Raw genomic sequence first — 110,296 nt, 5'->3', positions numbered from 1 at the left:
GGTCGTGCATCTTCTAACATCTAATTGGGTTCATTCTCTCTGTCCAGGCAGGCTCTTATCCTGTTGATTTGCAGTTTACGTCAAGGGTTGGAGCCTCCGTATCTTCTGGTTTTATGTTCCTTGTGCACCCGCCTTTGTCAGCAGAACATGGGGAACCAAAAAGTCCTGGACTTGAGAGAAGGACTACCAAAACATCGGTGTGAGATCCAGCACTTTCCCACCCGAAAAGACCCAAGAACACTGTACCAGCTGCTAGGAGAAGTACGGAGAAGAGGAGCTTTCTCATGGCTTAAAGGTTTCAGCAAATCTCACGCTCTAACTAGAGCGAAGCAAGCAGCACAAATCACACCAAATTATAATCCAAAGTAATTTATTCTACTCAAAACTGACTTATTTATGCTAAACAATTAATATCCCTCACCAACACTGCCTTGTTTTGGATGGCTGTTTAGGGGAGGAATAGCTGGTTTCTAGACCGGTTGGGTTTTCTTGGAGAAATAAGCGATGGGTTCTCCAGCGTCTGCTGACGGGAGAAGTTCTGAGTATTAAACTTAGATATAGAAACTTCTGAGTTTTTATGCCTAAAAATTGTGGTGTCTGAGTTAAATCTAAATCCTTTCCCAGATCCAGACTCCAAGAATGTAGAAATCTGTATCCTAATGTCTTTAGTTAGATGACACTGACCAGCGATATATCACTTTCATAAATGAGACTTAGAATTCTTAGTAGTTTTTTTCTTGGATGTTTTACTGTGTTAATTAGGAGAAACAATAATTAACCTCCAATGTGTGGTAAACATTGGTGGGAGGCAGAGGCATCTGTGCTCTAAGGTAGAAAACACAGTTTTTATGCAAGATTTACTCCCCTTGTGATCTGAACTGTGCCATCAAAATTATAGCTTATCCCTCTCTTCTTTCTTACTCAACTGTTTTTCTTTAATCGTGAAACTTTCTCAACTTGGTCTCATTAGAAAATATTACTGTTTAAATTAATTGAGTTTTTAATGAACTCTTCATCTGTTTTAAAACAACAAAACAACCGCTGGTTATAAACACGACGGTAATGAATCCTTAAACAGCCCATTGATGTTTCAAAATCTGGACGAGTTTTGCATTTTAATTCTTTGTGGTTGGGTTGTAATTGTGCAAAGAAAATGCCTTTAACAAAATAAGCAATATTAGCTAAGATTTGGTGCACCTCTAATAGAATGTCAAACATCATTAATTTGTTTCATGTCTAGAAACCAGAAGAGTGAAACGCAAAATTCTTGTGAACCCTCATGAAGCCCTATTTTAATTAAAATAAGGTTTTACTATGTCTAACACCAACTTTTCCTTTTTCCAGCTCTATAACTGGCAGCGGATTTAGACAGACTGATGGCTTTATATTGCAAATGTGCTTTACGTGGTTGAAAATACTGATTCTGTATGCATCACCATAGAGGTGGAAGCCAGCCTTTGAAGGACACGCGCACCCGCTAAAAATTGCATTGAGAACTATAAAACAGTTTATAATTCATGTAGCCTGGATTGAATAGGGAGCAGATGGTAAACTCTAATTCGGCATCATTTAGTGCTCTCACAAGTGTTACGAGACTCCAGAAGTATTAGGGCATCGGTTATGTTAGTCAGCTAAATTTGCCATCTTGTGATATCTCAGCGGCACCACGTTTGACAAGAGCAAGTGTTGACAATGTCCATATTGACCGGCAGAGGATGCATCTCTCTGGCTGCTTCTCCAACTGGAGCGTCAGACCAACAAGTCAAATAATCTTCCTGAAGAGAAGACTGGACTCGCATTTGATAAATAAACAGCTCGTCAGTTCTGCACACAAATATCTGCTTTTGTTAGGCACGGGTGAACTCCAAGTCAAACCCAAATGACGCTGTAGGAACAGGCAGGAAAAGGAGGCACCAGTTGAACTGCTGTCCCCCAAAGTCTGCATCAAAAGTGATGTTCGTGTGAAGTATATGGGTCTGGTTTGCAGTTTAGAGGAAGCTGAGTTATACCTCCCTCAACATGTATGAAATTAACATGAGGAAAAAGTTATGACTATGAAAAAACCTTAGAGAGATTTCAGTCTAGCTTCTTATAAATGAAAAAGTCAAAGATCTACCTCACCGTTAGCAGAGGCTGGGACACTTTGCCACTTCAAATGGAGCTTGAAAGGCTTGACAAGAATTGCCCTGATGCAGCCTGAATTTCCCAGAAGCCCAGCTGGCATCCTCGCACGATAAAAACTGTACAGAAAATACTGCTTGGAAATGGTGACCCTGCTGTGGCAAGAACTGCACCGCAGAGAAATCAAGTGGCTCAGATCAGCTCCCACCTAATCGAACAGGGCGCGGGGAACCAAGGCTACTGGACTGATCGGTAAATTTTAAATCACTTGTCAGGGATGAGCTTCCTTTGCTTTTAAGAAATAAAAAATGGAGTTAGTCCTAATGATGCGTGTCACAGAATCACAGAACGGTAGAGTTGGAAGGGACCTCTGGAGATCATCTAGTCCAACCCCCCTGCCAGAGCAGGGTCACCCAGAGCAGGTGGCACAGGAACGCGTCCAGGCGGGGTTGGGATGTCTCCAGAGACGGAGACTCCCCCACCTCTCTGGGCAGCCTGTGCCAGGGCTCTGCCACCCTCACAGCAAAGAAGTTCCTCCTCATGTTGAGATGGAACTTCCCATGGTCAAGTTTGTGCCCGTTGCCCCTTGTCCTGTCCCCGGGCACCACTGAGAAGAGCCTGGCCCCATCCTCCTGACACCCCCCCTTTCAGTATTTATCAGCGTTGATAAGATCCCCCCTCAGTTGTCTTTTTTCCAGACTGAAGAGACCCAAATCCCTCAGCCTTTCTTCATCAGAGAGACGTTCCAGTCCCCTAATCATGTCTTGATATATTCTACATTAGAAGTCAACTTCTGTCTAAACGTGTGGTTTCAATGTACTGGTCAGAACATCACCAGTCTGGTGGGAAATAGTAAAAACTTATCCACAGAGCTTTTACCTGGCTGCCCTGGAACAGATAACGTCCAGAACAGGTCAGATGCACAATTCAGACATCACAACTTCTGGATATTCAGGCGGGGAGAAAGGGAAAGGAGGAGAAAAAGCTTTTGACCAGGTAGAGCAGTGACTTCTGGTGAACCCATTGGTGATGAGATGTTTGCCCAACTCTTGTTTGGGGACATGTTGGCATGTAGACATCGCTGCAAGTAGCTTCAGGTAAAGTCCTGCTGTTCATATGGCATGGCAGGACAGGAAAAGCCATGAGCTTTGCCCCTTCTTTGGGTTAGAATACATCCATCCCAAGAAATATATTCAGATGTGGGAGTATTCCCATTTCAGCTTGAATGGATGAGAGAAGTTTGGGATCTATCTGGATTATTTTCATTAGGGTAGAAAATCAACGTTATGGGTTAGGTAAATTCCCAGGATAGCACCTGTATTAATTATATTCAGAGGGCTGGAGCCCCTCTGCTGTGAGGACAGGCTGAGAGAGCTGGGGGGGTTCAGCCTGGAGAAGAGGAGGCTCCGGGGAGACCTTCCAGCCCCTTCCAGTCCCTAAAGGGGCTCCAGGAAAGCTGGGGAGGGACTCTGGAGCAGGGAGGGGAGCCGTGGGACGAGGGGGAATGGCTTCAAACGGAAAGAGGGGAGATTTAGATGAGATCTGAGGAAGAAATTCTTGGCTGTGAGGGCGGTGAGCCCCTGGCCCAGGTTGCCCAGAGAAGCTGTGGCTGCCCCATCCCTGGAGGGGTTCAAGGCCAGGTTGGACGGGGCTTGGAGCAACGTGGGCTGGTGGGAGGTGTCCCTGCCCAGGGCAGGGGGTGTCACTGGCTGGGCTTTAAGGTCCCTTCCCACCGGAACCATTCTGTGATTCTACGATTCCAATTATAACTTAATACAGAATTGTGCACTGATGCCTGTTTCTCTAAATGCACCAACTTCATCTTCAAATTTTACCAGCTGCCCCCCGGAAAGCTCTGTGTCCAAGACAACTGTTTTCATTTCACCCTTGGTTGCTTTTTTATCTGGCTTCCAGCCTCCAATGAATAGCATTGCTGATGAATTTGGAACTAGAAAATTTATTCTGTATAGATCGTCTCTTTGGTCTCCTGAAGTGATAGTTATTTCACTGTCCCCAAGCAGTGAATTAAATGTGTAATCAATATTTTAAAAAGCAAGTCCCCCATCCCCCCATCATAAAAGTTATTTCTTACTTTTTTTTCAGTTATACAATACCTTATACAATTTTAACAATCATAGTTTATGTCCTCAGGTCATCCCCAGAAAACAGGAAGACTCAAAATTAACTTTTGAAGTGAAAAATCAGCTGTAATGATATGGCTTCTGGAGCTTTAAAGAAAACGAGCTCAGTAAAGATTATAGGTCTCGTAGAAAAATTGAAAGAGATTCACAAGCACCAGCTGTGGTACAAGCAAATCCCGTTCGTGAGTTGCTGGTCAAGAAGTGCACGTAAGAGATGATACAGCTCCCTTCTGGGCAGAAACAATGAGGTCTTTCTCCAGACAACCTCCAGGAGCAGTTCAGGGGTTAGATCGGCGCAGGTCCTTCTCAGAGAGGGGATACGGAGAGACCGTGACTGGTCGGGGTGCCTCTGCCTGGCTTCACCTGCCAGAGCTATTCCAGAAAGCGTCCCCATGCCACACCTCTCCACGTAAGCACGCCATTGGCTTCATGTATACAATCACAGCAGGTTCCAAAGTCAGTCTTATGTTATAAAGAAATAAAAGAAATAATAGTTTTTAAAGATTAGAATTTCTCGGGTCTATCAGGAACCATACATTTCAGAAGGTGGTCTAAACCTCTGTGGCAATGTGCCTTGAGCTGTCCCAGACAAGAGGGAGGGAAGAGTGTTTATTTGTAATTTTAAAGAAAATATTACCACAGTTTATTTCACATTTTAGTGGGGGTCTGCTACAGGCCACCCAACCAGAGCGGATCAGGCCCTCTATAGACAGGAGCAGCCTCACGTTCACAAGCCCTGGTCCTCATGGGGGACTTCAACCACCCCAGTATCTGTTGGAGGGACAACACCGCAGGGTATTAGCAATCCAGGAGGTTCCTGGAATGTGTCGATGATAACTTCCTTCTCCAAGTGATGGAGGAGCCAATGAGAAGTGCTACGCTGGACCTTGTCCTTACCGACAAGGAGGGGCTGGTGGGGAATGTGAAGCTCAAGGGCAGCCTTGGCTGCAGTGAGATGGTGGAGTTCAAGATCCTTAGGGCAGTGAGGATGGTGCACAGTAAGCTCGCTACCCTGGACTTCAAGAGAGCAGATCCCTCTCTGCTTGGCAGAGTACCATGGGATAAAGCCCTGGAGGGAAGAGGGGCCCAAGAAAGCTGGTTAATATTCAAGGACCACCTCCTTCAAGCTCAGGAGCGATGCATCGCAACGAAGAGGAAGTCAGGCAAAAACGCCAGGAGGCCTACATGGATGAACAAGGAGCTCCTGGAGAAACTAAAACTCAAAAAGGAAGCCTACAGAGGGTGGAAGCAAGGACAGATAGCTTAGGAGGAATACAGAGAAATTGTCTGAGCAGCCAGGGATCAGGTTAGGAAAGCTAAAGCCCTGATAGAATTGAATCTGGCCAGGGACATCAAAGGCAACACAAAAAACTGCTCCAGATACATCAGTGATAAAAGGGAAAATGTGGGCCCTCTCCAGAAGGAAACGGGAGACCTGGTTACCTGGGATATGGCCAAGGGTGAGGTACTCAATGACTTTTTTGCCTCAGTCTTCACCAGCAAGTTCTCTAGTCACAGTGCCCAAGTTGCAGAAGGCAAAGGCAGTGTCATGGTTTAACGCCAGCCAGCCACTAGGACCACGCAGCCGCTCGCTCACTCCCCCCCCTGGTGGGACGGGGGAGAGAATCAGAGGAGTAAAAGTGAGAAAACCCACCGGTTGAGAAAAAGACAGTTTAATAAGTAAAGCAAAAGCCGCGCACGCAAGCAAAGCAAAACAAGGAATTCGTTCACCGCTTCCCATGGGCAGGCAGGTGTTCAGCCACGCCCGGGACAGCAGGGCTCCATCACGCGTAATGGTTACTTGGGAAGACAAATGCCATCACTCCGAACATCCCCCCTTTCTTTCTTCTTCCCCCGGCTTTATACACTGAGCACGATGCTCCAGCGTGGGTCCACCACGGGCTGTGGTTTCTTCAGGAGACATCCACTTGCTCCCGCGTCAGGTCCTCCACCCCTACAGCCCTCCCACTACCACAATCTGGACGTGTACAGTAGTGCCAGGGGAAATTTTGCCTTCTGATTCACAAATCCGGACAGTTTTGACTCATTCTATTGCTTGAGGAGGAGGGAATGAATGGGAGATTATGGCCATGGAGCAAAAGAGAGAATACAAGAAGGTCTTTCAGTCTGTTCCCAAAGAAGAACTTCAAAATCAGTAACAAGAATTTCTCAAGTAGTTTTTTTTAAATCTTCACTGATAATATGGTATCAAGTACCATGTTTGGCAACACTAATGATTATTAGCTTTTTGGCTGGGAGCAGGTGAAGCAGCTGAAGCATTGGGAAGACGGGATTTGGGTTGACGCGAAGCAGGTTGTATTCCATGCCACTGAGAGCTTCAGTCCATACCCAAAAGTTTTCTTAAAAGCTGACTAAATGCAAAAGCCTGGCTCTGAGGTCCTAAATTAGAGGTCAGCTTCTGTCTCACCCGAGGCTTCTGCTGACCGGTAACTCTAATGACCATTAACGTTAACACTGACTCAGTTAATCTTAAAGTGGGCGTCTGAAATAGATCAGCAAACTTGAAAACAGTCCATTTTTCTAGGCTGGCTAGACAGGACAATTAGCAGATATGGACATCTACACTGCAGGGATCTGGAGAGCGAGTGGATGAGTCGCTTCTGCTTTTTTTCATACCAGCCACACAAGCTGAGTCCCCGTCAAAGAGCGAGAACGAGCCTGTCAACACAGATGGAAGAAAATAACTTTAGCAAGCTGTCCCTCCATAAAACGGAGAGGAGTCCAACGTGTGCTCGAAGTTTCATGTAGCTTTGATAATCTACTGTTGGTAAAAGCAAAATTTTAACGATTATTTTTAAAGATTATTTTGAAAGTTTTCCCTTCCGCGAAATACACACACTGCAAACCTTGGAGTTGTATGAATTGATTTATATTGCCTTATAAAGTAATTTATAACCCTAGGGAGGTGAAGGGGAGACAGATGAGAGAGAAAAAAGCATGAGAGAGAGAGAAAAGTAAGTGCCGTGGGTAAGGTGAGGCGGAAAGGAGTGAAGGGATCTGTGTGTGGATGAAGGACTGAGCTAATCCACTGTGGAATTGTATTTGGATGAGCTAAGTAGATAACCTGGTGCCTTGAGTTGGAGAAAATGAAGCAGGGATGAAAAGGCAGATGACATTAGGAAGGTTGTGAGTGTCGGGGATGGATGTCAGTGGAAGGGTGAAGACTCACTAGAAGAAGGAGGCTCGAAAATTGGAGCAAGCAGAGGTCAGAGACGTGGCGGGCTGAAGAAGTCAGCTGAAGGGGATGCAGAGAAAGTACAGGTAGAGAAAAGCAACTGATGCCTTGTGGTCTTCGACGGGGATGGTAAACAGGGAAGAACTGGGGCGAGAAGGGAAGACTCTGGGTGTGATGTGGCGATTTGATGGGGAAAGAGAGAAGAGGGGGCCACTGAGATCCAATGAAAATTAGAAAGTCACATTTGCCATGAGTGTGTATAATTCCTCCTTTGTGATGCTCTCCCAGATTTTGATGATTTTCAGGCCAGGGATTTCCTGTGGATGTTGGAGTTTGTTTGCTCAGAGATGCCTAAGAGAGTCCAAGCATTTGCCTAGTCTCCCCTCAAACCACTCCTGGAGGGAGGGACAGGTGGAGTTTATGACAAGGTCATGGGGAACAGGAGAGATGCCTGAGGACTGGAGGAAGGCTGACGTCACTCCAATCTTCAAAAAAGGCAAGAAGGAGGACCCAGGGAACTACAGGCCGGTTAGTCTCACCTCTGTCCCTGGGAAGGTAATGGAGCGACTCATTCTGGATGTCGTCTCCAAACACATAGAGGAACAGGAAGTTATTGGAAGTGGTCAGCATGGATTTACCAAGGGCAAATCATGCCTGACCAATCTGATAGCTTTCTATGATGTTATAACGGGTTGGCTGGATGAGGGGAGAGCCGTAGATGTCATCTACCTTGACCTTAGCAAGGCTTTTGACACTGTCTCCCATAACATCCTCATTAGGAAGCTGAGGAAGTATGGGCTAGACGAGGTGACAGTGAGGTGGATCGAGAGCTGGCTGAGTGACAGAACTCAGAGGGTTGTGATCAGCGGCACAGAGTCCAGTTGGAGGCCTGTAACGAGTGGTGTCCCTCAGGGGTCAATACTTGGACCAATTTTGTTCAATATATTCATTAATGACCTAGATGAGGGGACAGAGTGTATCCTCAGCAAGTTCGCTGATGATACCAAGCTGAGAGGGGTGGCCGACACTCCAGAGGGCCGTGCTGCCATCCAGCGTGACCTGGACAGGCTGGAGAGCTGGGCAGAGAAGAACCTAATGAGGTTCAACAAAAGCAAGTGTAGGGTCCTGCACCTGGGAAGGAAGAATGCCAAACACCAGTATATGTTAGGGGCGGACAGGCTGGGAAGCAGCTCTGAGGAGAAGGACCTGGGGGTCCTGGTAGACAGCAAATTATCCATGAGCCAGCAGTGTGCCCTTGTCGCCAAGAAGGCCAATGGCATCCTGGGCTGCATAGGGAAGACTGTGGCCAGTAGGTCGAGGGAGGTCATTCTCCCCCTCTACTCTGCACTGGTGAGGCCACAACTGGAGTACTGTGTCCAGTTCTGGGCTCCCCAGTTCAAGAGGGACAGGGAACTACTGGAGCGAGTCCAGCGTAGGGCAACCAAGATGATTATGGGACCGGAGCACCTCCCTTATGAGGAAAGGCTGAAAGAGCTGGGACTCTTTAGCCTGGAGAAGAGAAGGTTGAGGGGGGACCTGATTAATGTTTACAAGTATCTAAAGGGTGGGTTTAAGGAGGACGGAGCCAGGCTCTTTTCAATGGTTCCCAGCGACAGGACAAGGGGCAATGGGCACAAGCTAGAACATAGGAAGTTCCATTCAAATACACGGAAAAACTTCTTTACAGTGAGGGTGACAGCACTGGAACAGGCTGCCCAGGGTGCTTGTGGAGTCCCTTCTCTGGAGATTTTCAAGACCCGCCTGGATGCAGCCCTGAGGGATGTGCTTTAGGCAACCCTGCTCTAGCAGGGGAGTTGGACTAGATGATCTCTAGAGGTCCCTTCCAACTCTGAAGATTCCGTGATTCCGTGATTCCGTGATTCAATGGTAGAGGCAGAGCCGATTTAAGTGGGCAGTAACTGAGGACGCCTGTTAATGAGATGGCTTGGAAGAAGTAGGTTCAGTTGAATTAGAAGACATTAGTTCAAGGCAATTAAGGAACATCAGAGCTAGCAGCCAGGAGATGTAAACACTGAGGAACAGGCAGAGTTGCTTCCAGAGCAGTAACTGGTACGAGATCCATACATGGCAAAAAGATTCCCGGCGAGGAAAGAGCGTGGGCAGTCAGTTGGGTGGAGATGACAGATGGAGCATGCAAAAAGGCAGAGGGAAGTCGGGCCATTAGAGCCACAGTGTCCTGTGCACAGTGCCACCCATGGCAGGATGCATAAGTGCCACCGAGTTGGTACCACTGCGAAAGCTTTGCTGCCACCTTTGTGTCCGCCGTGGCAAGATGAGCTGCACAAGAAAGGCTCGAGAAAGCCAACCTTGATGCTGTCCCGGCGGGTGGTGATTTTGATGATCTTCCTTTAGCAAAGGAATCAAGGGGGAAAATACACTAAATCCCGGGCAACTCCGTTCTGCTTTCATGTGACTGTTCACTCATTCCTGCTCAGATTTTGGCTGACTCAGCTCATGCTAAGGCCTGATGTGTGCTGGGAGCACCCTTCGGTCAAAGCAAGAGAGCCACGTAGGCAGGCCAGGTGGCCAGAAAGAGCTAAAGGGCCACAATGCAGCCACGATCACCTGCAGACTGCCGTCTCCTGCAGCCAGCATCTTTTTTCTGGCAGCTTCATCGGAATCTGCTAACTTATGGAAGTGGAAATGGAAAAAAAAAATACCTCCGAGCCGGAAGGTATAAAACAGCAGCTTACCCAAAAAGCTTTTGAAGCAGCTCCAACACTGGCTGGACTGCTGAGGCATTCAGGCTTCCCCGTGTGATACAGGGAATGCCCACAGCATGATGGAGGAGGAAGGATGAGGACTCTCACCGTTGGCTCGGTAACTAATTTATTTTTGGTTTTTGCTTCTAAGTGCATGACTTAAGAGTTACGGATTATAAATTATGAAACTTTATGACCCAAGTGGTGAATAAGTGAGTTCAGGTGATAGTCTGGGCAAAAGGGATTGAGCCGTATGTCGTGTGTTTGTTGTATTTCTCAATGAGCTCATGAAATAAAGTTTAAATCACAGTGTACATTGTCCTGTAAGTGTGAGAGATCCAAACGGGCCGTGACACTTCAGAAAACATGCCGAAGCCCAGCTCAATACGGATGGTGAGACAGCAACAGCATTTGTGCCTACAGCATGAGAGTTAACGTTCAGCTCTGCTCAGCATTGTCCTGGTTTGAGCAACGCTGGTCTAATTTGTCTTTTAATGCTTGGGAAAACTGCACTTTTAGAAGGCTCTAGTGTCTGACAATATTTACTTTACAGACAGCTTTAGGGTGCGGGTTTCAAGGTCTCAGTGTTTTTGAGCTCGCCAGGTGTGGGGACGAGGAGGAGCGAGACCCGGGCGCTTGACCCAAGCTGCCAACGGGGTTATTTCATACCATGAACATCACATTCAGTATAAATTAAAAAGTGTGCTGAGGAGTTTCTCTCTCTCTCTCTCCCCGCTGATGGCTGCCATCCTGAGCACTCCTCGCCCCGGTGTCAGAGCCCGGAGCCCTTCCCTTCTTCCCGAAGCCACAGCGCTCACAGGGTCCCGCATCGGCCATCCCTGCGGGGAGCACACGGCTCCTGCTGATGGAATGGGCTGAGTACAGTTCTCGTGTATTTTATATTGGTATCAGGATCAATACTGGTTCTTTAGTGTTATTAATATTCATTATCTAGTCTGATTCTATTAAATCTGTTTATATTTCAACATTCGTGTTTCCTTTTTTTCCCCCAATTCCCCTTCCAGGGTGGGGAGGGGCCATCGGGTGATAGAATAATTGTCTAAATGACCATAAATTGCTGTGGGTTTCTCAAACCATATCAAGCATCTTCATTAACGATCTGGATGATGGGGCAGAGTGCACCTCAGCAAGTTCGCAGATGACAGAAAACTCCGAGGAGCCTGTGATACAGCAGAGGGTCAAGCTGCCATCCCGAGGGACCTCCACAGGCTGGAGAAATGAGCTGAGAGGAACCTCATGAAGTTCAACAAGGAGAAGTGCAAAGTCCCGAACCAGGGGAAAAAAAATCTCCCCGCACCAGTAGATGCTGGGGACCACCTGGCTGGAAAGCAGCCTGGCAAAAAAGGACCTGGGAAGCCTGGGGGACACCAGGTTGAACGTGAAGCCAGCAATGTGCCCTTGCTGCACAGATGGCGAGTGGTGTCCTGGGCTGCATTCGGTGAAGCGTTGCCAGCAGGTGGAGGGAGGTGATCCTGCCCCTCAGCTCAGCACTGGTGAGGCCACCCCTGGAGCGCTGGGTCCAGTTCTGGGCTGCCCAGTATAAGAGAGACACACTGGAGACAGCCCAACAAAAAGCCATGAAGATGATGAAGGGACTGGACTGGAGAATCTCTCACAGGAGGAATGACTGAGAGAGCTGGGATTGCTTCGCCTGGAGAAGAGAAAGCCCAGGGGAATCTTATTAATTTATGTAAATACCTGGAGGGAGGGTGCAAAGGGGACAGAGACAGACTCTCGTCAGTGGTGCCCAGCGGCAACGGGCGCAGGCTGAAACAAAGGAGGTTCCCTCTGAACGTTAAGAAACGGTTTTTCACTGTGAGGATGACAGAGCGCTGGCACAAGTTGCCCAGGGAGGTTGAGACATCTCCGTTTTTCCAGATATTTAAAAAAACAACTGGCCAAAGGCTCTAGGCGGCCGTGGCTGAGCAGGGGGTTGGAGCAGATGACCTCCAGAGGTCCCTTCCCTCCTCAGCCATTCTGGTACTGTGTCATGGTGTGACTTGACAGCAGAGAGCGGCAGTGGTCTCACTGCTGGTTTTGGTGAGCAGAGCCAGGACAGCGATCTGGACGGTGAACATCTGCAGCGCAGGACGCCCAGGAAGGTGACACGGGTTGAGGACGAGTCCCATGGGGTGAAATCCAGCGCTGGCTGCCGGGGCTGAGGAGCGCCTTGGCCAAACGAGTGAGGAGTGGTGGCTGGGGTCTGTGTGGGGACGGGGTCTCTGTGGGGACGAGGACGGGGTCTCTGAGGGAAGCGCCTGGCACAGCGTCGCCTCCTGCCAGGGCCGGGCCCCGGGGCTGTCCCGGGGCCTGTCGGCTCAGCCCCGCCCATGCCCAGGGTGACGGTGGGGGGAGGGCGGGCCCGGGGCTGCCGCCTTCTCCCCTCGGTGCCACCGCTGGTGACCAAACCGACTATTTCCAGCCCAAAAATCCCCCGAGCCGGAAGTACTCCCTCACCGCCCCAACTACTTCCGGCGCCGGCCGGAAGCGCCGCCGCTCCTCGTTTCGCCGTTCGCGGCCGCCCGGCGGCGCCCCGCTCCACTTCCTCCCTCCGCCGGAAGTAGGCGGGGCGGAAGTGGCCGCCGATTGGCTGGGCGGCAGGGCGGAGAGGTGGGGCGGCCGGAAGTGACGAGCGCCGCGCCCCGCCCCGCCCCGCCCGCAGCGGCCGTTCTCTGCCGCCGGTGCGGGGCAGCCCGGCCTCTCCCACCGCCGCCGGCGCCGCGCCATGTCCATCCGCCCGCTGGGGGCCCCGCAGAGCCGAGAGGAGCGGCCGGGCAGCGCCACGCAGTTGTGAGTACCGGGCGGCGGGCGGCGCGGTGCGGAGCGGCGAGGGCCGGCCCGGCGCTCGCCCCCTCCCGGCCTCGGGCCGAGGTAGGCGAGCAGCGCCCTCCGCAGCCCCGGCACTGCTGTTCTCCGGGGCAGCTCGGCAGCCCAGCCGGGAGAGACCCGCCAGGTACGGTCCCGCCGCCCGCCCGGCGGGGTGCGAGGCGGCGGCCGCCATCCGGGGCGGGGGTGGCGCCGGTGTTGGGGGCGTTGGGTGGGGGGGAGCGGGCGGAGGGCGTGCCGCGGTTCCTCCGCCTCCCGCCCTTCACACCTCCGCCCCGGCACGCCACGCGCTCGCCGGGCTCGACGGCGCTCGTTCCTTCACCGTCAGGGGGTTGTGGTTTCGTCACGGCGCCGTTCGGGTTGCGCCAGGAAGTGGGGAGATGGAAGAAAGATGTGGGGCTGGATTGTTTGGACTCCATGATCTTAAAGGTCCCTTCCAACTTAGACCGTTCCATCGTTCTAAAATACAGGGACCCAACTTTTTACAGTGGTAGAATGGCTTTACACCAACCTGTTAATCCAAACACAACAGCAAACCCGGTGTGAGCCAGGCGGTGCCAGCTCTGATCCCACCAAGGCAAATTTCTAGACTGCCCAAGGCTCCGTGTTTACATTCCTGCGTTAAACTGGCCAGAGCCCAGCAGGGGCCAACTGCTGGAGTTGTGGTTCGGCTCCGGATGCATTTTGCTCGTCTCTCGGGAGTTCGCTGATGGCTGCGGGATGTAGCTTTGGTGCTGTTGAGCTTCTCTGCAATTCTGCCAACGGTTTTGTGACTGAACGAGGTCATTGATTGCTAGACCTGTGGTTTTTAATAAAGCCCGGGGACCATTTCCCAGCAGCTAGCGTATCCTAGAATAATTATCTGTACTCCAAAGAATATTCTGTAATGGAATATTGAAAGTGTTTTCCATAGAAAATTATTGTCAAACAGAAATTGTTTTTTCTGCCATTGTTGAAAGCTTTTGGGATTATGATAAAACCCGAAGCCATTAGGAATGGCTTGGACCTAAGTTCTGGACAGGATTCCTAGCTTTGTATGCAAACTGTACATAAATTTCCAGATTTCCTTCAAGTAATAACAACGAAGAAATTCTGTTGCAATATTTAGCTAATGCATGGATGGGATACGGCTACATAAAATAAACATAGACTACAGTCAATTAATTTTGCTTTGTCCTTAGGTGCATGCTTCCAATTTATAATAAATGTTATTTTGCCGCTTTCTGGATTCAACTTAATCCATTAAAATAAATGAAGTCGGTTCTCTGAAGTTTGTAGTGGCTTGTAGTCCCTGTTTGATTTATTCATATTCATAGAAGATGAAAGTCATCTCTAAAGTAATAGCTGGGAGTAAAGACAGACTAAAACGCAATATAGCTTGCGTCTGCCGAAAAAGAATGTTTCTCCTGACATCTTTGAAGTATAATTGAAGTTTGAGCAAGTCTTTCTGCCTTTTTTATCTCCGCTGATACATTTTTTAGATGGCATGATCACGATTTCTGTTGCAATAATGTGTTGGGATGCCCTGATGGTTGCCATGGGTTTGGCGAATGGTTTTATTTACTGAAAGTATTCTGTGGATAAGTTTGTTAATGCAAAAATTAGGGACAAAAGATGAATTTTTAAATACTCGGTATCTTGTTATTTGGCGTTGCTGCTTAGTAAGAGTAATAACCAATAGGGGATGAGAACCTTAGACAATAACATTGCCGTGCCTGATTATATAAGTGAAGAGAACAGGAATTCGGCTTCAGCTGAGGGAAACGTAGGGTATTCTTTTTATTTCTCCAGCTTGACAGATATAAATAAATAAATAAACAAACAAATATTTTTCCTGTTTCTGTTAGATCTGCTTTCATAGCTTGCTTAATGCCATTTCCACTGTTGACTGTGAAGCTTTCAATATTGCCATGCAGACTAATTACCTGCAGAAATAATGACCTTTTTTTGGTGAAGAAAAATGTCATCTAGTTGACAGTTCCCTCTGTGAATGTCACAGAATTTTATTGTTTTTTAAAGAAAGCTGACTGCCTGAATTTGGTAGTTTCTATGCTGACATTAGACAAGATTTCTACCAATCCACCACTTTTTTTACTTTTTTTTTTTTTTCCCCATGAGCTTATTGTCCTCAAGTTGTGTTCACGGGTTTCCCTCATAGTCAGGCCTTGGGCCACGCTAAAGTATCATAACAGAAGAATTATTTCTAAGTGTTAATATATGAGATTTGAGGAGGTTTATATTTGTGGGGTAGGGAAGTGAAGGAGGATGAAGAAGAGAAAGAAAACTCTACTGCAGTAATTATGGGAAAAATCCCCAAGTACAACTTGGCATGATTTACAGAATTCCTATTACTATTTCTTTTAGGAAAAGAAATTAATCTGTTCTTAAACTAAATTAATCTGACCCTTTTAAAGGGGGATACGGATGGTATCACTCTGCATAAGGAATTCTTAAAACATATTCTTTAAAGAAATAATGGGCTGCAGAGTGAATTAAAATAGCTTCTAGCTCTCCTCTTCATCACTCAATAGTGTATGAAAAAGCGGAAAATGCTTAGTTTTATTTTGGTAACATGAAATGTCAGTCCTGGTTATTTCTTTATATCACCTGGAAGAATCTTTAGTGATGTGAGATATATATGGTGAAGCATTTTCAACTTATATCTGAAATAGGAAAAATGTCTAAAAACTTTGACAATGACATCTTTCCTTCCTCTTTCATCGACGTTTGGGTAAATGTCTATGAATACAACTTCTCAATATCTTGTCTGGACATTTCCTTTCCTTCTTTCTTGTCTATCTTTTAGCTTTTTGTAATTCTGCAATCCTGTAAGTACCTGCTACTTGTATCAAGTAAAAGAATGTTATTTTCCAGAAAACTGTAATTTTGGAGTTTCTTGCTCTTTTTGCATGGAGCGTGAAGATAAAAAGCTGTGGTTGTCTTCTGCAATCATGAGAAGCAGAATGACCTGGAGTTCAGACAAAATGGATTTTTTTTTAAAGGAGAATTCTTCCTCAGCCTACTTAAACGATCCTGTTTGTAGCACAGTGTCAAAACCATTTTTTTTTAAGCCCATCGTAAGGGTGGTGAACAGTGACTCAAAGTGGAAACGAGAAGAGTAGAGGTGAGCACCGGAAACCACTGTTGCTGCTGAAGAAAATATTCATGCAAATGCATCTTCTCTCTGATCTCTCTCTTTCCCTTGGTTTTTCTTGCTTCCTCTCTCTCTGATCTGCTCCCCCTCCTCTTGCCCAAAAGTTAGCAGTATCCCCTTGCTTTGACAGGTGGAGGAGCGTTGCCTCTTTGGAGGTTTCTTCTGCCCTTTGATGCCTATTTGCAGTGCTAGTTAGTTTGAGCAGAGGTAAGTGCCCGTTTGCTCTGTAAAAGCTGTAGTGGTTCAGCAGTTCCGTGTCTGTGGAACTTGCTGAAAACTTCCTTCTGAATTTGCCTTCAGAATATTAGTTATTATCTATAGAAGAGAATAAAAGTTGAGACTGTATAGAATAGAAGTGGAGACCGTAGATCACGGGATGATTAAAGATGCATTGGGAGATTCAAAGCCCAGCACAGATTCAGGGGCTGTCCAGGAGTTCTGTGCTGCTCTTCCTCATTCTGCGTTATCAGTGGCGTTGGGAGGTTCAAAGGGGCTCCAAAAGCGAGTCTTTTCTGCTTTAATTAAGTTCAAACATACAAATATTTCTAGTTGCTCTTTGTTTAAGCAAAAATATTTCCGTAAGATCATTACCCTTCAGTGCTAGTCCTTCTCAAGTATAATTTCTGATTCCAAAACATCCAGCTCCATTTTACTACTAAAACCTCTGGTGGCAGCTTCCACTAGGAACCACATGGTATATTGCTCATGTTTTAATTTTCAGTACGTTATTTTTAAAACAAAAGTGTTGCAGAATTTCCTGCCCACTGCACTGATAAATCCTGTAAATGTCTGCTTTTTCGCATGGTATGCCTAGAAATGAGGCATTGTACCAAAATATGGGATGTGGGAGTTAATTCTAAGATTACAGTGAGGGAAGTTCTGTGTGTCTAAAGCCCTTACGTTTTAGACAGCCGACATGGTCATTTATGTTGACCACCAAGGGGAACGTGACCCCTCAGACTCAGGAACTGTCCAACTCTGGGAGTGAAGAGCATCCTTGTGACTTCTCACTTGATGGGAAAAGGCAATGTCTTGACTGACTTCTTGAGCAGATACAACGGTGGAACGCATGAATGATATCTCCTAGCCACTCTGTTCCAAGCCTGAGTTGGAAGCCCAAACTGTAACTCACTGAGCCAGAAAAAAATGCCAGTGTTTCAAAACTACTTGACAATAAACAGAACACAGTACTGATGTCATCTGGACTGGGAAATACTCTCACGTCCATGTTCTCAATGCATTTATTGATGTAGAAAGCCAATGGGACAAAGCTAGAATGCTCTTGGTGACTGAAAGTGCAGTTGGCAGCTTTGCCTTTTAATCACTCTGGATCTGATGTCGTGACCATGAAACCTACTTTCCGTTCACGTGGTCTCTTCTTTACTAGTGAGGGAAACTCTGTTTGGATCATATGTGTCTCGACATGCCATGTTGCTTCTGCGGTGCTTGGGGCATTAGATTGTTCTTCTGAGAGTCCAAGAGTTCTTTGGGGAAGATGCCTCCACTTGGGCAAACTCTTGAAGAGGGAAAGATTCTCTGTCTTGCAATGGACTTGAAAAATCTTGGCATTTGAAGCAGTCGCAACTAACTTTTGGTCTGACCAGGTTCTGTCTGTTTGTTTGCTGCTTTGAGTTCCTGTCTTCATCTGCAAAAAATCTGTATTTACTCTTCAGATTTCACTGGTGCTGTTTCCATGTATTCCTCCTCGTTTTTGAAGTCTTCTCCTTACTAGACTTAGACTTCTGTTCTCATAAATGTACGTACCTTTATAGCATTTGAGGTTCTTTTTTTCCATCTCTTTGAAGATGGCCACCTTTGTAGTCTATATCTACCTAAAGAGTGAGCGGGCATGTGAGATGTAGGCATGAGAGGTGGTCACCCTGCATCCTCTTCCACAAAGTAAATGTATTCTGCATCTTAATTTCTTTTTTGTGCGCATGTGTCTGAAGTAATTTCTGCTTCCATCTTGCCACGCAACTAATCTACTTGCACTTCCCTGAAGCTTTCTTGAGATTCTTACTTTGTAGCACTAAGTAGGGTTATTAACAGTAACAGGGAGATGGGAAAGCAAAAAACATGCTTCTCCGTGAAACCTGGAGGTGACGCTTTTCTTTTTCAGAATGAAAGGGCCTGCGAGTAGAAGAGGAGGATAATGTAAGGTTTTTTCTAGGGTCTTTTAGCTTATTTTTATCTGAAAAGGATGCCATTTCTTGCTACTCTGTGATGTAAAAGTTGGGCATTATTTTCAGATAGTCTGTGGTATTCTGAAACGCAAACCCACAACGTGCACTAAGTAGATCAGTGTGATTTTTGCCAGGGAAGTTCCTGAAGATTAGATCTGGCATTTTTCAGTAGATAATCTGCTTCTAAGGTGTAGCAGTGCTGGGTATACAATTCACTGATGCACATTAATTAAAATATCTATGCTGTGTTCACTTATGCTATCTTTCGTTTTTCTTTTTCTTTTCTCTTTTCTTTGTTTTGTTAAGCATTGCAGGCTGTGTGTACCGCGTAGTTCAGACGACGGGACCAGATGGAAAAAACCTTCTGAAATTACTTCCAATTTCTAAATCTTCTGGAAGCTTTGTGCCAGTAGTTCAGTCTTCAGCCATGCCAAATAATTCTAAGGCGAATATTCCTAGTCCAGTCCATCTTACTTTTAAGACACAGCTTGCCAATACTACTGCACCTTCATCTGTTAAGATACCTGTTTTTCAGTCTCCTAATTCTGGAAAGATTATTCTTACAAGGACATTAGACAAACAGGAAAGCGTTAGGGCAGGGTCTGAAAAAGAAGGCTCAATTCCCAAATCAGCTGCTAACGTCCAGGGCAGTTGTGTTTCAGTTGATAGACTGTCTTTGCAGAACGTTGCTGTAACGAGTTCATCTAACCAGAGTAACACTGCATACATGTTGGTAAACACAACAAGTCTTCCAGTCGCTATGAAGTCTCCTATGCTGCCCTCTGACCACCACCTCCAGATACCAGCTGATGCGGAAGTGAAATCTGTCCCAGCTTCTTTTTTACCACCTGCAATACAGCAAAAAATACTTACGACTGCAGCAACAAATGTGTCCGCAGGAGCTGACAGTACGAAAATGCCAACTGTTATTTACGTGTCACCAGTGAACACAGTGAAAACAGTACTTCCCAAGTGTTTGCAACCCATTTGCCCAAAGCCTGCCACAGAAGTTTCAAAAACATTAATAATGACAGCTACACAAAAGGGAAATAGTTCTTCTCCTGAGACACCAACATCTGACGGTCAGCAGCACCAGCGAAGTCCAATGAAATGGATTGTGCAAGAAAGTCCACAGTCATCAGCACCTTGCATTATTCCTGTAAAGTCATCAAATAACGTGGCCTCCAAGATCTTGAAAACTTTCTCAGACATGAAGAATGTAGAAGTTAACTCCGCAAATATTTTACCGCTCTGTTCTAGTGGTCCTGGTGGAAGCCAAACAAAAATCACACCTTTTAAAGATAATGCTCTGGTCATGTACAATGGGAAAGTCTATTTGTTGACGAAAAGAGGCTCTGATGTTCTGACAGCCCAAGCTGACAAACAAGCATCTTCTTCTTCTGACGCTTCACTTAAAAAGGAGACATCCAAGCTAATTGATTCTACCGCGGTCAATAAAATAACCAATAAAGTAGTGAATCTGGTACTGTCAAAAAGCAAAGGAATGGTGCTGTCTCAGAAAGATCCAAAAACATGTACAAACGCAAAAACTTCTTCACCAACTGGCTTAAGAAATGACTTAAAATCTGCACCTGCAGCTCTGGTGACACCAAATGCTAATCAGCAGAATTCCACTGTAAACCAGAGAAAGAGTTTGCCCGTCACCGAGAGCATTTCAAGCGGAGTGACCCCTGTTACAGCAGTAGGGGCACAGGAAAATGTGTGCCAAAATGGCAAAGAAAAGATTCATTCCCCCAAAGCAGCAAGTGCTGTTTTACCTCAGTCTAAGCAAGAGTGTGCTTTCAGTGAAGACTGTCGAAAGGTAACTCTCTCCAATAAACATCACTATCTCAGTCTCTGCTAAATTGTTATATGGTCCTGGTTCTATTCGAATAAAATGGCTATTAATAAGTTCACAGATTTTTGTAACCGGGCATCCTGTCACTGGAAATGCTGGTCTAAAGGGCGGTTCTGTTCAATAAATGATTTTTTTTTTCCCCCCAATAAGATCGCACTACGCAAGTCAGAAAACGCGTAAAGAAAAGAAAAGGGGAGGGAAAAGATGTCTTTTTAGTTCCTCAGAAGATAAATTGTAGGTAACAACTGAAACGATAGGTAGGTTGTTCGTTGTTTGAGCTCTGGGAGCTGTCTGCTCTCTAGTGTCGATGCCATGTTCTCATGGCACAGCCCTTGACTGTGTTGTAGGTGTGATGTGAGGTGGAGAAGTTTGTAGCTACCCAAGAGGAAGACAAGGTGGAAGAGCAGGGTTTGGCATCCGGAGACGAACCCTGGTGTTGCCCTGAGTCAGCTCCAGTCTCCGCTAGCTCAGCCAGGCAAAGGCAGGAGCTGTGTTTCTGACCTTGCATGCTGTGATGGGGAGGGATCCACCTCCTTTGACTCATGGTTTCATGTCAGGCAGAAGAAAATCCTGAGATCTTTAATGGCTTTCCCCGTTCATGCTGGACCTGCAGGTTCTTTTAAGGTTGTAATGTTGAAAATACATAAAAAGTCCTTGACCTCAAATGTCACAAACTCTATCTGTGAAGGATTGTAGGTCAAGTTTTCAGTTGCTCAACAGGCCAGAATGAATTTGCCTCCAGATAAAAAAAATCATTCTGAAGCTAGTTTATACTTGCTTGTGTTGACAGAAAAGAAATGCCAGCTAAACATATTTGTGCAAATTTTAGATGTTTAATCATTGCAGCAGACTGTAGGGCCTCTTTTTTCATTATTCCTCACCTGAAAAATGGTTAAAATAGACCTTTTTTTTTTTTTTTTTCCTTCAGTGCTGTGTGATGCCAGGTGTTAGCGTTCTCATTTGCTTTAACCTCTGTGAAAAATAGCATATCAAATGTTTGCCGCTTTTAGTCCATACATTTTTAAGGCCATGGTTTGCCAGACGTAGTGATGTGACATTGGACTTGAAGATCAGAAACAGCTCAGGTTACAGTGACGTTAGAGACGAGAGGTGGCTGATAGTGCTTTGTTACTGTTATCAACCACAATGCAAATATGAAATGCATTCAGCAGTCCGAAAGTGACACTGTCAAGACACTGTCTGATCTTCAGTCATATTCCTTTGTTACTGTGAAGCTTTAGAGCGGGTGATTCCCTTGTTGCTTCTTTTTCTTCTGTGGTTTAGTAGTCGGACTGTGCATTTTCTGGATGTTCCACAACGTACTTGGGGTATTAAATAACTAACGAGAGTGTTAGACCTATGATAATATGTATATAACTTCTCAAAATTGGCTTACCAGTTAAGGTCTTAAATGTAACTCTTGCAGAATGGCAGACAAAACGAATGTTCAACTGTCTTTCTAGTAACTAATTTTTAGTTTATATGTGTGGGGAGGGACAGAGTGAGTGTGATTCATGGCTCTCTCACTGTTTCTATATTTCAGATCCAGTATGAAAAGATGGATTCACCGGGAAAGGTTATTCAAATCAAACACCAAGAGAAGCCACATTGGAAAGAATACTTGAAAATAAGGAAAAAATTTGGTCTCACTAAGGAGGAGAGAGTATACCTTAAGAAAATACCATTAAGGAGCTCCTATGAGAAACCAGAAGAAAGGGTTCGTTCCAGTAACAGGTTGACAAGGGCAAATTATTCTTGGAGTTCATCATCGTTAGATGTGAAAATAACGGATCAACATCAGGAATGTGTTGAAGAGGAAAAGGTATCTTGACATTTTTCAGTGCTAAAAAGTGTACTACAGCACATTCAGAAGCAGCGTGTGTATGGCCAATACAGAGCTGCATGTTTGTTTGGACCCTCCCACCTCTGGATTCATCAGGGCAAGTCAGTAATTGTTATGGTGCCCATGAGAATTGTTCCTAGAACTTGTTTGTGTGCCACAACAGAGTCGTGTGATTTCAGTACGACTTGAGTACCATCTAAGAATTTTTATCCTCGTTTTGGGTTCCACTGGAGGAAATTTGAAGAACAAATGCTTTGAAAAAGACCAGACCCTCTAGTGGTGGCTGAACAGTCAAAGAGATAGTCTTTACTGGAACAGAAACCACACCTCTGTATCCTGAGTTATATTTAGCCTTCTGCAAACAATTATGTTTATCCAGTAGTGAATGGATATAATCAGAATAATAGAAGAAGAATTTCTTGTGAGGCTTTACCCTTGAGTTTGAAATCAGTCAAGTGCCAGTCAAGGCGCTTCAGACACGTACATGACTAGGTGTGGCTGACTTCCAAAGAAAGGTATCCACTTAGTCATGTGTGGTTTTGTTAAAAGAAATTTACCTGTGTACGTGTCTAATCTCTAGACTTACAAATGTCTTTATAAGCTTAGTCGTTTGTCATTGGCTAGGAACTTGCTTGGGGGCTTCTGGAAAGGTTCCCTCAAGGTAAGGACTTCCATCTTCATGCGTTAAAATGATTTTGTCCATCCAAAGTAGTTCTCTTCAGCCATAATGTTCTAAATCTTCTTTTGTGTGATTCTACCCAGTCAAAGGCTTTCTCAGGCTTTATAAATTCTGTGTTAAGAGCCCGGCTTTGAGCAGATCTACTGGTGGCTCTTCGTAGAGTATATTAACATTTAAATAAGAAAGCAGCTGGGAGGAATGCAGTCTCGTAATGGACATCATTCCTAATGTTGGAGCATTTTGGAAATGTAAGCATGAAGAATTCTTCCCTTTCGAATTTTCCCATCAAGTTAGATAGAAAGTTTTTGTCTTACGCTCCAGTTAAAGAACTTAAGCAGCAACAGGTATGCACAGGAAAGGCAGAAGTGCACTTTTGACTAAGGAAGCAATTCCGCGTTCTGGAATTGTTAACTGGGAATCTTTGCTAGAAAAATATTGAACACGGAAGCATGTTTGCTCAAATTGCTAAAAGAATCATCTTCCATAGAGTAATTCTAAGAAGCTTGCAACAAATCGCTTGTAATTTGCGCTCAGTGAACTGTGATGTTACAATGTAGAACGATGCCCAGTTTAACCAAAGTATATTTTGTATGTGTCTTGACTGTACAGATAATTGTGGATCTGGAAGAGGATTTGACTAAGAAAAGAAAAATAAAATCTTCACCACTGTCAGATGGTGGAAAGAGAAGGAAAACGGCAGTCAGATCAACCACAAGTCCAAGTTCAGAAAATACCAGCTCAAGTTCCAGCGCGCCTAACAGAAGTGTTTCACCTCCACCAGTCTTACTGCAGCAAAGTCTTTCCACAGACTGCGTTACATCGTCTGTGCAGAGGGACTCTGAGCAAGACGCAGACTCTCAATATACTAACATTACAGACTCAAATATTCCAGTTTTAGTATCTTGTGAAGACGGTACTTCAGTTCTTGAAGGTTCTTTCAGAGATGATGTTTTCCCTTGGACTCCCCCAGACCTGGATGAAACAATACGGGATGAAAAAATAAAACGACTTAAACAGCTCTTAAGAGAACGAGAAGCAGCGCTTGAAGAGATGCGTAGAAAAATGCAGCAAAGCTGAAATACTGAAGCTGGTGATCCGGACCATGTTCCTCTTCCTTTCAGGGACTTCCAAGAAGAAATTCCTTGTTTAAATGAACGTGAATCTTTCTGGTAGATGAAGATCTTAATGAGATTTACAGTTTGTGTGTCTTTAGAAGAGAATAGGTTTCTTGTTAAATACCAGAAATAAAAGACTTGGACCATCACATTCTGCTTCTGGACATTGTATGTATCAAAGAACGCAGAAGATGGGCATCTTTATTAGTGTATTCTCTATATTTTGAATTGAGGGGTTTCTGTATTAGTCCTAGCAACTAAACTTTCCCGCTTTGGAATTCCGTGGCCTATCTCTTAGAAACAGAATGTAAATTGCAAACCCCAATTGTAGGTATTTTTTTTTGTTTTCCTAATGTTTTATAGTGCATGACAACTTTTGTGAATTCCTGAGAACTTTTTTTGTGCGTGAATTCCTGAGAATTGTCATAAAAGGTCAATGGTCAGTGTTTAATAAATGCTACTTAAGTGATCTGGGAGTTAGACGTTAGGCAGTAATAGTGCAGATATTTGTACAAAACCTCTTACGGATGTGAAGACGGAAGCAGTGGAAACCCCTGCTGACAGTTCTCTAGATACGTGTCTCTTACCGTTGTTGTTGTAAGCCTTTATAAGGCCTTTGCCAGCTGTGGAATGCTGAAGTTTGGTTGTGGGATTATTTTTGGAGAGGGGAGGTGTGGTGTTTTTTTTTAAACAGAAATATGTTGAATATTAACTTGTTGAAGCAAAAAAAAAAAGCCTATTTCTTTATCCAGGGGTGATATTGTTCATACTTCTTGATGAGTATCTTTTCCATTGATTTGTTCAGTCATTATTTGAATATGCCTCTTGCTACTTCCATTTGATGCTACCTTCGTTTTGTGTTGTAGGAGAGAATATGCGCTCAGACTGTCTTTGCCATTGCAATTTTTATAGCTCTTTGTAGTGTATTTTCGCAGCATATTCTGTCATGTGTTGTATGGACGCCTCTCACTACCCTCTGTTGTCCGTGTCATCGAATCCTGTAAGGCTCTTCTGGAGTTCTTCAGTCGTTATTGTTACAGCCATGAATAACTGTTTTGCCAGCATGATTTGTCATTGTTTTTTTTTCTTGTCCACTTATGGTTATATTCAACATCTCTGATCCCTCTAGAACTCCATCGCTGATTCCTGTTCATGGGAGACTATTTGATACTATTCTTATTTTCTGTATTTTAATCAAATTTTCATCCGCAAGGTTTTTCTCTGTTATCATATGGATGCCTGGTTTATCTATAGGGTTTTGGGAATGGATGTTGTTTTGGAGAGCCTGGTAGACTGTATCAGTCCTGTGTTCCTTATTGATATGCATCTTGACAGCGTGAATAACTCAAGTGGATTAGAGAGGCAGGACAGCCTTATACAAGCGAAGAAGAAGATGGTCACTTCTCTGAAGAGCTTGAGGTAGACCAGGTGTAGGAGAAGGTGATACAGCACACACGCAATGGTGGGTGAAGAAGGAAGGTGTATAATGGAACTAAACTCTTTAATGATTGAGATTACCGTGTAAGAGGCAAGTGCCTGTGATGGCGCAAGCAAGCAAGGGTGATGTTACCATGGGCATCCGTGGGTTCACTGTGTATGGAGAGTGTTTTGGGGCAGAAATCCCATAGTTTAGCATAGGGAAACAGACATAACGAAGGGCTGATGCACAGCGGAGAGAAAGATGTGAATGAATTGGGCCTCGTGACCTATGTTATCATGCAGCCCAAGCATCCCAGAGCGAGGAGCACATTCAAGACAGCCGAGCACCTCAGGAAAGGACGGTGCTGCTTGGACCAGTGGCCTGCATCCTGGAGGCTGAGTTGCTCGTGGAGCAGCTGTGCACAGATGTTGCGTGTGCTTCGTTGTTAAATGTGAAAATCAAAGAGGATAATTTGTGGGAGATGGCTTTTTTGAGCCGCCAATGTACCGGTGTGGAAAATGTCCGTTTGCATCTCATCGGTGCTTGTCCCAGAAAGCGTGGAAGAAGCGTAAGTTTGGCCAAGCCTGCCTGTCAAATATAAGCAGTAGTGACGAGGCAATTGTTTTGTGTGGAAAGCGGGAATGTTCCCTGCACCACGTATGTGGGTGTGATGGGTTGACCCGGGCCAACTGCCAAGCGCCCACCCAGCTGCTCGCTCGCTCCCCTCTCCTGCAGGATGGGGAGCAAATGGAAGGCAGGTAAGATCTGTGAACTGAGATGAAGACAGTTTAACAGGTTAAGCAAAAGCGGCGTGCAGGCCAAGCGAAACAAGGAATTTAATTACTGCGTCCCATCAGCAGGCAGATGTTTAGCCATTTCCTGGGTCTCAGCGTGCATAATGTTTACTTGGGAAGACAAATACTGTAACCATAAACGTCCCTGCACCCTCCTCCCTTCATTACGCTTTTATTTGCTGAGCATGACGTCATATGGCGTGGAATAGCCCTTAGATCAGTTTGGGGCCACTGTGCTGGCTACGTCTGTTCCCAACTTCTTGTCCCTGCCCAGTCTGCTTGCTGGGAGGGGTACGGAGTGAGAAAAAGAGAAAGCCTTGATGTCGTGCACGCGTTGTTCAGCAACAGCCAAAACACTGGTGTGCTGCCAGCGCTGTCCCCCTCACAAATCCAAACCACGGCACTGCGTGGGCTGCCGTGAAGAAGATTAACTCCATCCCAGGCAGACCCAATATGATGGGACAGCAGTCAGGAGATAGAAGCAGCCTTGTGTCTTGTATCTGTTGCTGCAGTCATTTGTTGCGATACTCTTCCAACAGCCGCCACTTGCCAATCCTAACTGTCTTCTAACAAAAGTCTTTATTTTCCAACGATCTCCAAAGAAATGAACGAAGCTGAGTTCACTTACCCTCTCCTTCCGCTGGGAGGATTCCGGGTTTGACATTCTACGACACACCACCTCCTTCCAGAACCTTTTACCCTAGCAAAGTGGTCCGTTAGCCTGAGTTTTCTCTAGAGACAACGATAAGATACTGAAAATTCAGAGGAGAATCCTCACTGCAAGGTTATGAAGAAATGTGACCAGTAGGATTTGGTGGAAACAAGTGAATGGACAATTTCCTCGCAAGCTAGTAATGGAAAACACTTGGTGCAACTCAGAAAGACAAAGCCAAGCCATCTGTGGAAGAGCATTATCTGTCTCCCTTGGAACAACACCAATGCAAAGTTGAAAGGATCACCGAGAGCCAGGAGGAGCCACTTGGTGCGCTGACGTAGGAAAGTTGCGCCAACAGCAGGAGCAAAGGGACTCCCAACGGCCGAGGACCTCGCAGGCTGCTGGAACTGCTCCTCATCCAGACACACTATCTGTAGCACAGATTCTGGGTTTCTGCACTGTTCATCCTTGAGCTCCTCCGATCTGTTAAGAATTCCTTTGTGACAGAAGAACAGTTACACGCCATGCTTGCTCTGTTAAGCACCTAGCAATGTGAAAACCGTGGATTTAGGCAATGAATTAAAACTATTACTTTCACGCGAAGATTTAGGAAGAGTCAGTGGAAATTTACTTTTAGAAGTTTCCGGGTCCAAAGAGCAAAGGTGGCAGTGAGTGCTGGGCAGAACAGATTGGGAGGCAAAGACAATACTGGGCCAGTTGCCAACATCAGCCTGAGCTGGTGACTTGGAGTATCTGGACAGAACTATCCATGTGCAAAGGTGTCACTTTTCAGCTAGAGGACAACCCACCGTGGCACCGGCATTTATGTACGAGGACACGAATCTTGACAGAGGTCTGTCCCGGCTGTTTAGCCTGAGAGGCCACCTGGAAGCTGGGCACCCTTAGAGTCCATCAGGTCCAGTCTCTTCCTGGCAAGCCAGCAGTCAGCTGCTGGGGCTGGAGGTGTGCAGAAATACTAGAAAATGAGTCAATCTGCAGATACTTGTCATCAGGAATGTGCAGATTCAGCTTTGGAACTGTTTTGGACAGCGCGGCGGTGACCCTGAATTTCCTACGGTTGTGTGATTGGAGCGGACAAATTGTGACCGATTTCCAATGGCTCCGTCGGCAGCGGGCGGCTGAGTTTGGCAAAGCCCTACCCGTCCTCCTCCTGTGGATGTGGGAGGCACAGAGCAGGTCCAGGGCAGTCCGAAGAGAGCTTCTGGCAAATGGGAAGGGAGATGGCACTGCTCTCAAAAACAAGATGTAAAAGCAGTAGTAGATGGTGCTGGATTAGTTGAAGATCCATCCAGCCCATCATCGTGTCTCCAGCAGAGACCAGCAGGGGGGAGGAAATCAGGATGGAGACCAATAGTGGATGCCTAGAAAAGAGTACAAACCCAATAATGATCAAACATGAGACTTCACTGGTATTTTTCATTTTCCAGCTACAGTAACTCTGAAAAAGATATGGTATCTTTATGTTTAATACCCCTTGGGTTTTTTTCCTTTGTTATATTTTTCTGTTAACTTTTTGAGGTGAGTGTAACCGGTTCTCAAGTCACCATGTCCAAGCAAAAAAGGATTCTGTAGACTTTTTTCATCTTAATCTTCAGTCTTTCTTTTCCTAGACTGGGAAATTCTGTGTAGGCGTCCTCTGAACAGAAACTATCTCAAACTTTTGACCATTTTTCTTGCCATTCACCATAACTTTCTAGTTCTACCATAATCTTTTTCAGATGGATGCCCCAGAAGCACTATACTGATTAAAATGTCATTACATCGTGTTGATGGTTTTTGTTTTGCTGTCTGTGCCTCCCTAATAATTTCTTATATTCCAGGGCTTTTCACTATTGAGCTGATATTTTGGGGGACTGATCTACTAAATTTGCTGATCTCTTGGAACGTAGCAGCTTATTCAGGGCTCCTTAGTGTGCGTGGAAACACAAAGGCTTTCATTCATCTACTCTGAATTTCATAATTTGTTTTATTGCTCAGTTATTTGGTGTTCCAAGAACCTTCTGGAGCATTTTTCAATTTTCGTGAGAGCTGTGCCACTGGCAAACTGACACAGGTGGTGGAGGAGCCAACGAGGAGAGGTGCACTGCTGGACCTGGAGCTGACAAACAAAGGACTGGTTGGCGATACGAAGGCTGGCGGCAGTCTTGGCTGCAGTGACCATGAGATGGTGGAGTTCGGGATCCCGCGTGGAAGAAGCAGGGCAGTAATTAGGATTACAGCCCCGGGCTTCAGGAGCGCTGCCTTTGGCCTCTTCAAAGACCTGCTTGGAGGAATCCCATGAGCTCAGGCTCTAGAAGGAAGGGGGGTGAAAGAGAGCTGGTTGGTATTCAAGCACCGCTTCCTCCAAGCTCAAGATCGGTGCATCCCTGTGAGTGAGAAATCAAGCAAAGGAGGCAGGAGACCTGCACGGATGAGCAAGGAGCTTCTGGAAAAACTCAAATGGAAGAAGGAAGTTTACAGGATGTGGAAAAAGGGACTGGCCACTTGGGAGGAGTATAGGAATGTTGTCAGAGTATGCAGCGATGCAACAAGGAAGGCTAAGGCCCTCTTAATATTAAACCTGGCAAGGGATGTCAAAGACAATAAGAAAGGCTTCTTCAAGTACATCAGCAGTAAAAGGAAGAGTAAGGAAAATGTGGGCCCGCTGCTGAATGAGGTGGGTGCCCTGGAGATGGAGGATACAGAGAAGGCGGAGTTACTGAATGCCTTCTTTGCTTCAGTCTTTACTGCTAAGGCCGGCCCTCAGGAACCCCAGAGCCTGGAGGTAAGAGAAAAAGTCTGGAGAAAGGAAGACTCTCCCTCGGTTGAAGAGAATCGGGTTCGAGCTCAGTTAGGCAAACTTGACACCCGCAAATCCATGGGCCCCGATGGGATGCCCCGACAAGTGCTGAGGGAGCTGGCAGATGCTGGCCTGCCTTCCACCACTCGGTGACTAAGGAACTGGCTGGATGGTCGCACTCAAGGAGTTGCAGTCAACAGCTCGATGTCCAAGCGGCTAGCAGTGACGAGTGGCATTCCTCAGGGGCCGGTACTGGGACCGGTGCTGTTTAACATCTGTGTTAGACACACGGACAGTTTGCTGATGACAAAATGACGAGGTCCCAGAACTGAACCCAGTGCTCCAGCTGTGGCCTCCCCAGGGCAGAGCAGAGGGGGAGAATGACCTCCCTCCACCTGCTGGCCACGTTCTTGATGGACCCCAGGATGCCATTGGCCTTCTTGGCCACCAGGGCACATCGCTGGCTCATGGGCACCCTGTTGTCCCCCAGGACTCCCAGGTCTCTTTGCACCGAGCTGCTCTCCAGCAGGTCACCCCCAACCTGTCCTGGTGCAGGGGGTTTTTCCTCCCCAGGTGCAGCACCCAGAGGTCCCTTCCAACCCCGGCTGGTCTGTGACTCAGTGTAGATGATTGACCATAGATCCCTTTTTACAGGGACACCAATTCCTTTGGTAAATGGTACTGGATTTGAGGCAGGTCTTGTCTTGACTGACTCGGCAGAGGCTTTTCTTTGGTTGTAGAGAATCGTAATAGAAAAGAGAAGACCAGTCTGGAGAGAGAGCGGGCAGCCATGGGAGCAGCAGAAGAAACAAGCGGCAGGAGCATGGCAGGGGTCGATGGCACGGAGATTACCAAGTCATGGAGATCCCAGCACATCTGTTTGCAGCTACTGAGGACTTCCAGCTCAGGAGACTAATGACAGCCTAAAGAAAAGGCAACAGCTTAAAATGAAAACTCAAGCCTTTCAGAGATGATGTTGGGAAGATAAGGTAGGAGTCACAAGACGCCCAGACGAGAAGGGACAGGGTAGTAAGTAATTCCAGATGCTTCACACAAGGAGGGAAGGATGGACAGACAAAAAGATCAACCTGTCAGCTCCTAAAGGGCATGAAAATGTACTTTCAAAGCCGATAGGTCGTTGCCGAAGTCAGAACCGCCCAGGAGATGTGAGGAGGATTTGGAAGCTGGTGTCACCCTCTGTGTCACAGCAAACAACGCTGGACAAGCTGCCTGGATACCGGTGTCCTGGCACCGAGCTACTGGCCAGACCGCGTGGACACCCACCTTGGTACCTGCCCGTGGCTGTAAGTGTGAGAGGGTGTTTTAATTTAAAATAAAATCACTTTCTCCAATAAGATCTACCATCGAAATTTCCTATATTGTTCTGCAACGTCACGTTTTCCTACCTGGCCTAGCATCGCTATTCCATTCAGCTGTTTTTTATTATAATTTCTAGCTATTTTATCAGTATGGACAAGAAAGCGCTGCTCTTCTGGCTCCATAGACAGCCCTGGGACCGCTTCAAAAAGTTGGTGGTGTATTTGCCACTCTCCTGTCCTCCAGTACCGGAGCGGTTCTCAATGAGAACTTCCTTCAGCGGTTTCATCTTTTGTTCCTTTAGGGTTCTTGTTTGAACGTGAGAGGATAATCCCGTTCATTCATAAACTCATTACTGTTCACCAGTTTCTTTTAAAACTTCTTACCCACATCTGGGTTTCAGACAGATCCATCAGTTCCTTGTGATGAAAGGGCAGGAGCTTTCTGGGCTCTTCTGTGGTGGTCACGGATGCCAATATCTTAATTTTTTCTGATAGACTTTTCTTTGAGGACTCATTTTATACTTCGATCTTAAAAACCTTCTGTCAAACTTCCTCCCCGTGTTTGGAAAAAAAAAACGTGTTTGTTGTCTCTGAAGTCACCTGCTCATTTGGATGCAAGTTCAGTTTATCCCAAGGCTTTTTTTCCCCCGACATCTAATGGCTGCCTTCACCCAGTTCAGCCACGCTGGTTGTCCCCCTCCGTCCCCAAGTCTTCTTGGGCTTGGTGGCACACATGTGCTCTCCAGAGTCTCTGGTGACTTGCGTACGTTTTGCCCTTTGGGCTAACCCTTTTAATTCTCTCTTTTTTTTTTTTTTTTTTTTAATTGATGATGGCCTCACTTACTCATCATTGTTCTTTAAATAAATAATAATAAAAAAAAAAACCCCCAACAAACCCTGAAGACCTTGTTTCAATGCATAAAGGATGAGTCAGCTGGAAGTCTCCTCCCGTAACACTACGAGCTCCTAGGTTGTAGGAGCTCCCGCCCCATCTTCTCAACGCTTCCCTGAAGATAACGCTCAGGCTCCTTGCTATGGTCTCTGTCGGGATTTTTTTTCTTTGTGTTTTTACCACACTTTTCTTGCACATTCTTCTCTCTCAGCAAAGCTGCCCCCCCCCCCCCCCGCCCCGGTCCCCCACCCTTTTGGCTTGGGGTGGAAACAGATGCTTGTTTTTGTACTCCACCTCTCACACCTGACAGGTGGGGTTAAAGCTCAAGACAATCTGACAAACCTGGGTGGCCCAGGTGGTAGGACGAGGATTCACCAAGAATTTGAGTGGCCGCTGGATGTTGCTGTTTTAGCAGATTTTTCTCCATTTTTAATAGACGTCTTATGTTAGCATTCCCGTCGGTCTCAGCAAGAGGGCTGTGACTCCTTGGCGCGCTTCATCTCCAGCGTTCGGCGGCCGACAGATGCCTCCATCCTGGCTGTCCTTGCAGCGAGGTGTGGGCTCCTTTCAGGAGTAACACTGCAGAGCCACCTTGCACGTCAGGCAGGTGAGAAAGTCAGCCCTGTTTTCAGTTATGGCCTCACGAGAAGACGCTGGTGTCATTTAGGTGGCAATTTCTCTAGCCCAAGCCTGTAAGTTTACTGCAGTCGGCCAGAGGTAGAAGAAGAAGGACTTCACAGGAGCTGGCAAGGACAAGAGGTACGAATGTAGCCATGCCTTAATGAGGAAATGCTGATGACCTCAATGGGAGTTGACTGAAACATCTCAGTGTGGCAGGAGTGGGGCTCCTCCCCAAGGAAGGAAGAACTGGGGGTCACTGGGGCACAGGCAGTGTCCTCACCAGCCAGGGAGCTGGGCCAGGTGGGCAGCACAGGGTGGTGATTACCGGGTCTGTGGACAGCCCCAGGCAAACTGAGATGATGAATGAGGTTCTGGGTCTGTCCGAGGTGTTCAGTGAGGAGCAGCAGGAGACGGGACTGGAGACAGGTCTGATGGCACATTTGAGGTCCATGGAGGAGATCAGGTTGGAGGAAAGTTACCTGCTGTGTAGGTCTGAAGCCCACCCACAAAATGAAACCAGAGGCAGAACTAAAGGCACATCTGTCTACAACACAGCTCAGGCCAGGACTGGGTGCTGGAGCCTGGGCTCAAATGGAGCTCCTGGGCCATGGGCAGAAAGTGTGGGAGGAGGTCCCAGGTGAGGCTGGTGAGGGCAGTTAAGGTCTATTAATGCCCTCAGGAACCTGGGAGTCTGGTAGCAGTGAGGGAAGCAGATCCTTGAGAATCTTGGGTTGGTCTGCCTGAGTCTTCCAGCTTTCCTCAGCCAGCACGGTCTGACTGTGCCCAGCTTCTGCAGGGCGCCTGGCCATCAAAAGTCTTCAGCAGGAGAGACTGAGCAGCCCCCTTGGTATCAGTCTTCTGTGTTGGTGGGACTGGGGGGGAGAAAGAGACAGAGGCAGTGATGCAGTGGGGGCATGTGTCTCTGGAGCAGCCCTTCAGGAGCACGGAGCTCTTCCTGGGGGCTGCTCATCCCTGTCCCTTTGGAACAAGGTGAGAGAGGAGGAGGAGGGTTTTCCTAGTATTGAGGAGGTTGTTAAACAGAGACGAGTTTGGTGCTCTGAGGTTGAACTTCTGTGGGTCTACAAATGGTCAGGAAACCCACCAAGTGGTGCCAAGCAGGTGAGGGAGCACTGGGGTGGTTTGGGGGGGGTTTTAACTGCAAACTCGGGTTGTTCTGGTTTAGGTAGAACTCAAAGTCTTCCCAGAGCTTGGAGTCTTGATTGCCTACAGTCTGTCTTGGTGGCTCGTCAGAGTGCTGCTGCTACGGAGAAATTTCATAGAATGGTTAGAGTTGGAAGGGATAGTGAAGCCCAGCCAGTGCCACCCCCTGCCCTGGGCAGGGACACCTCCCACCAGCCCAGGTTGCTCCAAGCCCCGTCCAACCTGGCCTTGAACCCCTCCAGGGATGGGGCAGCCACAGCTTCTCTGGGCAACCTGGGCCAGGGGCTCACCGCCCTCACAGCAAAGAGTTTCTTCCCGATATCTCATCTAAATCTCCCCTCTTTCCGTTTGAAGCCATTCCCCCTTGTCCCATGGCTCCCCTCCCTGCTCCAGAGTCCCTCCCCAGCTTTCCTGGATCCCCTTTAGGGACTGGAAGGGGCTGGAAGGTCTCCCCGGAGCCTTCTCTTCTCCAGGCTGAACCCCCCCAGCTCTCTCAGCCTGTCCCCACGGCAGAGGGGCTCCAGCCCTCCCAGCATCTTTCTGGAGCGGGAATTGCTCCCTGTCCATTGCTTGTTGTCAGGGTCAACCTCTCTGTGCTTGACAGTGACCGACGAGAGGGAGAGGGGAAGGGAAGGTGATGCCAAGCGCCCAGGGGAAGGAGAGAAAAGGCCTGTGAGCAGGCAGGGTCCTGCAGGAGCCTTCCTGAGGCGCTGGGTGAATGAGGTTTGCGTTTCTCCCCTTTTGTAACCGGGCGAAGGGCTCTCTCCTCCCCCCCCGCCCAGCGGGGATCAGGGCTCCGCAAACCCGGGGCAGCGCGTCAACAATGCGACAATCTCCTGGTCAAGCCATTTGTCTGATGAGACTTAACTGAGGCGCAGAAAAGGGGTTTCTGTGAGCTGAAACCTCCTGTTCTGTAGGTTGTAGCTGTTAACCAGAAACTGGGGTCCGGGTGTTGCCTCATTAGAGAGCGTGTAGCCACGTGTGCCGTCTCCGGGGAGGCCCTGATCCCTAGGGATTTACCAGCAGCTAAAATAGAATACCTGGAAATCTTCTGCAAGCCGCAGAGCCCTTGGGGTCTCCGTGACTCCACGTTAATCGGATCTATGTGTCCTCTTCCTCCGCTGGCTTCGGTAGTTTGGCAGGTTTTTGGCTCCAGAGCTTGTTTTCACCATGTGAACTGTCTGAACTCAGGGCTGAACCAGGCCACGAGGGCGAATAAAGCACGGCTGCGATGGAGACGTCTAACTTTAACCTGGGAGAAAGAAGCTGCTCAGGGCAGCTGCTGGGATTTCCAGGAGGCCTCCAGGTTCAATTCCTCTCCCTGTCCTTTACCTGCCCCTCCAGGGAAGGGAAGATGCCGGAATAAGCTGTTTTGGTGTGGGAGGAAACACACGCTCGAGTTTATGTAGCCGTAGACTTGAGCAATAATTCAATAATTTGGGAAGGAAGCTGAGCTATTCCTGCTGAATGGGGCTCAAAGGCAGCTGGCGATGACGTATGCTGTAGGCCTGTCTCTAATCAAATATTGAATTATTTTGGTAGAACCAGAGGAAATATGTATTTTTATGGCTTTTGGCTTGGTGTAGGTGGTGCGATTGTGTGGGGGAGGTTGGTCCCTACGACCACAGGAGGTGTAAACCCCCCTGGCGCGCAGCCGGGGTGTCGGTGCCCTGGGGAGCTCGGCCTCCGGAGCAGCCTGATGCGCGGCCAGGTCCGCTCCTGGGTTGAGCGACACAGGACTAATTTATCTTCTAATGCTTGGGAAAACTGCAGTTGTAGAAGACGCTAGTGTCTGACAATATTCGCTTTACAGCCACCTCTGGGGCGCGGGTTTCAAGGTCTCAGTGTTTTCGAGCCTGCCAGGTGCGGGGATGAGGAGGAGCGAGACCCGGGCACTCGACCCAAGCTGCCAACGGGGTTATTTCATACCGTGAACATCACATTCAATGGAAATTAGAAAGTTTGCCGAGAAGCGCTCTCTGTTCCTGTGGTGGCTGCCGTCCTGAGAACTCCTCGCCCCGGTGCCGGAGCCCTGAGCCCTTCCCTTCCTCCCGCAGCGCTCGCAGGGTCCCACGTTGGCTGTCCCTGCTGGGGGACAGGGCTGGGAGTGCACGGCTTCCGATGATAGAACGGGCTGAGTATAATCCTGGCATATTTTATATTGGTATTGGGATCAATATTGGTTCTTTAGTGTTATTAATGTTAATTATCTCATCTTATTCTATCAAATCTGTTTATATCTCAGCCCTTGGGTTTCCTTGGTTTTTCCGGTTCCCCTTCCCGGGTGGGGAGGGGTCATCGGGTGATACAATAATTGTCTAAACGATGATGAATTGTTGTGGGTTTCTCAAACCATGGCACCATATGGCAGCTCTGGGAAGTAGCAAGAGGAATGAGCTGCTGGCTCTCGGGTTGGGGCTGTCTGAGGGGAGCACTAGGGACATCAAGGCTACAAGGACGCGTGTCGCGCTCTGTGCTGACGCTGTCGTGCAGCGTGTCCAGGTGGCCAAGGAGGCCACCAGCATCCTGGCCTGTATCAGCAATAGTGTGGCCAGCAGGACTGGGGCAGCGATCGTCCCCCTGTCCTCGGCACTGGTGAGGCCCCACCTCGAGCTCTGTGGCCAGTTTTGGGCCCCTCACCCCAGGAAAGACATTGAGGGGCTGGAGCGTGTCCAGAGAAGGGCAACGGAGCTGGTGAGGGGTCTGGAGCACAAGGAGAAGGGGCTGGAGAACTTCTGAGGAGCGGCTGAGGGAGCTGGGGGTGTTCAGCCCAGAGAAAAGGAGGCTGAGGGGAGACCTTCTCGCTCTCTACAGCTCCCTGAAAGGAGGGGGGAGCCAGGGGGGGTCGGGCTCTTCTCCCAAGGAACAGGCCATGGGACAAGAGGAAACGGCCTGAAGTTGCGCCAGGGGAGGTTTAGGACGGATATTAGGAAAAAATTCTTCACCCAAAGGGCTGTCAATCATCGGAACAGGCTGCCCAAGGACATGGTGGAATCGCCATCCCTGGAGGTATTGAAAAGCCGGGCAGACGCGGTGCTGAGGGACATGGGGTAGCGGTAACTTGGCAGTGCTGGGTTGATGGTTGGACTCAATGATCTTAAAGGTCTCTTCCAACCAAGACAACTCCATGATTCTCGGAGTCAGTGCTTCCCCCTTGAGGGCGCAGGACACGGGCTGCATACTCTGGATCTTCCTAGACTTGCGCAATAAGGATACTCTGCACGCAGACTCTTGGATGAACCCGTCCATCAGCTCAACCAACTGCCAGGAAGAGGGAAATTCAGAGCGTTTTCCCTGTGGGCTGCTCAAAGGATGGGGTGGCTTTGGGGTCCCTCCCCTCTGGCATAGCTCAGGCCCAGCTGCCCCAAGGGGGAGCCGCGGGGGCGGGAGGATGAGGCTGGAGCCTGGCTCTGGGCTGGGGGCTCCGTGTGTCCGAAAGGACTTGGCCCGAGGAAGTCTGGAGAGAGGAGGGCAAGGGAACGAGGGAGGTAAATTGGGTGTGGTGGAAGTGATGAGCAGACACAACTCTTTAATAACCTTCATTTAGTCTTTCATGACATCGGCACGTGTAGAAATGTTACAGACTTGTTCACAATACTGATAACATTTGCATTGCTGTGGGGGTTAATAGCAAAGCCCTTTATGTCAAGTACGATACAATCACTTCATCGATTTCTTTTTCATATAAAATAAATGCTGAGAGATATCAACTGTTATTGCTATTAAATTCCTGAGTTACGCTGAGAACGTGTTCTCTTCACCTTCATTAGATGCTCCCCGCTATCAGCAGCGTCTGCTCATCGGTCGCGAAGCTCTGCGGCGTGTTATAAAGGGTCTGGCCGTGCAAGCTGACGACTGCACGCAGGGAGATCTTCTGTGTAGGAAAAAAGGAAAGAAAACCCCGAGTTAATGGGCTCGGCGCCGCCTCAGCGCGGGCAGTTTGAGAAGTCGGATGAAAGACCAAAATGCCGATCGGCTCCAGAACTATAAGCCCGACCCCCAAGCTCTTCTCCTGGCCTGACTCCACCGTCTGCTTTGCAATGCTGCAGCAAACGGCCCCTGCCGCTGTGACGGGTCTCGCAAGCGAAGCTGGTTAAAGCCACTCGGATGCTGGAGTCCGTCTGTCACCGCGGTGGGGCAGATCCTCCCGAGGAGGAGAGGGCTCCTTAATGCTCATCATGCTGTGGGTCTTCCAGCCTTGATGGCTGGTGGCATAAGGCAGCCCACCTTGCACCGCGTCAGGTGATTAGGGCTTGGCAAAGCAGTTAACATTAGCTTCATTTTTTTACCTGAAAGTCACGGATATAGGTGAGGAAAAAGCTGAGGAAGGAGAATGCTAACGACCACTCCGAGACGGTACTGACGATGTGAGCTGTGTAGCCCTGCATAAGAGGGGGGAAAAAAATCAGCGTGAGAAGCTCCTCTTGAACCTGCCGCGGCACAAAGATGGCCTGAACGTATGGCATCCCGCGCCCACAGCTATTCCCTTTGGAGAGCAAAATTTCTCAGGTATCGGAAGTCTCTAGGAATGAAGTGCTGAACTCGGGAGAAGAGTGAGAATGACCAGGACAACACCTGCCCCACACAACTGGGGTGACCCCCGCTGGGAATTTAAACTCCACCTGCAAAACCTGAAGGCTCACTGAAGAGCTTGGCATGACTAACAGCAAAACCCCTTTACAAAAGTAAGGTTCAAGGCCCTTCTTTGGATGTAAGCAGACTTTGGAGAGGCTCCTTAGGCGTTAAATAAAGGTGGAAAAAGCCCTCAAAACGAGCCTGCATAGTATTTCCTCCAGTACGTGCCCACCCATCCTGGAGAGGCTGGGGAGGGCCGGGGAGCGAGGCAGAGCTGCTGAGACCTGCGCGCCCCGTGTCCCACTTGGGATCCCTCAGTGGCAGCTCTGTCACCGGTATCCTTTGGCCCTTCCCTCCTCCTGCCTCCACCAGACGCCCCCCTGGCAGCGGTCACGAAGTGCCTCGCCGCACCCGGCCGGCGCGGGAGATCCACTACCCACAGTTATCGTGGAACAGCGCCCGGGAATCGCCGACCAGACGGGCTGGCGGTTTGATAACCCGGCGAGACAGTTCAATTACTGCCCGTGAGCGAGATGAATTGAAAACAACGCTTGAAGCTGCAACTGGTTTGCTCAGAGCAGTACTTCAGCAAGTAGCCGCGTACTGGCTGAACTGGTAAAGCTCACCTGTCCCCTCCCGTCCCAGTACGCGTGCACAACCGCAGTAAGCGCCCAGGTGCGTTTGTCACTGCAAACGACGTAGCTGGGTTTTGTTCTCTGTTTATTTTCTCCACTCAATCACTTACGTTTTCCTGAGGGTCCCAGTGCAGCTTCTGCACTAGATTCGTTCCATACAGGCCACTGTATAAGACAACTGAGGAAACAAACACTGGGACGGAATACGTTAAGGAAGATTCGAGACCAAGAACGAGCAACTTGGCAATTTCAGCCTCAGCTCTGGGCTGCAAGGAGATGGCCGGGTGTTTGCCACAAGGTCTCCTCAGCAGAACGCGCAGTAATGGTGACGTGGGCCACTTCACACCATTCCCTTCAGCTTGTCAGTTGTTCCAACTGACTAATTACTGTCACGTGAAATGGTTCACTTCAAACGAAATCAATTATCTTTATTCTCTGTATGCCGCATCTCGTTATACCTTCTTGATCAAACATACTGTCCTTAAGCACTTAAACGATGCTCAGATGTCAATACTTATTTAGCATTTTCAGTGGTTTTTTTAGTGGTATTTCCCAGGCTAATAGTGTCTCGACCTCTTTCTCTGATTTCTTTTCAGCTTCTCAACCACCTTGAATTCTTGATGTGTGGGTTACAGGCTGGAATACCGTACTCATTTGCAGCAGAGAGGGTTATTAGCTTTTCTGTTCCCCTCTTGGTTCACTCAAGGTTTGGTAAGCGCTTTGGTACAGCAGCCAAGGAAAACCCCACGCGACAATGATTCCTCTTTTGATCAGAGCCCTGGGCTCCTTCTAGAGGGACTGAGATGCCACTTTTTCAACATCTGACCGAGGGAAGGCACGCTGCATCAGTGCTGCTGCTTTTATAAATGAAACCTGGAGCATTAAGGCTTAGAAGAGCTGATTTTCACAGGATTAAGATATTAACTTCTTCAGTCATTAACGAGATTAAACATCAGGAGCCTCCTGATGTGAAAGATTAATTTTGCCAGTGAACAAGGCTGAACTTACTGGCACAAACATGTCTTTGAAAACCCAGACTTCCAACGCTTATTAAAAAATTGATGTGAGCGGTCCAGGGAGCTCTGGTTACTGATCTGAACACAAGATACCCAATTCTCCGCTAATTAAAACTTTCAAACAGCTTCAGTAGCTGTTAGTTACCTGCCTGAGTTACTACCGCAATGGAAAGAATTTAATCATCGCGATACAAAAATAACTGTCTCCCATCCTCCCCTCGTTACAGAGCGGGTAATTAACTGCTTTGCCCTTCATGTGTTGGGAATTCTGCTGTTTCACTCCACCAGAGGATTAGGAGCATTTTTAGGTTTCCTTCTGCCCTCCAGTACCAGTTACAGCCACTTCACCTATGGCCATAGACTTCTGCCTGTACCATCTTTCCCTGCTTACATTGAGCTGTTAATTTAGAAAATACTCTGACAATTTCCCTTTTCTTCACTTTCCATAGGCATGTATGTATAGATCATTACTTCTACAGCTGTCTTTACTTCCCTCTAATTTTGGTTAGACCACGCTGGTTTAAAAACCTCCATAGATTTTTGGGCTTGTGGCTTTTTTGGCAAAAGTAAAAGGCTCTTAACTTCCAGCAGTTCGTCTTGTTGCATTCTGGTCTTCCCCAACTGTATTTGGCTCCTAACTGTTCACAGCTGATAATCTTGTCCTTTGCTAGCACCAGAAATTTCTGCTAGGGACGGCAATTCTCCAAGTCTGAGACGACTTCCTTGCCCTGTGTCAAGCCTCCTCAGCAGGGAAGGGTCCTCCTGGCTTCTTTAGAGATAACCGGCCTGGTTCGCTTCTCGTCTGACCAGTACAGATTGTATAATCTCGCAGTAGCAGGAACGGGTGCTCAGCGAGATGCTGCATCCCTGGGAAACGGGGCGTATGGTTTAGTGTTGGTTTTGGCTGCCAGCCTGGAAATAAGTGGGGATTAAATCGGTGGCCTTGATTCAGCTGCAGAAGGGACAGCATTTAAGCAATGATTTTTGCGCTCATGTCTTTGGAATGTAAATTTGAAAGCTTTATAGTGTCGTAGCCCTGTTTGACAGAAAGCCGAGTCATAATTTTCAAAATATGACGTTTAGGTCCATCGGGGTGAGCAGAGGAACTGCTGCCGTTCAGTTTCCTGATTGTTAAATGACTCTGGATGGGAAAAAGGCCTCTCTTCCTGGATGGGTTTGCCCATATTTCTCTAAAACCCACAGCTGGTTCCAGCACTCAGAATTCAAAGTCAAGGGAGATGATGGATTCCAGAGCTGAGGGAAGGGCGCAGGGAATGCCGGTCAGAAATGGCTTGTCTTTTAACCTGTAGGAAGGGCAGGGGAGGAGGTCAGAGGCCAAATGTCTCTTCTGACTCAACCTTGGCAATGTGCTCCAGAACTGTCTCTCTGACGAACACCAGCACTTTAGCCCTGCCCTGGGAGCCAGCTGGCACCGTGCAGCACTGCTGCGCGTCGTTAGGTTAGTAGTATTTTCTTTTCTAGAATCATAGAATTGCTGAGGTTGGAAGGGACCTTTAAGATCATCAAGTCCAACCTTTAACCTACCCTGACAAAAGCCGCTTCTAAACCATGTCCCTAAGTGCCCCATCTACCCTTTTTTTAAACACCTCCAGGGATGGTGAATCCACCACCTCCCTGGGCAGCCTATTCCAATGTTTAATAACCCTTTCAATGAAGAAATGTTTCCTAATATCTAATCTAAACCTCCCCTGACGTAACTTGAACCCGTTTCCCCTCGTCCTATCACTTGTCACCAGGGAGAAGAGGTCAGCCCCCATCTCTCTACAACCTCCTTTCAGGTAGTTGTAGAGGGTGATAAGGTCTCCCCTCAGCCTCCTCTTCTCCAGGCTAAACAACCCCAGCTCCCTCAGTCGTTCTTCATAAGGTTTGTCCTCCAGACCCCTCACCAGCTTTGTAGCCCCTCTCTGGACACGCTCCAACACCTCAATGTCCCTCTTGTAGCGAGGGGCCCAAAACTGAACCCAGTACTCGAGGTGGGGCCTCACCAGTGCCGAGTACAGGGGGATGATCACTTCCCTAGTCCGGCTCACCACACTATTCCTGATACAGGCCAGGATGCTCTTGGCCTTCTTGGCCACCTGGGCACACTGCTGGCTCATATTCAGCTGGCTGTCCACCAACACCCCCAGGTCCTTTTCTGCCGGGCTGCTTTCGAGCCACTCTGCCCCAATCCTGTAGCGCTGCATGGGGTTGGTGTGGCCCAAGTGCAGGACCCGGCACTTGGCCTTGTTGAACCTCATACCATTGGTCTCAGCCCATCGGTCCAGCCTGTCCAGATCCCTCTGCAGAGCCAACCTACCCTCAAGCAGATCAACACGCCCGCCCAGCTTAGTGTCATCTGCGAACTTACTGAGGGTGCATTCGATCCCTTCATCCAGATCATTGATAAAGATATTAAAGGGAACCGGCCCCAGCACCGAGCCCTGGGGGACACCACTTGTGACCGGACACCAACTGGATTTAACTCCATTTACCACCACTCTCTGGGCACGGCCATCCAGCCAGTTTTTTACCCAGCGAAGAGTACACCTGTCCAGGCCATGAGCAGCCGGTTTCTCCAGGAGAATGCTGTGGGAAACAGTGTCAAAAGCTTTGCAAAAATCCAAGTAGATAACATCCACAGCTTTTCCCTCATCCACTAAGTGGGTCACCTTATCATAGAAGGATATTAGGTTTGATAGGCATGACCTGCCCTTCACAAACCCATGCTGACTGGGCCTGATCACCCTGTTCTCCTGCATGTGCCGTGTAATGGCACTGAGGAGGATCTGTTCCATGACCTTCCCAGACACCGAGGTCAGACTGACTGGCCTGTAGTTCCCCGGATCCTCCTTCCGGTCCTTATGCTACATTCTGTACTTCTCTTTTAGTTGTATCCAACTATAAAACTTGCTGCAGCAGTCCTCTCACCAGGGAACAGACACTTTTATTTCTTACCTGGCTTTTTTCCCCCCATTAAAACCACCCACCTCTTAAGTACGCTTCTCTTTCTCCCCATCCTGGGCTGCATCAGGAGAAGCGTGGCCAGCAGGTCGAGGGAGATGATTCTCCCCCTCTACTCCACTCTCATGAGACCCCACCTGGAGTACTGTGTGCAGTTCTGGAGCCCCTACCACAAGAGAGATATGGACGTGCTGGAACGTGTCCAGAGAAGGGCCACGAGGATGATCAGAGGGCTGGAGCACCTCTCCTATGAGGACAGGCTGAGAGAGTTGGGGTTGTTCAGTCTGGAGAAAAGAAAGCTCCGAGGAGACCTTATAGTGGCCTACCAGCATCTTAAGGGGGCTACAAGCAAGCTGGGGAGGGACTTTTTAGGATGTCGGGTAATGGTAGGACTAGAGGGAATGGATTAAAACTAGAGATGGGACGATTCAGACGGGACGTTAGGAAGAAGTCCTTCACCATGACGGTGGTGAGACACTGGAACAGGTTGCCCAGAGGGGTGGTGGAAGCCCCACGCCTGGAAGTTTTTAAGGCCAGGCTGGATGGGGCTCTGAGCAACCTGATCTAGTGGGAGGGGTCCCTGCCCAGGGCAGGGGGGCTGCAACTAGATGATCTTTAAGGTCCCTTCCAACCCTAACAATTCTACGATTGATTCTATCTTTAATAATCTACAGTCAGGCTTTGTGATAAACTCTTATTTTGCCATTTTCAGTCTCTGGTGTGCAGAAGGAAAGGAGAGGAGAAAGGGTAGTAACCATCCCTCTTGCCTTTTTTTATTATCCAGTGACTCACTTGTGGGCTTAACGTGATGGTTCCCTTTGGTTGCAAAGGTTGCAACACAGACTATGAATAAATAACACGATACAAGCTGTACGTGTAAAGATGACAGACCTTCTGTGGCGCAGCCTTTTCCCTTGGCGGGTTAAATTAATGTAGATGCAAATGCTGTCATTTGTGAAGGCTGCTCTGTCTTAACAGTGACGCTGCACAGCAAAAGGATACTGCTCACAATGCTCGAACAACACCACAGTAACACGGTCAGACGGATCCAAAAGATGTCTTTGCTGTGAACTTCTGGCTGCATCAGGTAGGAGAGGACGGTTTGAACCAGCATATAAATGGCCCCTACTCCGAATGTCAGGCAGGCTCCAACCACGTGGATGTAGTACAGAATACATTTCTAGGGAAAGAAAGCACCACTTGTACAGAACCTGGTTTCGTTTTAAACCCCGAGACCCATTTTCTTCTGTAAACCTTTGGCACTCCATCCACTCAATCACCTTCTCACATCCCAAACTAAGCAGTTCTGGAACGTGCCAGTACTCGGGGGATTTTTCTTGGAAGCCCCATACAGAGTTAGCTGGAAGCCAGCACGTGCCAGCCCTCTGTATTTCTGCTTTTGTTAAGTTCTTGTGGCTAAGTTATAGGTCTCAGCTATATCTTAACTACAGGCATTTAAAAGAGCTGTTCTCTTTAGCCGTAAGGGACAGTAACACTGAAACTGGATGAAGGAATCCCTGTAGTTGGGCAGGGAATGAGAGTGACAGGCTATCTGGTCAGCATTTCTATCCCAGGAATCTGTACCTCTATGAAACATAATGCAATACAGGATAAACACGACACAGTTCTAGACCTCAAAATGGGGTTAAAATAATGAGGTTTAGTTATTCTTCTGAATTACTCTAGTTTGAATAAACCTTGTGTGTCAAATTAGTACTTTTGAATACTCAAAGGGAACGAGGTTGAATCAAGCAGTAATACATCTTAACTTAAAAAACAATATAGGAGAATCAACTGTCAAATAGTAAAAATCATTAAAATTAGCAGTTATTCCAAGAAAAACAACCCAACTCAAAATCTACGCCCTGAAAAATCACCTTGCCTTCAGTCCTTTCCTCTCGTCCCTGGCTAAGCACAGTAGACAAAGACAGAAACTAAAAAGTGTTATCTTGCCAGTTGTGCAATGCAAGGCCTGGCAGCCTCCCCACTCTCCAATCACGCGGGTGATCTTTTATGCCCTAAAGCATAAGACTGTGTATTTTACTAACTATTAAGATCAGGAATCGGAGTCACCCTTTCCTCACAATCTCCATGTGCACAAATGAATTTTAAATGCTGCATCCACCGTGTAACAGAGGTGAGAATTTATATTTAAATAGTGAATAACCAAGTTGCAAAAGCGGGTGCTTCAAAATCGTGTGCTGTTCAGTGATGAGGTGTCATCAGAGAGAAATCTTTGCCTTATATGAGAGGAAATCAATAGCCACGGCTAGAATAAAGCAAAAGCACCGGCTGAACAGCACAAATTAAAGCTCCCATGAGGATGAGTTATTGCTACTGCTTTGACTCCCAGCAGTCAGGGCTGTCTGGAGCTCTCCGTGTCATGGCTGTTCCCATATCCCCTTTGTTCATCTTTGCAGACTGTCACACTTCAGTTGTCTTCAGTAACTAGTGGATTCCAGGGGGCTTTAGCTCCTTTTGCCTCTGGGGGGGCCCTCAACCAGTCCTGAGCATCACTTGGATATGCAGGTACATGGCTTCCAATTTTTGTCTTGCTCAGGATGAAATGTTACACACAGTAGTTAACAAATCAACACGCACCTTCTGTATTTTGACTATATCGAAACCTGCAGAAAGCAGTCATACGCCCTCCTGACCAGTGGTGGAGGGAAATCACGGAGCTGAACACAGCCTGGAGGCTTTTGCTTGGTGGGGGTGATAGGGGAGGCTGTGGCCTCTGGGTATAGCTGGGGGTCTAGAAAATAAAGTAAATAGATTGAGGCCTCCAAAACCAAACCCAAAATGAGCGTGCTGAGGCTTCTAAGAGAGGGACTGCTGAAGCACTTCGGAGAGCTGCGCTAGGGGTGAAGAAGGGAAAAAGGTGGAGCTTTCCAGGAGCTTTTCCTCTTTGCTTTTCCCTGGCCCTAATCCAGCAGGAGACCAAGGTGACACTGCAGCCCCTAGTGGCTAAAGGCACCACTACAGATCCCCCCAAATCCATCAGGTAATTAATACGGTGAGGCTGGCAGTTGTGGGACTGCCTGGCATGTAACAGCCAACGATGGAGAACGTGGTCCTGCTGATGGTGCGATATGTGAGAATATCAGATTTTGGAAAAACAAAGTACTGAGGAGGGAAAAAAAATAGACACCAGGAGGGAGAAGTTCAAAGGCTGTTTGACACTGCAGTATTTTCAAGAATTGGGCAGGTTATAGTGTGCTATAGTGTGCTATACTAGATATAATATAGGTATATTAGGGAACTATACCTAAGAACGTAGATTTTTTGAGATCTAGAGTTCTTGTGGGGTTGGGTGTTTTTGTTGGCTTTACTAGTTCTAACAATTTTTGACTAATTGACGCTTGATTCTTTTGAGTCAAAAGAAAGTACAGTTGTGGTCTTTCAACCTGGAGCTACAGCTTTCAGATCTATAAGGAGATCCAAGATGAATTTGCTTTCTGCAACCCCCCCTATTTTATCAGATATCCCAGTAATCAAACAAACGCACAACTCGACAGCTTCAGAATGTTGCAAGCAAAGCACAAACCTGGAAATTTGCAATAATGCAAAGTCCAAAACAGCTCATCAATCCTAGTGTAAGGCCAATCTTATTAAGCTTGAGGATCTTGGATTTTTCTGGATTCAAAGCGTAAACTTGTTTATAACGGACATACATGGTAGCCATACCTGTTAATAAAGAACCCAAATGCAGTAAGATTTTCAGTTGACGACTCCCCTTTTTTAACTGGGAAGATGCTGAGTGACAGAGGCAACTAATTAAAACAAAACAACTGTCTTATGGTACACTGAAACTGGAAAGCTGAGAATCTGGAAGTCAAAACTGAAATAATATAATGGTAAACAAGTCAACTTCCTAGATTTTTTTCAGATCTCTCTCATTTGAAAGACATACTTTCCCCCATAATTGTAGCACAAGTAAGGTGGCTGCCTTGAATTTGCATTTCTATTCCTTTTACTAGTCTGTTGGGTTTTTTAAATGCATTTTTGGCCTTCTGGAATCTGCAGTTGTCACGCTGGCTTTGTGGATAACATCCCTGACACATCCTTTCCTCTGAATTGCTTAAGAGAATTAAGATTGGTTGCTTAGAATTTAGTTTTTAACCGAGAATTATGGGCTGCTTAATGATCGGAATAAGGAAATGACATTGCTTAAAGCTGTGTGCATTCCAGAACAGCCTGCAGTTCCCAAGGACAGCTTTCTATACTCACCCAAGAAAGTCGAAATATTTAACATGATCCCAAACAAGCATCTTTCAGGTGGTATTGTCCCTGTATCACTGAAAGAGATAAATGGAGTGATACGTATCTATCTATACTAAAAACTGCAACACAACTTTACTTATTTCAGTCTACAAAGGAACCATAAGAAACAGATCTGTAAAAACCCTCCAGATATTTTCCATTGAATTTTTCATCACTCAAACTATACTGCGCTAGTTTCTAGAGCTGCAGAAATAAGCACGGTGAAGACATGCTATCCCTGGAGCAAGGAATGAACGTACTTTGTATAACTATTCCTTTTAGACTGATCTTGAATATATAAAAGGTGAATAAAGACTACTAAAACTAGAAAAATTAAGAACCTGGAAAACCGAAAGACCAAAACTAAGGTCAAAGACAATTGTACAGCCTTGATGCAAGGCATTTGGGAACATAGATTATAGTACGGATTTACTGGTGCAACCAAATCCGGTAACAGCAACATGCTTGACTCTGAACAGAGGGTTGGAGATGCATCCCCTGCCTTCTTGTTCATCATCACTTTAAGGATACGTTCACAGAGCCACAGCTTAAAGGTTAGACTTTTGCACAAAAATAAACAGCCTTAAATAGAGTTACACACAAATAACACACAAATAAACAGGGAGTAACTTTAGAACTGGAACTGTTGGGTAAGAACTGCCGTTTAAAGTTTGGAGTTGGGGAGGAATTCAAAGGAGAGGCCAATTCAATACCGCGGTACGGGCTGAACGTTACTGACCTGATGTAGGGCACCAAAGGGTCGACGTGGTGTAGGACGATTGCAGTAATGTATGAAAACACAAAAGATGCAGCTGACCAAACAACCAAAGCCACAGGCAAGACAGAGAGGCCTTGCTGAAACCACCACATTGCAGCGCTGACTTCTAACTCCAAACACTGTGAGGAATCAAATACAAAGGTTTACTACGATTTATCAAAGATTTTGCTTTTCTTGAGGCAAGCTGCTTCAAGTACAGCGATTTGATACCGCTCTCAGTTCTGTCCTGCAAACCCAAAGTGAACATTTGACTTCACGGAACAGAAGCAATCATAAATAAGCAGAAATAACATCTGGAAATATTAATCCTGAAATTCTTAGAAGATTATGAGAAAAGAAACCAGCAGTGTCACTTTACTACATGTATTAGCATTTGTTGCTGCCAGAATAAGGTCAAATAGGTCACTGTGAATAATTGACTCTATTTTCTTCTTACCCTTGTGTCATAACACCATGTTAGAATTAGTGAGGCTGACAGAGAACGTGTCCCAGTAGTGACAGTTTAACTGATAGTGGCTGTTGTAGAGCCTCTAACTTCCATTAACAATCAACTGGGCAGACTTGGAGAAAATGACCTAAAATTACTTTAATATCTGCACTCATTTACTACCTGTCACGCTGTGTGACTCAACATCTGTTATAAGCATCACTTAAGCTCACAGATATCTATGAGCAAGAGCTGAGCGCTACCAGCCACAACCTTCAAACTCAAGGGCTACTTTGTCCTGGTGGCAGTGTAGCAGCTACCATGTTTTTACTGGTGGGAGGACAAGGTCCGTTTACAGTAGAGTGCAATGGCTAACTCTGTACTCCTGACAGCAAGCTCTGTAAATCCCAACCTGACAGCAAACCTGTGCCTCCACCTCCATCTCTCTAAGAGCAATAATGTGCAGCTGCGTCACCCTGGTGAGCTCACACAGAAAGAACTGTGGTTCCTCTCTCCTCTTGCTGTTAGAGGGAAGTAATTTTCTATCGATCGGCTTCAAATTCAAAGTTAGGCAGAGCTGACTTCAGAATCCCAGAATGGATGAGGTGGGAAGGGATGGCTGGAGGTCATCTTGTCCAACTCCCTGCTCAAACAGGGCCCCCAGAGCCAGTTGTGCAGGACAGCTTTTGAATAACTCCAAGGATGGAGATACTACAACCTCTCTGGGCAACCTGTGCCAGTGCTCTGTCATCCTCACAGTGAAAAAGTGTTTCCTTAAGTTCAGACAGAGCCTCCTGAGTTTCAGTGTGCGCCCGCTGCCTCTGGTCCTGGCACTGGCCACCACTGAAAAGAGCCTGGCTCCGTCCTCTTTGCAGCCTCCCTTCAGGTATTTGTACATACTGACGAGATCCCACCTGAGCCTTCTCTTCTCTAGCTATACTTGGCCTGTGTTTTATGCCATTTTACTGAGGGCATTTCCTTACATTTACACTGTTGAGTACAGAAAGTGTTTAGGCATTGCTGAAACTGGAGACTCTAAATGGAATATGAAACAGGAAAAAGGTGAAAAGCAAATAATAACAAGTATGGATCCAAGGGCATCCAGGCAAAGATCAAACAGTGTGTGAGAAAAACAAAATAACGTTGAGATCAAATAGAATGCAGCACTGAGAAGTTTTAGGAGGTGGGCACTGCCTAGAGTGTGAGAGACTGAAAGAAAGGACAAAGAGAAAAGGAAGAAAGAGATAGGAAGCACCAAGACTAGAAAGTCTCATGGGAGGAAGAAAGAAGTGAAACAAAAGTGAGTGAATCTTGCAACAGATCAGGGCTGATCAACTCCTTTGCATCTCACTGAGGAGACCTGACGTGGAGTTACTGCACTCGGCAGGTATTTGGTCCCAGGCAGATCTTTGTCATTCCACGGCATAGCTTTTTGCTGAACTTTGGCAGCCGCATGTCTAGGACAGCTTGTGGAAAGCCAGGCTGATGGATTCGTCATGTAATGCGTAACAACGCATAATGAGAATTGCTCATTTACCAGAAGCTGGTCACTGTCTTGTGTTTGTGCTGCTTTTAAGCCTAGAATATTAGTGGTTCAAACAAGAACAAATGAGCTCTGGCACACTCCCGGGAGGTAACGAAAGCCAAATGTGATAACCCTTGAAAAGAATGTACAATTACATCCTTGTAAAATGAAAGGTTCAGCTGCTTGCAGGGAAGATGTTAAGTAGCAGATAAAGGTGTCTAACAGGAGATGTAGTGAATAAGAACAGAGTGATAGAATTAAAGGTGCTTGCTTTCTTACCCTTAAGCTTTCATTTTTAAGGTAGGTACAACATTTGCCCTCTAATGTTGACTTTCATTTTAAGACTGTAATGCAGTAAAAACAGTCATGAATATAACTTCACAATCCCATCTCTTGTATGAGTAAACTGGGAATTTGTATGAAAGAGAAATGCGTATTTTGCATGGCGTTCTCTGTTACAGATGCTACGTGCCTGGGCATGTAATTCAAAACTTCAAGCAGTGAGTCTGATGTTTAGATTTTACTTTTCCTTTAGCATTTAAATGTTATTAGTGCCTCAACCTTATTTCTGAGCTAATAGATTTTTGCCTGAAAACAAACAAACAAACAATGTGCCACATACCTGAGAACAAGGGCATCAGAAGAAATGACACATCAAGGGGAATCCAAAGTCATCTTTCTGGTGAAGTTCCACATTTTGCTTCATTTTTTTTCTAAATTTTTGAGATGTAAAGGAAAATAATCAAGATGTGAGGTAGAGGTACTTCTATAACTTTTACTCTATGGTATTTATTCTCCTTCTTAGCATCTTCTATTAGTCATTGCTGCTGACTGAAACACTGGATTAGACAGACTGTTGGACGGACACAAGGTGGTTTTCCTATGTTCCAAGTGGTTTAAGGAGTGAAGCATGCGTATGGTGGGATGGTAGAAATGCAGAAAAACAGCTGTTTAGGACTTTCTGATTTGTAGGACTTGTCGACACAAAGATTTGACTTGAAAAGAGAAGTTTTCAAGAGAAAAAATGAACGCAACTGTTTGAATGCAACTAAAACCAGTGCCTATGATCACTGCTTTCATGTAAGGAAGAGGACAGAACATTGAGTCTTCCCGTTTCATTGCGGGTGAGCATCCCAATGTCACGCTGGTGCTGCGCTAAATATGTGGCAGGACAGGTGCTTAAGCAACCTGAATTTAACCAGACATCCCACAGCTCCTGTCCTCTCCTCCCGTGAGCAGCTGCCATTTTCACACATGGGAGAAGTCGTCAGAGAGGAGACACTGTGCTGCGTTCCCGTTAGCTGGAGATATTCATAAGCTTGAGATGTCTGCAACGTCTTGGTGCTGGTCAGACGCAGCTCTGGGGTGGTGCAGTGCGACTGAAGCTATGTGGGGGTAAGGCTCACAGACAGCGCTGATTCTGCACCCATTGGGAGTATTTGCATACCTATGCAGATTAATTTAGCTGGACTAAGGCGAGGTTAGTAAAGCAGAACAGCTATTCCAAATTTCCCCCCTGGATATTGCTCTTATTACAAAGTAAGTGTGTCTACGCAGGCACCCTGTCAGCAACGTCTGCTGCAGAGAAGCCCTCGGTCAGTCAAGACTCTGCAACCTATGCTGTCACTCAGCCCGAAGCCAAGGCCTGGACACAAATTATGCTCGTTTTCATGTGGTCAGACATAAAGAGCAGTGTGGTAGCTTCAGTTGCAACCTGAGAGCTTTGGTGAGGCACAACTTCTTACTGTGGATATAGCTGCAGGCTGGTACATCCCAACGGCACGGGGATTAGAGCTGGTTTGGGCTCTACCAGAAAACTGCTACTCCGATCCTCTTACTTTCATAGACATAAACCTGTGACAAACTCTCCTTACGCTTAAAAACGTTTTGTAATTTTTTCCCCCTTAAATTCTTTCTTAGTTCTGTCAAGATCTTCCCTGAACTCTTATCACCTCCCTTCACCTTCCTCCCTGTTTAATGTTTTTCAGTGACACCAAGTCTTTTTTCACCCTATTGTGTAGACAGACTGTATATACCAAACACGGGCTTTGTTGCGTGCAAAGCGCTGTGCACATTTATGGCACCGTCTGCTCGAGGCCGTCCAAACTTCGCACGGCTGCAGAGACACCGTGTCAGTGCCAACTCATGGCGCTCTGAACCTGCAGCGTCTGGGCAAGCACAGACGCGTAACGAGGCATCTCAAATCACTGGGAGGCAGGATGGAATTGCCTCGCAATTTGCCAGCTGGAAGGTCTTGAAATAAATCATTATTAACACCTCATCCTGTCCTATTGTTTTTAACAGTATGAAAGAAAACACACTCTACCTCCTTGTTTTTTCACAAGGTCCTTTGCCAACTGATTACACAATGGCTCTTTTCAACGTAACTACGATTTGCTTAAACATTTATCCTGATCTGTAGGCACTTCCACATCCTAAGGGGGGGTTTACGACCCAGACTGAGTATCACAGATCTTTCCTGCGATAGACATTATCAAATCATCAACAAGAGCAAGTCAAGGAAGGGTTTCAAAAACAACGGAAATTTTAAACACCTCTGAGGTTTTTCTTCAAACGCAGGAAGCGTGCAGCAGCATTCTGCACATACTTGAGCATGCGGAATAGAAACTACAAATGAAACTGAAAGGTGGCCAAGACCACTAACGGCAGAAAGTTAACGTTATCTAGAATAATAATGCTGAGAAGATGGTAAAAAGTACGTGTGGAAAAGGGAAATTTCTAAATTAACACTGATACCCTCATTGTCAACCTCCCTCTCCGAGCAGGACAGGCAGAGATAAAGCCAAACCATGAGATACTCCTTTTTCTCTCCAGCAAACTACTCCAACAGACGCTGTGTTGAAGAACGACGCAGCAATTTGCCGTGTGCATTCCTGAGTAAATGCGAAGGTCGGATGGGGATGAGTCAGAAAGGGACTGAACACGTTCATTTACGCAACTTATTGTCAGGGTCAAACTGATAACAACGGTTAAAGGTTGCTAATCCTCAAAGGACTAGAAGTAACAAAGTAGGAAATGTGTCACCTTTGTTGTTCCCACTGCAGGGTAATGACGGATGACTCATTTTGAGTGTTTTCTCCGTATAAACGCCAAAAAAGTTGCTATTAAATCTTTTGGATATGGGGGTCAGTTGAAGAGAGGATCTTTACGCCCCTGCTAAGCCCCCATTACCCAGCTGAGGAAGCAACGGAATGGCACGGCGCCAAACCAAACAGAGCCAGGCACAAGATACCATGACATTAGGATGTACCAATGCCTGTTTTAGAAACCTGGCATACCACGATACCGGCCTGTCGCTACAGCTGACTTGGGGAGCTCGGTGTCCGGGATGAATGCACGCTACCTGTCAGTCCAACCTGTCTAACCAGAGAAAAGCAGCTAAAAATACGTGAGTACTCGAAGCAGAGCACGGGAGACAGTCTCCCACGTTACGGCTGGGGAATCGAAGTTGCTGCAAGGTCACAGAGAGGGACTGGAGGTGCACAGAGTGTCGGGGACAGCTCTGGGTGGTCAGAGAGAGGGAAAAGGGAGAGGGGACAGCAGGGAGGGAAGGTTCAGGATGGGCAGGAAGGAAGCGGGAGAGATGGAGGGGGGAAAGGGGAGGCCTGGGGGCAGGGAGTTGAGAGGACTAAGGGACCCCATGGGGTCCCCGGGGCAGGGGGGGCCACTGGGAGCGATGGGGGTCACAGGGGATGGTGGTCCGGGGTCACCGGGGCAGCAGGGAAAGCGATGGGGAGTCACTAGGGCTGATGGGAGGTGACCGGGGTTGCGGGGGATTTGTCAGGGGAAGGAGGGAGGGAGGGGGGACACCTGAGGTAACGGGGGTCTCTAGGGGCGTTGGGGGTTTCCAGGGAGGCCGGCGGGGGGGCGGCGGGGAGGGCTGACGCGGGGTCGGGACGGAGGGGGCCGGGAATGGCACCGGAGGGTCGCTGAGGGGGTGACAACGACACCGGAGAGTCGCTGAGGGGGTGACGGGCAGTGACAGGGACATCGGAAAGTCGCTGGAGTGACGGGGACACCGGAGGGTCGCCGAGGGGAGAACCGGGGAGGCGAAGAGACACCGGAGGATCGCTGAGGGGGGTGACAGGGACACCGGAGGGTCGCTGAGGAGGTGACAGGGGGTGACGGGGAGGGTCGGGCCCCGGGATGGGGAGGAGAGGCCGCGCTCGGTGAGTCCCCGCCGCCCCCCCCCCAATTTACCTCAACCGCTCCCGCGCCGTCCCAGCGGCGGCCTCGCCCCGCCCCTCTCCGCCCCGCCCCTCTCCGCCCCGCCCCCGGCGCGCGCCGCTGTCCCCGCCCACCTCCTTTCCGGCCGTCGCAAAAGGGGCGTAAAAGCGCCGCCCGGTGCGGGGAGACTGAGGTAAATGCCGGGTTTTCTCTCGGCGTCGGGCGGGAGGTGAGGGGATGGGGGACTGTCCTCCGGGCTCTGCGCGCTCCCCCTGGGCGGGACGGGGTTCTCGAAGGAGCGGGGCGCCGTGTGGGCGAGGGGGGAAGATCCTTGAGGTCGGGCCTGGGCCTGTGGTGCGGGCCGGGCCGGGGGCTGGGGTACCCTCGCCCGGCCTGGGTGCGGGTGGGTCCTGGCCGTCCCCGAGCCTGCCGCCTTCGGGCTGGGGGCGAAGCGGTTGGCTGGGCCGAGGGGTGCCCTTGTCTTCCCTCCCCTCCCTCGGGTGTTTGCCGGCGAGCAGCCAGGCCCGGGTGAAAGTCCTGCGGAAGCCGGGCAGTGTGGGGTTGTTTGTTTTGGAGGACGAGGCAGTCTTTGGTTGTTTTCTCTCCTTGGGGAGAGCAACCCTTTAGGAAGAAGGGAAAAGTGTATAGTTTTCTGCTTTGGAGCTGATTTTTCTGGTCATCCTGGACAACACCCACAGGGACCTCCTGGGTGACTAAGTCTAATTTTCTGATAAACGAATGGATGCAGGTCTTCCTGCTCCTAAACTTATCAAGTTCCTGCATGAGCGAGGCCCTGTTTGCTGCCCCTCTCCTCGCCTCTTACTGTCTGGGCTTTCTGAGGCTGGCTTTTCACTATCAGAAATTGCCTTAATTAAGCTGTGGAGGGTGGAAATGAGAGCACTTGTTCTTATGCCAGTACTGACCTTTGATTTACATGGTTTATTTTCCCTACCTGGTATGTGCCTTGCTGATGGCTTTGGTGATAGCTGTCATCTTCCCCTCTCCAGCTTCATTCTAGACTTAACAGCTAGTTGATGGTTTGTTTTTTTTTTTCTGGTTGGCTCTGTCAAGATAAGTAGCAAGCTTCTCTTTTTGATCTCCTTTCTCTATTGCTTCTCCTCCAGTTCATGTGGAGAATTGTGTTTCTGGTCACCTGCCTTCAAGGGAGACAGAACATTGCAAGGGTCCTTGTTTGCACTGGAGCTGTTGTTCCTGACCCTGTGTTTTCTTTCCGCAGCTGCCTCATGCTGCTGTGTGCGGGCTGTCTGTGACCAGTTAAAGGTCTCTAGCTCCTGCATGGTTTTTGCATATCTTAAAAGCTGACTAGACAACGAGCTTTTAGATGAGCTGGGTTAAATTTGGAGAAGAAAAAAGCCACAGCAAAACTGAAATAAGGAACAACGATCTGAAAAAAATGCTTATAACTGCTTTTAGGTGGTTGTTCAGCTTCACCAAAGAGGCAAATCTGCTTCAAACAAGTTAAACTAAAAACACTATGCATACAGAGAAATCTTTAGTGCCGTCAATTGATAAGCTAAAGTGGTGTATGTCTGTGAGCTAGCTCTCCTGTGAGAGCTGGGAGGGGACTGACTGTGCCTTAGTCTGTAACATAAGTCAGTGGTGTGGTTTAAGTTTCTACTGCTGATGAAATTTAGGTGCTGGCGGCAGGATATTTGCTTCACTAGGCAGCAAAGAAAGTAAACAAGTGCAACTCACTGTTTTATAACTGCATTGAGAGCACTTGTTTGTTTTTTGTTTTTTTTTTTTCCCCTCAGCAATTCTCCAAATCCCTTTCTTTTGTAAGGGAGAGCTCTTATAAAATGTTGGTTTGCTGGTGGCAGATGAAAGGCTCCTTAGAGCAGCACCTAGAAACTTCTGGTATCTTAAAATCTCATTTGTGCGCTTCACCTTCATTATGTTGCAACCCTTTATGTTGCAGGATCTTATGATTCTCCGTAACAGCTGCTACCTGCCAAATAAAAATTCCGAGGCCGCCCAATCCATGAGTGGGCATCGAAACATAAAGAGGCGATGTGGGGAGTCGCACCTGGAGTCCCCTGCGGGCTGCGGTCATGGTCCTGCTGCTGGATGCGTGTTAAGCAAACTAGTTCAGTTGCCTACACCTCCCCTGTCAAAGCATCAGCTGAAACGGTTAGAAGAACACAAATATCAGAGTGCCGGACGATCCCTGCTTGAACCCCTAATGCAAGGTTACTGGGAATGGTTAGTTGGAAGAGTTCCAGCCTGGATTGCCCCAAATCTGATCACCATCATTGGACTGTTAATAAATATATTTACAACTCTGCTATTAGTATATTACTGCCCAACAGCTACAGAACAGGTAAGTTATGGAGCTTGGACAATCTTTGTTCGTAGTTACTGTCATCTAGTAGCAGCTGGCACTGTTTTCTGGTGGGTCCTCGTCTTTGTGGAGAACTGTTTCTTGTTGATCAGCCCGCAGTTCTCATACATTTAAGCTAATCTCTATAAATGTGTGTGCCTCTGCATGAGTGCTTGCATGCCAAAAGAGCATGTGTGGATTCTGGGGTTAGCACACTGCTTGCTGAGTGAAACAGCGGTTCCTCTGGCCAATGTGCATGGTATGAAATGGGGTTTAGAACCAAAATAGCTGTTGCAGTCACAGCTGTGAAGGACCTGCTGCATGAAAGCTGCAGCCCCACAAGGCTTGAGCTCGTGTGCAGACAATTAAGAAATAGATTTGTAGCTGTCTTCCTTGCATGGCATGTGGGATTTTTGCCTGTTTACTTTCTCTGCGTGTGACTGGGTTAGTCACCTTCAGGCTTCTGATCTAGAGTTACCACACAACAAGAAGTGCAAGGTGACTCGATTGGCAGCAAGCTGAGCCTGCCTGCGAGCCCAGCTAGAGTTGCAACACAGTGAGGAACTTGAGCTCAGAGACGGGACCGAGCTCCGAAGTGGTGCAGCTTGGGAGATCAAGGCCGGCTGCTTCCTCTGTGGCTGGGGTGACTGAACCCCGCTTACTAAAATAAAGAAACACCTTTCTTCATCCCGCCGGGGCCTTGGCAGTTCATATTACCAGGCAGCTCAGATCAGGACCTTGGGTACAGCGTGTTAGGAGCTGTGGGAATACGACGTTGTCTTCTTGAGCAGCATGCTGCCTGAGTAGCCCATCCTGCGAGAAGGCTGGATAAAAGTCAGTAGTTCTTTCTGTGTTTTTTTTTTTTCTCAATGCGCTAAAAGCTGCTGACCTGTCCTCAGGAGAACTGTCTTAACTTCCTGTAATTCCTGGTTTCAGGGGTACAAAAGTCTGTACAAGGCATTTCAAGTTACTAGTTTCAAAGACTTTTCTTTCTTACTAGAATTACCTCATAAGGCACTTAAACTTTCATTTTTGTGCACTGGAAAAGTTTTGTCACTTGAATGTTGACTCTTGAAAGCTGAAAAAGCTTCTAAGCACTGAAAAAGGGAATAATTTGGTACAGGAAATGTATTGCATGTCAAACAAGTTCTAGCTTTTAAAATATCTAAACTCCTTTGTAAGTAAGCCTCCCAAGTTAGGTTGGGAAAATGCTTTGTAGTCAAGCAGCATACAGGTTGTTTCCACCCAGACTCTAAAAACCCCATGTCGGTTGGCATGTTGAACGCTCTGCGTTCCTGTTCCAGAGATGACATAGTAAAGGGATGTTTGCCTCTTCTGGAAACCTGTTGAAATAGATAGCTTCACGTTAACTTACAGAATTCGGCAGGTGTAAGATAAAGAGCGGATATTAAGTTTGAGCAGTGAATACTTGGAGCAGCTCCTTCCTTTTTCAGACGGTGGCATTGTTGTATGGCTTGGCTGTAACTTGCTGCTTACACCCGTAGCAGTATTACGTGGGGGCTGAGGCTCTGAAATCCAGTTCAATAGGGAGCTTTCAACATGTCTCTATTCCAGCAACTTAGCAGCTAGTGAACTCAGCAGGCCGCTGAACCAGAGCATAATTTAAAATTTAGCGTACAGCTGTATTTTGGTTAGTAATTAAACTTCTGAAGTATGCACTAAGCTACACTCGGAGCATCAGAAAGTCATAGCGTTAGCTGTAGCCTGCTGTATTAAAACACTGGTTTGTGTTTAACAGTTTGAGGGTTACTTTGTGCAAATGAATGAGATTGTCTTCTCACTTCAGCTGGAAAATAACTTTCTGCTGAGGTAGGTTTCAGCCTGATCTGATTTGCCATATGGCACCGCAGCCCTGCGTGCTGGCACGACAGGGAGGATGCCATCTTGGCAGTGGAGCTGTAAGCCTGTGCTTTTTAAGTGTCAAGTAGCTGTCTGGGAAGAAAATGGGGCTTTGAAATTCCAGAAACAGAATTATTTTTTTTTCCGAAAGCAGTATTGCTTTCAGATGTAAATCGTCTTTTCCTTGTAGCTCAGTCTTAGTTCTGCTTTTTTCAAAACCGACTTGTCTCTTCTTGGTGATGAAAGGTGTAGCCAAGGGAATGTGGCTATCACTTGCAGCCTCACTGGTAGCCAAAAAGAAAATGAGATACAAATAGTTCTGTTGCGTGCTTAGCTGGGAGGACCCCAGCTAGCAAAGTGCTGAACAATGGAATGGTACCCGAATTTTTGTTTAAAAAACCAAAAAGGTTTGGAGAGGAGGGCGAGCTGTGAAATTTTATGCAGATACAAGTAATATCTAAGTGGAAACACCTACACTGGTAATGGAAGTAGTGGTTAAGAAAGAAGAGGAGCCGGCAGTCTGATTATTTTGTTTTTAAGTTTATAGAGGGAAAATTGCATGACACTGGAAGATAACTTAAATCTTGTGTATAAAAAATCTATCCATAAAAAATAGAAATATCATCATAGGATGGAATTCTGTGGCATCAAAGCCTTGTCTAAATGTGATGCTCTGCTTTTGGGTGACATGTTTTCCCCCTTAACTCTTGTCTTTTGCCGGTTTGTATAGACACATTGCTAAAAGCAGAGCATGCTGCCAGCTTTCGAGGCAGGAAGAACTGTTTTAGTAAAATGCAGTAGCAGGAACAATGCAAGCTGTAGAAAGAATATATTTAAGTTGATGTGCTACGAATGAATCATGGTTGCGTAGCTCAGAAGAAGCTGGACTTTAGAGATTTACGAGAGGCAAGTCAGCTTGCTTAGCTGTATTTGGACTTTATTGGTGTGGTCTGTAAAATACAGCTGCTCATAAATGCCCACTTTTATAAAGTGTCAAATATGAAGATTGCAAAATATCCAATAATACCTGTTTTATGGCTGTGTGAACTGAGATAGGCTAATGGCAGCCCTCTGGCTTTTGTGGCAATAATGGTTTATGCTTCAAATACTAAAAAAAGCTTGAACTGTAGTGTTTGGTCTAGCAGGGATTTGGTGTCATTTGTATTTCTGTAGAAATAAATTGCTATACAGGATATGAATATTAAGGGTTGTTAACCTGGATTTGGCAAGGCTGCTGTTACCTAGTAATAGAAAAACCAGTTGGTGATGGAGGTGCTGTACTGCAGAGCCCTGAAGCTTTACAGATCTCTGAAAATAAAATAGTTTGAACTCAGACTCTGAAAGTTTGAGTGCTTTGCAGTGACATAGTTCTCGAGCAGCACGGCAGGCTGGTCATACCCTGTACTTGGCAGTGGTTTAGTACGTGACACCTCCTTGAAGTCTTGTGAAGATGAGCTCAGTGTTTGTGACACAGTTGCAGATTTTGGGGTCTAAGAAAGTGTTCCAGTTTCTAAGTCACTTGGACAACTTACAAATACCCCTACAGGAAAGAGAAGCCAGACAAGAACTTAATTGTGCACCACGTTGCAGATGTAGTACTATAATTTTTTTCAGATGTACAACGGAGCTTCCTGCTTTAGAAAATATGCTGTAGCTATTAATCTAAGCTAATAACACTCGTCACTGTTCTATTTACATTTCACATGTCATAACCCCCTCTGCCTGTCCCTGCAAGGACCAGCTACTGAAAGGTCCCTGCATGGCATGAGGAAGTGCGTGCAAATGAAAAACTACCATGTGAAAGTGTAAGATAGTTCAACTTAAGGCTTTTCTTCTTTTAAGGTTTAAAAAAAGCTTTTATTCTCATTGACTGTTTCTTTCTTAGGCACCTCCCTGGGCATACATTGCTTGTGCATGTGGCCTTTTCATCTACCAGTCTCTGGATGCCATAGACGGAAAACAAGCAAGAAGGACAAATAGCAGTACTCCGTTAGGAGAACTTTTTGATCATGGCTGTGATTCGCTTTCCACAGGTATCGTCATTTTTAATTGAAGTATGAGGATTAAATAACTCTTTCTCAGGGGTCAAATCTGAAATACAGAAAATTGCTTCTTTACTGAAGAAGAGGACAGCTAATATTGGTGAATGTATCACTTTTCAGTCAACTTCTTTCCATAGACAGTACCCTTGATCAACTGAATGTCTTCTCTTGTATTACACTGAAAAACATTAAGCATGTGACTAATTCCGTCTGAGCCAGAAGTTGTCTGTTTATGCTTTATCAGAGTCTTGCTTCTACAAAAATTCCTGTAAGAAGTTGTCAAAATGCTCTTCTGTATTATTTTTAGAATGAAGCTAGATAGAGCGCTTGCAAGACAGGTATGAAGCCTAAACCATGGGACGGTAGAAGTCTGAGTTTAAGATTAGAATCAGCAAGATCAGTTCCTTTCTAGGGAGGTAGAGCTCATCGAGCCAGCTGGAAGCTTAACCCCATTGCAAAAGCACGATCGGATGCTTTTGGTTACTTAAATTCAAAAGCTCTTATGCTTTAAATATTTACGAATACTTTATCAAAGTCATGTATTTAAAGAGGGGGAAGTATAGATACCTTGAGTTTTGAATGACAGAACTTGGATTTTCTTAATGACTTAATAAAGATTCAGAAAGTGAGGAAAAATATGTCCAGCAAACTTTGGATGTGTGAGAAAATCCCAAAACTCTGTCCGGAGGTTCCAATTGCATAAATCACTCAAGGGCCTTAATGTCTAATCCCATTAAGTTAAATGAAAATGACTAAACCCCTCAATACCGGGGACTTCTGATAACTGATACAAACTTAAATATATGCTTTACAGTCTGTACTTTTTTAAAAAGGAAGTGTTAATCTCTTATGTCTGTGAAATAAACCACATCAGGGTGCCTTCATGCTGTCTCTCCTTCTCTGGGTCCTTTTGTTAGATTTGTTTCTGATAGGGTTCTTTACACGCATCACACTTTATCTTTTTACTATGTGACTGATTTTCTCCTGCAGTCTTTGTGGTTTTGGGAACTTGTATTGCTGTGCAGCTGGGAACGAACCCTGACTGGATGTTCTTTTGTTGTTTTGCTGGAACATTCATGTTTTACTGCGCACATTGGCAGACGTACGTCTCTGGAACGTTGCGCTTTGGCATGTAAGTACCTTGGCTGAAAATAAAACTGAAAGTTAGGCTGCTTTCCTGTCTAGTTGTACTTTATGTGATTGTAGTTCGGGTCTTTAGAGCAGTAGTAAACCGTTTATATTCATGTATATATACACATTTAGAGCTTGTGGCAGCTACTACCTGTTGAATCCACAATTAATACTGAAAGTTACTTTGCTTGTTGTAGGAGTAATAAAATATCCTTTTGTCATATTAGTTAATTAGGAGCTTCTGCGGTGATTTCCTGTATTTGTGTTTAAAGTACTTGGTGTTTCATCCCCAAGAACGGACAGCTTTTGTCAGATGGTGGCAGTCTGGCTTTGGTATTCATTTACCTGCCTACCTCTTGATATTGCTTGACTTGTGATGATGGATAGTTAATCTTCATTATTAACCATAATTCTTAAAATATAGTGTATTAATTGACATTGTGCCTACAATTTAAAGTTCTGAATCTCTTTTAGTTAGTGTAGACCGTGGTTCTGTCAATAATGGGACCAAAATGGCAATACCAACAAAGTTGAAAGCTTAAATCCCGTTTACTGCGGGGTGAGGGTAGGTGGGGAAACAGAACACAAGGACTCGGTGGGCTGTGGGATTCACTAGCTTTAATGTGGAAATGTATGTTTGTTCTATGTTTGATTCATACATCTAACATGTATTTTGAGTAAATATGCCACAGAATGATTTTGCACCTGGAAACCTCTGAAATCTGTCCTTAATTTGTACGGGATTTGGAAACCATGCTAAAACATGCACCATTTATTTAGTCTACTGTTATTGATCTATAGATACCCAGATACTGCCAAAACAGTACAATTTTGGACCTCTTATCTATAATGGCTCTTATTGACAGAATACTAATGCAGATTCTCTTGAGAAACTTTTGTGTTTCTGCTGAAAAATAAAAGAGGGCAGAGAAATGTCCAATATCTATAGGAGGAAGAAAAGAAAAAAAAAATCTAGACCCCTATTGTAATCCTGACTACACCAAAGCAGGCAGAGTAGTTTCAGTCAATTCTGGTACTTAAACCTTTAAAGTAAGATGTCTGCCTCAAATCCTGTAATGTTTTAGGCTTCTCACTTTCATGCTGTACCGAAGGTCTCAATACTGAATGTCTCTAGCTCCCTTTGAACTTTACGGGGTCCTGGTAACTGAAGTTTTTCTGTTACCAATCAAAGAACACAAAAACCCCCAACCTTGGCATGTGCTTGACTTTACAGATGCAAATATTAAAACCACCCGGTTTGCTTTTGTGGTGAATGCTCCTGGTATTGTCTGGAACTTTTGCTTTTTGCTTTTGTTGAGGGGTCTTTATATTTTGGAGACAGCATTTTGTAGAAGATACTATTGTTCTGCATGGCCCTGTACTATGAGAATTTGATGATCCATCAATATGTAGATAATGTAGAGGAGGCAATAAGCACACAAATGTATGCGTATCATTATTTCAGATAATGGACAGCACTCTATAGTGAACACATTTGTTTCTTCATTTGCCCTGTGTCATAAGGTTAATAGACTGGCATAAGCTGACGTTCATTTCTATGGGAAAAACTCAGATTATTTATCCAGTTAATTGATTCTCACTGCTTGATAGTATTTTTTTTCCTGAAGCTTTCATTTCACCAATCATAAAACTGAAAAAAAGTCTGTATTTTATCTGCCCTCTCAGATTGACTGGAGTGCACAGGCTTAGATATTCTTACTCCTGAATAAGTGGAATCAGAGACACTATTGAAAGGAGCCAAAAAGGTCTTAATGCACAGGAGCTTTTTCCTGTCTGTGTATCCTACGTAGTAACTCTGTCGAAAACACAGAGGGGGCTGTGAAAAGTAGTGGCGTTTAGGAAACATGTCAGCATTTCTGAATTGCCTTCCATTCCAAAGAGCCAGGAAAGAGCACACAGTTGGTTACCACTTACTGTCTTTCTGTGGTGAGACTATGTTCAAGAAATCGTATTTCATTACAGACATCAACTCAATAAGCAAACTGGAAATGGCTCAGAAGAGGAGCAGACTGCTAAAGGGCAAGATTAATATTTTACTCCTTACACACAGCTCAAACTTGAACAGTGAAATGCATTATCAACTTGGCTTGCTGAAAAAGTCCATTGTCTTAAAAAAAAAAAAGATAAATTAGTGTGTCAAATTAAGTGTATGCTTGCAGAACAGAATGTCTGATTGGTATGTGCTGTTACTGTACCAGCCTTGATAACCCACCGAAGCTGTGCAGAGTGCACTTTGAGTCAGACTCGATCTGCAGAGCGGGAGTGTTCACCCTGAGGGAGGAGGAAATGGAATCGCTTCTGCTAAATTCCTGTGGAATATTGCAGGTGGAGTAGGAAAAGTATTACTTTAATTGTGCCCCATTACTGAATACATCAGCTGTGCTGGTTTTTTCTTCCCACTGGCAATTGCGGGGAGCTGCCCTGCACTGCTCTAGTGTTGCAGGATAATCAGTTGAGATGGTCAGGCCCTGTGATCTCTCTCCATCTTTAAATGCTCATGGAATTTTATTAGATCTTGGCAGCTGATGCTGACTTCTCAAAAAGCAACTTGAGTTGCTTGAATAGCTCAAAAAAAATAGCTAGAGGTCAGTATTGCCTAAAAATTCCCCGTGAGGAAGCAGGAAGTGTCTCAAAGCAAGTTGGGCTGGCTGCAGCAGAAGTCACTGTAAGTAACATCAAGAGTCAAAGGCAGCAGGGAACAGCACGGATAGTCTCCTATGCATGAGTTTTGTTCAAGAACAAATACCCGGCCTGGGAATGGGCTTGTGAAAGAGCAGGAATATACTGCACATCTGAAGAAATAAAGTGGTGATTCTGAATTGCAGCAAAAAATTCAATATTAAAGCAGTCCAAACGCTTTGTTCTCCTGTTCTGGTTTTCAGCACAGTAACTGGTTTATCTGGATTGCGGACTGGCTGTGCTGCAATACAGAATGAGCTTTGTTTTGGGCTTAGTCTTGTGTGGGTGCAGCTGTGCCATAACTGGGGCATCTCTGGTTTGGAAAAAGTGCATTTTCTGCTGCTTATCACAAAAATCAAACTGGGAAGCCTCAATGGACTTCCGCATCTCCATGTGGAAACGATCTAGTACTTCAGGAACACAGTGCAGAAACTGGAACCATTAGGGAACATGGTGCACAAACCCTGAAGGCAATCTGCCTGCTATTAGCTGGAGCCCAGTTGGAATTATTAGCTCTGGGGTTCTTCCAGATCTAAACTTACTCCACTTGGATTCAATACTGCCCCTGCTCGCTGTTGTGGCTTCTAGGAGCCCATAAGATGCCTGTATTGGTGCAGGTTCAGTGCTGGATCTGACCTTAGAAGGTCAGCGCACAGACAGTTGGACTCGGCGGGAGCTGCCTCACATCCAGGATGGTTGGAAGCGGAGCTGGAGCTATTAGTCTCTGTCAGATCGGAGCTGGGTTCTGCATTGCAACCTGACTGTTGTCTTAAGAGATGTGAGACACGGCACTGCACAGGTAAAGACATCGTAACGCTTGGCTGTGCTGGACTCGGGGAGGTGCTGAGTCCTATTTTAAAAACCCAGTGGGCGCTCCCCGAGGGTCCACCTGGAGATGTGCGCCATGGTCTCCAGCATTTCTCCTGCAAGTTATTGCATTATCTGGTTTATCCCAACCTGTCTTAATTGAAATACAGAAAGTTGGCAATAGTAGAAATTACAAGGGTGGGTGGGGGTGTGTGTATATATATATATACACACACACAATGAGATGGAAATTAGTTTCTAAGGATGCTTCATAAGGCATATTGGTAAACACTGAGAGGAAGTTTTCCGTTCTTACTAGCTTTCATATAACTGAAAAGTTAAAAAAGTTACTTCACTGTTTGGATAAGAGTCCTTAGAGAAAGCAAAAGCTTTCAGGCTGTCTAACAAAACAGCTGTTATTGAGGAATGTTGGAGAATTTGGGAGAACATTCTCGTTCAGTGACACTGTGGCAGTTGTCCATAAGCAAGAGCCCGCTTGCTAATGGGTTGGTTTAGGAAGGGAAGGTTAATTTGGTGAACCTTCGGAGCCTGCTTGCCAGTACTACCACTGGGGTATAAAGGGGAGGTTAATAAATGAGGCCAGCAGCTGAAATGAAGCCTTCCTCTTTAGCGGTAAGGGAGTGAGCGTGTTGTCTTGGACAGACAATTCACACCAAATACCAAAACACAGAGATGGAAACCTTCCAAGTCAAAGTTTAGCACATTGAGTTCTTGCTCTTGGGAACAGCTTCAGGATTAGGGTAGGAGATAAGCAGTAATCTCCATGATTATAGGGCTTAAAACTTTCAATTTTATGAGGTTTTTCCAGCTCTTCTTCAAGAACTTTAACACCTTAGTTATTTGCAGAGGAAGGTCTGAAGCTCAGTAGAGTCTCTCTTGCTGTCAGAGAGGAATTAGTTTCCCTTCGCTTGCAAGAAGTATATGGTGAAGTATCGCTGTGGTGGGTGTTAAGTTTGCTGCTTGCAGCCTGCCGCCTTCTGCGTGCTTCAGCCACTCATTGCCGCCCCTCAGCATTTCTCCACCGCTTGGTGTGTGTCATAGAAATACGTGCAAGTGCCTTGCTATAGCAATAATACCTACAGCCGAAATTGCCGAGGGCTGACGTAAATGATCAGGGGTTTTTCCACATCGTGATCCTCTTCCTCCTCCTTTCCCTCTCACAAGTCCCTTAACAGCGTTTTAAAGCAGGACCCAAGCAGTCACATGCAGAGATGCTGCTGCTGATTTTTCTGCCTTTATCATTGAAAGATGTTCTTGCTGCTGTGTGAAACGGTGAGCTTCACCGTGATAGCCACAGGCTTCACCCCGTTATCAGATCTGCACAACTTTTAATCTATGTTAATGAGCAGCAAAAGGAAAAATTTAGGTATCATCTCGAATGTATTACAACAAGGAAAGGAAGAAAGCTTATGGCTCACTTTTAATATTATTTTAACCTCAAGATGAATTTCCTGTAGGTGGAAATAGTTTTAATTTGCTTACGCTTTTCTTTTTCTGTGCGGTTATTCATGCTATTGGTATTTCATTATGTCCAAGTGAAAATGCTGGATTGGAATGAGTTAAGATTAAACTCCGTAATAACCTTTAAAACGAAGCATTTGGACTTTTAGCATGTGACTCTCAAGCCTTTTTCTCTTGTGTTGTGATGATGAACATTCTTTTCTTGCTGCAGTGGCTCCCCTAAGAAAACAATGCTTTGTCTCATGCTTGGATTCGTAGTTCATTGCCCAGCCTGAGTAATCCCCCTTGCACGCTTGGTGGATGGGGATGAGACAGATGGAAGAATCATCATTTCTCAGACCCGAGTGCTGCTGCGCAGAGTTATTAAACAGCAGACGTATCCCCTTGAGTTTCCCAGCCGCATAACTTCTGTGCTCTGATGAGGCAAGAGTGTTTTTCTTGTCTTGCTGTGTTTTGCTGCACAGGACTGTTGCCAGGAGTCCTGCGCTGGGGAGGAGGATGGTACATCTCCCCCCCACCCACCCCCCTTAGTTTCACACACTATTAAAAAGAAGCTGTATTAGATCAGCTGTATCGGTAGTGATGGACTTGATTTCAGAGCAATCCCCAGTGTAAGTATCTGTTTCCTGTTGTTCTTGGTTGGTTCACTTTCTCAGGAAATCTCTCAATTTTGAATTCAGTCCTTTCGGCTCGCCGTTCTGGACGAAGAAAGAACTGACTGCAGCTGTCTCTAAACTCTGGATCTTGGCCCTTGTAGAGTCTTAACGGCTTGTTTAATCAAACTGGACCTTTTAAAAACTGCACATGGAATGTGCTTAATAAATTAGCCCTGTGAAGAGTATATTCGGGATGCATGACTAATCAATTGGGTGTTAATTGGCTCAAGACTGTTACCAGCTTGATAAGGGACCCCAGCGGAGCAGATGGCATACAAAATAAGACTTGTCGCTGACAACATCTAAGAGTTAAGCACATGCCAAGGTCGATGGCCCCCTCTTAAGCTTTCCCGGACAATGTTTAAAAAATGACTCCACGTCTCAATTACAAATATCACTAGGAGTAACATAGGGGGGGGAAAAAAAAAGAAAAGAAACTGCAGCTGTGCAAAAGTACCAAAGCCGTGTTGTTTGTATGTGTGACTTTCTCTTCCTCTATTCCCTAAAACACCAGGTGTTACCTTTTCCAACTCTAGCCTGTATTGTGTGCTGTGATAATTAAACCGAGAATGCTTATCAGACTGAAACTCACTGTCCCCTCTCACCAGCATGGGACTGCACTGCGTTACTGCGCTTCTGAGGCTCTGCCGGTGCGAGCACGATGAACTTGGTGTCTCTGATGGACCTTTTTAATCGACTGACGTGTTGCTGGATGGCAGTCTGTGTCCTCCTATTCCAGGCACGCTTTGATAAGCACTGCAATAAACAGGATCTCGGCTACGGCTGAAACTGTTATTGCTCAAATCTTTTTTCTTAACTAGATGGCTTAATGTAATTTTAGTCTGATCGTATTTTAAAATATTTTATATAATTTTTATTTATATGTAACTAAAATACTAAAATATTTTAGTTATAAAACACTATAAATCTGCATTTTACCATAAGGAATACGTGTGGTATTTGTGGCTCTGTTGGCTACAGCATTTTTTTTTTTTCATCCCTCTTTCAGGGATGAAAAATAAATGTATAGAGACCGGAGTTTGGTTGCCACTGAATAGGGTTCCAGAGCTCGCTTGACTTGTTCTGGCATTACTTGCCAACGAGCTGTGCGAGCAGGAGGTGTAAATCCCTGCTGTCCCTTAGAGGTGGCAAACGGAAGGTGCCATCTGCGCTTCTGCTCCACAAAAAAATAGGCAGTAGCAGCTTTAGGTGAAGAATTCATAGATTGAGTGTCATTTGGAGATATGAGTATGGGGTAGGGAGATGAGAGGTCCTGAATTGTGTTTAATTATGAATCTTCCTGTGACTGGGAGCAAGGAATCTCATTTGGTTTCCTCATGCACACATCGATGCTTGTGTTTCCCACGCCTTGGAGTGGAACGGTAAATTGCAGAAGCTCTGAATGGAGTTTAAAATACCATGTGGGTTGCGATATTTTTGTTAATTCACTAGTACTCATGTTTTGTGGTCATTAATTCCTTTCCTCTAACCTTTAAATGATCTCAACGCTGCGCAGTAGTTGTCTGGAGCTTGTGACTGAAGATGTGCTTTAATGGCTCCACTTAACTGAAAGTGCTCAGGAAAATGTTTTGAAATGTTTCTTTCCCTCGCACGTAGATTTGATGTTACGGAGTCTATGCTCTGTACGATAGCAATCCAGCTTCTCACAGGAACTCTGGGGCCCTGGTTCTGGAACTATACGGTAAAGCCAACGTTAATGCTCCCTGGCAGCAATGGCATGGGCTAAGCAGAGACAGCACCTTTGTCATGCACACAGTAACTCGTATCCAAAAAGCATCTTCCTAAGGGTATTTCACAAGTGCTTTAATACGTGGGGGGAAAAGATGTTTGCGAAGTCTGAATGAGCAGTAACAATCCGAGCTAACTGGAACTCAGTTCTTTTTTTTTGAAAGCATCATGTTTTACTTGAAAACAAAGCAAAAAAAAAAAAACAAACCTGCCTGTTAAAGAGAAAAAATTGCTTTAAACATTTCTTTTTATTTTGTCAGAGTTCTGGCTTCACCTAAAAGAAAACCAGGCTTGTGCAGGCAGCTCTGTGAGTGTGGGTGTAGGGTAATTTTGTTGGAACTGCTTCTTGAAACGGTAGAATTTTTGTTGCTGTTTAAATACCTTTCCACCAGAAAAAAAGAATCGCTGGGCTAGTTCAGGGCACTGTATGCTGTGCAATAGCTTAAAAACTCAGCAGTTACTGGTTAAAAATGCCCACTTTGAACAATACCACTTCATCCGTGCAGTCCAGTCGCTTAACTGTGCGTGTAGCTTCGTCGTTAAGTAACTTCATTTCCTGATTGTCTTTTATTTTCAAAATGCTTTTCCTTATGTCTGTGCTAAATATATCCTTTTCCACTCTGGTTTACTACTCTTTGACTTTCTCTTCCTTATTTCAGCTTTTTTAGTAGAGTGCAGATGGGGCGGGGGGGGGTGCTGTGTTTCCCTCCCAATAAAATGGGATCATTAAAAGTGAGTAAGTTGGGTTCCTCAAAATTTCTCATCGTTTCTAGATTATTCACCAGGAGTTTCTGTTGAAATATTGAGGATATAGGAATAGCTTTCTAGGATAGCCTTCTTAGAACTGCGTCAGATTTTAAATAGAACTGAGATCATTTTTTTTTTTTGGTGGTTTGTTGACATAGTCTTTGTTAAACTTGCATTGATGCAAATTACGCCGTTCTTTTTGGTTGTCTTTTTTTTTTTTTTTTTCTTCATGTAATAGTTCAGCACAATCTCTGCTTTCATGAGGCTATTAGCGAGAGTCCTTAATTACCAGCCCTACTTCAGGTCCAACAATATCAGCAATCTGCTCGATCACGGTGCACGTCATCTCCACCGGCTGCCTCTGACCCTTGGGCGTGCTCTGAGGTAGTCAGATGACATCATTTTTAAATACTTTGTTGACAGTCTATGAAAGGCTGGAAATACTAATTGTCAGGAAATGGTAATGTAGCAAGCGATAACTTGAAAGAAGGAAAAAGCTTAATCAAGATTTTAGGCCATTGTGAGAACAGCGTTATGACTCTGCCCAAGAAGTCACTTGGGGCGAAAAAAATAATGATAATAAAAAAAAACAAACCAAAAAAAACCCCCAAAACCAACAAAAACCCAACTTAGTACTGAAACATTTGGAACCTTCCCAAGTCGCCTGTTGGCATGATAGTTACGTGAGAGGTTCAGATTCTGTAATGAAAGGGGATTGTTTAAAATAGGTGAGGCCGAATTGCCCCCGCATGGGGGGAGAGGGAGGAGTGGTGCCTCTCTGCAGAGGTGACCTGGAGGTGTCGCTCTGGAGCCCCCCCCATGGTCTCTGCCCCGGGGACAGGATGCCTCCGCCATCCCAGAAGAAACGTGTTTTACAAACACTAACAGAATGCCCCGGTATCGCAAAGCCAGGTGCTTGCTTGTGACAAGTCCCCTCACGCGCGCTAATTTTCACCAGTTTTTAGGCATCCTGAATTACAGAATAGACTTAATGACCTTAAAATTCTTGGATGTGTGGTTTCGGATGCCTTCTGGCGTCTTTATTTTTAGGTTTAACTAATAAGCAAAGATGCTGCTGCTTTGAAGCTGCCCACCCAGAACACACAAAGCGTCACGTTTATATTATTCAGTTTGAGATCGGGTGCTCTAGGTTTTTATTTCAGTATCGCACCATCTCTGAGCTGGTTAAGCTACGGGAAAGAAGTGTTCGCGCTGCTCTTTTTCATCTGATAGCTGGGCTCATGTGACAAACATCCGTAGTGGGAAAGTATAATAATTTGGCCCTGTCTTGAAAATACTACATCATCTGGCAAAATATGAAGTGAAGAACTTACAATTCTTGCAAGAGAGATAAACCTTGTGCTTACCCGTGCTGGGTAGTAAGGCTTTTTATTCGTTGGAGGGGGAATTCTTAAAAATGTTTCTGAAGTTTGCCTTTAGCCTATGGAGAAATTATTTAAAAGATCACGAAGGCTTTAAACAATGGGGGGGAAAAAAAAAAGATTTTTGGGGGGAATGGAAATAAAATGTTAGAATAATACTGTTCCTAATAATCTTCTATTACGTCAGGATACATAAGTTTGAAAACTAGCGAGCAATCTGCATTCGAGTTTGGCACGAGAAGGAAGGACAAATTAAAGAGTAAAACGTGTTGCCGGGCGTGCAATAAAATCCAAAAAAAGCTCTTTGAAGCTCTACAGGCGTTCTGCTGCCTTGTGAATTTAGGCAGACAGGGAGCTAGGGATGAAGTGTGCATTTAAAATCTCAAATGTTTATGCTTCCCTGGCTTTATCCGAATTAAAACATTTAGATATTCTTGTTTACAGCCTTTAGTTCCCAGAGGTGGCTGGCGCAGCGCTGACATTGTTCGACCTAGTCCCCGCTTGCCGTCTTCAGCTCTGCAGAGCTGCTCTTTGTTATTCTCTCCTAACATCAGTTTGCTGCAGAATCGGTATTTTTCAGGGTCATTTTGAATGTTTTTCCCAGCCTTGCAATGAGATGTTCTGTCTTGGCATTTTTAGTTTGTTACACTATTGAGTCTAGGTTCTTTGGCGCTTTGTCTTCAGTGTCTGATCTTTGTTCCTTGGTTCTTTGCCCGGATCTTCCCAGTGATCTTAAAAACTCAATTCAGGGCCTTCTGTTTATTTTCTAGAAGATGAAAAAGCCCCTGGTTTATTTGAAGAAGTGATCTTTGGAGCTAGACTGCCACGTGTCTGTTGAGGAACTGTTACAGTAACTTCACGTCCATCTATTGTAGTGTGGGCACGTCTTGGGGGAACCGGTTTGTTTCATTTTTTCATTTCATAGGTCTTAGGGAGCCGCCACATTGTGCGCCACGTCTCTGCATCATCCTAGCAACATAAACTGTTTGGGCAATGCTGATGTGACTCAATTTGCCAGGAAGCATCAGGCAAAAAAACTGTCAGGTTAGGGGAAGTGTGGCTCAAGCGATTGCCGAAAATATCCTAGTTCAGAGGCTGTACGAAACCCCCTCACTGCAGAGCTGCAGAATTCATGCTCTTTCCATTTGTGTTTTTTTTTTTTTTTCCTTAGGATGTCCACCGTAGGGTTTACATGAGTAAATAAATACAAACCCAAGGAGAAAATAGAATTGGACTTTGAACTGGCTGATTCCCTCCTTGCTTTGAAATGTGTTTGCTTTCCTACAGCTCTGCCTGTGGTACCAACCAGGCTACTGGTGGCGTGCAGTGGTTAAATGGGGGGGCTGCAGCACCAAAGGCCTTTCCCCACTTTTGAGTTCCCAATGCCGTGAGCTTTTTCCCCCTCACGGTGCCTGTCTTGTTCCATTGAAGCTAAAAATACTTTTCTATTATTAGTTGATAAATGATCCGCCGTTCCAGTTTGCGTTTTGTACAGTCCTTGCCGTAGGAAGAGGCACTCCAGTGTGCAATGGAACTTTATGTGGAAAAAAAATACAGTATTATTCATGTAATACTTAAGCAGGGATGTTATCACCTTGCTTTGCAAATAACTTCCCTAGCCGGTAAAGAAAGCTATATTTATTTTTCCTCAAAAGGGCAGCGTGGGGGGTACAGGAGGGCTTTGGTCAGCCTGCACCCAAGCTCAGCAGGCAGCTCTCTGCGCAGCCCCGCTCTCGTCTGCTCGTTTTACTGGGTGCCTTTCCAGTTCTGCCAGAGTTTAAAAAAAGAAAGATGGTGACTGAGGGAATTTATGGATCTTTTTATTACTCGCACGTTGTATCTTGAGGCAATTCATAACTGCAAGTTAATCATTAAAGTGCAGGAATGAATGTCTTCTAGACTGCCGGACCTGCTGCCAGTTTCCAGGTGGTGCTGTGCGTTACCTTTGCTCAGTGTCTTTCTTGACAAAACCATTGTGGCTTTGTTTTCTAATTGCATTATTTCACTTTTTTTTCTTTACCGTGTTACATTTTAAGGGCTGTTTAGGACTTTTAGGAATGTTGGTAGCAGTCCACTTGTCTCACATTTGGAAACCTTAGCTCCTCCCTATTTATTCCTCCTTTTACTCCCTTGTTGTCCAAGTCCGTAGCTGCCCAGTCACTTTGACTCAGCACGGGTTTGTTTAGCTGCCGAAAGAGGGCTTGCAGCCTTTCCACTGCCCTCCTCTGAGCTGGCGTGGCTCAGGAGGCCACACAACATGGATAAGGAAAGCTGATATCCTAGAGACTGAGACAGGAACCATTCTTTGTCTTTTTCACAGAATCCCAGCATGGTGGGAGAAGGGACCTCTGGGGATCACCCAGTCCCACCCCCTGCCAGAGCAGGGTCACCCAGAGCAGGTTGGATGGAATCACGTCCAGGTGGGTTTGGAATGTCTCCAGAGACGGAGACTCCCCCACCTCTCTGGGCAGCCTGTGCCAGGGCTCTGCCACCCTCAGGGTAAAGAAGTTCCTCCTCATGTTGAGATGGAATTTCCGTGTTCCAGTTTGTGCCCGTTGCCCCTTGTCCTGTCCCCGGGCACCACTGAGAAGAGCCTGGCCCCATCCTCTTGCCCCCGGCCCGTTGGCTATTGCTGAGATCCCCTCTCAGCCTGTGCTTCTCCAGTGAACAGCCCCAGGGCCTTCAGCCTTTCCCCAGCACAGCGATGCTCCATCCCCTCAGCATCTCCGTAGCCTCCCCTGGACTCTCTCCAGCAGTTCCCCGTCCTTCTGGAACTGGGGAGCCCAAACTGGATCCAGGGCTCTAACTTTCGGTTGGGTCATTTTAGCTAAGCCAATTTTGGGGTCCAGTTGATGGCACGTGACTGTAGTGAGAAGGAGAAGGTGGGACTAAGCAGGGAGAAAGCGGTTGGTCATTAGAGTTGCTGGGATGACGGCTCCTTTTAGCAGCAGCGTAGTTTTAGTCCAGTTCATGCTGTAACTGCACAGTCACTTTAAAGTCAAGTTAAATGACCAGAGGAACAGTGTGCCTCTTCTCCCTTTCACCCAGCTTCTGTTTCCAGATGTTGTTCCCTTTTGTGGTCTCGCTTCGGGAGCTGCCTGTCTGGATCCCTGTATTTTTAGATTTCTGAGTAGTGGCCATTTGACATCCTGCAAAAGAAAAATTGGCTGGATAATTCCAGCATCAGGCATGTACTTTACTGGTGTCGAGCGTATTTAAGTCATCTAATGGTAGTTTTGATGAGCAAAGGATGCTCCTAGTCCCTTTTCATCCTTGATATTAAGAACTTATGCTTTATTTAGGTGTTTAGTTTCTCCTCGTTTGGTCTTACGTCTTTGTCTTCTGTCTTAAAGGAGCCCTTTGGGGTTAAAAAAATAAATCTTCTCTTTACGTAGAATTGAAGTTAAGACTCATATTTGTTCTGCAGTATGAGATGCTCACAGTAAGTGAGGGAGGAGTTTTTAAGCAAATATACTTGCAGTTCATTGCTGGACCCTTTCCAGCTGCCTGATGCCATTTTTATTTGCGTTGGGGAGGGCAGAGCTTCGAGGCGATGGCGCAAAGGTTGTGCCATGGCTGTGTAGAGAAGATAATGCCGTCTCCCTAACCTGAACCCAGGCACTGCTTCCATGGATTTAGTTGGGCTCCCAGTTCTGTGTAAGAGTTTGCCTCTCAGAATTCCTTGTCTTTTATGATCTGAAAATTCTTCTGAAGTATGTGCCCATACTTTATTTTGCATGAAGATTACTGCTGCCGAAAGAAACCTGTTTTACTGTCCAAGGAAAGCTATAAACTTGAGTTACCTCCGTTAGTTATTTAGTAGGTAATAGTTATTAATCATTACCTACACTGGTCGCTGTTTCTGTGAGCTTTCTCAGTTGCTTTATATTCTTTGAGTTCGTTGTCAGAAGTAGCGAAATAGGCTAAACCATATTCCTGTTTAACCTGAGTGTGCTCGCGGAGCTGCTCCAGCCCTTCCTCAGGTGGACACACGGGAAAACACATTTCCACGCTGACTCCAAAAGCCGGGGAAAGCAATTTGCATTTAATCAGGTGTTTTGTATATCTCTTTTTCTTGCATGGCTGAGTATTTTTACTTTTTCTTGCAAGGCAGCTCAATGGCTTAATTTGTTTGTATGAGGACTGAAAATATGGATTATTTTTTTTTTTTTAGAATGTTCTTTCCTCTTTGTGGAAATTAATTTTTTTCCCCAAGCCAGCTGTGATTGCCTTACAGGGTTGTCATTGAACAAATCGGAATACAGGAGGACCCCTGAGGCTATTTCCTGTGTGTCTCGTGTCTCCAGGCTTGGTATAGTGAAAAGACAATTTACAAAGCAGAGATACCTAAAGGAAATGATCGTATTGGAATCTTCTCTAGATTTCCTCTGACAGCTTTGGCTAAACTTTCCCATTAAATGCTAAGAGTCTGGCTCGTTCCTGGGTATTGCTGCTCTTCCATCTTCTTCATCCTTTACGTTCCCCTCTGCTGCCTCGTGGCTGATTTACTTTAAGGCTTTGGGAGGGAGCAGCAGTAGATAGTGAGGGCTTGGGTGCCCCGTGTCCTGTTTGCCGGCTGCCGGCACTGCCGCCACGTGCCGATCCTGCTGTTTGTTCCGTAGGTGTGTGTCCTGCTCTCAGGGAGTTGTTCAGACATTCCCTTGGCCAACGGCAGGGTGAAGTTGCGCAGTGGAAGACGGATGCAGGGTCTCTACAGCCTGCCGAAAGAGATTGTATGGATTTAGAGAACCCGCAGTAAGAGAAGAGCTTGCATTGAATGCCACATACCGTCACCCTTCTGCTTTCTTATGCTCTGGGGGACGTTCTCCGTGGAATTAGATGCAGCCTCACAATTATCCCTTGTGCTTATTGATCTGCTGCTGAAACAAAGCCATGTTTTGGCCAGACTGGAGATTCTCACATGAGAGGATCCACTCCAAAACCAGTACAGAGGCTGGAGGGAAAACGAGGTAGCACACTGATCTGATATTAAACTTAATTATTTTAATTATTGTAGCTCATTGATGGCAGGCAGGCAAAACCCACCCCTGACCCATTATTCCCTGATGCCTATGCAGTTGGTAATATCAACGGTGTTTCTGTAACAGCAAAGCGTGGATTTGCAAGAAGCAATTTTGACTCTTTTAGGTAGAACTGTAGTATTAGAGAGAAGGAATATGCCATAAATATTATAAACCGACTCAAAGGATTATTTTTGATCCAGTACGAGATGGTATTTGATGGCTTCATATCATGCACCAGCAAGTCCATCCTCTTTATATTTTACTTGTATTTTCCTTGACTTCTGTTTCCGGATTTGATTTGTATAGCTGCTTTTCCCTCTTGCTAGCTCCAAGGCTTTTGCGTGCCCTTTCAAACAAAGCCTTAAACTTGGTCTTTTCCAGAAGCTTTTCCCTCTTACCCTGCTACAAAACAGACTGGCTCTGCTACAACCAGAAGCGGTTGCTGCTCTTGCTGCGCGCTGGAGACTGAGTTGGGTAATCTTTGGCACCGCGGCTGACTGTACCATTTGCATAAACTCTTCAGGGATTCGTGTTTCTTTTTGAAGCTTGATGCTATTCAGAGAGAATACTCATATTAAAAAAAAAAAAAAAAAAAGTAGGGGTTATAATAGGGATTAAAAATATCTTTCCTGAATTTTATCATCTGAAATAAATTTTTATTATTTTTTTTTTTGGTGGGCAAGGTTAAAACTGAATATTTCTGCAACTGGCAGAGGTCGGTTAAAAGAAGAGTTCCAACCGTTCCTTTTGACAAAGTGGATTTTTATTGCACTGTGAAATGAAACAAAAAGTATAGCACAGCATGGCTCTTAGTTTTCTCAATAAAACTAAAATATATTTTCGCTTTCTAAATTATTTATAAATTGAGCTGCTTCTATTTTCCTCGATATTTTGGAGTTTTTATACTGTGCATGATAGAGGAGAGCTGCTGAGCTTGCGAATAACGGACTTGAAATTGCTTTGAATAATTTTGCTTTTTTTTGGCTTTTTGTACCTAATCAGAATTGATGTGACTGAAGTACAAATCTTCATAATAATCATGCATTTACTGGCAGTCATTGGAGGACCACCTTTTTGGCAATCTCTGGTAATTTTGAGCATGTTCTTATTTTATCCTTTTTTTTTTTAATCATCTTGTAGACACCTGGAAGAACTACCTGCGTGTAGCAGCACAGTTTAATTTGCAAGGGGAAAGTCCGCATTTCCTCACCAGTGGAAATACATATTCTTGCATATAGGTCACCTGGCAATAACTGTGCGTTCCGGTTTTACCGGAGTTATTAAAACAAAGCTATTATTTTTGTATCTTGTGTTTGCAGGTAGAAAGCTACCAAACGCTGCACAAAGTTAATGTACCTTACGTGAAGCCCAGCTTCCTTTGAGAGGGAGCTGCCCCAAACTTGAATGAATTCCATGCCAGGAGCTCTAGAGCAGCAGCGGAGGAATGCTAAGTGCTAGATGGGATTGAGGATATGGGGGAAACTTTTGGAGAGCAGTTGGTGACCAGCAGTAGATAATTTGCCCTGAATGTGGCTCTTATCTTTTTTGGGGGGGGGGGGGGAGAGGGTGGAAATTGTCACTTTTTTTTTTTTTTATAAATTAAGATCATCCTAATTAAGCAAGCTGACTGCCATTGGCTGGCTGCATATAGATCCTGCAGATGTTACCTAGGCTCAGCTGGCAGTTTATGGCAGCTGTCATAAATTGACTTTATATTTGCATTACCGAAGCCACATTGGGCTATCAAAATAGCTTTGTCCAGAGGAAAGCGTATACATGTGTACAGAAATAAAAACAAATTGCCAGAAATAACATCTGAAGCATCGATATCCTGGAGGGTTTTTCCTTCCCGAGTATTGATCTTGTTTGTGGACTTGATAAACCCAATTCTTAAGGTGGATAAAGAAATCTTGATTTGCAATAAAACCAAGAGATGGTCAAAAATTACTGAAACAACTTGATGATTTTCTAATCTGCTTCATATAATTAGAGAAATGAACTCTCTAACACTGCGGAGAATATCTAGAAAAAGGAGCTAACCTTGGCTACCCCAATTCTGCTACACCTGCTTTCAGGCTTTAAAACCCCAGCATCCCCCCCCCCCCCCCCCCCCCCCAATTAATGATGTAAACTGCAAAGTAAATACCATGGAAAGAGAATGAGTGGGGACAGAACTAATTCTAAAAAAAAAAAAAAAAATGAGGTTACAAGTCAGTGTACTGGTGCCAAACTTTTCCAGAGAGATGAGCGTGGCACCATCCCTGTGCAGCTGCTGTTCGGCGTTACAAACAGGGATTTCCCGGTTCGTGTTCTCAGTTTCCTTTTTCTCTTTTTGAAAAAGGGGGAGAAAATGCTGCCACAGCAACCTCCGGCACAATTCAGTGCGAGGTCATGCTTATGCGAGCTTAGAAATTGTTCCCTTGTGGTATTAAATAACTCAAATAACCCTTTTAAATAACCTATTAAATAACCCTTTTCAGCGAAACCTTGAAATCTGTTAAAAGCCCCGTGTTGCAGCAGCGTTTGGCTAAGTCAGCTCCCAAAAGATTAAACTATTTTGAAGTCCGGTGTTGGACTAATGGTGGCATTTCTCCGGAGAACAAAACTCCATCAGGTTTCCCGTGACAATTAAGGATTTTCCTTTTTCTCATTCAACTTGTGAGATTTTGTGTTTGTTTCGAGGTAAATGTTATTTACTACTTGCAGAGCAAAACATATCGCACAACCCCTCCTTTCCACCCCTCAGTCCTTCAGTTGTTTTATGTGACAGCAACATTGGTGGTTTGGTTTTTTTGGTTTGTTTCTATTGGGGGGGGGGGGGGAAATAATGGAATAAAATGTGGTTGTACACTCAAACGTTCCACTTTCTGATGCTAACGTGCAAAAAGCGAAACAATCTGAATGGGCTAAATGCAGAATTGTGTATTTTGTCAATTGTTGCTTTCATTAGCTTTCTTTTTTTTCCGGGAAACGGTGTGTGCCTGTAGTGGCTTCCTTCTTTCTGGCAGCGTAGATTCTCTTTAAAGCGTGTTAAAATGCTGTTCCGCGAGGCTCCTGGAGCGCGGTAATTTCTGGTGGATGGTGAGTACGACTGCAGCTGCGATCTGCGTTTGGAAAATGTGAGTAAAATGAGCAAGCATAGGTACAGCTTGTTTGATGCGGTGATTACGCAGAGGGGTTTGGTTTTTTTTTTTTCAGTTTGAAGTGAGAAAAGCGCTGTGATTGCTTGAGTTTTATTCCGCACCGTAATCTTTAAGAGCATAAACACTTCATGAATGTAGAGCAAGCTGGGTTTTGGCCTGCTGTGAGTTGTTGTTCTTCTTGCAGATGTGGATGAAGTGTCCGTGCCTACAGCAGGGCTCCAGCACTGGGAGAAGGGCTGGGACTTGCCCAGCTGACGGTGGTCTGTGGGACTAGGAGCCGGCCAGGAGGAGTTGCCGGGAGTGCCCGTGGCAACCTATGGATGCGTAGTCTCTTCTAAGCTCTTCACTGCTGCTTCCCTGAGCCCTTAGCTCTGCTCTTCTCCTGACTGCTTCCTAATTGTTTATTTAGAAAAAAAAAAAAAATCCCAATTCATGGGCTCATGGAACGGTTCAGGTTGTAAGGGACCTTAAAGATCATCCGGTTCCAACCCCCTGCCCTGGGCAGGGACACCTCCCACCACCCCAGGTTGCTCCAAGCCCCGTCCAACCTGGCCTTGAACCCCTCCAGGGATGGGGCAGCCACAGCTTCTCTGGGCAACCTGGGCTGGGGGCTCACTGCCCTCACAGCAAAGAATTTCTTCCTGATATCCAGTCTAAATCGCCCCTCTTTCAGTTTAAAACCATTCCCCTTCGTCCCATGGCTCCCCTCACTGCTCCAGAGTCCCTCCCCAGCTTTCCTGGAGCCCCTTTAGGGACTGGAAGGGGCTGGAAGGTCTCCCCAGAGCCTCCTCTTCTCCAGGCTGAACCCCCCCAGCTCTCTCAGCCTGTCCTCCCAGCAGAGGGGCTCCAGCCCTCGGATCATCTTCGTGGCCCTCATGCTGCACAAAACTGATGGCATCTAGTCTGGAGGCCTGATATGAATTTTCTAGCAAATAATTCCAGGCTTGCTTTAACCCAGGCTCTGGCAAGAACTCGTTAATCCATTCTTTGCCTTCTGCCGCTTGCTTTTATTAATGTGCATGTTTTTTTCCAGACAAAATTTGGAATGCTCCCTTTACCAGGATGTACCTGTATTGAGAAGCTTTCTGTGCAGTTTAGCCTTTTTCTGGTAATCGACCTCAAAGGCTTTAATAAAAAACATAATTTACCTGCAGCAGATCTGGCTTGTGAAACATCTCTGCGTTACTGACGTAGTCTTGTGAAGTTCTGCGCGCATCTGACTTCTGGTGAAAGCTGGGCAATTCCCGGCAGGGTCAGAGTAATTGCATGGACCGTAGTGATAGATGGAATACCGGATGAAGAAGTCTTGTAGCTTGCCTTGTAGTGTCCTCTTATTAAAAAGTCTGGGGCCGCAATGCCATTTTGTAGGAAGATTTCTGAGCACAGCTCCCTCTCTCCCTCTACTCAGTTTTTTTTTTTCTTTTATTCCCCCCCTCTCCGTGCTATTTGCTGGCCTTTGCTGCTTCCAGCTTTTGGCCTCGCTGCTTCCATTTCGTATGCGAAGCAATTTAGCCGGTGCTGCCTTTTTATGCCTCTCCTTTGACTTTCCTCTGTCAAATTTCTGTATGTAGCGTTGTTTCCCATTAAGAATTTCTGCCTGTTAAGTGCAGTCTAATACCTACCACTGGTGCAGCTCTCAGTGGAAGCAAAAAGGAGAGTGTTGTTAAGGATGTTACAACAGCGTGGTCTCATCCTTTTGCCTTTCCATCTTTCTCAGATGTGTTAGGAGCAGTTGGGAGTTCCTGGGTGTGGTTTTCTTTTTTTTTTCCTGCAACCTCCCCTTGGTTTTGGGAAATGTCAGGCTTAATGTCTTTTGACTCCCGTATGAAGCTCGACGTTATTTTCTTTTTCCTGTAGAAGAGCAAATTCACCCCATTCTTTAAATACCAAGGTATCATTTTCGAAGCAGAGGGCAGCACAGGTACCTTCCTTTATAAGACTGAGGAGGGACCTTCAGAAGTCCTGTATGAGGACGTAAGCCCTGTATATAGGACACAAGTCCTAATGACATTAGTGAATGATCACAGTTAGCACTCCACTCTGTGGCAACGTGTGCCTTTTGTTTACTTGTCGTTATTCTTTCTTCACTATCAGAAAATGTTTTGGGTTTTTTTTTGACTTTACAGTGCAGCCTGAGCAAGGGAGAAATATGTCGGAGTGTCATGAAACCGTGCCGGCCGGCCGGCAGCTGCAGGGCAGCGAGCTGGAGAGGTGATCTGGGCGCTCCTCAGGCCGCCCAAGAGCAAGGCTTGAAGAGTTAAAGCTGGCTCTGCCTCTTAATTGTGCCCTCAAAAGATCGAGAGATGAAGTTGTTGAACTCGATAGAAAGCTAATGATCTTTACCTGCTGAAAGCTATGCTGAGAGTGTAATTGAAGAAAAATAGAAACAACTTGACCTCATTTGGGTTTCTCTATGCAGCTGGACTCCTTGCTGGTGGGGAGCCAAGTGTGTTTATTCAGCCAAGTGCTGTGACTTCAGTTCCTGCGTTAAGAGCCCGTGAAGATTTTTAGTAGTTGTATGGATAAGGTCTTGGAAGTTTTGGGTAGTTCTCTCTTAAACGCTTGCTACCATAACGTATTTCCTGTGGCTTATTTTGAACTTTCTTCTTCATTTCTAGTTTCTTCTGTTCTGCTTGAAACCCTGCTGTTACAGAATGAAGCCCTTCTTTCAAAGCTGCCTGTACTTTTTCACTTCTTTAGCAACCCCATCGCTTGCTCTCCTGGGCTCGGTGGCTCGGAGATGACTTGTCTGATCTCTGTTTGCTTCCCTTGGCTTGCCCATAAGGTGGTGCCCACTTTCTTCAGGGGCTTTGTTTAATCCTCTTCAATGGCTCTTGCGTTGCCCAGTTTGATCTTGGGCTGCAGCTGTGAGTTTTACGGCCAGCTTCAGAGGCTTCTCTTCCGCGTGATAGCTGGGTGGTTCAGCTAGCAAGCTCTTGGTTTCTGTCCACGTTCTGCTTTTCACTGCGCTTTTCATGTAACTGAAGATAAGCCTAACTTCATCGGAAGCTTGATGGAAGGATTATTGGGAAAAATACATATTTCTCTATGCCTTGTAGAAATTTAAATCTCTGTACAGCAGAGAAAGAAAAGCAAATGTGGCGTTGGAAAGTGGAGTGTTTGAGTGCACCAGAAGTATTTAAGCCCAATTTCGGTTTGCCTATGCGTGTTTTAACTTCTTGTCTCTCTTCCATGAAGATTCCAATACTGAATATTCAGGTGAAAATATTCCCGGCGCTCTGTACTGTCGCAGGAACCATTTTCTCCTGTACAAACTACTTTGGTGTAATCTTCACAGGGGGAGTTGGCAAAAACGGATCCACTATAGCAGTAAGTACCTTGTTCTGCTGGTTACTCTTCAGCACTCTGTGGCTTTTCAGCCACGCGTTCAGTTTTTGTTTCACGTAATACCTCCTACGTGTGAAATGTTTTCCTTTCGGTTCCTTGCTGGCTGGGGCAAAACAAGTCAATATTGTGTGCGGAAGAATATTAGCTTTATGAGTCAAGAGTTTTAAAATTTTTGAGTGATTAAAAATGCTCGTGGTACTTTGATATTTGCTTTTGAATTAATCGTGTAAAACAGGTTATGCAGATACACGCCCCGCCAAGGAGTTCATAGAAAAGGCCAGTGCAAAAATTCATTCCGATGGAAGTTCAAGAAGATTGGTTATGGCTTTAATCCTTCTGAGAGACCTGAACTGTTCTTACCCCCACCTCTACTTTTCCACTGGTAGTATCTGCACAAGAACCTTCTGTTTCAGAGGAGCTGATGATTGATTCTGGAGCCCCGGGAGTTTTCCAAAAACCAGTTCTCTACTGGCCTAATAATTATTTGCTACTTAAAATGTTGGTTTAGTTGCTTTCTAGCTGGCACAGAAAAAGTGATAGGTAAAGCTTGTCACCCCTGCCTGTGTGACAGGCATCAAACCGTGCGCTTCTTGCTGCCTAAAGCCTTATTTTCTCCCCCAGCACAAGACAGGTTCAACCACATTCTCAGCTCGTGCTCGCTCGAGTTTCACCGCACTTTGTTCCTGTTAGTACCGGTGTTCAGAAAGATGTGTTTTTAATGTGATTTTAGTTAGAAACCATGCGTTGCATACCGGGCGAGTGTTTGGCTGCTTGAGGTTTCTTTGCAACGTGCACGTGTCGTTAACCTGATGCTTTAACCTTATCTCGCTGTAGGGAACGAGCGTCCTTTCACCTTTTCTTCATATTGGGTCAGTGATCGCGTTAGCTGCAATGATCTACAAGAAATCTGCCGTGCAGCTCTTTGAGAGGCACCCCTGCTTATACATACTTACTTTTGGTTTTGTATCGGCGAAGATAACAAATAAACTAGTGGTAAGTGTCCCAGAACCTTTAAGTTTCTCATTATTGTAGTAAAATTTTTTTTGTAGATGTTCAAGTTTTTCTGGTGAGTCCATGGACTGTCTTGCCACCTGTTTGTGTACTGAAGTGATAGTTGTGCTTTACTCTCAGTAGCTTGGAGGTGCAGGGGAGCCTTGCTGCTGCGAAAAGAGGAGAGGTGAACCTCAAGCTAATGCCGTGGCTACTCAGTCAGTGCCAGTAGAGCTGACAGTTGCCCGGGTTCCGTTTCTTCTCCTTCCCCGGCCGGTTATTCACACTTTCACAAGTGTGTTTGCACACGTGTGATGAGCTGGGCTGGAACAGAGGCGGCAGAAAATCCCCCCAGGATGCAGAGGGGAGGGAAGTTTGGGAAAGGAGAGAAGGTGACAGAGCTGCTGAGGTTTGGAACGGCTGCTCAGGGTTTAACTTAAACAATTGGAGAGAAATAGTGGTTAAAATTAAACAGGTTTGTACCGGGGAACAGATGGCAACACTGTGGGGAGAGGAGCCCCTGTTGGACAGAGTGAATGAGGGATTAAAGAACCGCTGCCCCACGCCGTCTCGGTTCTGCAGGCCTATGTTGCGTTGCCACCTGAACTGGATCGGCGTTGGACGTAAACTTCTCTTCCATTGCGAGTTATTTCTTACCAAGACCAGGTCACTCCGCGGCGAAAGCGGGGATGTGGTGTAGGACAACCTCTGTGCACAGCGGGGCGGGGGGGTGGGAAGGTCACACTTGGACACAGAAAGACTTGATCACCAAATTGGTAACCCGAGGGAGGCGGTGATCGTTATGGGATGGAAGCTGGTAAGTGGAGTGAGATGAACACTGATGTCTCTCTGATTTTTTTGGAGTTGTAGCAGCTGTGAGTTTTTGTTTCCAGGCTCAACTAAACTTTAAAATTTACCAGTCGACTTCCATTTTACTGTGTTGTTTGTGGCAGGAGGAAAAAGTTTGTGGGTTGGCAAATGCGTTAGGTGTTTTTCCTGTAGCTGTGTTCTTTGCTCTAAGGAAAGAGACTTCTCTGCAAACCTTGCACCTGCTGTAGCTCTAGACTTTCATGGCTGAAACAGTATTGCTGCTGCCACTTAATATATTAGGCCACTGATACGCGCTGATTTTACGGTAATGTGGCTTGAACTGTAACTTTTTTGGCTTTGTCTATTCTGAAATCACTCTGCCTTGGCTGGGTGTATGTTTATTTCTTAAACTTCCTTTTTTATTTTTTTTTTTTAACGTAGGTTGCACACATGACCAAAAGCGAAATGCACCTGCACGACACAGCGTTCATAGGCCCAGCGCTATTGTTTCTGGACCAGTATTTTAACAGCTTTATTGATGAGTACATTGTACTCTGGATCGCCCTGGTAAGTGTGGGCTCGCTCTGCCTGTCGGTAATCGTCGCAGGCATTGGCGTGCTCTTCCACAAATGCTGGTTTGTGCGGGTTGAGCCCAGCTGACTCACCCAGAGGGTGATGGATGGGACTGGGAACCTACTTTGCTGACTGGAATTTTAAATAGAGGTTATGCAAACAGAGGTAAACACGGTTTGCTCGGCGCAGAGTTTGAACAGCTTTAAAGCAATGTAGCGAATGTTCAAAGCTTAGAGTAGAATATTTTGAAGGTTTGGGTTGAAGCCTTGTTAGCAAGGGAATATATTATGCGCAGTGCAAGTGGAGTATGGCTGTGCTTGAAGCTCTTGAAAGCACGTACGGCTGTCATTACTAGCAGCGCCTATTAGGAAAAAATATCTTAAGCTAAGCTCATCTGTGCTCATCAAGCACTCGAGTGTTATCTACCAAAACGCAGTGTTAACCTTTTAGTAAAATGGATATTTTTCTGTGTGGTTATCACCGTTCAGAGTTAATGGGGCATTTCACAGTGTCTGTATCGTTCCTGTAACTGTTTTCCTTTCTGTGAGTCTAGAATTAAGAGCCTGTATTCTTACAAAGCTGGAAGAAAGGCCAGCGTGTCTAGAAACTGCCTTTCTTCTCGGAGTGATTATTCCTGCAGAGTTCGAGATTTAATTCTTGAAAAGAAGATGCCAGTGCTCTTATTCTGAAGGACACAGGTGGTGTTACAGTCTTGTGTTATATTCTGTGAAAACATAGATCTAAACGTGTGTCTCTTTTTTTTTTTTTTTTTTTTCCCCCCCCCTTGGCAGATCTTTTCTCTCTTTGATTTGCTTCGATACTGTGTCAGTGTGTGCAACCAGATCGCTGCCCATCTGCACATCCACGTATTCCGAATCAAGTCCTCCTCCTCCTCCACGCATTCTAATCACCATTAGTAAAACGGGGAGTCACCGTAAGGAGAAATGAGAAAGAGTTGGTTTTTCTACACGAACAGATGTGAAGATATGTAGGAGACTAAGGCAAAAAGCAGATAAGAACAACGTAATTTATAATAATCAATGTTGTATAACTCTTATTCTTTGTTATCAGTAACACTCCTTAACTAGTCTCCTGCCTGAGAGAGTGAGTTCCAAGTACACCCTAGTCAACTCTACATGTAGTCATCTCTGTCGGTTCAAAGCCCGGGAAAGCATGCAGGGAGTAATGCTCTGTCTTTGTAATTACCTTGATTACAAAATAATCTATATATGGTGAATGGATCCCCAACAACTGAAGTTTCTAATGTAGTATAATTACAGCTGCAATACGACTTGCTTTTAATTTTAATATTTCATCATCTCTTAGTGAAATACTTGTTTAGTGTCCACTTGAAATTTATTTACTAAAGACCTGAGCTGGTAAAAACAGAGATATCGCACTAGCTTGTGTAGCTGAAGCAGCTGTCAAGGTTTGAGTCCAGACCGATGTGGTTCTTTTGCTTATGCATTGCTGATAAAGCGGTTTCTTGCTAAAGACTAACGCGTTGAACAGGGTTCTGCAAGCGGAAGGGATGGCCGGCATGCAAAATAGTGTGGTATCTTTGTCAATTAATTTTATTTTTTTAAATAAACATTATCTAAAAAGACAACTTATTTCTCAGTTTTCTTCAGTGGAAAGACTATGAAGAGAAAATTTTACTGTTTACTTTTTTATGTATGAAACTTAAGCAAAATTTTCTTTCTGCTCTTAATAAAGAAGAATTCTGAGAGCAACAGTTGTTTTCAGATGTGTGTGTTGCTCTGTCCTGCTTAGCCCTGGGAAGTACAATGCTGCCTGCTATTTAGAAAGCAGTTTTCTAATGCCTTTGTGTGTGTAGTGGTGTAATTCCAGGATCTCTCTGCTAGATCGTGCAGTAAGTTGGGGGTGTGCTGGTGTTTTAATACCATTTTAAATGTGGTGAACTGCACCGGGGAGGCTGAGTTAGATTTAACGGAGGGTTTAATCGCAGGGTAGTGAAGTGCTGCAATGTGTGCCGCTCACCCTGGCACTGAGGGAACTTCAGGCCCTGAAGAAAGTGCCCAGGCTTGCTGTGCGGAGCAAAGGGAGCTTCTGCAGAGCGGGATCTGCCCTGGCCATCGAGGAGCCACTTGGGAGACAGTCGGTGGGGAACGGTAGGAACATGGTGGCTGAAATCCTTCCCCTCTGACCATGGACCATCTCACTCAAGACGGTAGGAAAATGCCTCTGTACTGAGCCATAGCAGTACCTGTAGATGGCTGCATGTGTCCCTTCTTTGAAGGAATTAAGCAGAGCTAACTTTAAAAACATCAAAACAGAAAAAAACCCTGACAACAATAAATCAAAACCCCCCTTGGTCACGGGAAGCGGTGAGATGTATTTCCTGTGATACCCTAGCGATTAGAAAACATGCTCAGGAAGTGGAGAGAAAATTCAGTTCCTTCAGTGACTGGAGAGGTTTTAAACCCCTTCTGGGGTACAGACCTGCCTGGGACAGTGCCGGTGTCAGGCTGTCGGGGACAGGGAGGTCCATCTCCCCAAGACGTGGGGCTGCCTGGGCCGGAGAGAACAGAGGAGGAGTGTGGCTCCGGTCTAGTTGTTGAAGAGTTTTGTCTCTGTGAGGATGTTTGCGATGTCGCAGGAAGTGGAACTGAGATGTTGCCTGCTCCAGCTGAGTGTTTGGTGTGTGGACGTGCTCTATCTTGTGTTTTCTCGGTTTGGAAGGATTTTGGTTCCTTCACGTGGGGCGATGCTGTTTCAACAAGTTGAACTGGAGGTACCGCGTGAGGACTGGGGCGCTGGGGAAAGGAGGAACTTCTTCAGGATGAGGAGGAAAGTTCTGTAGGCTTTGCCCTTCAACTCCCAGGCATTTGCATGCTTATGAGCAGCTATTTTATGGGAAGTGCAGCTGAGGGACCTGGCCCTGCGGGGTTGTGTTGGGGGATCCCGAAGGGTCCCTGCCAGGCTGAAGCTGGAGGCAGAGTTTGGCTCCTGCATCCTGACCATGTACCTGGGGCACAGCTTTTGGTGTCCTGGAAACGTGCTGGTCCAAGTGCCTTGGTACTGGGAGCATCTCCAGTGTGTAAGGTGGCAGCTATGTCTAGTATCACAGTTTTAGATACAACTGGAATTTAGATGGTTGGGTGAAGGTTTGATCTGGGTAGTCCAGCCTCTGCTGCTGCCCTTCAAGCGGTGAGCAAGGCAAAAGACTGGAAGGATTTTAAAGTGCTGAGGGCCTGTCGCCTTTCTGACAAACCATGTGTTTATCAGCATGACGTGGGTGCCAAACTCAGTCACTTGGAAGGTCCCTCCCTGGAGTGCAGGTGGTTTTCTAGAGATGCAAACAGGGAGAATCACGCTTTCCCTCTCCAGGGTTTAAGATCATAGAATCATAGGGTGGGAAGGGACCTCTGGGGATCACCCAGTCCCACCCCCTGCCAGAGCAGGGTCACCCAGAGCAGGTGGCACAGGAACGTGTCCAGGGGGGGTTTGGGATGTCTCCAGAGACGGAGACTCCCCCACCTCTCTGGGCAGCCTGTGCCAGGGCTCTGCCACCCTCACAGCAAAGAAGTTCCTCCTCATGTTGAGATGGAACTTCCCGTGTTCCAGTTTGTGCCCATTACCCCTTGTCCTGTCACTGGGCACCACTGGGAAGAGCCTGGCCCCATCCTCCTGACACCCCCCCTTTCAGTATTTCCATAGAATCAGAGAATTGTTAGGGTTGGAAGAGACCTTAAAGGTCGTCTAGTTGCAGCCCCCCTGCCCTGGGCAGGGACACCTCCCACTAGATCAGGTTGCTCAGAGCCCCGTCCAGCCTGGCCTTAAAAACTGCCAGGGACGGGGCTTCCACCACCCCTCTGGGCAACCTGTTCCAGTGTCTCACCACCCTCATGGTGAAGGACTTCTTCCTAACGTCCCGTCTGAATCGTCCCATCTCTAGTTTTAATCCATTCCCTCTAGTCCTACCATTACCCGACATCCTAAAAAGTCCCTCCCCAGCTTGCTTGTAGCCCCCTTAAGATGCTGGTAGGCCACTATAAGGTCTCCTCGGAGCTTTCTTTTCTCCAGACTGAACAACCCCAACTCTCTCAGCCTGTCCTCATAGGAGAGGTGTTCCAGCCCTCTGATCATCCTCGTGGCCCTTCTCTGGACACGTTCCAGCACGTCCATATCTCTCTTGTGGTAGGGGCTCCAGAATTGGAGGCAGTACTCCAGGTGGGGTCTCATGAGAGTGGAGTAGAGGGGGAGAATCACCTCCCTCGACCTGCTGGCCACGCTTCTCCTGATGCAGCCCAGGATACGATTGGCTTTCTGGATGGCTAGTGCACACTGACGGCTCATGTTGAGCCTCTCGTCCACCAGCCCCCCCCAAGTCCTTTTCTTCAGGGCTGCTCTCAAGCCAGTCACTGCCCAGCCTGTATCGGTGCTTGGGATTGCCCCGACCCAGATGGAGGACCTTGCACTTGGTCTTGTTGAACTTCATGAGGTTGGCATGGGCCCACCTCTCCAGCCTGTCAAGGTCCCTCTGGATGGCATCCCTTCCCTCCAGCGTGTCAGCCGCCCCACACAGCTTGGTGTCGTCAGCAAACTTGCTGAGGGTGCGCTCTACGCCACTGTCCATGTTGCTGACAAAGATGTTAAACAAGACCAGTCCCAGTACTGATCCTTGAGGAACTCTACTTGTCACTGGCCTCTGCTTGGACATGGACCCATTGACAGCCACTCTTTGGGTGTGACCATCAAGCCAGTTTTTTATCCACTGAATTGTCAGTCTATCAAAGCCGTAGTTTATCAGCTTGGAGACCAGGATGTCATGCGGGACAGTGTCAAAGGCTTTGCTCAGGTCCAGGTAAATGACGTCAGTTGCTCTCCCCTTGTCTATTGATGTTGTGACCTTCTCATAGAAGGCCACCAGGTTTGTCAGGCATGATTTGCCCTTGGTGAAGCCGTGTTGATTGTATCCAGTCACCTCTTTGTTATTCTTCTGCCTCAGCAGCGCCTCCAGGAGGGTCTGCTCCATAACCTTACCAGGCACGGAGGTGAGACTGACAGGCCTAGAGTTCCCTGGTTCATCCTTTCCCTTTTTGAAAATGGGGATTGTGTTTCTCCTTTTCCAGTCAGTGGGGACTTCACCAGACTGCCATGACTTTTGAAATATAATAGAGAGCGGTTTAGCAACCTCATCCGCCAGTTCCCTCAGTACCCGGGTGGGTCCCATCAGGTCCCATGGACTTGTGCACTTTCAGGTTCATCAGATGGTCACGAACCTGATCTTCACTTACAATGGGCAGTTCTTTCCAACCCGTGCTATTGTCTTCTGTGACCCCGGGAGTGTGGCTGGAGCCCTTGCCAGTGAAGACTGAGGAAAAGAAGTCGTTGAGAACCTCGGCCTTCTCCATATCACTTGTCGCCAGTTCTCCCGTTTCCTTTCTGAGGGAGCCCCCACCCTCCCTAGTCGTCTTCTTACCATTAATGTACCTATAGAAATTTTTGCTGTTTCTCTTGATCTCCTTGGCTAGATTTAACTCTAACTGAGCTTTAGCTTTTCTCACCAGGTCTCTGCTCTTCAGACAGCTTCCTTATATGCCCCCCATTCCAGCTGTCCTTTCTTCCACTCCTCCTAAAGTTTCTTTTTGTGTGACAGTGTGTCCAGGAGCTCCTTGTTCATCCAGGCAGGTCTCCTAGCATTCTTTCCTGCCTTCCTCTTTGTCGGTATACTTTGCTCGTGGACACGGAGAAGGTGATCCTTGAATACTGACCAGCTGTCCTGGGCCCCCCTTGCCTCTAGAGCTTTGTCCCACGGCACTTTGGCCAGCAGATCCCTGAAGCGATCAAAGTCTGCGTGCCTGAAGTCCAGGGTCGTAAGCTTGGAATCCATACTCCTAGTTGCCCTGAGGATCTTAAAATTCTATCGCTTCGTGGTCACTGCAGCCAAGGTTATCCCTGAGCCTCGCGTTGGTCACCAGCCCTTCCCTGTTGGTGAGAACAAGGTCCAGCATAGCACCTTTTCTTGTTGGTTCCTCTACCATTTGGAGGAGGAAGTTGTCATCTGTGCATTCCAGGAACATCCTGGGTTGCTGGTGCTATTTATAAGCATTGATAAGGTCGTCTTTTTTCCAGACTGAAGAGACCCAAATCCCTCAGCCTTTCTTCATCAGAGAGATGTTCCAGTCCCCTCAGCATCTTGGTAGCCCTTTGCTGTCCCCTCTCCAGCAGTTCCCTGGCCTTCTGCAACCGGGGAGCCCAGAACTGGCCCCAGTGCTCCAGCTGTGGCCTCCCCAGGGCAGAGCCGAGGGGGAGGATGAACCTCCCTCCACCTGCTGGCCACACTCTTCTTGATGCCCCCCAGGTTGCCATTGGCCTTCTTGGCCACCAGAGCACATTGCTGGCTCATGGGCACCCTGTTGTCCCCCCGGACTCCCAGGTCTCTCTCCACCGAGCTGCTCTCCAGCAGGTCTCCCACAACCTGTCCTGGTGCAGGGGGTTATTCCTCCCCAGGTGCAGTACCCTACACTTGCCCTTGTTGAATTTCATAAGGTTCCTCTTTGCCCAACTCTCCAGCCTGGCCAGGTCTCTCTGGATGGCGGCACAGCTTTCCGATGCATCAGCCACCCCCCCCAGCTTTGTGTCATCAGTGAACTTGCGGAGGGTGCCCTCTGTCCCCTCATCCAGGTCATTGATGAATGTATTGAAGAGGACTGGACCCAGTACTGGCCCCTGGGGAACACCACTCCTCACTGACCTCCAACTAGACTCTGTGCCCCTAATCACTACGCTCTGAGCTCTGTCTTTCAACCAGGTACCTATCCGCCTTACTGTCCAAGATTAAGCTGCTCCAAAGAATTTGTCACTGGTGCTTGAGACTGGTGAAGAACTGAAGTCTTTCGTTTCTGAAGGACTTTCGTTTACTAAACGTGTCTAAGCTAAAGCCTGCTGATGCTCAGGAAATGCAATAGAGCACCTTTTCCTGAGCTTTTCACTACCTGGAAGTTTGAATGCCCTCTGTGTTCAGCCAGCCAGGAAAAAATTCCCATTTCTATCCTGATAAAGTTTCGGTGTTAGCAGGGAATAGTTACTGCTGGTAATCCAAGGCATATAACGTGTTGCTATGGATATAGGTGTTGTATAAATGCCTGTAATAAATAATGGAATAAATGAACTTCACCCCTGGCACGTGCACGTTACAGTGCTGTCTCGTTTGTGATCACGGGTTCCTTAGCTTGTAGAGCTAAGGCTGCTCGAGGAGCTGAGAAGTGGAGCAGGAGTTTTACTGGCTCCGCGTGATCTCGTGACGTGCTTTTTCACTTTCTGTGGCGTTCACGAGACGCTTGGAAGGAAGAGCTTCTGCAGCAGCAGCCTGTTGAGCTTCCTGGAACACCTGTGTCTGAATGTATTCCCTTCAAAACAAATACAACCGGTCCCCTGTTAAGTAAGTTTTCCCGTATAACCGAAAAATTCCACTTGGTGTTGGAGTGTTGCCTCTTCTAAGAACTGGTGAAGGAGTTCCCTTGCTCTAGCAAGGAGATTAACACAGGAAAAAGACAGGTCAAGGTACCCCGGGGCCTGTTGATCTTCTGTTTATCAGCCGAGTGTCAGTTTTGTTTCACACTAGTATTTTTCTGTTATTTGCTCCCTACCCTGCGTGCACGAGGTACGTCCAGTGCTGCTCTGCCCCATCCTCGAGCTTGGAATGGAGTTGCAGAGAACTTTCATCGTTTCCAGAGAGGAAGAGGTGAAGGCTGCAGCAATTTTCAGAGGTTATAGCCAGGTGGGAAGTGATCTGAGGTAGGAGCTGTGTCTATTATCGTACCGGAGCAATCAGAAAGCACTCAGCAATGACGGCTGCGTTGACTCTGGTAGGTTAAATATGCCCAGGACTGTTTGCTGGCACCGAGGCCAGCTGGCAGAGGGTGACACATGCCATAACGTGAAATTTATCTTCCGAGCAGGGCAGCCGCGTAGCAGGAGTTGAACCGCAAATCAGGAGCGATTCCTGAGCTGACTCCCAAACCATGCCCGGGAGTTGTTTGCACGAGCGTGAGTTGGCTAATGCTCTGCTGGGAACTATGTTAACAATTTAGCAGAATAAACGAGCACTTTCCAGTTCAGGGAAAACATTTCTTGGCACCGTTTTATTGACTGCTGGAGACTGTAGATCAAGAGTTAGATGAATCTTGAGCAGGAAGAAGGATTTAAAAATACGCTGGGAGTTTTGCTGATGCGCTGCAATGTGACCTGAGCCCAGCTGGATGCGTCCGCGCTCCTGGCGACCCCCGGCGTCTCCGGCAGCACACACAGTGCCCCCACCTACGAGCAGGTGGTTTGAGAGAGGCAGGCCGAGTTCAAAGGGATAAAAAGGGTATTTCATTCAGCATCTGCCCCTTCAGCACAGTGTCTTCTTTCTTCAACCGTCTTGATCGATCGTAGGGATGCACATAACGTTGTGCAATAGGCAGCCTGGCCGCTCTCCGGGCGTTAAAGGGAGAGTGTTAAAGCTCTTGCCAGATTGCGCCAGTCAGGTGAGTGGGCAAACGTGATAACATCAAGCTGTTTTTCAATGCCCAGGCCAGCCCAGCTCAAGAAACCCATAAAACTTGCTGATCAGGAACGACATGGGTCACGCAGGCTTAGGAAACAAGAACAGAGCTGTCGGGAAGAGTTAAGAGCATACTGGAAGAGAAAAGGTGTGAGAGGGGCGTGGGGGGAGATTTGGGGCAGATCATTCCCCTGGGCTTGTTTTCTTCCTTTCCGGTGTCTTCAGCCACCACCTGTAGCTCTGAGGCTGCTGCTGGATGGTGGGGAGAGAAGTTCGTGCCAGAAAAGTGCCTGGTTGTCCCCGTTCCTGCTATCCCCTTTTGTCCTCCCGCAGCCAACTGAGGAGCTGAGCTGAGAGCTGATGTGCTTCCCAAAGGATGCTTTTCCGGGCTGGTCGCTGGGAGTGGATCTAGGTCTTTTTTTCCATAACAATGCTAGAAGGAAAAGTGCTTTAAGTAACTAAAGATCATATTTCAACCTATTCTTCCTTCAGCAGTTCACACGAGGTAGCACCAACCCTTCCAACTGGCTGTAGTTAACCCCTGCTGACATCTGTAGCACTGGCTACATTCGAACAATTGAATTATTTTTTTTAAATGTAAGGATCAGTTTTTGTGTATCTCTTTTCTTTTCAGCAGCTAAGGAATAACCTTCTATTACGTTTTTCTCTGGCAGGAATTAAGCAACCACACGATCCAGTCCCATATGTGATGTCTAATTCTTCTTCTTCTAAAGAGTTACTGCCGAAGCAAGGACCACTTCCCATTTTTCTCAATTCCTTTACACTTCGCAACCAAAAAAGGTCGGCATCTTCTCAAAGCGGTAACGAACAAGGAGGAGAAGGAGGAGGAGGCAAGTGATCTTTTCAAAAAGGGACAATTCCTGATAGGAGCCCTTGATTTTCCACACACACCATTTTATGCTGCCGGGGTGAGCTTTTTTTTAAATGAAGAGAACACAGAAAAAGACCACTAACCTTTGATTCCCTGTAGGTAACCTGTCACGCTCTCTCTACCCATGAGGGGCGACTTGTGGAGCCGGAGAAGATATCTGCAGTGCCAAAAATCCCCCCCCCGCCCTTTTTTTTTTTTTTTTTTTTTCCTTGTGCCCACCCTGCGAACACACGGAGGGGCTGAACAAAAATCAACCAGATTTCTTTCGGCAGGGCTGGAGAGTTTCATCGCTCATCGGTCTGTACCCCCTCTCCAAGCGGGTTCCTGTCGCTTATCTTTGTGCGTGGCTGCACAGAGTTACTTTTGACGATAAAATGCCCTTTACATCGATCTTGGTTTTGTTTGCCGTGCGGCGGCTCTGAAAGCGAGAGCTGCCTGGCAGGCGGCCTGCTTCTTTTTTAGTGGTTGTGTAAAATCTCGCACCGTGGCATTCAGCGCCACGGCAAAAGTGGTGTTAAACTATATTTTTGAGAACATCTGCATGCGTTGCACGCGTCTAGTGGGCTCTGGGGCTGGGGGTGGGGGGGGATGTGGCTACAACATCCCGGCGAGGAGGATGAAGCTCTGCCTTCGACCCCGGCCCTTGCTGGGAGAAGTACCTGGCCCTGGTTTGCCTGGGAAGGACCCAGCGGGACCCGCCAGCGCCAGCTCTCCCTGCCGCAATATTCATTCCCTGGATGAGTGCGTCGGGGAAAGGGGGAGAACCGTAATTTTAGCGGGCACGGCGTTTCGGAGGCGGCGCTTCAATGAACTGCGGGGTTTTAAAAGAAGTTGGCATCAGAACCAGAAACCAGGGGGATGTCGACATGTTTTACTACTGGATTTAACAAATACTTCCTCCCTCCCCGGAGCTGTTGATCAGCCGTTTCCCCCCTACTACAAAACACGGCCCTGTGGCCTTCACAGTTTGCTTACAGCACAAATAAATAACCTGTTGGAAAATAATATTTTTGTTTTGGTTTGTTGTTTTTTTTTCTTCAAAGAGCTAAACGGGGCTCTAAATAGTACCAACGAAGCGGACAGCTGCTATAGAGGAAACCGCTGAAATCCACCGCAACTGTTCCTGCCGGTATTTAACAAAGAGCGTATCTTGATAGAAAATAAAGAGAAACAGTCGTTAATAATAGAAACCTCGGAAACTTACTCAATAGGCTGTTACTTACTTGCAAAACCTAGCTTTGTTTTAATTAGAAATAACACTATTTCCTACTCATCTCTTCCCCCCCGCCCCTTTCTAACAATTACTCTACACCCTTTGCTGTCCTGTGCCAGCTCCCTGCCTGCCGTCCCTCGCTGCCTGAGGTCCTGCTGGGGACAAGGACCCGGCACGGCACCGGGAGATGCTGCTTGTCCCTCTGCTAGCAAGATGGGAAAAGAAATCACAGCCCGCTCACTAGCTCTGTGCGAAGGAGTTTTCCAGTGCAATAACGCCCTGAGGAAAAGAAGAAGGGGTAGAAGCTGGCGTTCGGTGCTGCCCCCGCATCCCGTGAGTCTCAGAGGGGCAGAAACCATTGGGAAGATCCAGCAGAGTCCGGCCGGCTCTGCCCTCGGATGGGGCACGCGTCGGGTCTGCGCAGCGCGGTGCCGCTGGCGGGGACCGGCCGGGTCCCAGCCCGGCTCCCCTCGTCCCAGGCTGGGCTTCAGGAGTCCCTTCGGTGCTTCTTCTGTTCGTGGTACTCCGCTATTTTCTGCTGGAAATAGGCTGTGGGGGAGAAAAGGTCGTTAGTGAAACGCAAGCGTTCGGGCCGGGGAGGAGACAGGGCTGCCAAACCGCGCTGGGTGATGGCCCACGGCACCCAGGTGAGAGCGGGGTTGTTGCAATCCTTCTCACCCACCCAAAATGGGCTTTATTATGCTGGGCTAGACTAAGTTTTTGACCCACTCCTGTTCAGTTTTCGTGTTTCCTCTCCAACCAGCAAGGAAGAGAGAAAGCGGGAGACCCTGAGAACGCGAACAGCCAAAAAGGTGAGGTAGGCTGGGAATATAAAGAGAAAAAAGCTGGGGTTGTGCCATCCTTCTCTCCCAACCCCAGGCAGACCCAGGTCCGTGCCTGCCCTATGAAGTCTGACCCAAAAGGGCAGAGGAAGCAGCTACCGAGGGGCTGCCCCGGCTGGGCTGGAGGTGGGCTGGAGACGGACCCACCATGGGCATGTCTCTGGCCACCAGCAGATGTTTTGGGTGGTTTCCTCAACCTCCGTCACCCCTGTTTGTCCTCGTCCCGGGCTGGGAGGAGGCTCAGCTCTGCCCGGTGCCCCGTAAATCCCCTGGAAGGGGAAAGGACACAACCCTGTCGCCGTGGATCCGCGCCAGAGCCGGTGGCAGAGATGAGTCAGGGCTCGCAGGCAGCGCAGCCAGGAGCCAGCTCCCAGCTGCTGCCTGCATCCAAGCCAAATATTTGTGCTGCTACTGGCATGTTTGCCTAAACACTGAGCTCTCGGTAAGCCTGCCCCATCCCAGTCAAGCGACAAGATCTAAAATGAACCCAGAGATTTTTTCTGATTGTTTGACTGGGACAGAGAAATGCGGCTGTTGAGAGCGAACGGGTGCTACTCACTGCCCCGAGCATCCTCGGCCTCGAGCTGCATCCCTCTCCGGGCACGGGGCATCTCTTTCCCTTAACAAAATCCCAGAATCCCAGACTGGCCGGGGTGGGAAAGGACCTCTGGGGATCACCCAGTCCCACCCCCTGCCAGAGCAGGGTCACCCAGAGCAGGTGGCACAGGAACGCGTCCAGGCGGGTTTGAATGTCTGCAGAGACGGAGACTCCCCCACCTCTCTGGGCAGGAAAGAAGTTCCTCCTCATGTTGAGATGGAATTTCCCGTGTTCCAGTTTGTGCCTGTTGCCCCTTGTCCTGTCCCCGGGCACCACTGAGAAGAGCCTGGCCCCATCCTCTTGCCCCCAGCCCGTTGGCTATTGCTGAGATCCCCTCTCAGCCTGCTCTTCTCCAGTGAACAGCCCCAGGGCCTTCAGCCTTTCCCCAGCACAGAGATGCTCCATCCCCTCAGCATCTCCGTAGCCTCCCCTGGACTCTCTCCAGCAGCTCCCCGTCCTTCTGGAACTGGGGAGCCCAAACAGCCCAGGACGTTGCAGAGCTCACCCGACCCGAGAGGGAAGGAGAAATGGGGCCGTTTACCTTCCTGTGGGATCCTGCTCTTTTCTGCTTCCTCAATAAATAGGGAGAACATGTTCGTCTTCACAAACTTCTTCACAAACTTGCGGTTGGTCTTGGAGGCGACGGCTTTGCAGAAGGCTCGCTCCTGGAAGGTGCCCGAGCCGTTTTTACTCCATTTGATGTGTGAGGAGTAGTGGCCAACCATTCGGACAAAGAACTGCACGAAGGCTTCGGAGACGAGCGCGTTCACCTGCTCGGATGCTGGAAGAGGACACGGAGATGAGAGGTGGGGATGGGACCTCTGAGCATGGAAAGGACGGACCTATTTTAACTGGTCTCTGCATCCCGAGAAATTATTTCCTTGAAACCTCCCTCTGCCAGTAAAAAAAGACCAGGCTAATTTTGCTGAAGGAGCACTATCTTTTCCCATCTTTGTGGGCAAAACCTAATTTTTTTCAGCAGAATTAATTGTTCCCGCTCTCACGTTTTGCAAGACAAGAGAAAGGCCAAGGGATTTCTCTCCTGTGGCTGCATTTTATTGCAAATTGGGGCAGAAACATCCCAGGCCGGGTCTCTTTAGGGAAACCATTTCGCTGAGGAGACTGGCCATCTGCGAAAGGCAGCTGGCGTCTGTTTTACCGTATATAAAAGAGTTGTCCTTACTGTGTACGTTGTTGTTGTTGTTGTGCCTGTTCAAGGACGTCAGCATCTCGTTCTGCAGCTTGATGGGCAAGACCTCCTCCTCATCGCCCACCTGGAAGGCAACGGGGCTGTGAAGCGCCCGGCTGCGGTGGGAACCCGGCTCAGATTTAATTATGATTTAATTATCATTGCAGGATGCTGCAGTGATGCTGGGAGGGGGATGCCCCGGCTGCTCCAGCTCACGACAAGACACAGGCGGTGGCCGGAGACATCCCTTCGCGGGACATTTCCCCCTGGATGGGTGACACCGAGATGTCTCTGACCCCGAAACGTGACAGCTGCCAAGTAGCTGGCACCGAGGGGGAAGGGAACCCTTCTTGGGGCTGCCCAGGCCAGGCGACCGCCCCCCCTCCCCCTCCTCCCCCCCCCAGCCCGGCATGGGGGCACCTACCGCCCGGAGGATCTTCCCTTCGCAGAGGTCAACGATCAGAGCCTGAAAGAGAGCAGAGAACCACCAAGGTTTAGCCCCACCAAGGCATCTGGGCTTCCTCCCACCCACGCTGGGGTCAGACCCTTGTGTCTGCAGCCCACGAGGGCGGCAGGAGAGGGATCGGTCCCCCTGTGCTGGAGGGACCTGGCCAGGGGGACCAGGGCATCCCCCCAAGGACTGTGTTCGCCCCGGGCTCGGTGGCTGTCCCCACGCAGCTTTTCTCCGCTTCTGTGAGGTTGGGATGATGCCAACAGGCAGCCTGGCCGACAGCAGCCCCCTGAGCCCCCAGGGTCAGGGCTGCGGGTCCTGGGGTGGCCGGCAGCACCCGGGGGGACATGGAGGTTTTGTCCCAGCTGCCAAGAGGTGGGGACATGCAAGAAGCCCCAACCTCCAGCCTCCCTGGATGGGAAAAGGGCACAACCAGAGCCTTCAGCCCCGCAGTGACCCAAATCCAGGTCACGGACTAACCGATGGCTCCATCCAGATGCTTTTCCCCCGCCCGGCTGAAATACCTCCTCCATCGGCTGGTCCAGGACCCGCTCCAGGTGCCGCATCTGGATGCCGACCATGAAGGGCGTGGGGCAGCAGACGGTGTCGAGCAGGCACTCGGGGACCACGGGGATGTAGGTGTGAGCCCAGGTGAAGGGGTAGAGGAGAGCAGCCACCGCGTGGATGCACTGCGACAGGACGCTGCGGGACGAGGAGCCACCGTGGTGGCATCGCATGAGGATTTCGCCGCTTGGAGGGAACATCCCGCCCCGAGCTCAGCTGCATCCTGCGCTCCTTCAAGGGTCTTTGGGTTTGTTTTTTTTGTTGGTTTTATTTTAAAATAAACAGATCAGGACTCACCTCAGCTCCTCCGCCAGGAAAATGAGCCGTCGCTCCAAGACGGCGGAGGCGAAGATGTGCAGGATGAGGTGGGGGCTGAGCCGCTGGAGCAGCGCCTGGAACTCCACGTGCTCCAGGTGGGCGTCCACGGGCCGCGTGAGCTCGATGAGCTGCGGAGGGAGAGCCACCAAACCCCGACTGAGGAGGTGGAACCCTCCCCCTGCGCCACCCTGACCCTCCCGAGAAGGTGATTTGGGCGCAGTTAACGACCCAGAGTTTGCAGCATCTACATCACGTCCCTCTCTGCAAGGGACAAAACCTCTTTTTTTCCCACCTGGAGATTTGGGCTGTGCAGCGCTGAGGATGCAGGGGAAGCCAGCGGCGATGTGCGCTGTGGGGTTTATTTACTGGGGCACTGGATTTTTAACCAAAACGTCTCTTTTCTCCAGCACTCACAAGGGGACGTGCCCCCGGTCAGTGGCTGACAGCTCATCTGTGAGCAGCAGCAGAGAACATCGCCCAGGAAAAGGAGGAGGGATGAGGGCATGATTTTTTGCTATAAAAACCACAAAAACTTCCTCAAAAGCCTCTCTGGGAGAGCCAGCTCCCCTCATCCTCGCGAGGGTGGCCCAAAAGTGAATTTATCTAATGGATATTTGCAGGTGGTCTGTCTATTCTGCTGGCTTTGCCCCAGACAAGGGTCTCCCAAACCCGGTGGACACCCCTGCCCTGCCGCAGGCAGCCCCGAGACGGCGACCGCTGAAGGGTTGAGAGGATTGTGCAGCTCCTGACACAGGCCTGGCCCCTCTCCCCAGCTTCAGAGCGGGGAAAATCCCCCTCTTCCATGTGCCTTTCCAGCAAAACAGCATCTTCCCAGCCAACAGCACAGGGCTTGGCTGGGCCCCGCAGCCCCTTTCCAGCACAAATCCTGCACCGTCCCCAGCTCCCCAGCTCATGGAGCGCCCAGGATTTATTTTCCCCCCCTTTTCCTTGTTTTCTCACTCATCTCCTCGACTTGCTCCAGCCCCTGCCCGGAGCCCCAAAGCACGGCTCTTTCGAAGAACCCTCCTCGCCCCGTCACCCCCAGCCGCGCTCCCCGCAGCCTGGCCGGCGGCCAGAGCATTGAGCAACCTGCAGAGAGCCCTTGCACAAGCCTTCCTGGATGAAGAAATCTCTTGCAATTTGATAGCCAGCTGCCACATTGCACTAGCGAGGAGGGATCTTGCTCTCGGACCCACCCTGGCAGGACGAATTTTCGGGATGTTCAGCACGGAGGTTATTTTGCCCGCTGCCAGAGCAGATCCTCCCCCTTTTTCCATCCCGGCTTGGCCACAAGAGAAAGAAAAAGCAGAAGAAAAGGTGCTGCCTGTGCAAGCCCGGGCCGTGTGTGGGCGAGAAGAGCCCCGCGGGCACCGTGCCCGTATCAGATCTCTGTTTCACAGGTAAAGGCTGGGTTTGCCACACGCCTGCGCTGCGCCGGCTGCCGACTCGTGATGCTCAGGAGGCCGGGAGCTGAGCTGAGCACGGCAGTGGGGAGGGGACATTGTGACACCCCGCAATGGCCCCGGCACCACCACGCATCCCCCGACGGCCCCGCGTGCCGCACCCGGAGGTGCAAACGCCGGCGGGGGAGCCGGGTGCGGGCAGCCCCGATCCACGGCCCCGCTCTGACGTAAAGGCTGTGCAAGCACCGACGTGTCAAGAACCGGCGTCCGGGGAGGGTTTTGTGCTGGCAGCTCCAGCTCGAGGCTGATGGAGCTGCCAAAATGCTTCTTGGATGCAAAGATGGGGCAGCATCACCTGTGGATGGGCTCCATCCTCCTCCTCACTGCTTGCTGCTCTCCTCCTGGACCAGGAAGGAGGTGGCACCCATATTCCCAGGGCACGAGGCCCCTGGCAGCCCAACCCACCACCCACTGCTCCAGAGAGCACCCATGGGTGCTGCAGGTGTGGAGGATGCTCCCAGAGATTGCCGGGGCTCCCCATGTCACAGCAGTCCAGAGGGTGCCACTGGGTCCCCGAGACCCTCACCAACCTCCGTGCCCGACTCGGGGATGAAGCTTTTAATGGTGACGGTTTTCCCCGGCGCTGGGAAGGGCGATTCCCGAAGGCCTTGCATGAAGGGGTAAATCACCGCCATGGAGATCTGGCGCCTCTTCTCCACCTCGTCCAGGATCTGGGGGAGAAAAAAAAAGTGAGCTGTGAAACCCCGGCAGGCAACAGGGTGGCTGCCTGGGCCACCATCGTGCCAGATGGGGCCACCACATCCCTACCTTGGAGAAGAGCCCGAAGCAGCCCAGGCAGCTGATGATGCAGAAGACCTCGGGGAGGCGGACACCACGGCCGGACGGCTGGAAGAGGATGGGAAAAGGCTTTGAGCATCTCCCTGCCCCACTGCACCGGCTCTGCGCTCTCCCTAGAGATGTCCCCTGGCCCCACTTGCCCTCCCCAAGGTGCCCAATCACCCACTGGGGGGTTTGCAGAGCTGGGGCTCAGGCCAAGGGTGCAGTTGATGCTGTAAAAGCAGAGGGTGCCTGTAGAAGGCAATTTGGATGACAAAGCTGTTAATCATTTTGGTGCAAAGCCCTCTGGCATATTCCCAAACTTTCCTCCACCCCAGACACACGTCCTTCAAGTCCTCCTCCCTCACCAGCCTTGGGGCTAATGCTGCCTCCTACTGAAACAGGGACTGGCGGGATGAGGGCCCAGGCTGTTTTTCCCTTTCCGACTGGATTATCCTGGGTCCGTTTGCTCTCTGCACTTTCAGCCCTCCAGACGCCCAGTGCCAACAGCCAAAGCTCAGCCCTGGATGCAGAAGCGGGCAGGTTCCCCAGGGAACAACAAGGTGGTGGGATCCAGCAAGTCACCGAGCTGTGGCATATGGCCCTGTGGCTTTATGTCCCTATTTAATGAGTCTGTGCGTAAGCTGGCAGCCAAGGAAGCCCTCCCCCACACCTCGCAGCCCCCGAGCTGGCCAAGTCCATGATCTGAGAAAGGCGCCTACTGCTCAGAAGCAGTTTTGAGGGATGGGGCTGAGGGCACCCGGCTCCTTGGCACCTGGATGGGCACACACACACATCCCCGTCCTGATCCCGAGTGGGATTTGCAGCCGTCCTGACCACTGCGGCCAAGGGAAAGGAGCCAGGGAAGCTGCGGAGATCAGCGGGAAGGCAGCGACCACTGGTATGGGGAATGGCAGGTCCCAACCTTCCCATCTCCCGGGTGCATTTCAGGCCAGCCCTGGGCTACAGCAAACACTGCTTTTTTTTTTTTTTTTTTTTTTTTTCACAGAATCCCAGACTGGCCGGGGTGGGAAGGGACCTCTGGGGATCACCCAGTCCCACCCCCTGCCAGAGCAGGGTCACCCAGAGCAGGTGGCACAGGAATGCGTCCAGGGGGGGTTTGGGATGTCTCCAGAGATGGAGACTCCCCCACCTCTCTGGGCAGCCTGTGCCAGGGCTCTGCCACCCTCAGGGTAAAGAAGTTCCTCCTCATGTTGAGATGGAACTTCCCATGGGCAAGTTTGTGCCCGTTGCCCCTTGTCCTGTCCCCGGGCACCACTGAGAAGAGCCTGGCCCCATCCTCCTGACACCCCCCCTTTCAGTATTTATAAGCATTGATGAGATCCCCCCACCCTTTCCTCCACCCAGCATCCAGCTGGTGTCCCAGCAGAAGAAAGCTCCAAAGAAATCCCTTTGGGCACCCCTTTGCTGCTTGTCATCACCTTTGCCAAGGCAAGTGGCTTCCTAAGGCATGTCCCCAAGAGCTGTACTTTGGGCATGGCAAAAGGCATCGTGTCCCACCACGGGGATGGGGTGGCAGGGCCACCACCGACCCAGCAATGGGTGTAGGGGCGGTGAGATGCTCACCAGCAGCCGCCTGCAGTAGCCGATCTTTCTGCTGCCGTCCACGTTGGTCAGGACGAAAGAAAAGGTTTCACTGCAAGGAGAGACAATGCGCGGGGATGGGACAGCTCTTCCAGCCCGCAGCCCTCGGGGGTACGGCAGCACAGGGTGGGAAACCACGGCCAAGAGCCCGTGGTGGGGCAGGTACCTGGTGAACTCAGTGACGGGGGCCCAGTTGTTGCCGTCAGGGAAGCAGAAGAGGGGGATGGCTTTCAAGAGACGTTCCTCCTCCTCCTTCTGGCCCTTCAGCAAGTTCTCGCGCTGGAACGCAGTGATGCCAAGAGTCAAGGTGATGGAGGGTGCCCATACCCCCAGGGGATGGGGTGGGATAGGGTGGGATGGGATGTGTCCCAGAGCAACCCCCGGCTCAGACCAAAGCAGAAGGTACCCGCACATCCCTGGACAAGCGTCTTCCAAAAATCCCATTTTTGAGTCTTTTACCCCACGAATAGTGAGGCAAACCAGAGGCACTGGGGGGGCCCCACTGTGAACAGGGGGTCTCCTCCTCTGCCACTTCCCCCAGGCGTGATTTCCCCTTTTGGGACAGGAGACCAGGGACCACCTTGAGATTTTCCTTCTGGGATTCATGGCCCAGAGCTCGGACCACAGGGAGGGACGGACGGTCCCAGCAACCCCAACCCACAGCAGGCAAAGCTCTGGGGTTTGGGTCTGCGCCTCCAGGGCACGGGGTCTTCTTCTGTTCTCCTCCCCCAGTGATGGGGAAGGAGCAACATCCCCTTTTCCTCTAAATTCAGAAAACTCATCTTCCCGAAATCGCAGGACTAAATACCTTTGGGAACTGGTAGGTTATCTTGGGTTCGTAACGTCCATCTGACATCTTCTTCAGCGACACCACCACCAGGTACTCGAAGAAAAACTGCCCAGCGGAATAGAGGACGGAGCTCCGCTCTCCTGGTTTCCCCTGCGACACCCGCGAGGGGTTGTTTTCCTTCTTTCCTTCCTCCTCTTTTCCTTCTGTAGCCAAAAATAAAACAAACCAAAAACCAGCAGAGTGAAATGAAAGGCCGGGAGGTGTCCTGATGGCAGGAGAGGGGGTGCAGAGCTACACATGAACCGGCCAAAGCCGCTGGAGGGAACCGGGACCTGGTGCACGGGGTGTTTGCTCCCCGGGAGTGAACAGCCGGGGACATGCCGGTGCAGGACATGGGAAGAGAAATGGCTTTTATGAGTCTTTTGGAGAAAATCAAAGTGTCGTCAGACACTCCCAGCCCTCCTTCGCGCCATCCCAGGGCAGGCAGAGGGACGGCCAGAGCAAAGCTGGCACGTGGGATGGCGGAGGACAGACGGTCTCTGCAGAAAGCGTCTGCGGGAAGGTGTGGGAATGCTTTTATAGCAGTTAATTTTATTCCCCTAGGGGAAAAAACTGTCAAACAAACAGCGCAGATCTTGTTTGAGCACCTCCAAAGGCTCCAACAAGATGAATCCCAAGGTCTCCCTGCCAGATGTCCCCAGTCCTGGGAACTGCTGGTTGCAAATGGGTTACTCGAGGGCTATCCCTAAACCACAGCTCCCAAAGCAAAGCAGTTCCCTGAGATTACACCCCATTTCTTGTTCAGCCGGTTGGGGAGGGCGGCTGGTGAGCGTCAGCCATCACAACCCGAAAAACTAGAAATAAGAGTGAAAAAAGCCCGAGCCAACGTCTCCAAGGGCTTTGGGATGATCATGGTGGGGCAGCGAGATCCGAGGGCTGCGAAGGAGAGGAGGTAAATGCTGGCGAGAGGCCATAGCCAGGCCATGCCACAGCTCTTCCCTCTCCCAGCAGCCGCTTGCGACTCTAAATCCCTGGTTCCTGGCACTGAAACTGCCCCGGGCTTGGTCTTGGCTCTGATTGCGGCGAGGAGCTGGAACAGAAATGCTTGAGCAGCTCCTAGGAATACCAGGCAGGAAAATAAACGCGTGGCTGGATGAAAAAAAATGACTCTTGCAATTTTTCCCCGCATCCCGGAGTTTGGCCCTGGGCTCTGTGTGTTGTGCCGCCGCTCGGCAGGGCAAGGCATGGTCATGGCCGGCTGCTCCCATCGTCCTGCTCCCCCGTGCATGACGTCCTCCTCCAGAAGCAGTGCTGGTGGACACCCCACCCCGTGTATCGCCTCGGCTCCTTTGATCTCGAAACACCTTTCCAGCCTTCGCTCCAGGTCACTGGGAGCTGATAGGAGCAGAAAGCTCATCCGAGGAGGTGACACTCACAGTCCCATCATGGAATGTCCCTTCCCAGAAATGCCTTTCCCACCTTGGGGAGGGGAGATGTGCGAAGCCGCCCCCGCGTGCACCCCGAGGCCGCTCCACCTCCGCAGGCAAAGTCCTTCCTCTTGGCAAGGTGAAATTCATCCCGACGAGGTCCCTCCGCAGCAGGGGAAAGCCCAGGAGCATCCCGGGGGCGAGACCTGGCTGCAGGCACCTCTGGTTTGTCCTCAGCGGGGTCACCCGGGTGACAGCCCAGCAAAGTGCTCCAGAACAGGGAAAAAAGCTCAACAAGATGTGCTTTGCTGCTTCTGCTCCTCCTTGGGATGCTCCAGCAATGGCTTCAGCGGTCAAATGTCACCTACGGGGCTGGGGCAGGGGGTTGTTGCTGGGGGGACCCCGGGGAACTGGGCTGTGCGGTGGGGATGGCTGCTGGCATCCCCTATCCTAGGTTGTTTTCCCATCACAGATTGCCAGGCTAAGGGGAAAGTCCAGTTAAATCCTGCCTATCCAGTCCCATCCCGCATTTCGGAGAACACAAGCCGCGCTCTCAAGCAAGGGCTGGATTTGCATCACGTCCATGGTGTTCTCAAACAGCCCAGTAGGACTCACCGCTCCGGGGAGACTGGCCGTGCTGGGCTGTGGGTCTGCGGCTCGCAGACGGACCCCGCGCCTGCCCAAAGCGTGGCCCGGCGTGGTGAGCCCTGCCGAAAACGCGGCGTCACCTGGCAGCGCTCCCCGGTGCCGGTCGCAAAGCCCACGCTGGCAGAGCCTAAATCCCTCCGGGACCGTAATGCTCCATCCCTGGGCTGGAAGACGAGTTCCGGGGATGTACGGGGCCATGCGCTGTTGCGCAGCGTTTGGATGGGTTTAGTGTGGCATCAGAGGTCCCAGGAGCCCCCAAAACCATCAGGATTCGCAGTCCCAGGGACACAAACCCCTGTCACAAGAGGTTTGGCCAACAACTCCCAGACCCCAAGCGGGGAAGCCTTGGGGACCACCCCCAGCCCCCAGCAGCGGGAGCATCCCCTGTGAGGAAGGGACCGAGCCAGGCGGCCTGGGGGGCTCACCCAGCTCCTGGATGGAAAGCGGCTGCCGGTGCTGTGGAGTTTCACCCCCGCCTCCGCCGGGCACAGCAAGGGCAAAGGCTGCCGTGCTGCGCCCGGCCCATGCGGAAATGGCACCGGGGCCGCCGGCGTTAAAAGAAAAAAGACTTTTTGCTGCACAACCAACTTCCTCGACCAGAGCGGGGTTTTCTTATCAGCCGAGGGCTGCGCTCAGCCCCACGTTGTGATGTGGCACAACCTGTTTCTTTCCTCCCGGAAAACTCCCGGGCTGCAGCGTGCTGAAATCTCCCTCCCCGGGACGACGGTTTGTGGGGGAGCTCGGCTTCCCACACCGTGCTGCCGCCCGCCTGCCCCAGCAGAGAGGAACGGGCTTTCGCTTTATCAAAGCTTTTCTGCTGAGCTCGGAAAAACAGATATCGCACCGAGCGCAAGAGCCAGCCAGCACTAAACAGAGCCGAGGGGGGGATCTTGCAGTGAGCCCCCCCCGCCAAATCCACAGGTTGCCCCAACCTGCTCTGCCGTGGCTTGAGATCGGGCAGGCAAGAAAACCCCTGATGATCCACCCTGTATCTCGGAAAAGCTCACAAATCCCAAAAGGCCAATTTCTGCATCGTCCTCTAAAGGCTCCACAACACCGACTTGCCTGGGGGGCACCGTGCCCCGCATCGTGGGCCAGTCCTGGCACGTCCTGGCTCGTGCAAGGGCTCGTGTGGCCGCTTTGCCCGCGATACCACGCTCTGGCGTGCCCTGCAACGCTGCGCACGGTGGGAAAATGGCTTTTGGGGATGTGGTAATAGGAAGCCTGTGGGGTTGCCCCTGGGATGGGGTAAACCCCCAGGGGATTGGGAAACCCACCCGGGGGATGGGGGTCTGGGGACTCATTTGGGACCGGGATGGCTCCCAGGGCATGGGGTGCAGCTCCCGGGCTGGGGTAAGCCCCTGAGGATGGAGCAAGCCCCGGGAGATGGAGCAATCCCCGGGGACAGACGGCCCGAGCTCCGCAGGGTGAGCGCGTACGGGCAGGGCTAGAGGGGACCGAGCCGGTGCCGGTGCCCGTCCCCGTCCCGTCCGTCCCACCGGCGTGGCCGCGCTGCGCTGCCCGGGAAAGTCCCCGCTCCGCCGGCAGCCGTCAGGTCCCGCAGCCGCGGCCCCCGGGGCTGGCACCGGCATCGGTCCCGGCACCGCCACCGATATCGGCACCGCCTCCGGCACCGCCACCGGTCCCGGCACCGGCATCGGTCCCGGCACCGCCGTCAGCACCGCCACCGGTCCTGGCACCGCCACCGGCAGCCCCCGGCGCGGGGCTGCGCTCCCCGGTGTCCCTTCCCGACCCTCACCTCTGCGGCCGGAGCGCCGCAGGCTCCGTCGGAAGAAGTTGCCGATGGAAGCCATGGTGGCCCCGGCGCGGAGCGGCCCCGGTGCGGCCCCGGTACCGCGCGGCGCGACGGGGAGGACTCAGCTTCCGCCCGCCGCGCTTTCGCTTTCCCGGGGGAGGAGGGACGGGACGGGACGGGGCGGAGAGGGAGAGGGAGAGGAGAGGAGAGGGAGAGGAGAGGAGAGGGAGAGGAGAGGAGAGGAGAGGAGAGGAGAGGGAGAGGAGAGGAGAGGGAGAGGAGAGGAGAGGAGAGGAGAGGAGAGGGAGAGGGAGAGGAGAGGAGAGGAGAGGGAGAGGAGAGGAGAGGAGAGGGAGAGGAGAGGGAGAGGAGAGGAGAGGAGAGGAGAGGAGAGGAGAGGAGAGGAGAGGAGAGGGTGAGGGGAGGGAGAGGAGAGGGAGAGGGAGAGGGAGAGGGAGAGGAGAGGGAGAGGAGAGGAGAGGAGAGGAGAGGAGAGGGAGAGGAGAGGAGAGGAGAGGAGAGGGAGAGGAGAGGAGAGGAGAGGAGAGGGAGAGGAGAGGGAGAGGAGAGGAGAGGAGAGGAGAGGAGAGGAGAGGAGAGGGTGAGGGGAGGGAGAGGAGAGGGAGAGGGAGAGGGAGAGGGAGAGGGAGAGGGAGAGGGAGAGGAGAGGAGAGGGAGAGGGGAGGAGAGGGAGAGGGGAGGGGAGGGAGAGGAGAGGAGAGGAGAGGAGAGGGAGAGGAGAGGAGAGGAGAGGAGAGGAGAGGAGAGGGAGAGGAGAGGAGAGGAGAGGGGAGGAGAGGAGAGGAGAGGAGAGGGAGAGGAGAGGAGAGGAGAGGGTGAGGGGAGGGAGAGGAGAGGTAGAGGGAGAGGTAGAGGGAGAGGAGAGGTAGAGGGAGAGGTAGAGGGAGAGGAGAGGAGAGGAGAGGAGAGGAGAGGAGAGGAGAGGAGAGGAGAGGAGAGGAGAGGAGAGGGAGAGGAGAGGAGAGGGGAGGAGAGGAGAGGAGAGGAGAGGGAGAGGAGAGGAGAGGGTGAGGGGAGGGAGAGGAGAGGTAGAGGGAGAGGTAGAGGGAGAGGAGAGGTAGAGGGAGAGGTAGAGGGAGAGGAGAGGTAGAGGGAGAGGTAGAGGGAGAGGAGAGGTAGAGGGAGAGGAGAGGAGAGGAGAGGAGAGGAGAGGAGAGGAGAGGAGAGGATAGGTAGAGGGAGAGGAGAGGAGAGGGAAAGGAGAGGGGGAGCGGGGTTGGCGGGGCGGGGGGGGGCGCGGACCGCACCGAGCGGGGACACCCGGGCGCGGGTGTCCCGGAGCGCCGGCCACGGGGAACCGGGCGAACCGGGCACGGGGGGGTCCCGAGAGCATCGGGAAGTGGGGAGCCGGGAGCTCCTGGTTGCAGAAAAGCCGGGAGCAGCGAGCACGGGGATAGCGGGAGCGCCGGGCACCGAGAACGGTCCCGGGGGCACCGGGGATGGGGGAGCCGGAGCATCCCTGGTACCAGGAGGAGCTGGGCTTGGGGGATGGGGGAGCCGGGAGCATCCCTGGTACCAGGAGGAGCTGGGCTTGGCGGACCAGGGAGCACCGGGCACGGGGGAGCCAGGAGCAGCAGGCACGGGGGTCCCTGGAAAGACCTGGATATGGGGGGTCCTGGGAGCACCGGGCACGGTGGGGGCTGAGCAACCCCGCACATGGGGCTCGACGTCCCGGTGGGGAGCCGGGGACAGCCCGGGTAGAGGACGGGGCACGACTGGGCGTGGGGTGGGAAACGGGGCAGGGGCCCCGAGGACAACGGGTGGCTTCGTCCTACAGCACAGGGGACAAAGCGCCCAGCCCCAGCCCTCCAGCATCCCCCCTCCAAGCCCAGCCCCGGCCTCCCTGCCGCCTCCAAGCCCTTTTCTCCCCAGGAGCCCGCTGGTGCCGGGGACGGTGCCCAGCGCAGCCGCTGCGGGACTGGGGGTGACATGGAACCGTGCCCTCCAGAGGGTTTTGGGGTCTCCTGCTCTAAAATGCGATGGGGAGCCAGCCGAGCCACCCCGATGGTGCCACCGTGGGCCATCGGCTGCGAGCTTGTCCCGGCTCTGCTGGGGAATGCCAGGCTGGGTTGTGCTCTCCCTTGGGCTGGCGTTTCTCCATCAGGCGAGAGATTTATTCCCCCTCCCGGAGTGACTCAGAGGCGCCTCGGCCAACTCTCGGGCTCGAGGCCGGTTGCCATCCGTCTTCGTTACAGGAAGGGAGAGCAGTTCATTAGAGCTGTGATACGGCGGCCGCCCCACCACCGGCACGCAGCCGGGACGCCTGCGGAGCTGCTGGGCTTTGCTGGGCGGTTTGACCGCTCCAGACCCACCAACGAGGGAAGGCTCGTTAAAACCAGTGATAACTTTAAAAAAAATTCCTCTTTTCCCATCCTTAGCCTGCCCACACCCCTAATATTTCCTCTGCCGCTTTTAGACAGTGCTTATTAAACACACAGGCTGGGCTTTGGGCACAGCTATGGGTTATGAGGACTTTGGGTGTGATGAGCTGTGCACAGTTCTCAGCCCTAGTGCCCGAGCGTGGCTGTTTGCAGCTGCGGACCAGATTT

At 48.3% G+C, this 110,296-nt stretch overlaps 4 protein-coding genes across 7 annotated transcripts; 2 read left to right on the top strand and 2 right to left on the bottom strand.

The window, feature by feature from the left end:
• Window positions 1–12,851: 12,851 nt before the first annotated feature.
• Window positions 12,852–31,732, top strand: LRIF1 (ligand dependent nuclear receptor interacting factor 1). The gene is made up of 4 exons (XM_054181449.1): window positions 12,852–12,992; window positions 18,672–20,187; window positions 21,767–22,045; window positions 23,355–31,732. Exons 1-4 carry the CDS (start codon window positions 12,928–12,930, stop codon window positions 23,820–23,822), a joined length of 2,328 nt encoding a protein of 775 aa, XP_054037424.1. The 5' UTR covers window positions 12,852–12,927; the 3' UTR covers window positions 23,823–31,732.
• Window positions 31,733–37,048: 5,316 nt separating this feature from the next.
• On the bottom strand, window positions 37,049–53,977 carry DRAM2 (DNA damage regulated autophagy modulator 2). Its single transcript, XM_054181505.1, has 9 exons — window positions 53,927–53,977; window positions 50,328–50,418; window positions 47,715–47,872; window positions 46,943–47,010; window positions 46,260–46,399; window positions 43,715–43,892; window positions 38,843–38,925; window positions 37,812–37,904; window positions 37,049–37,396 (listed from the first exon to the last, which is right to left on the bottom strand). The coding sequence occupies exons 3-9, from the start codon at window positions 47,843–47,845 to the stop codon at window positions 37,289–37,291; spliced, it is 801 nt and encodes a 266-aa protein (XP_054037480.1). The 5' UTR covers window positions 47,846–47,872; window positions 50,328–50,418; window positions 53,927–53,977; the 3' UTR covers window positions 37,049–37,288.
• Window positions 52,815–86,287, top strand: CEPT1 (choline/ethanolamine phosphotransferase 1). 4 transcript variants are annotated; one of them, XM_054181480.1, is made up of 9 exons: window positions 52,815–53,114; window positions 55,833–56,234; window positions 59,980–60,127; window positions 61,127–61,268; window positions 68,530–68,614; window positions 82,156–82,287; window positions 83,140–83,298; window positions 84,547–84,672; window positions 85,470–86,287. In XM_054181480.1, exons 2-9 carry the CDS (start codon window positions 55,839–55,841, stop codon window positions 85,593–85,595), a joined length of 1,314 nt encoding a protein of 437 aa, XP_054037455.1. In that variant the 5' UTR covers window positions 52,815–53,114; window positions 55,833–55,838; the 3' UTR covers window positions 85,596–86,287. The 4 variants fall into 4 exon arrangements, with proteins under 4 accessions (XP_054037455.1, XP_054037456.1, XP_054037457.1 ...); XM_054181481.1 differs by lacking the exon at window positions 52,815–53,114 and adding an exon at window positions 54,033–54,086; XM_054181482.1 differs by lacking the exon at window positions 52,815–53,114 and adding an exon at window positions 54,103–54,122.
• Window positions 86,288–94,467: 8,180 nt separating this feature from the next.
• DENND2D (DENN domain containing 2D) lies at window positions 94,468–107,867 on the bottom strand. The gene is made up of 12 exons (XM_054181475.1): window positions 107,730–107,867; window positions 103,914–104,098; window positions 103,272–103,384; window positions 103,088–103,157; window positions 101,492–101,569; window positions 101,254–101,394; window positions 99,240–99,388; window positions 98,903–99,080; window positions 98,352–98,393; window positions 97,922–98,012; window positions 97,280–97,519; window positions 94,468–95,847 (listed from the first exon to the last, which is right to left on the bottom strand). The coding sequence occupies exons 1-12, from the start codon at window positions 107,782–107,784 to the stop codon at window positions 95,786–95,788; spliced, it is 1,404 nt and encodes a 467-aa protein (XP_054037450.1). The 5' UTR covers window positions 107,785–107,867; the 3' UTR covers window positions 94,468–95,785.
• Between the last annotated feature and the right edge of the window lie 2,429 nt (window positions 107,868–110,296).

Source organism: Rissa tridactyla, chromosome 21 (assembly GCF_028500815.1).
Source record: "Rissa tridactyla isolate bRisTri1 chromosome 21, bRisTri1.patW.cur.20221130, whole genome shotgun sequence".
In the NCBI taxonomy this organism is placed as follows: domain Eukaryota; kingdom Metazoa; phylum Chordata; class Aves; order Charadriiformes; family Laridae; genus Rissa; species Rissa tridactyla.
The sequence above is the reverse complement of the archived record's forward strand: the minus strand, read 5'-3'. Positions and strand labels throughout refer to the sequence as shown.

What these genes read in the sequence shown, in the direction of transcription:
- LRIF1 (XM_054181449.1), top strand. Translation starts at nt 12,928, where the DNA reads ATGTCCATCCGCCCGCTGGGGGCCCCGCAGAGCCGAGAGGAGCGGCCG. An exon ending in CCGGGCAGCGCCACGCAGTT is followed by an intron (nt 12,993 to 18,671) that starts GTGAGTACCGGG and finishes TGTTTTGTTAAG; the next exon opens with CATTGCAGGCTGTGTGTACC. An exon ending in TCAGTGAAGACTGTCGAAAG is followed by an intron (nt 20,188 to 21,766) that starts GTAACTCTCTCC and finishes TCTATATTTCAG; the next exon opens with ATCCAGTATGAAAAGATGGA.
- DRAM2 (XM_054181505.1), bottom strand. Translation starts at nt 47,845, where the DNA reads ATGTGGTGGTTTCAGCAAGGCCTCTCTGTCTTGCCTGTGGCTTTGGTT. An exon ending in CCTTTGGTGCCCTACATCAG is followed by an intron (nt 47,011 to 47,714) that starts GTCAGTAACGTT and finishes TATCTCTTTCAG; the next exon opens with TGATACAGGGACAATACCAC. An exon ending in GCATTATTGCAAATTTCCAG is followed by an intron (nt 43,893 to 46,259) that starts GTTTGTGCTTTG and finishes TTCTTTCCCTAG; the next exon opens with AAATGTATTCTGTACTACAT.
- DENND2D (XM_054181475.1), bottom strand. Translation starts at nt 107,784, where the DNA reads ATGGCTTCCATCGGCAACTTCTTCCGACGGAGCCTGCGGCGCTCCGGC. An exon ending in GCTTCGGGCTCTTCTCCAAG is followed by an intron (nt 101,395 to 101,491) that starts GTAGGGATGTGG and finishes TTTCTCCCCCAG; the next exon opens with ATCCTGGACGAGGTGGAGAA. An exon ending in CAACAACAACAACGTACACA is followed by an intron (nt 97,520 to 97,921) that starts GTAAGGACAACT and finishes GTCCTCTTCCAG; the next exon opens with CATCCGAGCAGGTGAACGCG.
- CEPT1 (XM_054181480.1), top strand. Translation starts at nt 55,839, where the DNA reads ATGATTCTCCGTAACAGCTGCTACCTGCCAAATAAAAATTCCGAGGCC. An exon ending in GCCCAACAGCTACAGAACAG is followed by an intron (nt 56,235 to 59,979) that starts GTAAGTTATGGA and finishes TTTCTTTCTTAG; the next exon opens with GCACCTCCCTGGGCATACAT. An exon ending in CTGTGATTCGCTTTCCACAG is followed by an intron (nt 60,128 to 61,126) that starts GTATCGTCATTT and finishes TTTCTCCTGCAG; the next exon opens with TCTTTGTGGTTTTGGGAACT.